We start from the raw sequence: 144,179 nt of genomic DNA on the forward strand, positions 1-144,179 counted from the left end.
GAGATTGAACCTGCATCAGCACATTGCAAAACAGAGTTGAAGGTCTGTATAGAAGCAACCACCATGTCATAAAACAGATGCATAATTCATGCCTTCTTAGCATTTGGGTGCAGAAAGTTAAATTGTAAAATATAAATGTAATTTAAGGTGCACCTTTTCTTTTTTAAACAATACAAAAAAAATAAAAAATAAAAATGATACATTTTAAGATCTGCATGACTTTTATTAAAATATGCATGCATTTACAAACACACCACAACATCAGTAGGGACACATTATTTGCTCTAAGGTTTATTGATTTAATCTCAACAGGTTTTTATTTGTGTATTGATTCAGGCCACAGTGCAAGTGAGTTCACAGTATTATAGTGGCTATTTCATAATAATGCAATCCTAACAACCCTGCAATGCAAGTAAAGTTCTGTTTAGTTTCTCTATCAGTTGTAATTGCTATGAAATGAGATTTCTCCCTTTTAGTTTCCAAAACAGATTGTAGAGCAAATTTCATTTGTGCTTCACATTAGACCATTACATTATGGGCCCAGATCCATCAACACCAGGTTATAATCACCTCAAGCTCACCTGATTGATTTACAACAGCTAACACAAAGCAAGATGCTATAGGGGATATGGTCTGTGATTTATAATGAATTCCCTGTCCATTTAAACAGCCATACTGTATGTGTGCTGTGTTTTAAAAGTTTTAAACATTGACTTCTACTGACATTATTTTCACTTTTAAAATGGAACAGAAATTGAGGACATCAGAGTACTATTTGTTTTATTTGAAATTTTCCTTGCATCTGTTTACTGTTAAACTACAAAGATGATGCGCATTGTACTGATTTTTATACACAGACAACAGGAAAGAAGATGCTTTGCAGCATTTGATTCGTGTAGAACTGGGTTATAGATTATGGCTTCGACCTTGTGTGTGGCAACACCTTGTCAAACATAAATGATACAGCATCACATGCATTAACCTTCAAGTTCTCTAGCTCTTTATAGATAAACAGTATATGCTTCTAAAGCGCATACATATTATGCAAATATAGTGACCTGTGCAGTACAAAAGGTGGACAATATCTGACTGCAATATTTACTGTTCTAACAAAGGTTTGCAACAGCATTGGAAATAGAGGGTTGTCCACATCCCTCTGTCCACATCCTCATGATTAATGCCACTCAGATGTCAGATCATTACTTTAGCCAGGAACCACAGCCAGTCCCTGGAAAAGCACAAAGCACAGAGGCCTGTAATTAACTTAATGAGACCAAGCCCAGTCCAACATTCATACGCACAACCGCTTCAAACCGCTTGCATTATAGTGCAAGTACTCTCAGATGCAGACATGATTTTATTAAAATACTTTGTGATAGCCTCTGTACTAGAACATAAAAGGTATTGTGAAAAATTGTGATCCTCTTGTTATTATGCTAATAAATAACATAGACTTTACACTTTATCTAATGGTGACCTTGCACAGCCTGGGTATCTTGGGTAGGTTGGGTATCTTTTTTTAGTATTAAAAAAACACATCACATTTTACTCAGAAAACCTGTCTAACAAAAAAATTATGGAAGGTCCAAAGTAGCTAGAAAACAAATTAATTGTCTATATATGACCCGTTACAGAATGGTATTCAACCATTACATGAAATGCAACATTCCTTGTTCTTGAGAAATAACATTTTATACCCTTTCCACAAAATGGAGGGAAGATGAGCAAATAATATCGATCCATTTTCTTTTTTTAAACTGCAGTGACAGCATTCATCAGGCTCAATCGTTGCACTTTGTTATATTTTGTTATATATTAGAGTATATTAATACTCTAGCCCATATTTAGTATAATTATATTGGCCATTTCTTGAAAAATTGGTCTATTTTGTATCCTGTTTCTGTAAAATGTACATGATTCTGATGATGATCCAGTCTGAAACATTTCGAGACTCACAGGAATCCCCAATTCATCACAGGAAAGAAATTCAAAAGAGAAACTGCAAGCTTTACTGTGCTGTAGCACAACAAAGACATTTCAACAAAACAAATCAATTCAGATTCCCATCCCTATCAGACTTCACAAAATGAGCTTTTCTTCCTTTAAAGACTTACGGCTGACCTCAAAGCATTATTGGGCTTATGAAATTGGTTTGTAAGGATTCTGTGATCAAAGTAACAAAAAATACATCAAAGAACAATAGTCCGCCAAAATGACAGGGAATATAACCAAACAGATGAAGCAAAGGGTATCAGGCAGGGCACAGCATGGCCTGTCATTATGATATTTTAAGTTGAATTTAAAAAGCAAAGAATGTTGCATGTTTTATTTACTCAGCTGCTTTTCCAGTCAATAAAACTGAATGTGTGATCACAATGTCGTATTACAATGTTATTTCTAAGAGTAAGAGTAATTTTTTTGTGCCATTACATGACGTTATCATTGTGCAAAAGAATAACTCTTATACCTGCTGTGCATTTAAAGAATGTGTATTTTACTTTTGTCATATGTGATGTTTTTATCCTTTTTACACACAATGTTACCAACACACTAATATGTGTAACCTTTGCCAGTTGAGGACATTTGACAATTGAGGACAACATTTGCCTTGCAAGAATAACTGAAAGTCTGAAGGATTAACTTCTTCACAGGAACAAATAAAAAGAAAATGTATTATGCATGTCTTTGTCCAAGGAACACTACAAGTTTGCACAGCAACAAAACAGGGGTACTACCTTAACCTGAGAGCAACAATATAAGACATCATTTTGCTAACCAGTAAACTAATACAAAAGAGATGAAACCGCTTTATAAATGTATAAAATGATGAAGAGGTTATAAAAGGTTAATGTAATTTAATAGTGCAGCAGTCTTATTTTTATATACTTTTTTTTTTTAATCTAATTGCAATCTTAAAGGCTGATGTCAGGTTGCAGTTTATAATTCATGGTTAGGGTTCCCTCTGGCAGTATTAAGTGATTCTTTGACAACTGCAGATTACTCAAGCAAACTAATGCTTTAAGTGCCACTTGGAAAAACCACAACAATTTTGATAATCGTTTAATGGTAAGAGCAACAGGGTACTGGCAGTTCTCTGTCCCTTTAACTTCTAAAAGAGTCTATTTACATGAACATCTAATCCAAAATGATGCACTTCTTACATAAATCAAACTAGTGGAATTAAAAAAAAGGATAAATGTCTACAACAGTGACTAATACTGCACAAAATACTACCGTAGTTATGAAAGTGGAAAAAGATTAAACATGTCCAAAATGTTGGTACAAAAAAATGTAAAAATGAAGGAAAGTCCACAAAACAGAACTTTAAATGTATTTACAAAAAAGTCCCCTTTGCATTTTTAGTCTACTGTTCATTTTAAACAGTAAATGCATGGCCAATGAGCAAAAGATTTTCCAGTTCAGCCGTTCACTCAGCTCCTCTTTTAAACAGTAGCAAAATCCTTATCTTGAAACATTCTTGATGAATTATTAATGGGTATTTCAATGCAGCGATGAGAAGAAAATGGAGCGCTGGTTTATTCCCACAGTGTAATTCATGTCTTTGGGTTATTCAGAAGACAGTGTCAATACCACCTCAATTGTCCTTGGATCTCTGAAAGTGGATGCACAGTCTTGCAGCTATGGTCCTTTAATATTTTAAGTTATGAAAAAGTTACGACCACAAAATTGTGGGACAGAAAGTCTGTTGCCAAACCTGCTTGTTTCCCAAGTAACAGCTTTTATCTTTAAGAAACACTGGAGTCTCTTCGGGGTGACAATAATTCATAGCTTTTTTCATAGCTGGTTCTGTCATTCATTATCGCATTCTCTATATTTTATTTACTTACTCATCCTCACCAAAATGCACTCAGCTCACTTCAGGCCATCTTGTTATCCTGGAATCCAAGATCTAATTTTAAGCACATCTTTTACGCATTCTCATTTCCTGAACCTGCATAACTCTGTACACGTTCTCGTGAACACACACAAAGAACCCCTACAGTACATACGCACATTATACGCAAACCACCAGACACAGAAGTAGACTGTGTCCAATTATCCTCCAAACATTCCATGCTATATGTGGCCAATGGAAACTTCTTCATGGGTTAATTCTTTATGGATTTGGAGGTCAAAGAGAATGGAACCATAGGCTTAGACGAGTCAAGATAATAAGATATCCAAACCTGGGTTTCATTAGTTTGCAACATCAGGGTAAAAAAAGTCTTCAGCTCAGTCATCACAGAGCAAGAAATATTTCCCAGGGTGAAGCGAAGTCTGTGGGGGGCAGTGTTTTTTCTTGGGACTGGATTAGTCGGAGTCATTTTTACACACACAGCTACACTCCTCATGGTGTTCTAGGGGGACATCTGTCAGAGATTTCTGCAGCCCACGACCCCCTGCTCGGTGTTTCAGCATCAAGACCTGCATGAGAAGAGGAGATTATTAAAGCTCTCAAACAAATCATACCTTCAGCACATACAGCTAATACCTGAAATGTAAAATGGAATGGAAGGCTTGGAACTGGTTTAAGTTTTACCTCATGGTATTTCTTGGCCACCTTGGTGGGCGAGCACTGGCAATCATAACAGCGATGAGAGCAGCAGGCACAGTTTCCCCCACAGCGCTTTACCAGCAGGCAGCTCGGCCAGAAGATTGCGTCTGTCCTTTTCAGTTCCTCACGCAGTGAGAAGGAAAAATTCCGTGGAGTGCAACTGTACATCTGTACTTCCTCTCGAAGCAGGTTTAGATCTACCACTCCTACACAAGCACAAATATACCGTGACTTTTTGAAAAGCATTCCAAAAACAGTGATAATCTCATCATTTAAAAACAGATAAGGAGGATTTTTGCCCAAAAAATCAGCTAGGAGAAATAAAATACTTGGATTTTTTTAATAAAATGTATGGCTGAAAGTGAAGTATGATTGATTTACTTTAACATAATTCTTAAAATTGTAATAGTTTTATTAGGGGTAATTATTTATTAGGGGTGCAACAATATATATATATATACACACACATTGCATGTCAGAATGTAATAATAATAATAATAATAATAAAAGATAATAACAGCAACAGCAACAACAACAACAACAATGTTTTGTTTATGTAATATTTATGCTTTTACAGTTTTAAGAAGTTCTCTCTTAGGATTTCTTAATTCCTTTTGTCATTTTAATTTTGTGTTAAAATTTCATTGGCAGATCTATTCAATTTTTATTAATTTACACACATAAAGATCAATTAAACCTTGAATGTTGTCAATTCTAAATCAATTTTAATTTAATTTACTCTTTTGTTAATGTTTTTGGAATTCATTTTGTAATTTTACATTTTGTTTCAAATATTGTCATACAATCGTAATTGAGAACCCAGTATATTGTATCGAATTGTGAGCTGAGTGTATCATTACACTTCTTGTATTAACGTAGATAAATATTTTCTTATTTTTTAATGAATGAAATTGAATATGAATACATATACAATTGTATTCAAATACGAATGATGTAAATCTTAAATATCAGTTTTAATTATGACAATATATTATAATTATTCCCATTAAATTAATTAATTAATCTGAAATTAATATTTAATAAATGTAAACCTTTTAAAAGAACTAAAACTTTAAGAAAAAGAATCAGCTGTGGGAACCTGATTCAGCATACATGATCTTTACCTCTGGATTTCTTCTGGTGGAAGAAAGACTTGCCCACCACCTGCCAGGTCGGCTTGTAAAGGTCCTCCGTGTCCACCTGCCAGCGGTCTGGCTCCAGGTATTTCATCACTTGCTCCATTGTGCTGAAAGCAGCTACAGCCTCATTTAGAGCATCCACACTCTGCATCCATGACGGCACCACCGCAGGGGTCTCAGGCTCCTGCTGCCTCTGAACACACACACAAACAAAACAAAACAAGAAATCAGGGCTAAGACACCACCACAGGAGAGATTTATTTTTAAGATAACAAGTGTCTGCCTCTGGGATGACTGCAGACCGCACAGTCCCTTTACTGACCATCTGACTCACTTTCTGGAAACTACAAGATCTACTCTGATTGGCTGGCTTTAGTTCTGGCACTCAGTGTGCACAGGTTTTTAGCATGTTGCCAGGTTAGTGGCATCGAATCTTTTTGACCAAAGCCTTGTTTTGCTTTATGTAACAACAAGTTAAAAACTTGCAAAAATTTGCATATTAAACTAGCAAAAAGTTTTTCTGCAATTTGAATAGTATAAAAATGACTTCTGATTTCTGTTCTATTTAATGGTTTATTTAAAGTCCCAGTAAAATAAAAAATTACAATGCCTGTTTTTCATGAAATATTGCGTTTACTGTAAATAGTTTCTCAATGTGGGTCATTCTCTTTTTAAAATTCGTGTGCCCTCATAATCTTCAGTTAAAATCTGAAAATGGACTTCCTTCCTGTAATGACTATCCATTTTAAATGCATGTTAGACGGCTTGGGCGGAGCATCTGTTAACTCCTCCCCTTCAACTGTCAGTCTGCTGCCAGTTCCATTTCAAAATGCAACGGCTGTTTTTATACATGCAATCAAATCGCAGAGAAAGACAAAAGCCACGCCCACTATTTTTCTCATTCGTAAATGCGTCAAACTACGGAAGTAGAAAACGATCACAACTTCCAGTTCACGAGGAGTTTAAGATCTGTAGCTTTTTATTTAGGTGTTTGGATTATTAAAAATGATAAGACTGCACGTAAACATAGTGACTCTAAATGTAAGGGAGAAATGCCAAATGAAAAATGATATTAAATTAACAGGTAGTAATGCAATACACAGTTTTGGAAACATAATCTCCGATACATCCTTTCTCCCCAGAATCAATTAACCAGCCAAAATAAACATCACCCCATGTGAACTCTGACATGTGCCAGGACAGCAACAGTGATACCCGTGGTGTTGGGCAACCTGCAGGAAAGCAAAATCTACACTAGGTTCAACTCCGCTCCAATGCCTTGGGTCCTGTGGGATCTGTCAACATGTCCTTTTTCCAGCAGCTTAACGCAGGAACACTAACATAATCCCCCTATGAGTGACATGTCCAATGCTGCACTACAAAACCAGGTTACAGGTGGAGAGTGAGTTGGCATGGCAACCTCTGTGTAAAGGACATGGTGTCAAAGGAAGGTCTGAGATTTTTACAATGATAAAAATGTATTTGCTCCGTGAGGAAAGCTGAAAATGAGGTCACTATGAATGAGGCCATTTGAGCGAAGCATCGGACAAAACGCAGGGGCAACCTGTCTGGATGTAAAACAATACACAGTGGGGTCCAAGGGTCTGAGATCACTGGAGAAAATGTCTCTATTTGTTTTTTTTTTCAGTTTACATTTTTTCTTTATTTTAAAACAACATTTTAGTAACAATTTGAGAATGCATGCAATTAAATAAATACAAATTAAATCCAACAAACACCATTACAACCGCTTCTGAAAAACCTGTACATTCAGCTGTCTTACACTGCAAAAAACTGCCTTCCAGTTTTGGCTTTGGCCAGCAGTGTGGAATGGAAACCATTAGCAGCTTGTGAATGTGAGGCCCTCTTTCAATCTGTCAATTAAAAATCCTCAGAGTCCTGGTCTATGAAACCACAGCCAAGTACACCAACTGTGGTGGAGAAAATAGCACTTGTACATTTTGCTCACAATGCCTAAGAGGCCATCTACACGGAGAAGCGTTAAGCTGTATACGTAAAGATTTGGTATCTTATAGGCATTTCTTCCACACGGATCCAGCGTTTTGGGAGCCTGAAACTGCTATTTTTTGAAAGCGGGTTACAGAGTGGTAAATCTGAAACCGCCGCCCTTGCGTTTTCGTGTGTACAGCCGATCTGTATATTTTCTAAAACGATGATGTCATCAACCCAGCGTGCAAAGTTTATGTGCATGCTCCAAATCTTCTCCGTTTTTAGTGCATCTCTGTTTCTGATATTTTTTATTAGTTTAATATTTGCAAAACACAGCGGCAGACATAAAAGGTGACTAATAATAACGATTTAACAAAAATAAAAAACACGAAATATGGAGATACGAGGTTTCCGAAGGACAGCAGTGATTTGCATTCAAGAAATGAAACTTCTTCAGTTTTTCAGCATCTTCCAGATGTTGCAATATGAAATAATATCTGAAAACCAATGGTCTCCTTTGTGTTCTTATCCCTGATAACATAGTGTTTTAAATAGTTAGCAGGCTCTATGTTTCCGTTAAACAAGAAAAATAGCTTATCAGATGGACATGAGCTCTCAGACTCTACGTCTGCCAGTAGCCTGTCAGTTCTGTAGAACCAAATGAAAGTGCCGAGATCTCGCTCAAAAATGTGTGATTCACTGTGAACTTGGTTTAGGCCAAGCCTGGTGGCATGCCATTCATACACGGCGGTTGTAAAAGGAGCAGGAGAGAAATGAAGTCATTTCCAAACATTTTGCTCCGGATCTTGAATAGACAATGTGTTTGAAACGACATCTTGTGTAATTCAGTAATCCTTGTGGTACTCTGTGTGAATGGAAAGAACCGCATTCGTTCAGAGTAACACATTTCTGTCTAACAAAACTGCCATCTACAATTACTCTAAAAACAAGTGCAACTACACTACAAAAGCTTCTCACACTGAGAAGAATGTAGAGGCATGTGCACACTGTTCACACTGCATGTAAACCACTTTCTTTTGAAAAGGGAAAGTGGTTTCAGATGGTTTAAGAAAAACATGAACTTGTTTTGGCCTCACTCTTGGTTCCTATGAAACGTGTCAATTCTGGCAAGAAGCATCATTTGCGCTTGCTCAGTGTCATTCTAAATGGCCAGTCAAAATCAGTAAGCCGATGCAAAGAGGCACCTTTGAGTCCTTTCAGGTTGGAAAATGTCTATAGGAAATCCTCCCGGGAGCTAAAAGAAGCAGTTGTGTTCCTTTGAATCTCTCACAAATCAGGGTTTCTTATTTCCAGAGCTGGGTGCTGTTTTAATGACCTCTTGCCTCAAACTCTTACCGGTTTCCAAAATCTATTCCTGAAATTCGCAGCTGGGGCTTATTTTCCCCTTCTCTTGGTGGAAGTGGTGAAGGGGAGTGATTGCTTGTTTAAACAGAAAGAGCAGGGCTGCCCCTGTGCTCCTGGGTTTCCAGTAGCTGAGGTTGACCACAGAGGAACTGAATTCTGCTCTTTCAACATGGCGGTCCATCGCCATGGAATGCGAAGCCAAGAGTCTGCCAAAGCTTAAAGGGCCAGGCCACTGATTTCTCAATGTTTCATCATCAGATGGAATGGACGGTAAACCTTCAACCAGAGGATCTGAAGCACGCATAATTTTGCTTGGCATCAACAGAGCACAAAGACGATGATTAAAAAGCTTGACTATTAACTTGGGTGTAATAACAGTAACCTTAAAACCTCAAGGGTTTGATGAGAAGTCTACTGGATTTGTTAAAAGTGAAGAGAATGAAGACTCTTCGTGTAATGTTACACAATCCTATCTACTTTATATGTTCGTGTCGTTCTTGATATTTCATGCAGGTTTAAGCTATATGAAAAATGTTCTATTGGTTACATCACAATGAACAAGACTGAATTCTTATCTATACACAAGCAAACAAAGCGAAGCTGTTTAGTCATTTGTACAAACATGACGGATGATATATCGAAAGGTAATAGTTTGCACCGCTGCCTAACCAGTCAGGAGGGAACTTGTTTTCCTCATTGCAAAACGTGATACCTGGTGCCTACAATCCAGTCTACACAACAAAACTGCATCGCTTTAATTTAAAATCAACGCTGACAGCATTGCGAGCGTGCAGCACTGTTGATAACAAAGGTGGTCATTATAATGTTGTTCATTCCCACTGCAGCCATAATAAGCCTTCTTAATTCGGATGCCTGGCGTGCAAGAAAATAAACCCGAAGCTCTCTCTGTGAGTCAGGACTGGAGGAGGCTAGGGCAGCAGTGCTGCAATTGTAGGTTCCAGCTCGACATCCTCCTCCACAAACACTATAAATAGAGCTCCATTCAGCCACACCTTCTCTGATGTGAGCTGTGCCCAGAGCCAGCCAAAACACACCTACTCCTGCAATAATACAACTCCGAATGGCCTCATTTACACATCATCCTACATAATAACATTATCAATTTTATATTAAAAATCAAAGGTAAAATGGATGAAATGTTGGAGGAATAGGGTGTGCATTGACGTCACTTTCCCACGTGAGCACACCGGGACACGCCGCAGCACACGTTCCCTTGAGTGGTAAAACACAAAATGGCTGCTTATTTGCTGAAATTACAAGCAGATGGACTCGACGGTGATCCTTACGACTTACAAAAGGTTCAGGCGTTCTTGGACACTCAAATGTTGCACGCAATTGCGTTTGAGTTCACGTGGGAAAGTGACGACAAGTGCATACACTCTATACCAGTCCTATGTTTAATGCCAGTGTTTAGGTACTTAAGACACTGAAGATGCTGTTGATGATTCTGGAACCCTGCGGTTTTCACAAAGGTGATTCTGTGATGAAAAAACTGGACTAATACAAAACAAAAACAGATATAAAACTAGACCACTACTATTATAATAAAGCTGCCTATACAGGCAATGTGGTATCGTTCAGTTTATGGACATCATTTTCACAGAGAATTCTCTTTGACATTTACGTTATATAAAGCGGAAAAATCATTTATTTTTAGAGGTGCACCGATATACCAACCAATAATAGGTATCGGTGGATAAAAGCATTTTTTCATACTATCGGCTTTATCCTGTCAATCAAAAGAGGACAGGAAAATGCAATGAATTTGTGCTCTGTATAAAGAAAATTTTAAGAAACATCACCACTTTGATGTTCAACATTCATATGAATTACTAACATTCAGAAAGTTAAGAAATATTAATGTAATCTTCAGAATCAGTATCGGCATAAGCAGATATCACTCTGAATACTTGGCTATCAGTGTCTGTGAAGAAATGTAGCATATGTGCATCTCTACTTATTTTCATATTATTATTTCTTTAATGATCATGTGATAATTTGTGATGTAGTACCATAGTTTGTTACGTCAGTGAAAACACAAATCAATTCTAAGAGAGGTTCACAGAGTACCAGCCGAGCACTGGCTCCAGAATTTTGATGCTAGACGTATGAGATGTACTAATAACCATCAAATGGAAATTGCACATGGAAGTGTCTAATGCGTTTTTTTTTGTAGTAATCTATGGTCATACTTGTCCTGTGTAATCTTGCTAGCATATCTAACCACAGTCATTTCTGAAATAAAATGGGAGCGGTGTACATGCAGGCTTGATTTTACAGAGACCGATAAAGCAAACCTTTGTTCAATGGAAAACAATGAGACCAATTTTCAACAACGTAGCAAAGTGTTCAGACACGCTCCGAGGGCTCAATAAACAAATGCAGGGGAAAGTGGAGTCATAAAAGTTTGACAGGCATCACACATCAAAGCCAAGCATGACTATTAAATCATTTCAGGGGAATAATCCTTTTCAAATGTGCCATGTGACGCCTGTCAGGGAATAAATTAAAGGAAGGAAACTGAACCATAGCCAAGGTGGAAAACACTGTCACCCGCCCCTTTGTGGTTTTTACCGCCACATGAAGTGAAACATTCAGAAGAAAGCCTGAATATGATTGTAACCTTACATTTTCAGTGTCATTTGAGGTTGCCAGGTCATCTCAGTAAAGGAACAGTGATTACATCACCAGCTTTCTTTTGATCTCTCTCCTTAAATTTCTATTTAATAATTTTTAAAGCTCATCTGTCTACAACAAAGTTCACTGTTAAATGCATTTATCACATTCTATACATGTTTATAAAGGGCAAATAAGAAAAAAAGAAGTGCACCATTAACCCCGAGTATGTCCTATCAATCTGATCTGGTAAGCACAATGTTCTGTTAGATAATGTCCATCATCTCTACACATTTTTTTCCCTAAAACACCATGAGACATTTTCTCATAAATCTCTTCAGCACATTCTTTAGTAAACTGGTACAGCAATTGTTGAACTCTTCTCTGTATATTTAACTTCAGAGATAATTTGGATATTAAATTTAGAGATCATTTAATTCAGCAGAGGGCTATTATGAATAAAACATTTAAAACAGTCAACCCACTCAGTAAACATTACATAAGCTTCCATTTAATTACACACAGTGGTGAGTAAGTTGCTACTAACCTGTTGATGCAAAGAATAACGGATGCAGAACCCTGGGTCTGATGGAAAGTATTCATCAGAGACGAAGCGGATCAGGATCTGGTTACCTTTGGATATCTGGGGCCCTGGGACCACTTGTGAACCACACCACCGACCCAGCACCATCCCTCCAACAGGCTCATCCACTTCCACATAATCATACCTAAAGTAACATGGTACAAGAGGTTAATGACTCAGTTCAATTAAGTTCAATTAAGTAAAATTCAAATCAGCTCATTTCACTTTCTTTCTACAGCACTTTTCACAGTTTTGCATTGTTGCAAAGCAGCTTTACAAAAATATTGTACATACAGTAGAAATATAGGGAAAATAGTCAGAAAAAAGAAAAAAATAGAATATATGTGGTATTAATGCAATTTGTATATGTAAAATAATGATACTAATTGTGAAACCCTAACTGTTATTGAATTGATTACAAGTACTGTAGATAAAATGGACCAAAATGGACCAATTATTACAAAATTTATAAACCAGGATGATTCAATGTGCCAAAAAATGTCAATTTTGTGGCATCAATCTTTTTTTTAGGGACAAGTCAAACCCACAAGCAGTTTATTTTGTTGTGAGGCCTGTCTCTAAAATTAGAATTTCTGACCCTCAAAAAGTCTAATCAATAGGACTATATGCAACGTTTTTTATTTTTTTGTACAACCGTTTGTTGAAACTGGCACAATAATTATTTTTTTAACAGAAGACCTTCCCATTGTCAGCTCAATCACAGGCTCATGACAGGGCAGGTGGTCGATTGTTGGGACATGATAATGAAGTCCTGCTGGCAGTGTGTGATGATGCACCTGATGCTTACTGTGCATCATCCCCGCTGCCATAAATTTCAGTGCCATGTCCTTCCTGTCAGCCACTATCTCCCGTCATGAGCGTTAAAGGGATAGTTCATCCAAAAATCCCACATGACGTTAAACATGTTTAGAGAACTTCCGGCGTCTTCGGAGCACAAATAAAGATATTTAGGTGACATCCGAGAGCTTTCCAGGCCATAGACATCATGGTGTCAGTGGTTGTCAAGGTCCAGAAAAGTACTAAAGACATCGTTAAATTGGTCCATCCGCGCATAGTGGCTCAGATGAATTTTTTTGAAGCGACGAGAATGCTTTATGTGCGAAAAACAAACCAAATTACCGACTTTAATCGATACATTCTCCTCTGTCTTGTCAGTGTATGGCGTGCGTTCACGAGAGCACTTTCTTCCTCTTCTGCATGTAAACACAGAGTTGCGCTTCTGCATTGTGAGTCAGAGTGCCGGCATCCAATAGGGGCAAACCCCATGCGGCGTTCAGCGCACAAACCGGTCGACTTTTGAAGTGCTCTCGTCCAAGAAGAAGAAGAAGAAGAAGATGAAGTGCTCTCGTGAACGCGCGCCATACACTGACAAGATGGACCAATTTAATGATGTCTTGAGTACTTTTCTGGACCTTGACAACCACTGACACCATGATGTCTATGAGGAGGCCTGAAAATCTCTGGGATGTCACCTAAATATCTCTATTTGTGCTCCGAAGACGCCGGAAGTTCTATAAACATGATTAACGTCATGTGGGCGAGTAAAAAAATCACACAAAGTTGATTTTTGGGTGAACTTCCACTTTAAGATGTTGTGATGATGATTTCAGGGGAGGTTAAAGGTGGGATAACATGCTGTGTTATGCATTCTGACTTCTTTACACTGTTGAACTTGCTGGCTTCTCATGCTTAACATGGTCAAATTGTTAAAAAACGAGTTGGACGTATGACGTAGTATTTCTGTGCTTGTTACAAGTTACAATCCCCCAGCACTCCAACTTGTTTCGGAAAGTTTTTTATAAGTCTGGATCCCTGTTTCGTAACAGGGATCCTATTCCTTTTATTGGGCAATTCTCCTGGAAAAGCACGGCAAGGTGAAAGAAATAGCCCGCCCACGAGCCAACCGACGAGCGAGACATGCTTACCGGCTCAGCTGCTTTTGCGTCAAGATTAGCATGCAGCTGCAGCTCGATACTGTTGCGTTAGTGAAGTTTAGGTGTGTCTGTTTGTTCACAGCATTTCAGTGATGGATGTTATATAAGCGGTGGATATAACGCTGGATTTGGAGATCGTTTGAAACTGATGATGGAGCGGTCCCAGTGCTAAAAGACGCCGGACATGAACTGCACGCGGTAAGTCAAACTAAGTCATATGTTTGTTCTTTGTTGGCAATCGGCGTGTACGTGCATAATGTAAAAAAAAACACGAAGGGATTAATGCAATAATGTGTTGTGTGCTCGTGCTGTAGTTCCGTGCACCTGCACTTCAGCAGCTCGTGTTTTTCCAGAAATAATCGTACAGCTGTATTACTCTTTTATAATTTGATCAAACTAAATACTCTTCAAAGATACGATGTATGCAATACTACTGTATAGGTACTCAAGATTAATATGAGATTGGCAGAAACTGAGTGTGTTACCAGATCTTTAATCTTCTGGTATAACTATACGTATATTCAACTCTGCCCCCCATTATTCAGTGTAAAAAGACTGTGTCTAATAGCTACGAGGCATCTAAAGACAAGTCTAACGCTTTGAGGCAATGGGGTTACTTACAGAAATAGCATTAGACACAAACATTCCTAAACAAAGGCAGCGATGGAAAAAGACAAAAAAGGAAGAAGTAGAGAGGTTATTAAGAAACCCAAGCTAAAACAAGCTTGGTGAGGAACAAATGAGATTAAAAGAGGGCATGTTAGCACATAAATGTTATTTATCTTCATTTGATCTCAAGCTAATATGGTAACCCATTAGGCTTTTCATAAGCTACAATAGCTGTGGCCTAGAAATACATTCTCGCAAGCATTTAATGAACCGAATGAGCTATGAACCGCAGCACAGCTAAATGTATTATCTCAATCATCCTAATGGCACTTCAGACCGCAGAGAGGAAATCATGAAGCTAAATGTATCTGTTGCTGCACATTCTCAGGTATCCCAAATCACACTTCAGCAATGAAGGACTCTTTTATACTATATTTACTTCAGGGAAATCACTACTAATCAAATGATTACACCTTCTAAAGTACACTTTCATCAGCCCCATGATATATCCAGAGAGGATTCTGTTTGGCCGTTTAAATAAATGCACATTTAAATGTATTATTGAATTAATAAACAAGATAATAATTGACAAAAACACTGAATAAATAAAAATATATACATAAATTAATTAATAAATAAAACAAAATACATTTTCCATTACCACCATATTATTAGTGTTTAGTAGTATTTTACCGCATTATCACTACCAAGCAAAACAATGATGTTTGTAAATAATGTGCATTCTAACAAACATAATTTTTGTAAAAAAGGCGACTTCAGATTTCTATAGGCCTACTCCACATTGCATGCAGATTAACTGGCTTGCAGATGGCATGTGAATATAATGCAGGGTTTTGCTTAGAAGTTCTGCACGCGAAACAGTTTAGTGAATTCACCCAACAGTCCTTCTATATCTATCGCATGACCTTCTTTTGGGATCTAAATTACTGCCTTTTGATGTAACTTGGCCTGAACCAAATCCAGTGTCTTTTTTTAATTAAGCAGAGAAAAAGAACAGCCTAGTTGTGGTTGTGTTATTTCTGCCTGCATGTCCTCAGTGGTCCTGCAGTGTTCAATAAAGTCTGGTTTCAGTGGCAGATGCCTGGTACGAATCATGTGATCGGACAAGCCTACATTCCCGTTTCCAACAAAGTCATTTAACTTCCTAAAGACACTGTTTATTTTCTGCCCAGACTGACACTAACACGCTTTAAACCACATTTAATGAAAACAACACGGGCCATCACGCACCACACTAACTTACTGGTGTGTTAAACTGATGCTGAAGCCCTGATTTTTTTGACACGCATACCTTTGATTTTCACTTCTCCAATACACAGCTGAAAAGGTTGTTATGATTCTACTGGAATTCAAGAATATTTATGATAAACCAACAGAACAGAACAAATGGATAAGGATAAAACACAAACTACTCTTTCACAGTCAGGGTTTTGTTTTGATCCTGTTTACACTTCAGGCAGATGGATCGTCAATTATTAAAGTCCCTTCACTTTTACCAGGTTTACATGCATATATTCACTCAAGCTAAGTGAGAACCACTGTCACAGAAGCACGAGTAAGCCACAAACATAAAAAAATTCAGCACATTTACAGAATTTCTCATTTATGAGCACAGACTATTACAATTAAATTCTTAAAAATAATTTTAGTCAGTCGCTCATGCATGTGTTACAAACAACACACTTTATAAGGTTAATAATCAATTATTCTTTATTCTATTGCAACTGAATCTGTAGAAGTAAAAGAAAGAGGTTTATAGTGGTCAATAGGCCTGATTAAATATTATATTTCAGTACACAAAATAATATAGTATTGATAATAGTTCAAGTCCTAGTAATTATCCCTAATCATATTTTTTTCTTATTTGCCCCAAACTGCAGATTTATCAGTTACAACATTGTTAAAATTTCCCAAGACATAACGAAAATCCATCCTGTCTCTCCTATCGGTCTGAACAAACAGAAAGGATGATGAGACACTTGTCTGTAGTGACCCGACTGTTCTCGGGCTCAGCTTTGCTGGAGGCTGTGTGTTACGATTCAGCGTGCGGCTTTAATCTCATAAAATGCAACCACCTTGATAACATCCAAACAAAAAGGTTTTTTTCGTCATTAACAGCCATAAGATCATCAAAGCAATGTGTATTAATACTTTTAATCACGAACAGAATGTGTTTAGTGTATGGCAGTTATGAATATTTAATAAAAGGGATGACAGTTTGGAAGTACTAAAGGGTAAGAAGAACTGTGTGTGTATGGTGGATGTTCCTGACAGTGTGTACAGTCTACACTGCGCTGTATTATACTGTAATAATCACAAACACACAAACCAGAGACAGTATAAGCTAAGAAAAATAAATCACTTATATATTAAAAAATGAATGACAAATTATAACAGCCAATATGTAAAAATGAAAGACCCACATTTCAATAGTGAAAGAGATCATGTAACCAGCCTGAGAAATATCAGTCGTTTAGCCAAAGCCTTGAAATCTATATTATCGTCAGATTTTACAACAAAGTTATTAAATGTAATGCTAACAAACATTTTTGACAGATGTTGACTTTAAGCAGATAGAAGTTGTGATTGTGTGCCTATAGCAGAAATAGAAAACAGTTGCCCAGGAGCAATTCCAAGATGGCCACTGAAGTGACTCGCCTTAAAGGGACTTTTCATTCGCAAACAAACTCTTTCACCCATAAAGGTCAAATATATCCTCATTGCAACATTGTCCACCAATCTGATCTAACTGATCTAAACTAAGCAGATGTGTAGAAGCAATTTACATACATATATGCTTCTGTCATGTTACTGTACTGTACGGTACAGTATAACTTAGATGAGCACTGTATGTATACATTTCAAATCTTCAATATTTCACAAAGTAGTGTTGGTTAACATGTAGCCACTAGGAGGCACCCAATATGTAACTGGCAGGACTTCAAAGACTAATATGCATGTGCCTTAAGCAAGTGTATTATCTAATTAATTATTGACACTTAAGAATTTATAGATGAAGTAAAACCATATTAATTTATTTGTTAAGCTCAAGAACACAGCGTGTCACAATCACGAGAGAAATCTACCCAAACCTTGTTTCACTGAAGCCTCAGAAGGAACATTTCACAGGTAATGTCCGCAAGTCAATAAGAAATGACTGAAGACAGAATATGGCAGAAAAAAACATTATTAACATATTACCTATCAATAATTGGCCTGGAAACCTTTTTTCATATGACACCGACATTTTAAGGCAAGGTCATGATTTAGATTCTTGCGACTAGAAAAGCGCAGATGTGCTGCGATCGATTGTCCCAGACAGCAAAGCATGGCACAGACAGAAGCCTCGAAGGAAAAGCTAGACTGTAATTGAAAGGGTCTTTAATGTGGATTGGCTGGATTGTGTGTGACCCGGATTGTGTATGACACAGAGCGTGTGCGCGAGCGCACGTCTGCGTATGTGTAAGAGATCTCACCGGAATCTCAAACACATGCTATGAAGTTACACGGGAGACTCAAGATAAAGCAGCGAGGCCAGTTCTCCGTGTCACCATTTCAGTCATGTAGAAAATAAATATATAAGCGAACGTAATGACTTTAAGGGTGGGCTTTTCATTATTCATCATCCTTCATGCAGCATAGCCAATATCCCAAATGGCTTCCACTCGACTCTCAATCTTTAAAAATGGATATGGTCACAACAAGCACATACATTTCTACTGTAATCCCCCTCCCTCCTCACATATACTATACCGCTTCATGGGTGCTTCATCATGTGTCTTATGACCCTGTCAAGAGAACCCTATCGGCGCCTGATGCAAGTTGTTTAGCGGTGCTGATTTGTCGCATAACACCGTGCAAATATCCGAGCGCCTGAAAGGAAACATTTCTCAAGCTCTCAAATCCTTGAGATCCCCTATTTTTTTTACAGTTATGCTCCAGCCTGGGTGCTATATTGAAAACCGTCTGTATAAATCAGCTGCCATTTACAGCTTCTACCAGATGGTCACGGTTTGGAACTGCTGAAAATTTTATTATCATCTGCTTAATTTTGTCAGTTACCTTAAAAATGTGATATCTCAAATGTGAATGTGAATACTTTATAATTCAGTATGTGTGAAACAATCGAGGAACAATGTAGTGAAAGTGGGTTGCTTTGATTAAATACCAGACGCTATGTTCATGTATGGATTAAATTATAAAGGAATTATTCATGAAACTATGGTAAAGCTGCAATCCGTAACATTTTTTTGTTAAAAACAAATCAACTCAAAACTCTCTTCAACTTACTTCAATTCACAACGGTAAGCTAATGCCATTATAATGATTTATAGGTTGAACCGTCAGATATGATTTTGCAGGAAATGTCAGTGTGATATTATTTGAGTTTGATATTATGTTTCAAACAGAGATGGTGATATCGAGGCAAAAGTTCTGGATTGCATCTTTAAGAAGTGCATGTGAGGTCTGTCCAGCAACCGAAGGGTCAGCGCATCTTACTTGCAAATGCCATCTTCTGGGTCCTCCAGGCCAAAGCGCTGATCAAAGGTCAGCTGAATCCTGGAACCCTCTGTGACTGCCACCAGCCTCCACACTATAACTGTATTGCGAGGATATGTGTTGGGGAAGTCAGGACTGTGAATAAGTCCATCCCCAGAGACTGTGAGAACCTTCTCATGTTGAGACTCTTGAACACCTACAGAAGAGAAAATAAAAAGTTCATTTTGTTTCTAAAGCACCAGAGGTGAGCAAAAAGCAGGTCCGCATAATCACAATTAAGTGTTATTTCTTTTCGTTTTACTAATAAAAGTAAACATCAAATACGAATTAGCTCGAATGCTGTGTTCACACCAAATCGCTCTTTTACTACTCGCGGGAATAGTTCACATCGCGTGATGGAGAGTGTCTTCATGCATCCAGATGGGTCAAACACTAGGTGTCAAGGAGCTCTTTGTGCAAATTTCTCGCTCGAGTTGAACTTGCGCAAAGACGCGGCAATCGCGCCACCTGATGCAAATCGCTAAATTCGCGCTTGGTGTGAACGCAGCATAACAGGATCACATCAGATGCAAATAAAATGGATTACACAAGCAGAGCACTATGTGATTTGATTGAATGATGCAAAATAATTGACCACACAACGTGAGGATGAACCAAAAGGTCTCTGCTTTTAATGGAGCATGAATCAACTAAAAACCTGATAATCTCATTAAAGTAGAGACAAAAGATATATAAATATCTCAATGATTTTGTAATGTTAATACCATAAAATTGACAGAGTGATGTTCTATGATTTGCCAACACCGCAAACTTTCATACACAAAAGTTAATTAGACTCAATATTTTGCTTCACCATAATCGTTTGTCGTCAGAAGAAAGATTGGCAACAAGTAGCTATAAAGCGTTATTTACAGAGACACCACAAGTGCCAATGACATTTCTAACTACAGCAGTCTGATAAACAATGAAGCTGGTGTTAAAATCATTGTTTGGGTGGTGAAACCCCGTGAAGGCTTCTGGAACAATTGATTTTACTTTTTCGAGGTCTGATAGTTTAACAGTCTGGAGAAGGTCTGAGGACCGTCAATGGCATTTTAAGCCCTGTGCTTGTAATTTAGCAAGGCCGTGTTTAAACATTAGAGATTATTACACACTGATTTACTCTCTACTCTGTTATGACAAGCTTTAAAGAAGTGTTGCTCCCTAAGGGAAGAATTAATAATGACTTTCTGAATAGCGGCACACCTTTACCTGCAGCTCTGCCAGAGAGAGCACAAAATGCGCCCTGTAACCGTTCCCATTTCCAAGTCTCTTTTCATGCTCATATGCACCTCAGACAACATTTCACAATAGTTACCTCACAGCAATACAAAAGAACTAATAAAAACCAGCCTGAAAATACTTGCTTTGAAAAAGGTAGAAACAATTCGCAGAAACGGATGCTTGTTTCCTGTTCAATAAAACCGTTATTGAATTCCAAAAGCGGATTGAGTTCCACCTATCCTCTTGTCCAACGCTCAGAAAGGATATCTGATGTAAACAGACAGCTGTTGAAATTCAGCACCAGTGCTGATTTTTACAGGCCTGTCACATTCAGAACCCACCCGGGGGGGACACGCACACAAATTTTCTTTCACGCTCCGCTCCCTGAACACAAGCACGGATCTGTCAAGCTGTGTGGTAAAGCCAGTGTCAATAGATATTCGCATCTATCACAGTGATCCAAAATCTCCAATGCCCTTACCCGTCTACCTGAATTAAATAACGGCAGACCTTATTCACCTTAAAATGTAATACAATATTTTTTGTGTTGTAGGATTTTTAGGCATCAATGCTCAGAGGATGATAAGCCATCAACAAATGACAGCCATTGCTTCTTATCCAGAGCAAATGATAATTGACTTGTTCGCCGTTTCAGAGTTGAAAGATAGCACTGTAAACATTCACCACAAATGCTGTTTGCTTATCGCCAGGTTTTTTATGTTAGGATTGGCAAACTACTTTTTTATCCTTGTGTTGATAAACATGTACCAGCAACATTTAGTTTTAGTTTAATGGGTTTTTTATTAAATGCCTGAAATAAGGTTTATGGTTGACAAAACATCTAAATATTTTCCAGTTTTATTCTGTGACATAAAACACGGCAGTTATAACTCGCGCGTGATTTTTTTTTAAAGCTTTATTGTGTCTTAAAAATGGTGGTTGCTAACGAGTTGCTGAACCGACAACATCCTTTGGCGGGGGCGTTAAATGTCATCACGCATAGAAGTCTCACAAATGTAACATGGCCACAAATCTCTAAAAAGGTGGATGAATATGAATTACCTACCAGGGAACACGTTTTTAATAAAGTTTGAAAAAGTTGTCGAGAGACCGTAGTGTAATCTGTTTATAGCATTATGTTAGCTTTTACTTCTGGCGATTGTATTTAGGCTTCAAAAACAGAAAATATTGTGTTAATTTGTAAATATTATCTTGATAGGCAAAACGTGTATCATATACCTTTGTTAATCACAGCTTATTTTTGCGATCTTCCAACAGTCTGTGGGGAAAATGCTTTCAGTCAAGGGAACCATGCGGTTCTAATTTCCGGGTTGGCATACAAAAATACGTCATCTCTGCACCATTCTGTCAAGGAGAGCATGACCGTGACTGTTCTTTAAAACTTCGATTGTCTTCCAAGGAAGACAAAAGTCACAGATATGGAACTTGTGGGTGACTAAATGTTGACAAATTCATTTTAGGTGAACTTTTCATTTAATGCTGAATGATGTTTCAGGAGTCAGTGGAAGAGAAATGAGTGTGATGTGAACCCGTTGAGCTTTGGAACATTTTTGGGGAACAGCTTCAACCTTGACATCCACAACCACAACCACAAGAAACAGAAATCGGATCTCTGACAGCCTTAAAAAATGATAAAAAGGGAACTGATTAGATCACCAAAACTCAATATTTACATTTACGCATTTGGCAGACGCTTTTATCCAAAGCGACTTATATTGTATTATCCTATACATTTGTTTCTAAGTATGTGCGATCCCTCCCTGGGATCGAACCCACGACCTTGGTGTTGTTAACGCCATGCTCTTACCACTGAGCTACATATGTTTGACTAAGAGTCCGTGTGACTTGTTTATAACAGACAGAAGGAAACAACGAAGCCTGATAAAATGTCCCAGAGTAAACATGACAGCGGTTACTTTGATGTGTCTTTCTGATGTTGTTATTAATGAGAAGAGATGTGAAAGAGAATACATGAACCACTTTTGAAATACAGACATTTTACACATCCAAAAAAATAATAAAATAATAATTGTGCTTGACATGCAGAAACCTAACATGCCCTGCAAACTATAGCCTGCTTAAAGAATAGACACCTTGTCAGTTCTAGCAAACTAAAGCAAGACGGCTCTTGCTTTCTGGAGCATTTTGTGTGAAATCCAAACAAGAGAGTGTTGAATACATCAGATCTGTTTGCAGCACAAGCCTAAACCCATTATGGACTCCGTTATATAAACAAATCAGGAGTTGGCTGCATCTGTCAGTCTTTGATGTTTCATGAAACAAGAAAGAGCGAGCCTTTTTCAGCATTTCCTCAGCATGTTACAGCATTTACCAAGCTGACTGACAGCTTCTTGTCAAGCTCTGTATTAATATTGGGATGTTTGATGTTAAGACAAGCCTTTTCTTTTTGACGCCAATGACTGTAAGAGTCATTCATAGTTTTTGGAAGGGATAAGGTGCATTCCGGTTCTCGAAACAATGGAGGAGATGGTGTAGTGGGTACGTTATTAAAGAAGCAGGTTGTTCAGTCAGGTTCCCAATTTATAGGGGTTAAAAAAATGGATTAACAACTGTAATATCAGAAATGCAACAATAGAATTTGTTTAAAGGGATACTCCACCCACAAATGAATATTCTGTCATCATTTACTCACCCTCAAGTTGTTCCAAACCTGTATAAATTTCTTTGTTCTGTTGAACACAAAGAAAGATATTTCGAAGAATGTTAGCAACTGACATTTCTGGGACATCATTGACTACCATAGTAGGAAAATGATAGTTTTATTTTTTTTGTTCTGTTGAACACAAAAGATATTCTGAAGAATTTAGAAAAGCAAACAGTTCTGGGACACCTCTGACAACCTTTTTTTCTAGAGATGCACCGATTGCAATTTTCTTTGCCGATTCCGATTTTATTAAAAGTGAAACCTGCCGATTCCGATTTTTGCCGATTCCGATTTTCTATCCACAAACTATAATTGACAGTATACTGTATATAAAACCATAATAACTTTTCTTCAATACAAATTTTTTTTATTTTCATTGAATAAATGATTGAAAATTACAATTTCCCCAAATATCCCTAAATGCAGTTCTCCAAGCTGCATTAAATTACAGAATCTTCTCTTTCCCAAACAACTCTTAAATTGAAGAACTCTGTGACTGAAAAGAAGTACAAATAATAAAATATAACTAAACCTTTTTCATTTTTGTACTCATCTCACAAAAGTCTAAGATAACAATAAAATACTTCAACTTTATTCTCGTCTGTTTCTGTTTATGAAACGAACATGGCTTCATTTCATTTTTTCTGAAATCTAAAATAAATCGTCTTTATCTTGGGTCTGTAGTATTAAAAGAAGTGGGTTGATTTTTGCTGCAACTTCAATAAAAAAGTTAAAAATCTTATGAGTGAATTCTACTCTAAAGATGTATATGTATTTGCAGTTTTTTGTGTTAGTAAAGAACCAATCAGATATACACTCACCTAAAGGATTATTAGGAACACCTGTTCAATTTCTCATTAATGCAATTATCTAATCAACCAATCACATGGCAGTTGCTTCAATGCATTTAGGGGTGTGGTCCTGGTCAAGACAATCTCCTGAACTCCAAACTGAATGTCAGAATGGGAAAGAAAGGTGATTTAAGCAATTTTGAGCGTGGCATGGTTGTTGGTGCCAGACGGGCCGGTCTGAGTATTTCACAATCTGCTCAGTTACTGGGATTTTCACGCACAACCATTTCTAGGGTTTACAAAGAATGGTGTGAAAAGGGAAAAACATCCAGTATGCGGCAGTCCTGTGGGCGAAAATGCCTTGTTGATGCTAGAGGTCAGAGGAGAATGGGCCGACTGATTCAAGCTGATAGAAGAGCAACTTTGACTGAAATAACCACTCGTTACAACCGAGGTATGCAGCAAAGCATTTGTGAAGCCACAACACGCACAACCTTGAGGCAGATGGGCTACAACAGCAGAAGACCCCACCGGGTACCACTCATCTCCACTACAAATAGGAAAAAGAGGCTACAATTTGCACGAGCTCACCAAAATTGGACAGTTGAAGACTGGAAAAATGTTGCCTGGTCTGATGAGTCTCGATTTCTGTTGAGACATTCAAATGGTAGAGTCAGAATTTGGCGTAAACAGAATGAGAACATGGATCCATCATGCCTTGTTACCACTGTGCAGGCTGGTGGTGGTGGTGTAATGGTGTGGGGGATGTTTTCTTGGCACACTTTAGGCCCCTTAGTGCCAATTGGGCATCGTTTAAATGCCACGGCCTACCTGAGCATTGTTTCTGACCATGTCCATCCCTTTATGACCACCATGTACCCATCCTCTAATGGCTACTTCCAGCAGGATAATGCACCATGTCACAAAGCTCGAATCATTTCAAATTGGTTTCTTGAACATGACAATGAGTTCACTGTACTAGAATGGCCCCCACAGTCACCAGATCTCAACCCGATAGAACATCTTTGGGATGTGGTGGAACGGGAGCTTCGTGCCCTGGATGTGCATCCCACAAATCTCCATCAACTGCAAGATGCTATCCTATCAATATGGGCCAACATTTCTAAAGAATGCTTTCAGCACCTTGTTGAATCAATGCCACGTAGAATTAAGGCAGTTCTGAAGGCGAAAGGGGGTCAAACACCGTATTAGTATGGTGTTCCTAATAATCCTTTAGGTGAGTGTATATCACATATATTGGTTGACTTATTCATTTTTTTATATTTTGGATTTTTAAAAACAAGTAGAAGTCGTGTTGAATGTCATTTTACCTAGGTGAACTTACCACAGTTTTAACTGAATCGGGATGAATGGAATTTACGTTTGTTTTACACAGAGTGAACGTTCAACATGAGTTTAGCATGTGTCAGAGTTTAGCATGATGCTAATAGCATCACTGTTAGCATACATACCCCATGTAGACAGAGCAGCGAGAGATGAACTACAGTCTGTGCAGTAACGTTACATGAAAAACCGGCCGATTCCGATCTCTGTCCGGTCAATCGGTGCACCTCTATTTTTTTCCATACTATGACACAACTTTGAGGGTGAGTAATTCATGACAGAATGTTCATTTTTGGGTGGAGTATCCCTTTCAGGACGTATGTTTACAAAATATACTTTTATGAAATAACACCCTTAAGCCCGATTCACATTTCGCATCTTTTGCGTGCAAGATCGTTATTTTAAATGTAGTTACCCGAAAACAATATTTTGGACTTTTGGTGGCATTGTACTACAAAAAAATATTTTGGAAGATTGTTTTGATAGTAGAATTAATGAAATTCCTCTCACTGTAAATCCAGTAAATCCTTCTTATAATTTTAGCTGTACGAGATCCAAGCATCTTCAATTCAACTTCCTGTGAGGCGTGACCAATTCAATTGAAATTCCTCTTATTTAAATCTTAATCCCAAAAATCAGACCCTGTTTCTCTTCAGCACAATTTTAGTAAAGCTGTTGGAACTACTGAACAAAGAATAACAAAAGCCTGTTATTCATTAACATTTCCATAAAAAGCACAGACACTTGTAGCACACATTATTATGAGTGATGTACTTATCCAAGGAACAGTGAGTTTTAGACACAGTTTTAAGCATGAAATGAATCAGCTCTTAAAACAGAACAGGGCAATTATAAATGCCTTTACTGTTAGTAAACATTGTGATGCGTTTTTGTGGGCGGAGCTTAGTTGGAGGCAGAAAGATCCCCTGACCACATTATTAATGCTAGGTAGTATGTTTTGTTTGCTTGCTTTTTGACAATGACTAAAAAAAAATTTGGATTAAATTTTAACATGTAAGGTCACTCACTGTCTAGGACCACGATTGTTTTTGAAAAAGTTCACTTTAACGCAAGGAACCTGGCCGACCTGTACGCGCTCACTCAATGGATCCAGGGACGAACTGACAGAATTAACATTACCTCCAGTTAAATGGCGTGACATTTTACACCTACCAGACAGAGAAACAAAGCATGTATAGTGAAGATAAACTGAGAGTGTATACATCTATAGATGCCTGCGTGTACTACTAACAGTGGCAAACGTGAGAAAAATGCATTTACTTGGACACAAACCTGACACATAACATGAGCCTTGAATTCTCACTGTTTCGTCTCCCTTTATACTAATGCACTTGTGACAACTAAAGAAGAGATGACAAACAGTTTCCTTTGTGTTTAGTTTCTGTCCGATAGTTAACTGCTAGTTGTATAACTAACAAAGTTAGCTAGAATACCCTCTACGTTCAAAAGTTAACACTACGTGAAAAATAACCTTGTTCCCCAGTTTCTGATTTGAGCTACATGAGATATTTTGTTTCCATTACCTTAGGGGACGCCCCGCCCCTCTATACAGTGTTGCAAACCCCAAACATCATTTCTTAGAAAATAAAATTTGCTAAACAGTAAGTGCAAAACAAAAGGAGGAAAATCTGGAGAGAGCTGGGGAAGCATATATAGCTGGGATTAATATTAAACCTATAGCATACATTGAACGTCTCTTTCTCTCCTACAGTATTGCTAAAGTGCACAAACTAAAACTGAAAATTTTGCTAAAAACCAGAAGAACGTTTTTTCTGTAGAAACTCGAAGACGTCCTTGTTTGATTTTTAAAATTTAGGCTTGGTCGGGTTTGAGAGAGGTTCTCTGTGTCTGTAGTGTGAGATGACCTCATCTCACTGGGTTAAATAATGTCATATAATGATCAGAGGCTGGCCTCCTGGGCACATTACCTCAAACATGACTTTTCCTTGACCCACCTCTCTTTTTTCCTCTCTCCTGAGGAGAACGCTACACTGATTAAGGTAGGAAGCTGAGCATGTATAAATAAGGGCTCACAGTGCTACCATTGTGCCTTGTTCGCATGTTAGACCTCCGACTGAGTCTGGAGTTTAAATATTAACCTGGAGGCAGCGGAAACAAAGACGGCACACAAGTAAGTGAACGTGTCGGGATGTGGGCGAAGTTGCAAATATAAACAAAAACACACAGTGGGAAAAACAGGAACACGTCACTCTTTATAAAAAGTTAACACTAAGTGACAGATACTTAACATCAAACATATCGGCTGTAGAAGTAACTTTATAATGTTCTACAACATAAATATGCTTTATAAAAAAATACTACAACATAAATATGCTTTATAAAAAATATTAACCATTAAGGGATTTGGGACTTTATTAATGCACTTATTTTGTTAAACACTGCATGGTTTTTACTGCATTAAGCCCACTGAAATCATACAAAAATCCAGGCTCACTATTCTTCAAAGTCCATTTTGATCAGGTTTTAATAAGACTGGGGTTCGGTGACTGCAATAATTCCTAAGCAAAGGAACAAACATTAACACAAAATCACCTCCATTCTAAACCCTCCTGTTGGAAATTTGGCATAATAGCGCCACATCTCACTCCATTCAAATTCCCCAGTCGTCTGGCAGAAAGCCTTGATGTCCGTATTCATTTCGCTCAAGAAGGTTCATGGAGGAGATGTATGTTACCGCCCGTAACAGCATTTAACAGCATAACGTGCTAATGTTTCTCATTCCAGGGGATTTATTCAGAGGCTGTCTGTGTTTTAATCCCCCATATGTTAGAAGTAGACTGCAGCCGGCTGGTGAAACTGTACCCCATGCTTACCGTTTCCCTCTGTACATCCTTAAACTCCCCGCCCCCGCTTTTAAGTTGCTCCTTTACATCTGCTTATGATTAAGGGTTTGTAGCGGTAACTACAGGTGCTGTAAATTCCACTTCTGGCCTTTTCATATATATTGCTTTAAGGTTTACAGTTGGGCAGCACGGAGTTGGAAGAAAGAGGAAAAACAGAAAAAAAGAGCCAGAGAGTATGGGAATGAGAGTAGGGCTGAGAGGATAAGTGGGGGTAACACAGCATGGGAATTTATCATACCATTAAAAAATAATTTGGCTTCAAAAGCGTTGACTTATTCGGAACGTTACAATCTGCTGCGCAGATGGTCCGTATGGAGACTCACTACAGGAGTTTGATGCTTTGACTCATTGAAATGCTCAGTACTTATTGGCCATTTAACGTCAATTAACTGGCAAACCTTTTCTTCAATAGACTGAGGAAGGTTTCATGTGCATGCATGTGTAGGGTACCCTGTGGATTGACTTCTATCAGGTCTTTAATTTAATTTTGGGCATCCATTCTCAAATTTTTCTCATGTCTTATTCTACAGTGTTGCCGCTTTACAGACCTTCTGCAACCAACAGCAGAATATATAGGTTTTGGTCAAGACCGGAATAAATAGGCAACTCATTTATGGCATGACTTAACCAAATGACACTGAAGGTCACACGCTTACTGCAAGATCATAATGTCTGGAAACCACATATTGGTTCATTTTTGTCTCATTTAATGTGTTTTTTTAATGCAAATTTTGCACATTCTATTCTCATCATAGATCATACTGAAGGGAATGATGACCAAACTAAGAAAATTACCAAGAAAATTAAAGGGACAGTTCCTTCAAAAATGAAAACGGAAATAATTATTTGATCCCCTGTTGATTTTGTAAGTTTGCCTGCTTACAAAGAAATGAACGGTCTATCATTTGTATGGTATAGGTTTATTTAAACTGATAGAGACAGAATATAAAAAAATCAGGGGAAAAATTGTTATATAAAGGTTATAAATTGATTTGCATTTCAGTCAGTGAAATAAGTATTTGATCCCAGAGCAAAACATAACTTTGTACTTGGTGGAGAAACCCTTGTTGGCAAGCACAGAGGTCAGACATTTCTGATAGTTGGTCACCAGGTTTGCACAGGTGTCAGGATACATTTTAGTCCACTCCTCTGTCAATCTTTAAGGTTTCTTGGCTGTCGCTCAGCAAATTGGAGTTTTAGCCTCCTTCACAGAGGTTCTATAGGACTAGGGTCTAGAGACTGGCTAGGACATTTAATCTGCTTCTCCTTAAGCCACTCTTTGGTTGTCCTGGCAATATGTTTTGCGTCTTTGTCATGTTAAAGGCACATCCACAACCCATCTTCAGTGATCTAGTTAAGGGGCGGAGGTTCTCGTCCAAGTTATTACGGTACATGGGCCTGTCCCTCAGCCCCTCAATGCGGTGAAGTCATCATGTATACCAGTAGCAGAGAAAAAGACCTAAAGCATAATGTTTCCAACAATGTGCTTCTCTGTAGGGATGGTGTTCTTGGGATCATAGTCAGCATTTCTCTCCCTTCAAAAACAGGAGTCAATGTTTTGGTCTCACAGCACTTTAGGTCTCACAGCACTTTCTCCAAACCTTTTCTGAATTATCTTGATGTTCATTGTCAAACTTCAGATGAGCCAGGCGGGCCTTCTTGGACCTTGGGGGTGCTTCAGGATTTCAATCTATTGTGGCATAGCCTGTTACCAATGGTTTGCTTGCTAACTGTGGTCTCAACTGTCTTGAAATCATTAACAAGCTTCTTCCGTGTAGTTCTGGGCTGATCTTTAACCTTTCTCATGATCATCTTTACCCCATTGAGGAAATCTTGCAGGGAGCTCCAGACCGAGGGCAATTGATAGTTATTTAGTATTTCTTCTATTTCAAAATAATCACACCAACAGTTGTCTCCTCACCAAGCTTCTGTCTGTAGCCTATTCAAGGTTTGTGCAGGTCTACAATCTTGTCCCTGACATCCTTTAAAACCTATTTGGTCTTGACCATAGTGGTGGAGAGGTTGAAATGGAAGATACAGATTCTGTTGGCAGGCATCTTTTATATACATAACAAGCTGATTTAGGAGTACTTTCTTAAAGTGACAGGACTAATCTGCGGTCCATATAGGCACATAACCAATCTTTGGAGCCAGAATTCTTGCTTGTTGGTAGGGGATCAAATACTTATTCATTATGACTCTTCATTTCTTTGTAAGCAGGCAAACTTACAAAATCAGTAGGGGATCAAATAATTATTCCCCTCACTGTACTTACCCTCTTTTCATTTCAAACTTGCGTGACTTACTTTCTTCAGCAGAACACAAAAGAAGACATTTTGAATATTGTTGATAACCAAACAACGATGGCACCCATTTACTTCTATTGTATAGACCAGGAGTCTTCATTTAAAATTGCTTGAGGTCCAGTAAACGAACCCTCCTTACCAGCCGAGGTCCGGACAATTAAATACCTAAAAATATGAATAGATGGTTTTTCATATCTATACGATGGCATAACAATGTCTGACAACAATATAATGAAGGAAAATGTGCAAAATGCCCCAATCTCCAATCCTGCACTGAACATAGGGCTGCTCGATTATGACAAAAATCATGATCACGATTATGTTGGCCAATATTGAGATCCTGATTATTTAACACGATTACTCGTTAACTTTTAAAACAACATAGAAAAATGAAAACTTGGCTTTTAAACTGTGAATTCAACTGCAAAATAAATGTAAAGAAATAGCACAGCTGAAAAACTGTAAAGGAAAAGGGTGCACTGTGGATTTATACCACAAGAAAAGAGAGGATACTTGCAAAATGGAATGCAGCACAATAATCGTTTTGCCTCGATTATTTTGTTTTTGTAATAGTTGAAGGCCAAAATTGACGATTACGATTAATTTTCGATTAATCGCACAGCCCTAACTGAACATACATTCATTTCAACATTAATAACTTTAAAAGAAAACTAAAGTGTTGTTTTCTGCTGAACTGAGATGAACAAATAGCAGCATCAAGTTGTGACTGAACATCCTCTGATAACATTTCAGCTCTTCTTGTGGCTGTTGCAGCTGAAAGGGGGGTTTGTTTAATATTTTCATATACCAGTAATGGTATATAGGTTTGTAATGACAAAGAAGGTGAGTAAAGAATGACAGAATTTTTATTTTGGGTGAATTATCACTTTAACAAATATATACTGTATATATATATATAAAATACTACTTAAACGCAAACCTCTTATTCATTTTTATTATTCAATATCATCTAAATATCAACTAAATCAGATGTTACTCTAGGCCTTAATACAGTACAACACATACAACCAATCCTACCCATTCATCCAAATCATCTTACAACACAAATAAACCAAGTGCAAGTTCAAGTGAAGCTGTGTGACCATAAGATTGCTGTTGTGTCATCACATGCAGTGTAATGAAATACTGCAGGCACTTCACCAACAGCTGATTAAGATCCTAACAGGCCACCAAAACTTTCCCTCTTCACAGCTCACAGAATGAGCCTCGTCCATTAACACGTCCTCTCAGAGAGCTCCACAACATCCGTACATGCTATCGTATGACCAGAGCGACACTGGACTAACCCACTCGGTGGGTGGGTGTATGTAAGACTGTGTGCACATAAATGCATTTGGGAGACTTTGATTCTGAAGTTACCATAACTGTTCACTCACTGTCTGCATTTTCTAACGTCTCACTTTATGTGGTTCATGCCGCTAAAGTTTTAAGCTTGAGTTCATTACTGTTAAAATGATCATCAGCTCAAGTATCATATGGGCAGTACATTATTTCTCAGAGTCGACTTAAATTAGGCTCTAGGCCGGTTCTAAAGTTAACAGCGACAACTGGAAAAACAAAGGCATGTGGAGCCGGGACGCATTTGAAAGTCTTTCAGATCCCCATAGCCATTATGATGATCTAGTGTTACATTCACTGTTTATTCTTTAAAGATTTGTTTTTGTAGGGAAAGCAGAGACCAATTGTTTCTAATGGGCACAGATATTCTATATTGTCAACAACTGTAAAAAAACACAAATTTGTTATAGATTATGCCCCACTAGTCATACATTTTAACTAGTCTGTTTGTTTGGACAAATTAGTCAATTTTCTACTGAACTGTACTGTTTGAGACAAAAGTTGACAAGTTGGGCTGCTCAGCCAGTCACCACAGAGCCACAATTTCTTTACACTTAAAAAAGTCAGCTACAAATAGCTTACTTAAATAGCTGTCACTTCATATTATTGCACACTGTAACAGGGAATTTTAATACAGAAATTAATTGACACACATTAAGTTCAGTGAGAGGCAGATCGCTACCTTGGATACCACACTAGTCCAAAAACAACATTTCTTAAAATTAATGAATCCGTATGGGAATACAGGAATTTAAATTTCCCTATTAAATCTAGCTAAGAATAATGACAATAAAGCGTCTTTGTAGCTTTTCCCAAACAAAAAGCATGCGTCTCTGTTAGTCTGTGTGAAACTGAATTAAAATAAACTCTTCCGACACGTACGCTGCTTGCATTCTTGTGTTTGCGGTTCTGGCCACACACACGTCTTACTCATGTTGCATGTAAACCACATCCTTTAACAATCTGCAGGTCTTCAATTAAGTAAAACAAATGTGTGTGTGTGTGTGTTATCCTATAATGGATGTCTGATATACTGCCTGCCTGATGCTTACAGGACTTTCACCACAGAGCTCTGTTTACACAGTTACACATAGCTTTGGTTCCCTGTAACTTACCTCTGACCAGAACACATGAATTTGACGTGACATCATCTTTGAAATACCACAAAAGGAGAAGCAATCGGACAAATAACCCTTCTAATGACCGGCAACTATTAAGTCTCACAGGACGTGATTGATATTAATACCAAAATCAGCATAAAAGACTAAGCTAAATAAGCACCTTGTGTAAAGATTTGAGTTTTAACCACAGAAAAAATTAGCTCGTACTTAGAAAGATTTCAGTCTCATCAGGTTGGGTGGCCCTTTCTACACACCCTCTAATCTCATTAACCTGCCAGAAAAAAAAACTTCACTGAGGATAACCTTTCAAATAACAGCAGAATCGCTGGCTGAATCAGTGAGGCAGAAATAACAAATGTCATATTCGCACTTATGCGAATATATTATGCTAAGAGCATATGCTCATATTAAATCTTTGATGCTATCTGTCCAGAAACACACAGATGCACATCTGTATCAAGCCCAACACCAGATTTATACAGAAGACATCTCTTAAAGCTTGTTTTGTAGCACAGCTGTGCTGGTCGTCCTGTGGAATGGCTGCGAGGTTCTTTGTAATCCCATCTGTGATTGTGCGTGATGCATGTATTTGTGTTCACGTGTGTTTAAACTAGGGCTAGGACGATATATCGTGCAATTCTTATGCCCAGTATCTCAATGAATTACAGTTAAATGCCACCACATCCGAAACCAGATGGCGCTCTCGCGAAGGAACTCTGAATATGGGCAACAGAAGAAGAACGATTTACACACCTAGTTCCAGGAAATGCCAATGGTCATATTCTATTGCTGTTCTTCAAACAGTTTCAGGTATTTTCATGATAATAAAGTATATTCATAATGATAATGTTTGACCAGTGTTGCTTTTTCAAATGCACGTTATAAATGACTCAATCTCGTAGTGATTTTAGATCGAGCAGTATTTCCTACTGATCAAAGAGCCGTAGTTCACTGAAGAGCTGTGAATAAAACACAGATGGAAGCCTTTGAATCGCGATATATATCGCCCCAGCACTACTGACATGCTTGCTTGAGCTTTACAGCATCTAATGCAACTTTTCCTAAAAACATTTAGATCAATAAAAAGTTGCGACAGGAACACATTGTCTATTTTGTATGCACAAGATCATTATACATCATACAACTTTTTGTAAACAGTTTAGATTTATTGTTATGGACAGCTAGTGGTTAAGAATTGACTGCATCTATTCAGCAGCTCTAATAATTATAAACAAAATTGAAGAAATCTTGCAAATATTGTAACAGTAATGACTATACAACACATGGTCTAAGCAGCAGAGGATATTTAAGAGGTAAATGCCCAGATACAGACTGACTGAGTATTTTTAAACAGCACTCAATACTGCCACACGTCAAGACATGCAATGACCAGCTGTTAGTGGTAAGCTACTAACATGTTAACATGTCAAATGCCAAGCCAAAAAATGTTATGCATTCTTGCCAGGTAAACAAATAAACTGGTGCTATCCTTACTGGGGCAAATATGTAATAGCCCTACAGTTCTCAAGTCTTTTACTAATGTTCACATCCTGTCTCATAACTTAACTGTTCATGACTTGCTGTGCGTGTGTTCACTACTCTCTGGATGGGTTAAATGCAGAGGTCACATTTCGGGTATGGGTCACCATATCTAACTAATAGTTCACTTTCACTTTTAAAAGAGGATCAGGACAGCCAATATCATTTAACAGTCTGACCCAAAGTCTGACTCAGACCTAAACATACACGTAGTCTATACCATTTGCATTTACCGACTGCTGCTTGCTCAAGCATGCACACATACCATTGGAAGATGGTCCAGACATTTACAATGAACCAGGTGAATTTGCCTTCATGGCTTTAAAGGGATAGCTCACGCAAAAATCAAAATTCTGTCATTTATTCACCCTCATGTTGATTTAAACCTCTGTGACTGTTTCTTCTGTGGAACACAAAAGAAGATATTTTGAGAGATTTGAGTAGATTTCTGTCCATATAATGGAAGTCTGTAGGGCGCCAATGTTACCAACATTCTTCAAATATCTTGTGTTCTGCTGAAGAAAAAAAGCTTTGAAATTGAGACATACTTTGAGGCATAGCCTTGAGTAAATAATAAACATTTTCATTTTTGGGTGAAGTGTCCCTTTAAGGCTAAATGAACGGTTGTGGTTCTAGTTCCAAGAACGGGCAATTGTTTTATTCTTGACAAAAATGCAAACTACAGCTTCTTAAATAAAACTGAACTGTTGCAATACTGTAGACTTGAACGTGAATTTCTAACCTGCACCATAAACAAATGACTGAAATACAGCTCATGATAAATTACAAAAAAGAATTGTACAGAATTTTAGAATTAAGAATTTTAAAGCTTTCTTGCATGTGCTCATTGAGAATAAGAAAGCTGTTTAAATCTAAAAATAAAAAGTCGGAACACGTTGTCTCTGATTGCCTTTTAACAGCCTACACACACCATTAAGCATCAGAGTGACTTGATCTGTCAGACGCTTTTTGTTAGCGTTGACTAATAACAAAACAACTGCACAATCACGCGTGACTAATAGGTTCCAAAAACACCCAATTACACCATAAAACAACAGAATAATAGGAAACATTAAACAAATGGTTTCTGACTATTGATGGAAACTTTTTTATGAGAACATGCACAAAAACGTTTTTTCATCAGTACAGGATGTGTTCTCCCTGGGAAAACAAACCCACAACAATTGCATTGCAATCAGTCCTAAGCATTGCAATAAAACCATCTTTTTATAGACAATTTTGGATTTTTTTGACAAGAACATAGTCCTGCTCACCTCATATAATCTCATACTGTAATGATAGCTGCATGGAATAACCCAGGTGTATTTAATTGCTTGGGTTACTAAAAAGAGTTTCAGATTATCAGCGATTGGTTTTAATCTCTTTCTAATCTTTTCCATCCTGTCTTTGATTTTGTTTATCTTCATCCAGTGTAAAAGGCTAATTTTGACGGTGGATGTTTTGACTTCATCTGTGTTCATGTTTAAGACACCCTCAAAATGTTAAACCCTCCAAAACACCCCTGAGGTATGGAGACCAGATTACCAGAAAGCATTTCTGCACTGTTTCTGTTTTCCCGGAACCTTCATTTGGTGCTTCTAAAAACTGCATGTTCTGATTAAAATATGCAAAACAAAAAGACTGAACTATCCATGATTAAATAAACCTAACTGCACCTGGTTTCTGCAAGTATGGGCATATAAACCAGGTGGTTTAGCTATGAGGCGAGCACAACCTTTTTTGGCAGAAGTAAAAGAGTCATGCCCGTTCAAACCGAGGAGGCATGCACACCATCAGATGTTGAAGCGAAGCAGATTTTTTACTTCCAAGCTATTTGTACGTCTGAAATTCATTTCATAATGAGCTAAAAAATGTGTTTGACCTTTCACATATCATTTGCTTTAAAGGTCCATTGTGTAACTTTTTGGAGGATCTATTGACAGAAATGCAACTATGTTTACAGAGGTGTATGAAGACCTTACATAATGAAAGGTTATGTTTTTACTACCTTAGAATGAGCTACTTCTATCTGCATTCCCCTTATGTGGAATTCACCATGTTGTTTTTACAGTAGCCCTAAATGGACGAACTGCTTTACAGAGCGTGTTTCGTAAAAATACATTATCTCCTTCGGCGAAGAATTGAAAACGTGACGACATCTTAGTCTTGTGTCAGACACCGTAGTGCTTCGAATGGGAGGGGTGGAGTGAGCCGTTGGTTGCATTTCGCAACAATTAAACAAAATGTATAATTTACCCACCCTCATGTCTAAAAACTTTTTTCCCCGGGCCCTGATTTTAAAACTTTTAAAATAAGTCACTTTATATAGTTGATATAGTTAAACTCCATCATTACGGTCACAGGTGTTTGGACTGAGATGGTCCCTTAAATTGTTGAGTAATGCAATGTGAAACCTGCACACACACTCAGTAGTGCCAAAGAAATAAATGAGGCCTGTTCCTGGGCTTCCGGCCTGAATTAGTGCTGTAATTTCATAGAGCTAATAGGAGGCTTCTGAACAGATGTCCGATGCGAGGGGGGTGGACAATTTCACCTTCAGTGCTTTAAACCTGATTTATCTCACCTTCTCTCACCTCAGTTGTTCTAACACGTGATGCACTTTGCTGATCACCCATCACCCTGGAAGTCGTAAAATATGCAATGCCAAGACAGACAGGTTGGGAAAGCACTGATATAAATATATTAACCCTTTGGTTTTATTTACAGGTGGAAAAGTTAAGTTTTGTGCATTGGTTTATTCATTGGCATGCATTTCACTTTTAAGTTGGGTATAGCCATTACATCACAAGCTAATGAGAATTTAACCGTGCATTAGATATTGGACACTTAATTTAATGGCCTTCCAAATGCATAATCTTCATCCCTTATCTAAAATCAAATGAGAGAAGACAGCGAATACAGCAGGAGCTCAATGACTACATGACAGCAAGTCATTCATGAGTAAAAAAGACCTTACGACACTGCACTTCACTGTCAATACATTAGAAGTCGTAATTCGGTGGCAGTCCAAGTGAATCATCTCGAATCTGGCCTGGCCTGTATACGGCTATAAATCACAACTGGTGTCCATCTTAGCTGACAGCAAGGCTGCTGCAGCTGCACCTCCATCTGCAGGCTGAGAAATGAATCTCCGGTCTCCAGGGAGATCCCGAGTGCCACGCCTGACACCAGCATCTGTGTGGTGTGTGCGGAAAACCTATTTGCACTCAGGCAAAAAGCCAGGCGTTCTTTGAATACTGCGTGTGATTGAGTTACACACGCTGGGTGTGTGACTGGCACACCGTCGTAGATCAAATCGCGTCATGTGTGAAAATGCAAGCTGCGTGGCATGGGGACACTGGTGCTCGGCCAGCGAGTCCAACGACAGGTGTGCCACCACTTTTTTCAAATAACGTAACCATATTTCACCAGCGAACATTGTACTGCTGACAGAATAATGATGAAGCTGTTGGGTGCCGCATTCCAAAACATCTTGGCATTCAGTTACAGTTTCTGAGAAATCTAAAGTTCTGCATCAACAATTACTAATCAAATATGCTGTGCTGATTTTTTCCATGGAACACAAAACTACATTTTCTGCACAATTACAGTCAAGTGAAATGAAGAGTGGTGTTTTTTTCTGGACTTTTTGGAGCTTGACCACCTGAGTTACGATAGGAGGAGGACAAGGGTGGGACTGGGAAATGACTCAAGCTAGATTTCAACTTTGGTCACCTGCACACAACTGCACTACCCACCAGGCCACATCTCAAACACTACAGTATTGTTCTGAAAGGTGAAGATCCTGTCAGTTTTCCACAATTTGTGCCATTTATTGTCTCGTTCCTCTAAAACAGATCATATGGTAACATGGGAATGGACATTTGAACAATGATGAGGCTTTAGCAAATGCTCAGTGGCTAGTGGACATATTAAAAGCAAAAACAAACATTTCACATTTTGGTCAATTTCTGCTGCACAAAAGCAGAACTTTTCAGACGGCTGAAGGTGGTGGACAGCAAAATATTTCCTCATTTCAGAAGCATAGCACAAACGCATCCATCCTATTTTGCTAATAGCGAGTGTTTCTGTGTGGGTTAATACACTCATTCTGCAATCCTCCCACTTTCTGAGAAGACATGCTGTATTGAGTGCTAAGCATATTTCAAACGAATGTCTCAAAATACCCAAACATATTGCCAATCTAACAAAGTCTAAATACTGGTAAACTTTCAAAAGGTTTTTGAACTTAAAGTCTACCACTTCAGTAGTGTTCACCATCATAGCCAAGAAAACACCCAGTACAGTATAATTAATCCTCCAGATGCAGGCTACGTATGTCGTCTGCAACAATGCCAGGATATTAATGACATTTAAGGGTCAGTTTTAGCTTTCGGTTATGAGCGGGTTTTCCATTGATGATGTCCAAATAAGCTTCACCCCTTGCTTTTGAGAAAGATTACAGATTTCTTATGTCGTCTGACCACACATAAACGCAAAAAAAGGTTTAAATAAGTGAGTTAGTCCATATGTGTAATCCCTGGGCCCTTAAAAAAAGCACTCCAGATGGTCAGCAAAAGCAATTAATTTACAAAGTACAGAAACTAGGTAAACCCTGTGTACTCAAAACTAAAATACTCGATGCAAAATATGGGACAATATTCACTAAAATTAAAAGATAATGTGTACAGTACTGGGACAGAATAGGTAAAACATCTTACAATAAATATAAAGACCCAAAAATAGTATCACAACAGAGAAAGAGAGACCAAGCAAGATCGAATGAGTCTACAAAAGGGTGGGGGCACCTTAAAATACCTCTCTGACAGCGAGTGCTGACATCTGCCAAGGTATGTAGACATGCCTTGAAGAGATAGGAACCAAGGTCAAGTCATCGCATTTACCTGCTGCCAAAATTCTAAGGCTTTGGAATTCGGTGTGCCCTGAAAACAGGCAATATCTACGGACAGTTTACGCCTAAGAGCACAGCATTATCTGTTCCAACAGAGCGCTAGTCCTCACAAACAGTTACAGGTTATCCGCATGTTTCAGCACAGAGGATTAAATGACCAGGGTGGTGACGGTGCTTTTTTGTGGGGTTCACTAAACCCACTTCAACTGTGCCAGCACCTCTCTGCATTCTTCATAAATCACTCCTTAACCTTCAGAATATTGTGTAATAATATTAGCAAATCAAAGTTTTCAATGCAACATTTCATACATGAATGCGATGTGGCTATTTTCTGAAACAGAACAGGTTGTAAAGGGCTGGCTTAGTTCATGACTGCTTAATAAAAACAATGTCATCTGTCTTCAAACTGTCCCGGGGCTACAGATGGGATAAATAAAGAAAGTCAAGGTGAAGGATGAGTTAAAGCTTGAGGAAGTGCTGTGGTCTGGGAGTGACAGGAATTGATGGCACAAGGTAAGCTGAACCTGAGGCGGAGATGTTATGCCACTCCAGTCTAGACAAGAGCAGATATCTTAAGATCTCGTGGTCAGTATCGTCGCTGAAATGAAGTTAAAACATTGTTTTTAAAGGAGCTTAAACAGTGTGGTGCCAAGATTGTGGGTTTCGGTCCTAGGAAATACTTTCAATGCACTGTACGTTGTTTTCTATAAGCATCTGCCAAATGCCTAGATGTAAATATATGAGTTTTGGATGTTTAATGAGGTGTAAATTTCCTGTCTGGAAACAACCGAGCACATTAGGACTAGAGAGAGAAAGAAAAACCTACTTGTGGTTATGCACGTTTGACTGCAGCCAAAACTCTATGGTATCGTTTTCGTTGTCAGTGGAATATGAGATTTACTGCCTTTCAAAGTCAACTGTAGGATCGTCATTACAAGTGTACCTGCCTGGGGCCAAGAAGGCATTAAGAACACTTAGACGCATTTCTTATCACTGCATTTATCATGACAAATCATTGGTTAGCAGACAGTAGGAAGCAGGTATGTAGCACAATTAAAATGTAAAAGGTCTCTTTCTGCAAATAGAAACATATTCAACTTTCCAAGTTCACTCCAACATCAATCTGAGTTTTCTGAAATAACCTCGTCGAGGTGAACAGGAGGTCTTGAAACTTCAATGATCATTTCTCAAACCATGGAATTCTTGACCTCATATTTAGCTGTGACAAGGACATATCACACACAGGATTATGGGTATTAGGTTAATAGTGGCAAAGGTGGCAGCACAAAAGACAGAAAGACCATGAAATTACAGGAGGGGGAATCCAAGGCTGTATCCCCAGTTCCTTAAAGAAACTCGACAGCCCTACTGCTGATCCCTTTAAATTGGGGTCCTGTTCGGGATAGGAATGTACACTCACTGTCCGTCACGACAAACATCAGACAGGCACTGACTTGCTTCCTCGCCAATTCTGTCGCGTTGCTTTCCAAGCATGCAAGCACGGACAGTACAACCCTGCAATCTTTTATTATGTGTTACTGAAAAGATAGTTCCCTGACTGAGTTATGTTGCATATCTTATGTGTGAAACCTCCTGGAGCTTCTCTTTTTAAGTCAGAAGGGTTTCAATAAAAAAAGCTTGGTCCCACTGAGCTTTTGAAACTCAGGCATTGGCGGGGTACAGTGTGTCGATTGACAGCAAACCTCAATGCCTACAGTATTACAGCCAGAAGGACTTGGTGAAAAAAGGCTGGGGTAAACTTGGACTTTAACAGGGAGTCATTTGTCTCAGGTGTGTGTGTGTGTGTGTGTGTGTGTGCGTGTGCGTGTGCGTGTGCGTGTGTGTTTTTGAGTTACCAGAGAGCTTTCTTCACTTTACTAGACTACTGGGTATTTAAAATCCTTTGGTTTACATTTGCCAGCCACTGCCCACAGTATGCGCACAATTCACAATTGCAGTATAAATCTACAGTGCTATGGAAACTCAAACTATTTAACACAACAGGCTGGTAATGTAAAAGGGATCTGCCAACCAAGAACACTGCCAGCTGACACACAGTCTCCGAGTTCTGGGAACCACTTGCATTAGAAGCCTTCACAACAAAGGTAATACCAACAATATGTCACCATGTAGATCCAAGCAGGATTCAAATCCACAAGTCTATAAATGTACAGCTGTTAAATTGAACCTTCTCAAAGCAGGTTCTTATCTATCCTTTAATAACTACCCAATTAGAGCCAAATAAAGTGCACAAACATGCTATGGTAAAGCTGTTTCCTAGACCTCTCACCTGTAGTGACGTATTGTTTGTAAGTATTCAAGAAGATCTCTCCTTTAATCATTATACACACAAATCTCTGTGATTCCTCCACCAATTATCTGTCTCTTATGTAAGGCACAATGCATTCCCCAGTTAGCTTGCTCACCACATTAACCCCATTCCAAACAGAGTCATCCACCGCCTCACGAGGCCCTCAGTTGTTACCGAGCCTAATTCTCACACGTCTCCGCTTGGGATGTCAGAAGGGTTAAAGAGCAGATTAATGGAGGATAATCTGGCACCAAGAGAACACTGCAGCTGCCTGCTGAACATACGCAGACTGATTTATGGACACAGCCAAAGGTGTGATTTGCTAACTGAGTTTGGTGCAACTCTTTGTAGTTCCTTCATTAACAGAGCAGGTCACCGAGTAAAGAACACTGTTGCACCCAGGGTTAATGAGCAACTTCTCACCAGTCGGTCATGAGAGTTAAGACTTTTTTTGCTTATGTGCCACCTATGGTAATATTTTTTGTAATATTAAGTGCCAGCAACAGTTACTACTATACATTTTAATATCACTAGATATTAATCTTTTCAAACTATGGTCTAATTAGCTCAGATGGTTAAATAACTTCTATAAGCTCAATTTAACATGTATTTAAATTGGGGTTTTAAGGAAAGCAAATAGCTAATTTGTGTTTGCTCTTCTATTCAGAGCTCTAGTGCTTGCACGGTTGTAGGAACTTGGCTGGACACGCCTGTACTGTAAAGTCTAAACTTCAGCATGGTCAGTTGTAATGATTAAATGAAACAGCTTTTGAAAGTCAGGTCAGTATATAAATGGAACACTTTATCCAAACTTAAAAATAGTCTAAATTAAAGTAGCCCACAGGACACACAAGCCCCTTCTTATGATTCCTTATGACAACCATGTCCCCTATTCTTTGTAATTGCATGTAAATGTTCACCAGTACATTCCAAATTCTCCTTAATTTTAGGAAAAAAAAGGTTTGGAACAACATAAATGACAATTCTCAATTCTTATGTGCACTATTCCTCTAATGCTTTCGATAAGAAACAAAATCTATGTCTGTTTCTCTGCCTTTTAAACAAAACAGCAAGGTTTTGTATAAGAACAATCCCTGTAAAGAATTCAGAAGTCTTCAAAAAAGGTTCAGTGAACTGCGAGCTGGCAAACCCTCTTTTGAGGTTAACCTAAAAAAGTTAAGTAGCTTTCAATCTGACCTCAACCTCACATTGCAGCTGTGAAATAAAACCGGCCCCAGATCAGCGCTGAAGAACTGCCTCCATCAACACCAAGCAAAGATGACTGTGACAGAGCATCTACTGTTATGGCAATTAAAGAGAGCTCAAGAACAAAACTCTCCCTTCAGAGACCCTTGGCAGAGCACACTACCAATTCACCTCTATTCTTAAGCCATTGGGGAATAAAGGTGCAGTTAAAGCCAAGGACCCCTATCAAATGGCAATCACGAGGGTCTTCCCTGGCAAACAACTCTGACCCAAGCGGGCTAAATATGCGCTGGATGTGCCAACTCAATTACATCTACTTTTTTTTTGAGGACAAAAATGTAAAGATTGGCCAATTTTAGGGTATTTGTGAGACGGAAGGGAACAACAGCATTATTTGGAAAACATGGGTGGATTCACTGGAATCTAAGACAAGACAGTTGTTCTACAGCCTTTCTGACAAAAAGTAATGCAAAACATTTCATACTGCATCACATGTTCTGCCTTTGCTAGAGTTGAAAGAAATAATCTTACAATGAAATCTCTGATTCTAAGCTTTATGAATGCAGGATGGTTCCACTTTGGTTCACCCTCTGACACAGTTAGGGGCGCTCCCTCGCCTAAGTCAACATAAGGAGTAGTTTACATTTTGTTAATGGTGCGCAATGGGCGACAGTTTGCTCGTCCCCTCTAACTTTCTAGCTTTCAAAGCAGACACAGTTAAATGGAAACTTTGAGTCTATTTTATTACTATTATTTTTTCAGCTCACCTGTGAGTATTAGTGGGATTCAGGGGTAAGCAAATTACATGACCCTGGGGCTCCCCAGGCTTCATGAATGGAGTCTTTCTGCGATCAGAAAGAAATCTCTCCTCAGGGGAACCTGTTACCCCCCACCCTCCCTTAAATACACATACAGATGTGTTTCATGCACATGAAAGCCAAAGGTAACTTCAACTTCCTACTAAGCATAATGCTGCTTGAACCTATAAACGTGGCCATTCATTTCAAGGTAAACGCAATACGTCCCTAGAGATTGAGCTACGAGTGCGTAACAGTTTAAAGACGCTCTCTGAAGTTTGCGCGTATAACACATCTCAGCAATAATATAGAAAAGAAAGTCAAGCGACGGCACTTTAAACTTACCATTTTGCTCTTTCGTAGCGGGGTGGTGAATCTTACTGATGTGACTCGATTCCGCCACCGACTCATGCTGATGAAGAGACGATATAAGAATCAAGAGGAGCAATGGAATCATTTGGATAAATGGTGTCTTTCGGTGCTTATAGGCACTTAGTATGTGTTGTTTCAATCATCATGCAGGTATATTGCTTGTGAGACGGGTATCCAACTTTGGACACATCTGTAAGAAGTACGCGCAATGTAAAGTCCACATAATCCCGATCGACCAGTTGTTGCTTGCTTTCTGACAGCAAAAAGTTATTGGTGGAAAGTTACACGAGATGCATCTCACAGTTGAACGCTGCCGGACGCTTATTGGTGTAACTGAAGGCGCACCTGTTAGTTAAATGCCCCCGATATTCTAGAAAAACAACAGTTGAAGGGACTGCTAAAAGTGTGCACGTCTGCGGTCTTAAAACTAAGATCTGTTAAAACGCGAAACACATGTAAATAGGCAGAAAGTTCGACTGTCCCTTGCAAACACAGTCCATTAGCGTAACGCGTACGCAACACATAGTTGTTGAAACGGTTCCCTTACAATTTCCCAAATGATGTAACTTGCGATTGACAGGGTAAAATGCTGCTTGTACCGGTGTCCGTCCAACAACTTTCTGAAGAATGTCTTGCTTTAGGTGTCCGCGACGGTGGCTCAGAGTGTTTGGCGAGTGCAGACGGCTGACTGGCGACACAACAGGTGCTACACATAAAGTCAAACTTCGCCGTGGAGGAAACTCCCCGGAGAGGCGGGGACCATTCCGCGCTCGCTGCTGTTGCTGCCGCTGCGGTCGCAAAGAGTGAACGATTATATTTCTCCCATTTCCACCACCACACAAGTGTGTGTGTGTGTGTGTGTGTGTGCGTGCGTGCGTGCGTGTGTGTTTGTGTTTGGGGGGGTAGAGGGGGGACTAGAGGGAGCATGTGTGTTGGGTGCGTCTGAGCTCGTTGTTCTTGTTAATGCCACTAAAAAAACATGGTAAATTAATGTAGGATCTCCTTTGAAAAGTGTATAAATTTTTTAGTCATGTTAAAATTATTTTAATGTCAGTAACCACTGTTTTAAGTGTACAATTTATGCTATAAATAAAAAGAGAAAGCTAACATGCTGGAAGCTGGTCTTCTTTTGTCTTTTTTTTTAAATTGGCTTATACAGTATTACGCCTGGCAAATGGCCACAGGGATACTTTAATCATTAGTTCATGACGGCTGAACATGTTATAGAAAGGCTTCCTGAATGGGTGTGACCATTTGGAACATGGCTTGGCCTATTATCACACTTTTGGCCTTACGTCTTAATCTTTTCAATTTCTGTTTGGCATTTCATCATTATGAAGTCAGAACAATGCCTAATGTATCTTAAAGGAAATGTTATAGACTCTGTCAATTTGTCATATCAAAGCAGCAGATAGTGCGTTCACTCCCCCTGTGTAATTTCCTTCTCCCTGCTCAGTGCATCAACTCATAAGTCTTTTCATGTGGTTAATCTCATCTTCCTGTTGTCAATGGGTTCCTTACGTGCCTGTTACCCGTGAAGGTTCCTATGGCAGACTAAATAATCAGAGAAAGGCACACATTGAAGTGATTCTACCAGAAAAGTGATGCAATGCCAAAGCAATTCACTTTCAGCCTCTGACCACAACAGAGAGAGGAGCATGTGGATCTTAATCGAGCTGACACTATCAGATTTCTAGAATTTTTTTGTACAAATAAAATATACTCAAATTTAACATTGTGTGGTGTAAGAAAAACAAAAAGTGAAAAAGCTGTCCCTATGTTTTAAAAAATGTCTGATTTGGGGATTCTGGGCAGAATAATTCTAGCCTTAATAGACAGCAATTGATCAGAGTCAGAATAGCAAAATATGTATTTGCATAAAAATATATTGTTTTAAAATTCCAGGTATTTGGGCAAACATCTACAATATAGAAAAACCTATATGGATTCTTCAAAAAAAAGTGGAAAGGTGTAGTATGCAGTGTAGCCAGACTGGAGGTCATGTGCAGACTATGGGAGAGTATCATATTCCATCCCAAAACCTACAGCAGATGTCAGCACCTCTGCCAGAAAGAATCTCTCTTTCTTTCTCTCCCTCTTTGGGTAATAGGGGGAGGGGTTTCAGTAGTCTGGTATTTTGTCTTGTTCAAGACACTACAGTGTTTTATGCTTCCATGGTGGTCCTGTGAATCACTTTGATGTAGAATCTATATAAACAGTGACAATACAAACAAGGCGGATATCGGAGGATTGGAGGAAGAGAGGTCACTGCGATCACTGTGTGTCTGGCCTGTAAACACTAAATTAGCATCCGACAAGAACATAATCTTTGTTTGTTTGCAATGAGGTCATAGAGGAAACTAAACAAACATTGTGTCACCTACTATACAGTGCAGCATCCATCATGCAAGATATGACATACATCATCAGTGAGGTTATAATGTGTGTAACCTTGTACTTTAGTTTGCAATGTGGATTGAATGATGAATTAAACTATGATACAAAGACATGTTACTATTGGTTGTCATGCAAATATTATTTATGCTTTAATTAACAATTGTACTGTTTTTACAGTTAGTTAGGTAAGTAAATCATTTTTGCTTCTAGTTTGTGATTTGGTATTTTGCCAATGTGGGAAAATGGCAAATGACCTTACTTCGTTTCATTTGGATCTATTCCAAGAGCCATAAAAATAGAAAATTAAAATAGTAAACTGCAATATATTAATTATTTTTACCCCATACTTCTGTAGGGAGATTAGATTGATTTGGTTGATTTTTATGATAAAGGTGTTTTAAAGAGTTGAAGTATACGGGATGAGTCACGCTCTGAGCACAGCTTTCTTGGCAAGAACTGCAGCGTGAATCTTTGAGATAGGCAAGTGAGACAGATAAATCTGTGTATCACAGGCTTATCTGTGATACACAGATTTATTAATAAACTACCAACCATTTCCTGTGCTTTTGTATGCATTAAATCTTTAAAAAGGTCCTTTCATAATTTAGATACACTGTGTAACTTCCTTACTGCCTGACAAAAAAGCCCCACTGTGACAGTCTTGTGACAGTTCCCTTCTTAATTTTTTTCTCTCTGCATTTTTAACATTTAGTGAATATACAGTATGTTATATTTAATCCTTGCATCAATGTCTTTTTGATAATCCACCAGACACGTGAAATGCTTGTCAGTTACCTTTAAACACACACACACCATCATTAAACAAACAGAAGTGTCTTTGAAAAAGCAAAATGGTGTTCACCTTTTACACAAAAAAATGTGTCAGCACAGGGGTTTGTGTAGATCGATAGCAAAGTGAGGTCTGCATGCCAGATATAATATCACATTCGATTTGCCAGAGCGTACTGACATGTTTTTGGACCGGTTCTGTGCTGTCCATCAGCTATGTGGCTCCTGGCCAAACACTGAACGTATTCTGAAAACAAGACTCCCTTTGTTCTCTGTCATTTATCGTCCGTGTTTTAATTCAACCAGTATTAATCAGTGATGTAGTTATATGCACGCATTATTAGTACGTTATGCTCCACTTCTATAAAAAGCAGAAAGGCGGCTATTGTCCTGACAAAATTGATGAAGGAGGTGTACAGGTGCATATAACTCATGAAGTCTTTAGACCCCTGCTAAATACTAGAGTGCCCTATGGAAATCTGTAAATGTCTGTTTTCATGCTCCCTTAATCCACATACCATTCACTAAAAACCCTTAGAGAGTATCTGCACGAGAGAGAAATGTGTCTGAGGATTCCTTATTGTTCACATCTTAATGTTCGTGTTGCACTTTGAGGATTTGATATGTGTTTGACTTCTCAGAGGGAATAAGTGTATTTGGCTTGGGTTGTACCTGACTCACTGCTACATTCCACTAAGAGCAGTCAGTTCCTTTTCCTTCTATGTCCTGATAGGCCCAAAAACTCATACACGTCTACACTCACATAGTGATTTACTTTAAAGCATTGGCAGGCGTCCACACTGTGTGTCTGTTGGCTGGCACACTTTTGTTTTACTTTGCTTGTTACTTAAGTTCTTGGTTAAAGCGTTAATAATATGGCTTAATTTCATTCAGTCAGGGACATCAATAGAGGAACAGATTTTAGAGACAGACAAAAATAAAGCGATATCTTAAAATCTCCTTCACAACTCCTCCCTGGCTGGTGGAACATTCTTCCTAACTCAGTCCGGTCAACCACATATCTCACAACATTCAAAAAACGACTTAAAACCCATCTCTTCTGTGAATACTTGACAGAAAAAATAGAAAAAAACACTAACCCTCTCTCTTTCTCTCAACAGGTAGTGGTCTGGCTTTTGTTGAAACTAACTTTGTATCAGCACCTATTGTATTATTGCTCCTGTATGACATATCGCTTATTGCTCCCTGAACTCTCTGTAAGTCGCTTTGGATAAAAGCGTCTGCTAAATGACTAAATGTAAATGTAAAATCATTAACAACATATGTATAGTAAAGAAATCATTGTATTCTGTCTCTCTTCCTGTCTTAAAAACCAACACAGCACTGCGTGTTGTCATCGTTTTCAAGGACGCATTATTTGTGCCGGAAGGGCAGAGCACGTCTTCTGATGGCCTTGCGTTAAATAGCAATGATGCTGCTGGAGCTGTTTGAGTAATTCCGTCCCCGTGCAGCGTGCAGCTGCTACTGCGCATGTTGCATGACAGGTACACACAAGGCTCCATCTTGGCAACCCAATGCAAAAGGACAGAGCAATACAGATTGCGTTAAAATAATTTCAATCAAATAGTTAATACAAGCAAAGACGACCCTCTGTCGTAAATGCACGCTATTCCAACGGGCGCAATCCGGGCTCACTGAGAAAACGACGAGCAGAATGCGATACACACGGAGACTGGTCATCATGAAGACTCTTTAACGACCGATTGCACTGTCAGCGCGACTGAATCCATTCTGTGGAACAACGACTGATACCGTATTGAAATGGTAAGTGAAACCGCTGGAAATATTTTGAATGTTGAGCGATTAAGCGTTATAAACGTGTGAAATGAATGGGGGAGGCGGGATTCACGCATATGTTGTCATTCTGTGTTGTAATCCCCCATCAGCATCCCAGCCCCCCTTTTCGTCATGGTGGATGCTGTTGGATGTTGATACTGTTCGTTTGCCCTTTGCAACATGCTCTAGTAGGCTATATTTCTTTATCATGTCTGCCTGTAACTTCTTCAACTTGATAGCATCCACAGGTCGTTGTTACAGGTTTCTATTATGTGTTTAAATGAACACATAGCCTACAAAGATGAGCATCGCTTTGAATGCGAGGTTAATGTGATGGGTTAGCCAATATGGCAATGGTCTTATGTAATATGAGCCTTAATATTGTTACTGTTTTATATTGGTATTATTGTTACTATTGATACTAGCACTGGCTATTTGTGTTTGTCTGTATAAGTGTTTTTTCCCTTTAATATGTAAGTCAAGAAAAGAACATATAAATGCCTTATTATTGATCATCATAATACCTTATGAAAGCTACCACTAGTTGAATTGCCTCATGCATAACATTTTAAGGTTTACAGTTTGTTTACAATTTTTTATTGTTCAGGGTGTATTATGTAATGTCTTGAACATGATAAATTAATTTAAAAAATGTATCCCAGATACTTCTAATACTTAATTTTTGGGTGTTTATCTGTTGAGATTTACTCTGCTGTTGCAATACGTTTGTGATATAAATCTTTAATATGTACAGTAGGTGGAACATAAAGAATATTTGGAGCTGTAAATTAAGTAGTCAGCAAAAAATGAAATGCTTCATTAAATAAGGGGCACGTTTACTCAGATTCAGTCTATTCTAGAAATATTTTCCCCCTAAATCGCCATGCAGTATTTCTCTAATAATACGTTGTTGCCCATTACTTGAATTTCTATGCTTTATATTTAGACCTGCAGTCAGCGTTTGTGTGTGCGTTTCCAATAAGGAACATTAAACTCAAATTACCATGTCCACTCAGGGTAACGAGAGGGAATGAGAGAGAGAAAAAGATTGAGGGATATGGCAAGATGTTTTATAAGAAACACTAGCATCTGGTGATAATAATAGTGATGGAATGAGATAGATAGATATTTGAGGAGGGTGCATGAATGCGGGCCTGCTTCAGTTAAGATGATGATCAATGCATTGGCCCAGAATCAAGCCTCCAGAGGCGGAGGGAGGAAGAGTCTAGACAGGGGAGTTGGCAGTCTTCCTCAGAGGGAATTCCTCATGGTGATTTCTCCAATTGCTTCTTCTGCTCTACATCTTGGACGCTCATCGATGGCTGTGTTTTACATTGTACTATACACATAGTGATGGGTCCCGAAACCCGGTATTAAAAGAACACCGGGGCTAAATTATGAAAGACCGGATTATCGATAAACTCCGCCCTTATCGGTTCTGCTTTTGGTACTGTAGAAACACGCGCAGACTTCTCCGCGTCTACCCAAATATGGCGTCTCTCAAACTGAGCTGTTTAAATTTCACGAGCGCGCGCAGCCTGTGTTTGAATGCTTTTGAAATTCGTGTCCGTCTCCGTTTCGCGTTATGTTACCAAAACAGCGCGTCCCCAAAACTAAACGGATGAGCTGTTTTAACGTCACAAACACGCACGGCTTGTCTCTAGTCATACTCGCGCCTGGAGTCGTGGCTCCGAGTCCGCACTGCAAGTCTCTATGCGCGCGTCTTCCAAAACAGATGAGACATGCGCGCAACCTATATCTGTTAGTGTGTGTCTAATTTCAATTGGATTAGATGAAGTGACACAACACATTTTCTGCTTGCTTATATAATAATAAATAATCAGCCCAAATAATAGGCTATATTCTATATATCTATATACGAGTAGTAATACCGTTAAAATCTTAACGATACCCATCCTTAACTACACAGTCGATTAGGTCAATTTTTGGCATTTTTCATGTCTTGGCCTTTTTTGTACTGTATGTATTTCTTTCTTGCATAAAAAAACGTAGGAGTCCCCTATTGGTAATGATATGTTTGAAGAGCTAGCACCTTACAATTATTCAACCATTACTAATAGAACTGTGTAATTTATGTACAGTGTCAACAAATGGAATTGAAAAACTGATGAGTTTTACAAACAGGTTTCCAAAACACTAAACCTCATCCTACTGTTTTTGGACAAACTAGTCACATCCCAAATGTCATTGCTTGAATATACAGAGCACGTTGGCACCCTTCATAAATGTAAAACTACAAATGACTTACTTTACTTTTTTTACTTTAATGTCAACATTCTTAACTTTAAAATGACCAAAATACTGTAAGTTCTTGCAACCAATTGTGTTGGGATCAATGAATAGTTGTGAATTTACAGTCTTGCAACATACTGTATCATGTATAAAACAGATTTTGTGGCGATTGTAGAGAAAAGAATTTTAAATGAAACAATGTGGTACTGTTTTATAAGTAACACGTTTTTAGACCACCCACGGTAACCGACACCCCAAGTCATATTTAAAGCGGTCACGGATTCAACTGAGCCAGATTTCCAGAGTCAACAGGTCATCAGTCTCAAAGACAGCTCAACACAGTCTTGACTAACTGTGTGTCCACTGAGAGAGGACATTGTTATCCACTGAGAGGCTGCATGCGGCTACTACAAAGAACCAGAATAATGGTCTCTAGCTGTATTCATAAGATAAAATATTGACCTAATAATGTGAAGACATGCTGTTCAAAACAGTGCTGCTGTGTGGCTGTTATATTAAGTGGCCAAGGACAGTTTAGTCAATTTTTTTTAATGAATTAGATTAATTAAACTATAAAAAAAACTTTCAGTAGACAATTTAAATTTTACAGGTAAGAGCAAATTTATATGATAATGTAATAATGTAGGATTAATCTGAGTGGTGCACAGGTACAAATGGAAAATAAAAAAACACAAAGCAAAACAGCACACCAGCTGCTACTGAAATACGCCCTTTTCACAATGACGTCACTTAACTTCCGCCTTTTTGCAAAGCAGTGTATCATAACATCTGTCTTGCAACAAGCAAGAAGAAGAAGAAGAAGAACTTCCGTTTTGCCGTCGCGCTGGAATTTAACAACAGTGAGAAAAAAAACTGACAGAACACGTATTCAAGTACTTATCCTAGCACCTTCGCTAACACAAAAAGAAAACAAAACACTTACCTTCATAATCAAACAGGTACTGTTCAACGAAGAATTTGTATCCTTTCTCTAGCTTTGATCTTGTCGTTAGCGAAAATTTGTCTGCAAGACGTTGTACATCATCTAGACGTATTTGTGGCAGATGTGCAGGTCACTTGTTAAACTCCATTCTGAGGCGCTAGCGGAAGTAACTTCTTCTTCTTGAGTTTTACTGGCGGTTGGCAAATCAGCTTATAGGTGCATTACCGCCACCTTATACACTGCTTCGCGGCAGAACGGAAGATGCGTGACGTCATGTGAGGCGTATTAAGAGACTTCTGTATCTCCTGCAGGCTCAGCTGAGATGTAATATGAAGGTGCTAAAGGTGATCTACTTGTTGCTTATCCTTTGTCTATGGATGGAAGGAGGATTCACCAAAGAAAAATCAAAAGGAAAGGGAAAGAAGAAAGGAAAGCAGGTGGACTGTCCTTCGTAAGTCGATTTCTATTCCACATTTTGTGGCATTTCTCTTTTATATTAGCCACCGTGTCATGTTGACAAGAGTTGACAGGCAATTACTGAAATCAACTGGGAATCATAAACAGTTACCTAAATATATTAAGAGATGCCAAAAACACTGAAGGTGTTTTTTGAGCAAAGACGAAATTTGAGCAAAGAAGCAGCACCCTTGACATTAAATTATTTGCAGAAGAGGATTCTCGTGGTATTTATTTGTGCTAATGAGTAGGAATGATTCAGTTTGTCCAGATCTTTGGTTTGTCTTGTAGAAAAAAGTGTGACTGTAAGTGCACAGTTTGTACTGTTTATTGTCCCCAGCGTTCTAATAATGCTTGGGCTAAAAGAAACACAATTATTTGTTTATTATTATGTTTATTGCACTTAGTTTCATGTAAAAATTATCATGTAAATGGAGACTTTGGGTTCACTTTTTGCTGCCCTATACTGTGCAGTTGAAGTACATCTCCAGTGGTGTCACTGTGGAGTGTTCAGGGTGAAACACACTTCAAGCATTCAGACACATTTTAATGTGCTTCAATGTTGTGTGTGTACTTCATATCGAAGTGACATAATATTTGTCATAATATTTGAAAGTAACTATCTATAGTATAAAGAACATTTATCATAAACTGATGACTGAAACATTCAACATCTTAATGGCTAAGATGTATGTAAAGAGGTTAACTGTTACACCGTGTTGTTTGGTCCCATCAGTCAGCTGTCACAAGAAGACCTGGCACGGGTTCCTGAAAACTCTACAAGTAACATCCTTAACAGACTTTTGGTCAGTTATGACCCAAGAATCCGGCCCAACTTCAAAGGTAAGTACTGATCTACTGTCATGTGCCGTGGTATTGTTACCCATACAGAACACAAATACACAGTTTTATATTTTATAAGAATGATTTCATATTTGCATGATGCAATTTATAACATCTTTTCAACCATTCACTAAATTTGATTTATTCACAAGATCTAGCTATCCTTGTTTACTTGTTATTGTGTGTTTGTGTTATCCACACAAACATTCGTAATGGCAAAGCATGTTTTTCATTGTACATTGTGGTAGATAAGTAGTTCCAGTTTTTGCTACCGTCATTTCCAGATATAATGAAGCAGGTTGTAAAATGTGAGAACCTCTGTCGCCTCAGAGGTTTACATTGACTGCTTGCTGGCTGGATTGGTGGGACCTTGATGTGGTCTGAGTGTTAAGAGCCCCCTGTATGATTCAGTGTTATTACTCCTCATGACCAGCCAGCTGCTCTTCATATCTAGACAAGATGAAAGCTCCTGGCAGTCGTTAAAGTCAACATTATAATCTTGGGAATAGTAGTTTTTTCTGTAATGCCATGCTTCTCATGATATTGTACATACAATAAAAAAACATCTGTTTCAGAGTATAAACCAAATAGTTCATGTTACCCATAATAGTCTGTTAGAAAGTGCGCTACTGTAGTCTTGCTTGATGGATGTGATTGGCTGGATGCTGTTATTTTGTATTTTGTTTTAGGTATTCCTGTAGAGGACCGTGTGAACATCTTTATAAACAGCTTTGGGTCAATCCAGGAGACAACTATGGTATTTCTCATCACCGTTATCTTTTCATACTGTACATGCGCATACACAGTGCTTGAGTTCAGTGGTCTGTTTACCAGGGAAGAAAACTTACAAAAATGCCAGCTTGTGTTCCTATACATAATTACTAAATGACATGACATTTGTTCTTAATTTTTGCCTGTTTTCATAAGCACAGTTATTACAGCACTGTAAATGTAAATTATTAAATACAGCAAAGCTAGAGAAAGTCGTCTTCAATCAATCAATTCCTTTTAATGTCACTGCGCAAAAAAAAGTGTCCCCTTACAGAATGTTAATATGTTTATCAAAAGAAACTGTACATACATCAGTCAAAAGGGTTTTGACAGATTTTACTTTGTTTATAGAAGTGTAAAATGATGTGGCATTGCTCAATAATTATTTTGATCAAAACAACACGGCTAATCCTCAAATTTGCGTTTTTTAACAGAAATGCAATGTAATATACTGTATATAACTATGTCTTCAGAGGTGTATAAAGACCTTACATAATGAAGCATTATGTTTTTATTACAGTTGTACCTTAGAATGAGCTATTTCTATTTACATACACCGCAGGTCCTCTTGCATAGAATTCGCCATGTTGTGTCTAGGAACCCTAAACGGACAAACTGCTTTACAGAGCGCGCTTCGTAAATACTTTATCTCATTCGACAAAGAAGCTAAAACGTGACGACATCTTTGTCTGTGTTAGCCTCCGTAGAGCTTTGAAAGGGAGGGGTGGAGTGAGCCGTTGGTTGTAATTCGCAACCTTACCACTAGAATTACCGCTAAATTTTATACACTGGACCTTTAATAGGGGCTCATTTCACACAGAAATGTTAGTTTTAAAATGTCAGATAGCTCACAGTTGGTGAATGATTAAATTCATGACTGTGTGCTTTATTTTGAGCTTAACGTGTTTACTTAACGCTCCACCAAGGAAAAGAATCAAGTCCAGAACCCACAGTCTTACGTCTGGCTCTTTACGAGCAGTGACACCCATAAACAACCCATCATGCCAAGCGTCTCAGATCACCTCTTTACTGAATATATTTCCTCTGGAAGCAGATCAGAGGGCAGTGTTTTCTGCGCCGGTTGAATACAGGCAGTTCTGCGGAAGCATTGCGTGACACCAAGCATTTATACGTTTTGGAAACTAGGTTACATTTTCTTGCTGCATTACCTAAAGAGCCACATCTTTCCTGCTGTGGTTAACCAAAATATGGACCTGCACAGGTTGCAAATAACAATTACGGAAAGGCTATTTACAACCTTACCAGAGATCTGACTAGGGTACTTTTCTCACCACAATAGATGCAGAGCTTATTTTCACCAATCTGCACTTTATTAACATTTGGTAAAGGGATCGTTCACCCCAAAATGCCATTTCTGTCAACGTTTACTCACCCTCTTGTCATTTTAAACCCGTATGACTTTCTTCTGCAGAACACAAATTAAGATATTTTGAAAAATATTGGTAACCAAACAACGGAGCTACCCATTGACTTGCATTGGTTTTGTGTCCATACAATAGAAGTGAATGGGTTCTGCAGTTGTTCGGTTACAAATATTTTTCAAAATATTTTCCTTTGTGTTCTGCAAAAGGAAGTCATACAGGTTTGAAATGACAAGAGGGTGAGTAAATGATGACATTTTGGGTGTACTTTCCCTGTAAGAGAAGTCCAATAATTAACTTCTAAATAACACAATACCAATACAATACCACAATACCACAATGCATGATACTAGACTACTAGTGTGTTAAATGCATCCTTCATTTTCCTAGTCGTAGGCTCAAATGAAAAACAGGACATACCACGATGTGAATCACACACACGGACGACACGCCCGAAAACATTCGCTCCTCAGCGCAGCTGGAGTGTGGGCATTATGTTTGGCATGTCATCTGTCTTCACAATATCAGTGCTAGCAAAACAAGCTTCGCTAGAAAATGCCACTTCAAAGCTTTTCGCTCACGCAAGCCGGCAGGGAAACTGGGGCCAATTTAACTTAACGAACCCTGTGTTTTCCCCAGTGTTTCGCTCAGATACGCCATGAGCCCTCATTTCAGCCCCTCACCAGCACCCGTCACACGCCTCTGATGTTTGCGATAGATGTAAATGTAAATAGGAGCTGCTCCGAGCTCCGCAGCTGCGCGACTTCAATACCAGCCATTATTGGAGCCTCGATACTTCAGAGACGAGCGTTTTTAAAACATCACTCAGGGGTCGTGAGAAATGCAGGTTGCCATGGTGATGCCTAAGACACCTGGGCTCCTGTGTTACCCTAAGGACTAATGTGCTGTTTTTGTGTCCAAGTCAGGGCCTCGCACAGTTCCTGTCACCTAACACAAAGACAGGTGTCAGCTCTCTCACATCCCACCCACCCATAGCAAGCTTTCAGCGATTTTTATCTGTCACTAAAGATTTGACTTAAAGACACAGGTTGTTTTGTGTTGTATTTTTACATTGTACACTATTCGTGAATGCTTAACTGCCATTTTATCCCACAGGACTATCGAGTGAACATCTTCTTGAGACAGCGTTGGAACGACCCCAGACTCAGGCTTCCTCAAGACTTCAAGTCTGATTCGCTCACCGTCGACCCTAAGATGTTCAAATGTTTGTGGAAACCAGATCTCTTCTTTGCCAATGAAAAGAGCGCTAACTTTCATGACGTTACTCAGGAGAACATCCTGCTGTTTATCTTCAGAAACGGAGACGTCCTCATCAGCATGAGGTGAACTTTGATTCTGTCTTGCTGCAAAGCATCAAGTGTCTTTTTGTGGATGGTGACAAGTTGGGTCTGCAGCGTACTGCGATGATCGCAACAAAACAAACAAAAGTTTGTCGGATGTCAAAATTTTCAGCACAATTGTTCTTATGTCTCACTTATCTTATTGGTTTCAGCATACTCAAATACTCTCAAATTGCGCTCAAATTAGCCAACCTACCATAGACTACACTTGAATATGAAGGAATATGTTTTACTAGAAAAACTAGATGGTCTGCCATTTCATTTTATAACTCCATACTACTGTATGTCAGCAGTTGTCTCATTTGTGTACTGTATATTTTTGGTTTTTCTAAGGAGTTTAAAGAAATAAGAAATAGAATGCCTATTACAAAATATAGCAGTTAACTCCATTGCGTCCCCTGAGGTATCAAAGAGCAAACAGAGCAATAACATTTTATTGCAGCAGTATTAATAGACACATTAATACTAGATTAGGTCTCTTATGATGTGTTTCAAAATAATAGAATACGCTCTAAACCGTGGCTAAATGTTTGAATGACAGTGTCCCTCCTCAGAGAGATTCCTAATGCTTTTAATGAACCTCAGGGGACTTAAAGGGATGTGAGAATTGGAGATTCGATATGTCTGTTGACCCAAAGATTTCACCTCACCACTGACACCTAAATTACAGCTCCTGCAATTTGATCCCATGTGAAAGTTCCGTCATTAATAGCGATTGACACCTCTCTCGTTGTCTTACCACTGCTTTATCTGCAAATGAATAAGGCTCTCTGGAGACTTCTAGCAGTCAATGAGTTCACCTGATATAGATCTGTCCGTGTTTTCTTATATAGAAAAGATTTATCAACACGGAAGGATTGAAGCAAACATTTATTTATTAAGTTAAACAATTGCATAGGCCTGTGCACTTCACATAAATGTGAATTGTTACCGTGGTCGGTTTGCCAGTTGTATGTTGGACGTCGTCCAGCGAAGATAAAATCTAAACACTGGCATGGAGCCATTTCAATCTGGATGGGAAGTATGTTTAAGAGCATCACATTACATTATGTTATGTCTGGGGCAAATAGTGTTTTTCTATGCCACCCCAATCACAGCTTGTGCTGGGTGGTCTTCCCTGAACCCATACTCACTTCTGGCTTTTTCCCAGGATGCATCTTTTTATCTTCGGGTATGTGGATGTGTGTAGCAGAGGATTACTGTCCCTCAGAAAGAAAGAAAGTATTTATTTCATATTACTCTGCTGAAAAGACGGCTTAAACATACACTTAAAGGGATAGTTCACCCCAAAATGAAAAAGCTGTCACCATTTATTCACCCTCAAGTTGTTTCAAACCTGTATACATTTCTTTGTTCTGTTGAATACGAAGAAAGATATTTGGAAGAAGCAATTTTCAGTTCTGGGACATCATTGTCTACCATAGTAGGAAAAAATAGGCCTCTCATATATTTTTGAACACAAAATTTGATATTTTGAAGAATTTAGGAAAGTAAACAGTTCTGGGGCACATTTGACTACCATTTTGATCTTTCCTACTATGGTAGTTCCAGAACTTAAAATTGCTGACATTCTTCCAAATATCTTTCTTTGTGTTCAGCAAAACAAAGTAATTTATATAGGTACTGGTACAGGTTTGGGACAACTTGAGGGTGAGTAAATGATGATAGAATTTTCATTTTTGGGTTAAATGTCTCTTTAAAGCTGGTCTATGCTATGTAGTGCTGGTTTGGTGCAGGCTAAACTGATAGACATTAACAACCATTTCCCCCAAGAAACTGACACAGATTTAACTGCATTTGCTCCCACAATATAATGCAACATAATGTTTATTTTCTATTTCTTACCTTCTTCTGTATTTCTGTTTGTCATTCTTTTACCACCCAACCCCATCTTACAGTACATCCTAATCATCCCCCATCTCTCTCTTTCATAAAATTTGTATAATGCCACACAACATTTTAAACAAAAACAGATCTCGGAGGGAAATGACATTCACTTCTAACCTCTCCCAGGCCTGTACAAAAATATCTTGGCACGGCGCTTCAGCTGCTTGTCACACACTCTCAAGTGCTGTGTGGCCTCGCCGGTGTAAAAAGTAGCTTTTTGCATCTGAAACTGTGCTTGTCAGATTACAGGAGAAAACCAAAGAGCTTTCATGTATTAATGTGGTTTTGAATAAATATGGCTTGGTGTTCACAAAAAGTGAACTGCATGAAGAATTTATCCCACTGTTGAGGTGCTTTTATGTCTGTGGCATCTTGGATTGGCTTTCAAGTTATGCAAAGTTTAAAGTATCACGAAACCTCCCATTTCAGCTAAATTCTACCTCACTGTCGTTTTTGAAAAATGCAATTAAAATGGGCGTAAACGCTGTGAGAAGAAGAGCCGTTAAAAACCGGCATGGCAGACAAGCACTCCAATCACAAGGTGCTCTCATGAATAATTAGGAGAAATGTCTTCTCATTGGTCAAGAAAACACAGTCTCAGGCAAAAATAGAGCAAAAAAGCTAGAAATTAACTAGTTCCCTTTCTGTCGGTCTCTCGACGTTGTGTCGAGCCGACAGATGGGGTTCGTCCTTGAGAACCAATCGCTTCTGACTACTTAGAAGAGGCCAATGAAATGCCAGACTCCGCCCCCGGATATCCGGGTATAAAAGGGAGATAGTGCCTCATTCATTCACCTTTTGTTCTTTGGAGCCTTCACTCATGAATTGCAGACCTTCGCTACTACTTAGCAACACAGACTGCCGGTTCTACGACGTGGAGCAGCGGACTGTCACTTCCTGCGGCGACTTCCCCTGGGCGTCTCGGCGGTTCCAGAGGTGTTCGAGAGATTAAAAAAAAGCATATTTCTCCAGCGTGGCATGTCCCGCTGTTCTCGTGGGTGCGGTACCCTCATTGAGGAGGGGGACGGACACGATGTCTGCCTCAAGTGTTTGGGTCTCCAGCACGCTGAGGCAGCCTTCGTTGACTCGTCTTGCCCGCACTGCGGTGCCTCTCCCCCAGCGCTCACGGCTGGACACATGGTTCTTGGGCACTGAGCGTGACTCCAAGCCGCGCCCAACCCCGGTTCCGTTCTTCCCGGAGGTGCATGAGGAACTGACAAAGATGTGGAACGCCCCTTTTTTGGCTCGTACACGTCAAACCAGTTCCGTCGCTCTTTCTTCCCTCGATGGTGGGGCAGCTAGAGGCTACGTCGACGTGCCCCAGGTGGAACGTGCAGTCGCGGTGCACCTGTGCCCGCAGGCGGCATCCACCCTCCGGGGGCCTAGCGCCCACTTCCTCACAAAAAGAGTTTCCAATCTCCCTGGGTGTTTCTCACAGCCGCTCTCACCCTCTGTGAGACGGTGTTCGGCAACTCGACGTTGCGTCTTGGCGAGGCGCAACATCGAATGTACATTGCAGCCCTCAGCACTCTCAAATCGACGGTGCGTGGAGCTGCATCGCCTCCTCCCCGGGGGTCCGCCCCCGGCGAGAGACCCGCACTGCCAGCCATCGAACCACCCCCCCCCCGGGGGGTCGATGAAGCAGATTGTACCTTTAGTCCCCCTGTCGCGGTCCCTGGGAGCTTGGCTCGAGCTTCCCATACCGTCACGGTGGCTGAGGGAAACGATCTGTCTCGGCTATGCGATGCAATTCACCAGAAACCCGCCCAAGTTTCGGGGCATCCTCTCAACCTCAGTCAGAGGTCAGGATGCTCCCGTACTACGGGCCGAGGTCGCCACCCTTCTGGCGAAGGGAGCGATCGAGCCCGTCCCTCTAGCCGAGATGTCCAACGGGTTTTACAGCCCGTACTTCATCATCCCCAAAAAGGGCGGGGGGATGCGCCCCATCCTAGATCTGCATACCCTGAACAGGCACCTGCACAAGCTGCCGTTCAGGATGCTCACGCAGAAGCGCATCCTGACATCTGTCAGATGATCTGTCAGATGTCAGGATTGGTTCATGGCAATCGACCTGAAGGACGCTTACTTTCATGTCTCGATTCTCCCTCGTCATCGCCCGTTCCTACGGTTTGCTTTAGAGGGTCAGGCATATCAGTACAGAGTCCTCCCTTTCGGTCTGTCCCTGTCCCCATGAGTCTTTACGAAGATCGTGGAAGCCGCCCTCTCTCCCCTCAGGGACCCTGAGGTCAATGAGTGGAGCCCTTTTGTATAGGCATTAACTAAGAGTTGAACAGTTGTTTGGGGAACTTGTCCTTCAGATGATGTGCTTTATAACATAATTTTACTGATATGCTCCTGTTTAGGTGCTTAGATTGGGTGAATGGTTGGGTGGGAGAGATGATAACTGTTGATAGATGATGTCATTGAGTTGCCTACAGCAACATCAAGCCAATCTCGGTGACTGGCTTATCTTGGCACACTCGCGAGATCTGTTGTGTACACACAGGGACCTGGTGCTCTGGCACCTAGATCGATTGGGACTACAGCTCAACCGAGAGAAGAGCAAGCTCTCCCCTGTGCAGAGCATCCTCTATCTTGGTATGGAACTCAACTCTGTCACCATGACAGCGTGTCTGACTGCAGAACGCGCCCAGTCAGTGTTGAACTGCCTGAAACATTTCAAGCAGTCAGCGGTCCCCCTGAAACAATTTCAGAGGCTCCTGTGACACATGGCATCCTCGGCTGCAGTGATACCCCTCGGGTTGATGCACATGAGACCGCTCCAACACTGGCTACAGAGTCGAGTTCCCTGGAGAGCGTGGCACACCGGCAGCAGGCGGATGGTAGTTACGCCTCTCTGCCGACGCACCCTAACCCCTTGGTCTTCCATGACATTCCTTCGAACAGGGGTCCCCCTGGGGCAGGTTACGAGGCATGTCGTGGTGACGACAGATGCCTCCCTGCAGGGCTGGGGTGCAGTGTGCAACAGGCATGCAGTGTTGGGGCTTTGGACGGGCCCCCACCTGCGCTGGCATATCAATTGCCTAGAGTTGTGGACCATGCTACTCGCACTGAAGAGGCTGCAGCCTCTCGTGCAGGGCAAGCACGTGCTGGTCCGGTTGGACAGAACTACTGCAGTAGCGTATATCAACTGCCAGGGTGGCGTGCGCTCACGGCAGTTAACACGACTCGCCCGATGCCTCCTCCTGTGGAGTCAGCAGGTGACCCTCTCCCTGTGTGCCACGTATATCCCAATCGACCTGAACCAGACAGCTGACGCACTCTCTCGTCAGTCGATGCCTCGCGGAGAGTGGTGACTCCACCCCCGCGCAGTCCAGCTCATTTGGGTGCAGTTCGGGAAGGCTCAGGTTGACCTGTTCACCTCCCTGGAAACCACCCATTGCCCGCTTTGGTACTCCCTCTCCGAGGCTCCCCTCGGCATGGATGCCCTAGCGCACAGCTGGCCGTGGGACAAGCGGAAGTACGACTTCCCCCCAGTGAGCCTCATTGCACAGACTCTGTGCAAGGTCAGGGAAGAGGAGCATCAAGTGTTACTCGTTGCGCCACACTGGCCCAACCAGACTTGGTTCTCGGAGCTAATGCTCTTGACGACAGCTCCCCCTGGCCGATTCCCCTGACAAAGGACCTGCTTTCACAGGGGAAGGGCATGTTATGGCATCCCAGGCCAGACCTCTGGAACCTCCATGTCTGGCCCCTGGACAGGACGAGGAGATCCTGAGTGGCCTACCCCCGGCGGTTGTAGAGACCATATCTCAGGCAAGGGCACCAGCCACTAGGCGACTGTACGCCTACAAGTGGCGCCTCTTCTTGTCCTGGTGTTCTTCTCGAAGAGAAGACCCACAGAGTTGTGTGATCGGGACCGTGCTATCCTTTCTACAAGAGAGACTCGAGACTAACCTCTCCCCATCCACACTGAAAGTGTATGTAGCCGCCATTGCCGCTCATCACAACTCAGTTGCTGGAAACGACCTGGTCATCAGGTTCCTAAAGGGCGCGATAAGGCGGATTCCGCCTCGTCCGTGCTCCATACCCTCTTGGGACCTTGATGTGGCCCTGGCGGGCCTCATCAGGCCCCCCTTCGAGCCCCTAAGAGATGCCGCTCTTTCTCATCTCACGATGAAGACGGTTCTCCTGATGGCGCTCGCCTCCATCAAGAGGGTAGGGGACCTACAAGAATTCTCTGTGTCCCCTGACTGCCTAGAATTTGGACCCAGGGATTCTCACGTTATCCTGAGACCTCGGCCCGGCTACGTGCCCAAGGTTCCCACCGCTCCTTTTCGGGACCAGATGGTGAACTTACAGGCGCTCCCCACCGGGGAGGAAGACCCAACCCCATCCGTGTTGTGTCCAGTACGCGCACTGCGCCTCTACTTAGACCGCACGCAGAGCTTCAGGAGCTCGGATCAGCTCTTTGTCTGTTTCGGAGGTCAGCAGAAGGGGAGAGCTGTCTCCAAGCAGAGGTTGGCGCACTGGATTGGGGACACTGTCACGACGGCCTACCAATCCCAAAACCGCCCGTGCCCACTCGGAGTGAGAGCTCACTCCACCCGGGGTATAGCCTCCTTGTGGGCACTGGCATGCGGCGCCTCTCTCACAGACATATGCAGAGCTGCGGGTTGGGCTACACCCAACACCTTCAAGAGGTTCTACAACCTCCGCGTAGAACCGGTGTCAGCCCGCGTCCTGCATGGCAACATGTAGGACCGGCAACCGGTAGGGTGTACGCTTATGATGGTACCTTCCCCCCTTTCTCGAGTGGGTCAGCGTACTAATTCAGCCTCCCTTCTTTCCCCACTAGGCGAAGAACAGGCACTCCATCCATCACTAAGCAAGCACCTCCTGCGGGCGGGCTGGGCAGAGCAGCCCTGCTCCTTAGGCCGGGTACCACCTGAGTTATTCGCAACATAGCTCTAACCGGACCTAGTGCTACCAGACGTTGTAACCCCCCAGCAGGGCGGTTCCATCTGATGTATCCTCATGTTGGTTCCCACCTTGGTAACCCATGACCTTCCCTAGGTGGACCTCCACCTCGCTGTTAACTCCTTCAGTCCGCACATTCTTCCCATGAGCTCTCCCCTAACGGTGAGGCCATGTTGGTATCTCCACTAAACTCCTCCCTACGGTAGGAAGTGGTCTCTGTAGCACATCCCCTGCTTGAGGAAGTAGCGCTTACCCAGTGGCCTTACGGTACCAGGCGGCTTCTCGCTGTTAGAGAAACTAGGCCGCCGCCTGTGAGGCTGAAGGCAGGGGCCTTCCCACCTTTCTAAAAAGCTCTGGGACCCCCTACCTACCCACTGGTAGGTTACAATTTCGCGGTAGTGCTCACGGCTGACACGCCCAGACCAGTCACCATCGCTTCGCTAGAGATTGTGACAGGGCACGGTATTGTGGCGTTTTCCATAGGAACCCCATCTGTCAGCTCGACAAAACGTTGAGAGACCGACAGAAAGGGAACGTCTTGGTTACGGATGTAACCTCAGTTCCCTGATGGAGGGAACGAGACGTTGTGTCCTTCTTGCCACAACACGTGCTGCCCACTGCAGCAGTCGTGAGAGTCTCTTTTATATATTCCCTATATATAATATATAAGAGAGTCCCTAAATATATATTAAGATATTTAGATATCCGGGGGCGGAGTCCGGCATGCAAATTTCATTCGCCAATTTCATTGGCCTTTTCTAAGTAGTCGGAAGCGATTGGTTCTCAAGGACGAACCCCATCTGTCGGCTCGACACAACGTCTTGTTCCCTCCATCAGGGAACTGAGGTTACATCCGTAACCAAGACGTGTTCTCTACTGTAATAACTTACAGTTGCTAATATTGTTTTCTATGATGTGCAACACAACCAACTTTGTTTACATCTAAATAAATGTTGTTTAGTGTTTTCGTGGCTCTTTAAGGATTCATGTTGATTCATATATACGTATTAAATTATTATTCATAAAATGTGAATGTCTCAGCTTGCCTCTCCGCCTTCAATGGAGCCAATGACATCTGCTGATTTCTCTTAAATAGTCATTCAGCCATGCATGTCTTATCACTATACAATAAAATGTATGCTGGTCCTTTCAAACAAATTAAAAAAAGGAAACGATGCAAGATCCTCTCATACAAAACCATTGACCTAATGCCAGCTGAGTGGTGTTCATGGTACTCACAGTTTGTTATTTCTCTTCACAGGTTGTCAGTGACCCTCTCTTGTCCGCTGGACTTGACGCTCTTCCCCATGGATACCCAGCGATGCAAAATGCAGCTTGAGAGCTGTATGTGATTATGAATAGAAACATAATGAAATATATAAATGTGAAAATAATAAAGAATAAAACATAAATGGACAATCAGGCAATTTGAATATGTTATTTGGTGATCAAACGTGGTTCATGGAAGTGTGTGTATGTGTGTATGTGCAGTTGGCTACACCACAGATGACTTGCAGTTCATGTGGCAGTCTGGGGACCCTGTGCAGATGGATGAAATTGCTCTACCTCAGTTTGATATTAAACAAGAGGACATTGAATATGGCAACTGCACTAAGTTTTACGCAGGGACAGGTAAAACAGTTTAATTTTCCATTTATACATGTGCTCATAAACTCTTTTTATAACTGTTTAATGTTTCTCTCAAATTATTTTACTAATATTTTGTAATTAAAAAAGTAATACATTAGAAAAATGCAAAGTAGTAATGTTTTTACTACTGGTTTTGGACCACACTGTAAAGTATGTGTCTATTTAAACAACCTGTTCGGAACTTGTATATCAGGCTACTATACCTGCGTGGAGGTGATCTTTACTCTGAGGAGGCAGGTGGGCTTCTACATGATGGGTGTGTACGCGCCCACCCTGCTCATCGTCGTGCTCTCCTGGCTCTCCTTTTGGATCAACCCTGACGCCAGTGCCGCTCGTGTGCCTCTGGGTACTTTATACAATCACCAGTACCGCCATGCACAAGCATCAGCACCTCATCTCTTATCTCCAGTCCTGCAATCGTGTACCCCCCAAACTGACCTTCACATGTTTCATTCCCCCGTTCCACCAATGTAACACCCACCATCCATCTGTGAGTCTGAGACTGACCATTTTTATCCTTTAAATCACATAAGGGAACCTATAGCATCTTTTCATCAGTTACTTGCCCAAAGGCATCGGTGAGGAAATGTAATGCATATCCAGGATTTTCCATCATGATTTTCCATCAGCCTCATCTGTGTCTCACAGGCATGCTTTTGCAATGGGAACTGCACAGGTCAGTGAGAGAAGATGATCTGAGATGGAGATTATGTGAGATGCTGTGAAATGTGATAATTGCGAGTCTGGTGCTTCCGAATTGTTGCCTGCATGCACAATTTTTATGGAACACACCGATTCCTGGTACAAAGAGTGCTGTCTAATGGGTTAGACATTAGAAATTGTCTGGTTCCATTGGTGACACCAAAACCAACCATCATTCTGTCTTCACTGTTGTCACTGTGACAGTTTACCACCTCAGGTCAGTCATTTACTGCCATTTGTGATGGTTCATACTCTCATGTTTCACACTGATTTTGGGGGGAAATTGGCAAAATGAATCATTAATTTAAATGTTACACAAAATATGTTAAAGGGGTGTGAAACATGTAGAACTTTCTGAATAATTCTGTGGAAATCTATTTTGTGTCTACACAAAATATTTTTAATTAAAAATATTAAATATATTCTTTCATATAATAAATAAATGATTAAAATATGGAAAAAAATACAAACACATTTAATTGTATTCTTTTATATTAGAGCTGTCAAACAATTAACCGCAATTAACATCCAGAATAAAACTTTGTGTTAACATAATATATGTCTGTGTACTGTGCATATTAATTTTAAAACATACACATACATGCATATATAATATAAAAATGAATAAACATTTATATATAATTTAAATTATTGGTAAATATAAATAAACACATGTAAATATTTACAGTACACAGGCATAATATGTAAACACAAACTTTTATTCTGGGTGTGATTAATCATTTGACAGCCCTATTATATATTTATATTAATTTGTAATACTTTTTTATATTAAATATAAGCAAACAAATCCTAAAAAATGTAGAACTGTTTTTATGTGCTCTGTTACAGATGTGTTGTTTTTGTGTTGTTTTACCGTCGCCTCCAGTATGATCTTTGTAAAGAGCCAGTCGTGCTTTAAATCAATGTTTAAGCTCACCTCTGTTCAGCTCATTTGATCTAATGAGTAATCTCTCTCTGTAGGGATCCTGTCAGTGCTTTCTCTCTCTTCCGAGTGCACCTCTCTGGCCTCTGAACTGCCCAAGGTCTCCTATGTGAAAGCCATTGACATCTGGCTGATTGCCTGTTTGCTTTTTGGCTTCGCCTCTCTGGTCGAATATGCCGTGGTTCAGGTGATGCTTAACAGCCCTAAACGCTTGGAGGCGGAGAGAGCAAAGATGGCCTGCAAGGAGAAGGCGGAGGGAAAGACCCCTGCCAAAAACACCATCAACGGCATGGGGACCCCAATACACGTCAGCACGCTCCAGGTCAGAGACAACAAACCTACAAAAACATATTAGCTGATTACAAAAGAGAGTTGTTTATATTTTATTGCTTCGAATTGTATTGTCATTTCTGTAGTTATATAATCTGAAATTATGCATTGCTAATGTCAAATCTGCTTTCGAATGCCAGAGTGTAGGTGGATCATAATCATAGTACTTCATGTTCTTTAGAAGACAGACAGCTTTATAGCAACAATTTGGAGAGGTGCTTGGCGGCAGGGATATTCTGACAAACAGAATTGGACTGAATAATGCGCTGAACTGAAGTCTATTATAAGATTAAATTGGACTCGGTGGTTTAAGGATGCTGTGTGTTTTCAAGCAGTCACACTCACACAGTTATGCTCAAACTGGACTGCTTTCAGAAGTACATCTGAACTTAAATTAACCCACATCTCAAAGCTTGTTTGACCCCATTGGATCTCCAGTCATCTCAGGACATGTGTCTGCGTGGGGATGTAACACTTTTAAAGGCTTAAAATGCCATAAATATAGCAGACAGGATTCACCAGAAGGATATATGACAGCATCAAGCTCATATACTTTTTACCCTCACACAAAGCAGAGCTATCAAGCTGTTTGAGGATGTAAGTGTTGTGAGCCCATAGGGAAGTATAGTCTGGTCCAGCGCTGCATGGCTTGTGCCCCTTTCCACACATCCAGAACAAATGCAACAGACAGATTGGCATTACACCACCAGACATCACTTACCCAGACGTCACCCTGCTCTGAGTAAGAGAGAGAAAAACAGACAGTGCGATTTCACATCGACTCTCAAGGCTTGTCTTGTCCAGTTCTATTTTGATGCAGGGTACTGCAGATATGATTCCTTGCGCCATTGATTTTCCTCTTCTGGTGGTCCTCTGTGGAGGGGTCATGCAACACTGCAGCTGGTCCATTTGGGCTTCAGGAGGGGGCGAAAATAATTGTGGATACTGGAAGTCTCTCCCAGCAGCTCAGAGATGAAAAGAAAGACCATTTAGTTGTGGATGATTTGCAAATGCATTGTCTGTCAATCACATTGGTTCATTTGCTTATTGTACATATGAAAGACTAAGTGTATGTGTGAAACTAATCTAATATAATTTTTTATAAAATATGACATGTTTTACCGTGTTTACTCACTCTCTGTCTCTTCATCTCTCTCAGGTGTCAGAAACAAGGTGTAAAAAGGTGTGCACCTCCAAGTCAGATTTGCGCACCAATGACTTCAGCATCGTAGGCTCTCTGCCACGAGACTTTGAACTCTCGAACTTCGACTGCTACGGCAAACCCATTGAAGTCAGCAATGCTTTAGGCAAATCGCAAGCCAAGAACAACAAGAAGCCTCCACCCGCTAAACCTGTCATACCCTCAGCAGCCAAACGCATTGATCTCTATTCCCGCGCACTCTTCCCATTTACCTTCCTGTTCTTTAATGTCATTTACTGGTCTGTGTATTTGTGATCATATAACATCCTTCTTTCATCCATCCGGCTTTTCCCTCCATCTTGCCCCCAACATACAATCTGTACCTCAAGCATCAAACAGAGCTATGCCATAGTCACTAAAATACAGAGAACTTAAGAGAATTATTACATTTTTTACATTGATGTATTTAGCATATGCTTTTATTCAGAGCTATACAGAAACATTTACATAACACATTACATAAAAACATTTTGAGTGAAACAAAGGCTTGGTTGAAACATTGGTCAGAGAGATCTGTTTGTTTTCAGCTATATTTCATTCATGCACAAAAATGTGGAAATTTATCTTGCATGTGTTAATGGAATATATGAATATTAATATATAGTATCTAAAATGTATGTTATTTTTGACCTATACAGTACATCAGCTGGTGAGATGATGGTTGTATATTTGTACCGATGAACACTGCCATAAGAACTCTTGATGATGTTCCTATTATAAGCATTCCAATTACAAGCGAGTGTAAAAATCAAAGAAAACCAAACATATCCTGTCTTGTAAAAACAACCATCAATAAAGGGTCCAATGTCTCAGCTGTCCTCATGACGTGTGTTCTTGATCGTCTCCTCCTCCATCCTACAGGTCCTCAAGACTCATTATTTTCTCTACAACCAGTATCTCTCTCTGATCTGACTTTTAAGATCTTCTAGTAGTTCTAAGCATTTAAACATTAGCCATCCCCGTACATGCCACTTACTACTGAAGTTCTGTTAGATCATACATGCAGATGCATATGTTGATGCCATAACATAATAGGTATTTATATTATCCAGATTGACAGTAAGATGTCAATATATTTTTAAGTAAGGGGTGTTTAGATGTACAGCTGCATGTCTGCTATAGTGAGGGTTTCGACTTATTCCTGTGCCCAGCCCCAAGTCCAGACTTGTAATATGCTGGCAGATTGACCTACGGGGTGTCTTTAACCTAGTCGGAATATGAAATCCATCTGGAATGTAATGAAGCGTACTAAATGAAGAATTCCCCACCCCAACCTGCCACATTCACCAAACAAATAGGCCATGTCAATAAATCTAAGAGAAACCTGGGGCGGTTTAATAAAAAGATTTCTCGAGGCACAAAGACTGATCACTTTTATATTTTCACTCGTTCTTTCATATTATCTTTGTGTAGAGTATTGCAGAGCATGTGTGGAATGGTTAGTTAGTTGCTATGGCAACAGACATTGAGACAGCTAGTGCCTGATTTTGCTGATACATTTTCCTGTCTCACAAGGCTGACTGTGTCTGAGTCAGGTCTGGTTTTGAAACCTCACTGTATTCAGACTAGAGGAAATAATTTAAGTCCATTTTTGTTTATAAAAAATCACGTGTTCTTGACTGTTTTGATGGGCTATAGGCCTACTGTACTTTAAGTAGCGTACTTCACTTTGCCTTACTCCTTCAGATTAATTAAATGTTAATATGCACTTTAGAGCCCTCTAGGGGTCTTGTGTATGAACTTACACACCAAAAAAAGGTCCTACTGTAAATCATGAGGTGTGCCTTGTCACAATATAAATTACAACCATTAGAAACCATTACAACAAATCTAAAATATTTAATGGTTGTAGTGGGAATAGGTGAGATGTCCCGTTATGTCAGGTGCAAACAGCATTAAATCCTACTGGAATAAGTCCAAAAGCAAACCACATAAAGGAAAGTGTAATGGTTTTATGGGTAAAAGAACTAATTGTCCATAATGGTATTTGTAATGGAAAACAAGAAGAGAAAATAGTTTGTATTGTATTTTTTTCAGCAGGGAATCACAGATGCATGTGAAAGATTAAATAACTTTCTGCAAAAAGACTCAAGTACTGTTTCTAGGCCACACTCATGTCCTAAATTATCTGGCCAATTACTTTGTTCATTTGTTCTATCTGAGCTGTACAGAGTGAGATCCGCCTCCACAGCAATTTGACTAATTACTGTGGAAGTGTCTCTGCCTTTGTGTAGCCAGACAGGCCAGCGTTGAGGTGTGCTTATAAAAATCCCCCCTCATACTGTATGTTTTAATCCTCAAAGCATTCCACTCAATGCAACATATCAATACTTGACTTATAATGTTATGCAAGCAATAAGCAACATACAGACCTCAATTGATCCTAGAGGGAGGGACAATTCAGGATGGTGTAGCGATAAATAATTTTTCAATAAGGTAAAACATCTTGAAAACTATGTGTCGACTTACTTACAAAAGCAGTGGTTTCAAACTCATTTTGAGCAGCTGGCAGTATCTTGGAGAAGTCATTCCAGTTTAAGTGTGACATTACTCGGCGTGTTTCCTTGGCCACCCACACGTCTTTGCCTCTTCATGATTCCCTTGATTGCTGTCTCACACACTGTTTCAAACAGCAAGTTTCAACCCCGCTGTTCAACTGTCCTCCCGCCCCGCAGATCACTTCACTCTATAACCTATATCACATAGACGCTGCCTAATGCAACCTGAACACACACTGTGGTGAGATGTGGGGGAGGGGTGGCGAGCTCTTCTCTGCCGTTTGCACAACCTACATATCACACACACATACAGAAAAAAATAACTGGAGCTGTTTTTTTGTATGCTTAATTTTATAGTTTCATTTCCTTTCATCCACGCATGAGTGAAGTGAGATTGTGAGGGGTAAATTTATTTTAGGCTGAGAGTGACGATGAGGTTGCTTTCAAACACACAGATTGTCACACTGGCCTACTCTGTATGTGATAGAGCGTGCATTTGCATTAACTCATGTTTTGATATTTTAAAGGGCTACCATCTTCAAATGGAGGCATGACAGAATTTGTTAAGGCAGGAGTGGGAAGAATGATGTGTGGAGGATGAGAACTCATTTAGTTCCTGATTCTCCCTCTCTACACATCTTATTTTTCGTTTTAGCCTCTAAAACTGTAATGCCATGCGTAATGTTTTCCTTAAATACAAAGTTGTACAGGCAAACGCTATGTGAAACAGCTACAGGCTCTATCATGCTATTTCAAGTGATCGAGTAAACAACAATCCACGCTGTAGAAAATGGCCATTAAAACTGAAGCAGTCTCCTTACTCACCGCATAACCTCTCCACTCATACATGCAGATTCACAATAGAAGAATGAGGAAGTAACATCTTGACAACCCACTTTATAAACTGCTATAAGCAGGAAACAAAGAACCTAGTGAAAATTTTCAAGAGAGAGAAAGTGGTATCTTTAACAAAAAAGAAAACATTTCATGAGTAAACAATTGGTTCACAATTATAAGTTTAACTTTAGAAGTTTGAGATTAAGTCAGTCCAGTACAGCATCCATACACAGCATATAAACTATATATTCCCTGATTTTAAAAGCACATATAGAAGAACACGTTTCCGCTCAAAGATTTTTTCCATGCTGTTTGCTTATCTCCAGTTACTAGTATGATTAGAAGTTATTGCTTTAATGATTTGTAGTGAATAAAAGCCTTCCCCTTCTGGTTTGAGGTTATCCTCACCTTTTACTGGATAAACACAATGTCATCTTTTCATCATAAAATATTTAATTTTCCATTTATCACTTGAGTGAGCTCACTTCGTTACATTTGCAATTTAACTCTGAAAGACCCTTCAGCTTGATATATTGTTATAGCAGCTCATGCAGTATGGAGCATGGGACGAGGGGAATGAAACTGGGACATGGTGGTTAGGGAACTTTAAGACATTAAAAGAATGTTGCATGTTGTCTGTGCCAAAGAAATGTGAGGAACATGTTTGATATAACTGCTAACAGCTTTGTTAGATTCACCTGAGTGTTATAGCGTTTTGACAGAGACTTCATGTTGATGTAGATTCGACTCTTTTTGTTTTAAATGGAGGAAAGAAAATCAAAGGTATGGAAGTTTGGAATGGGTTGAGGGATTACATGAGATAGGGAAGAGAATTTATTTTGGTGAACTATAAATGCATTAAAGTCAACAAAAAAAGATTTTAATAATTTTTTATCTCCATCAGATCCAATGAATTTCTTTCATTTGGTTTGCGGAGGTGAGAGGGATCTGTCCATGGTGCTGAAGGCGGGAAATCAGTAGAGGTACACCAGACACGTAGCATTGAATGTTTGCAACAGCTGTACGTTATATTAACAAATATTACAGTGATGCCAATCTCAGATAAAATATATATTTAGCCTATATGAATGACTTTATTTATGATAACCTGTTCTCACTGAGCCATGTGCGTGAATGGGCAGAGTTGCTGTTCGTTAGCGAGGGTATCAAAACTCGTCTGAGGGAAGCGGAGGGGAGAGAGAGAGAGAGAGAGAGAGAGGGAGAGAGAGAGAGAGAGAGAGAGAGAGAGAGAGAGAGAGAGAGAGAGAGAGAGAGAGAGAGAGAGAGAGAGAGAGAGAGGCGACAAATCTGCATTATTTCATTCCTACAGAACTGGGACTGAGGCACGGAGTCCGCGATAGAGCACCACCTGCACAAGAGAGTCGCACTCATTTTCCAGGAACGCCTTCAATATGTTACGGATGTGAGAGAACACTGTGTAAACGAGAACGTTTTCTTTTATACAGTGGATGAAGATACGGTGTCGTGGAGATGCAACAGTTTAAGATTTCATCGATTTGTCTAATTTCCCTTTTATGTGGGTTGACTATCGGAGCGTCTCCCAGTGTCCAAATTGGTATGTTTTGTTGTAATTTTTCCAAAATAATATTTTTACGAGTCTGTAAATGTGCCTTTCCGATTGGTTAATCATTTTTTAAGCTTTGAACGTTTCAGCTAAGTTATGAATTACGAATTGATACTTCTGTGAGAATGACCAAATCACGCAAGTCTGTAGAAATGTACTGAAAACAAAAATGTCGTTTTAATGTTTTATCTGGTTATTTTGTCTCGTGAAGGGGGATTGTTTCCGAGGGGAGCCGATCAGGAGTACAGCGCTTTTCGGATAGGAATGTTTCAGTTCGGAACGGCTGAATTTAGACTGACGCCTCACATCGACAATCTGGAAGTAGCTAACAGTTTCGCTGTAACTAACTGCTGTGAGTTACTCTTCTTTTTTTAACGTGACTGTATGATTTGTGTGTTGTCTAATACGTTTTAATGACAATTTGATTGAATAGTTATACATGCTAAAGTTTCAGTTGTGGCAGAAAATTGTGTACGTCTCCATGAGGATATAAAGCTGAGAACGAGCTCTCATCATCAGAAGCTGCTTAATGTCACAGAAAGCATGGATAGGCTGCACCAGCGTCCATTCATTTGAATAAACGATCCTCTTAACACATTCAGAGGGCTTAAAGTAGACAAGTCAATATCCCAGTATTCAAAACTATTGCACATTAGTTCTGTAAATAGATTGTTGTCTATGATCATCATGAGACTAGACTACAGTATAATCATCTCAGTTGTTTGTCATCTACATACATTTGCTGTTTTTTTCTGTGGCTAGCCTGTTGAACTAGAGGCAGTTTTTAAGCAAAACAACCTCTCTTCTTGACCGTCATGGCATTAGATCTCATCATACTTTATGCTATGATCATAAACAAATGAAGCCGTTATTAAGTGGATCACTTCTCCTCAAGGATTTCATTTACAATTCAGTGAGCTGTTGCCAAGCAATATTTTGGCGAGGAAACTCCTTTCAAACGGCTCATTTTTTTCTTTTCACTTTTTCAAAAGACTGAATAATTTCTCAATCAAATGCAAACCTTCAACATGAGAACATTCTAAACCGTTTCTATTTTTAATATCGTACTTTGTATGATATATAATTTGAATTGCAATGTACTACTGTAAAGAGTACAGAGAGTTTAGCGTTTCTTTCACAATTGTCTCTTTTAATGCAATGCACCTCATGGGCTTTCCCTCTCAGAATATAGATCAAGCATTGTGTTTTATAACTAGGTTAGGTTTTACCTTGTGTTCTATAATCTTGGATCTTATTTTATTCCTCAGGATGAGTGTTGTGTGTTAACAATAGCTCTTTCAGGCATCGTTTCTTTTATTTTTCATAGATGAAAACCCCTAGATGGCACTATGCATTTACAGGCACTACTTTTTTATACGTTTCTGTCTTTGCTATTCAGTTTAGTTCATCCCTTTAAAAGCAGCTGGGGAGATGTGGCCACCGGTTATATTAAATCAGATCACAGTATGCTTTCTGGACACACATTCTTTGTATTCTGTACAACATTCTTGATGTGTTTTACTTCCCAATACAATATAAGGCATTTGAAAAAAGCAGTGGGCTTTATGTTCAACAATGCAGGATGGGTTGGAATAAGGGATTTGGACTTTGATAATGGAACATTTCATAGAACTTGCTGAAAAATGATTACATGTGACCTTATGTTGTTTGTGTTTAGGTCGCACATGAATCAGACCAATCTTGAAAATTTAAGAACAGGATATTGTAGCTCTGGCTCAGTATTAAATGGGTTTTATAATAACGCACACCTTATGGCACTTTGTTTTGAGAAGTAAATAATGACACTCACTCCTCTTTGAGATAGATGCTATAGACTGTACATTGGGCAGGATTGGTATTGGAATGAGACTTATCACTTATTGTCTGGTGTAATGGATACGATCATATAAGAGTATGTACAGTTAATTTATACAAATTCTTCCCCTAACATGAACTATTGTAATTTATAGATACAAGAAATTATATATTTCACACAAGTAAAAATAAAGGATATCATGTAACATAGTGTATAAACAAACACTAACAAGAACAAGCTATAAAGTGAAAAATGTTACGTCATACAATTCCATAAATTATGAAATGGAACATAAAATATTTCTGTTTCTAATTTAAACTAAAAATGTCTATGACCTTTTTAAAAAAAGAATTGAGAAATGGGCTTCTTGTATTTGTATGCATGTTACATGCACACGTACAAGTAAAAAAAGTGCTCCTCTATCTAGATATAAGGTCTTTTATCTATCTGGAAGACATATCTGGAGCATGTCATTAAAACATTCAAATAACCTTGATATATCAGTAGCCATACTGTACATACGGTGAGGAGCCTAACAACCCATCCCTCTTCCACTCATGTAAATGAATGTGAAGTCTATTAACAATGGGAAATAAATGATGTCATTATAATCCTGATCAATAGCTATGTGTGCTTCTTGTCACCACATACATGGCCGTTCAGCTGTCGGCCACTAACTGGGTGATTCGATCCCTTTTCAATTAAAAAGACTTGTTGTTTTTCCTACCTGACACAGCAGGGTTCTCGAAGTTGGGGGGGGGGGGGTGCTCACTCTGATCCAGCTGTAATACATCAGACTGAGAAAAGGATTTAGAGTCGTACTGCTGAGAAGCAGCACAGAAGAGAAAAAGAGCAACAGAGACTGTGGATGAGACAAAAACGATTATCTGGGATTGAAACAAATTTCAAATATGTAAACTAGGAAAGAAAGAGTAACATTAGGATAAATATTGCAAATTAAAAGATGTTGAGTTGGTGAACGCGTCTTCAGTATAGTTGTTACAGAGAATTGTAGTGCAGTACCAACAGTACACGCTTTTATCCCCCCACCCGCCACAGCGATGACCCCCATCTGTTAAAAGGCCCTTTTTTCCCCTGGCTGCAGCAACATAGCAGAAATGGCCTGCATAAATTATCTGACAGTTCGATTTCCACTTTCCCGAGTCTTCTCATAGAGAGAGCAGTAATTGTGTGCCAACCAATAAGAGCTTTAAAGGCTGACCATTTTTGAGCCGCCTTAGACAGCGCAGCTTTCATATTCCCACGTAAGTCCAGTACATCATCTCATCATGACAAATGGGTGTGCGTCAGCACTAGTTAACATCTCAACATGGCCTCCTTTCTAGTCTGTGCTCGGTTCTGCTGTTGTATGATTTTTGTTGTGTTTTTTATGTTTGTTTTTTATTTAGTAGACTGCATGTATGACAGACTCTTTGAAATAAGTACATGCCACTAAACAACAAGCATCGTCAGTAATTGTCCAACTGGACCTGGTCTCTTTTTTCACATAATAAAATATTTTCAACAAAGGAATGTTTTGTCCACCGCATCCCCAAAATGAACTGTATATTTTTATGGACACTGGTTCTGGAAACATGGATTTCCAGCTATCAGTGTTGCATTAGCATCTCTCACAGCCTAGGTTCTAGACTGTTCCATAGTTTCCATAGTGATGAGATCGCCCCTTATGGCAAGAAAGAGTTTTATAACACCCTGTGGTTAATCTATCTGTTCCTGAGCTTGCACACTCCGCACTGAGAACTCCCTCAGAATGGACACGCGCGTGCGTGTGTGTGTGTGTGTATGTGTGCTCGTGTGGGCGGAATATGATTTGTCCTGCCGGAGTGTGAAATCAGCTTCAACACACACACACACACACACACACACACACACACACACACACACACACACACGAGAGAGACACACTCTATTCGACGGTCACCATGGAGATGCTGGGTTCCTTTAAAGGGTTGCATTTACATAATGAAAATTGCATTTATTATTGTTGCCCTGCTGCAATCCATATAAACTGTTCATTACTGGAATTAAGCGTGACGAATCATAATGATTTCTCACTGTCAGTGGTTACAATGTGCATGTTTGAAGTGTCTGAAAGTCTGCTAGCTGTGCTGGTAATCTGGCAGACTGCGTTATAATAACTCTGTTTTTAGCTTTCACATTGTTAAACTAAACAAACAATAATACGGGAAATTCACAGTAAAGGTGGATGCAATATGATGGGAATAAAAACATCCAACAAACACTCAACGTTACAATAAGGTATTTAATTAAAAAAGGTAGTATAATACTAATAACTATGTATTGAGGCTTGAATTAGCAACTTTTAGTTACACTATAAAAAATGATCTTCATACTCCGACATATAATGTATTTCTTTCATTTCTTTAATTGTTCTTTACAGAGATAGTTTACCCCAAAGGAAATTTCTGTCATCATAGTAGTTGTGAGACTATAATTTTCAACTGTGTAAGTGTCACGAACTGGCAGAAAGAACCCAATAGCAGGCAGGCGTGAAGGGGTTAACAAGGGTATTTATTATATAAAAAACACAAAACAAAACACCCTCGATGGGGGAAAAAAAAAACTAAGAATCTGTATAAAACAAACAAGACTTCCCACGTGGGGGCAAAAGGAAAAACAAGAACAGCAAAACCCTAACTAAAAAACACGACACAACATCTTAAATAAAACAAGGCAGGATAAAACTAAAGCAAAAACACAAAACTCACAGTTCTCAAACAAGGCATGGAACAGGAACACGGGCGACAACACGAACAGGAACACGGGCGACAACACGAGCATGAACACATACACAACGCAAACACAACGTAATACAAGAGCACAAGACAAAGAAACAAGAGGGTATATATAGGGAAGACAAACGAGGGATAACGAGCAAGGGCAGGTGTAGAACATAAGACACAAGAGGGAGACAATACAGGAAAACGAGAGGGGCGGGGCCAATGACAGGACACTGGAGAGAACGCATATTATTGTCAAAAGGACAATAATACGTTTCTCTCCACACATAACCAAAGACTTTGCCATGGCTCTGCTACAGGACCAAGAAAAACATGACTAAGGAAGCAGAGCCATGACAGTAAGTGGCCGATCACACAGAACGCGTTTTTCATGTTTGAAAATGCTGCTTTTTTGGTTGACTTTTGAAAAGAGCAGCACGCATTTTGTTGCTGGGCAACAACTGAAACAGCTGTACTGTCATGCTGCGTCCCAATTCGCCTACTTATACTATGCCCTTAAAGTATGTACTGTTTTTGTTATGTAAAAGTATATACATTTTAGTGCGTAGCAAAACTGTATGCACTCACTGGGACATACTAACGCTAAACATTGATTGGACAATGGAAAAAAAAGGCGCATGACGTAAAGCGCTTTTCTGCTCAGGGTTGATTTTTTTCAACTTCAGGCACTCAGATTGCTTCAACAAAACCACTAGTCGCGGCAGGCGTCAAAAACGTGTTCTGTCTGATCGACCCCTCAATCTCCATCAACTTTTTAAAGAAAAAAGCAAATTTGTCAAAATGGTAGAAAAAAGTCATACAGGTTAAAAACCACATTAGGGTGTATGATGATCCGTTAGACTACGATCACACAGAACGCGCTTTTCATGTTCGAAAACGCGAGCCGCGCTGCGCTGCTCTTTTGATTGACTCTTTGAAAAGAGAAGAACTTTAAAAAGGTACAAGTAGAGGGCGTTTGCTCGGACCTTTCTCGGTTAACCCGTGTCAGCCAGCACAAGTTTCTCCACTCATTCGATTGGACAATGGAAAAAAGCACACATGACGTGAAGCGCTTTTCTGCTCAGAGTTGAGTTTTTTTCAACTTCGGGCGCTCAGAGCGCTCCGCCTAAAACGCGAGGCGCTGCAGGCGGCAGAAACGCGAGGCGCCCGGCGCGCATAAGCAGCGCGCAAAACGCTCCCTGCCAACTGAAAACAATTCAAAAGAGGCGCGTCTCACAGCAAAAGGCGCGTTCTGTCTGATCAGGCCCTAAAGCACCTTAAGTTTTTCCCTTAAGTATGACACTTAAGGGGTGATTTTCCTTTACCAAAGACAATAGGAGAATAACTTAAGTAAAACTTAAGGTATACGTAAGGACTCACTTAAGGGAAAATTACACTTAAGGTGCTTTATGCAACCGGCCGATCTTTAAGTTCCCTCTGACACCACTTGCCTGGCTGTTGCTATGGCAATGACACGTCAATAATGAGCAAACATCAAGTCTCATGCGTTCATTATATTGGACTCCAACTCTGAGCTACAAAACCTTATGAGATGCCCTGACACGAGTGCACTTTTCATCCTTTCAAACCTGCTCTGTTTTGTTTTGTTCATTTTTGTGCCTGAATACACTGACTGTCCCCTAGCATCAGCACAATTAAAATCCTGCCTAATGAAAGGAAGGGAACTTTTAAAAATGTGATTTTAAAATGCATATAACTGCATATGCATATATGAAATTAACTTGTATTGTGCATTTTTGTAAAGACAAAAATGAATACTCCCTCCATCAGCCATCATCAGTCCACACAAAATTTAGAGCACTATTAAACAGTAAAAAATAATAATGTAAAAACATAATGCAAAGATGGTAATTTGTAGAAAATAATCATCCCATTTACATCATTTGGTTTGTTTAGATACCGAAAATGACTCTCCAGTTGTATGATTTTTGGACTTTTCATGGTGTTGTGATTTTTGGCCCATGTGTTTTTTTAAATCAGGTTTTGTAGGTCAGGCCTCGTAGGTCAGGTCTTTGCCTGTTTAACTCCCTTCTGTCTGTTTTGTTTGTGTCTATCCGGTCCTCTGTAAACACGAGCATGGCAGTTGACTGAGGCTCTCTGTCTTTCTATGGGGCAGCTGCAGGAAGAGACTGTGAGAACCACATCTATCCCACAATGCTCCTCTTAACAGAGCGGCAGGAACCTGCTTTTTACACACATAGACACATACAGACCTAAATACAAATAGGATCAGACCAAAACAACTATGGCCTGTCAATCACATCTACAGCTCAATATACTGTCAAAAGCAATTTAGTGCCAACATCACAATTGTATTTGCAAAACAGCATACAGATTTTAGAATTTACTATGTAGAACACAGGAAAGGAGGAGAAGAAACAACAAAAGAAATAATCGTGCTAAAAAAATCTATTTTTAATTACATTTACTGCGCACTCTCTGTCAATATAAACAAACGAGTGATAAGATAAGTAAACAAACACTAATGACTATAACGACATATAGTTTTCTATTCTGTGCAGCTTACATGTCTGAAATAGCAGATGGTCATAGATGAGTGACGCAACATAAAAGCTGGGAAATGCTGTTCATTGATTATAATATATATAGTATATAAAGTTCATGTGTCAAATGTTATTGCTTAGCCAGCTTACGTGTCCATCAAGGAACAGGGTTTGAAAGCAGGGGACTTGATCAAGTCCAGAAATGGAAGTCTTATAGAACAGACTGTGTCAGACACAAGAAAATAAGGCCAACTAATGAGGACAGCTAAATATACCTTGGCGTTTCTCTGTCTCCCTCTCTCTCTCGCTCTCTGAAGGTTATCTGGTTTTCATTACATGAGGACATATTGAATATAAGCACTAGAGTCAGGTCTAGTGGGTGAGTATTTGCCAATACAAAGCTTTAAATGAGGGGATGGGACATCGTGATCTCATGTCATGGACAAGACATACTTCCTTCTATATTTGGGACTTGAAAATTCAAGACCTAACTAGTAAAATAGTCAATATTGCCGTATGTTTTTTTTATAAGTAAGTAGTTTATACATATTGTTTTAAATATAACTTATTTAAATATAATTAAATAAATACAGTATATTGTTCATATACAGTATATACAGCTAAGAGACTCTAGTTTTGTTTTTAATCAACATTTCTAATGTATTGTGGCAAGTTCAGTCCAGTGTCTGTTTAATTTAAACAGAAACAAACCTCAGAAATGACAAAGTCACCCAACAGCAATGTGAAAGACTGCAAAGATGCAATTTAGGCTTATTCTATTCCATCATATTGCTTCTGTCCTGATTTTTAGTCAAAAAATAATGTAATTATTATTATTCACCCTTTATGTTTGTCACTGGGTTTTACAAATATCTAAACAATAAAAAGTATTAAAAAGTGCTTGTCAACTTTGGCAACACAGTTTTGAATCATTTAATTAATTTCCTGAAAAACACTGAATTTGGACATACAAGGTTTCGGAAGAACAGCGATGATATATTCATTTTTCAACTGATCCAAAAATACATGTAAAACATTTGTTTTTTACACATGAACATGAACTTGTTTTCATTGATGTATCCAAGATCTGCCAACATTAACAACGTTATTCTGACCAGTTTGAATTTCTGCAAATAAATACAAATAAAAAAACAATGTTTTCACTTTGAATTTGGGAGAAATGTTGTCACTAGCTCACAGAATGAAACAAAAATGATAATTTTACTTAAAACGTAGAAATAGTAAAAAACAAAAAAAATATTTTAAAGTGGTTTCTTAATTTTTCCTCATCTGTCCATACACAAATTTGGTATATAGTTGAACCAAAAAAGAAAATTCTGTTATTATTTACTATACCTCCTGCTGTTCCAGACCTGTGTTATTTTCTTTCATCCATTTGAATAAGTAATCAACATCAGAATTTCAATATTCGGGTGATCTATCACTTTAAGAGAGGATGCACTTAAACATTTACTTTTATACACTGAAAAAGGAGATTATGTATAGTCTATAGCCTATAAAATAGATCAGTCTTTTGTGAAAGTTCCATGAAATGAAAAAGTCATAATGACTAGAAATTAAATAAATAAGTCGAGCTCCGAGGCATTAGCTATTAACAACATGAAGTAATTTACCCACACACTCCACTTGTTACGGTTGTTACTGTATGCTAATGACTCTGTGCCAATGGAAAGCAGTCATATGTGACCATGTCATTAATGGCTTCTCGAGTCTCTCCGTACATGCTGGCAGTCTTGCTCTTGATTAAAATACTTTAATAAGACGTGCATTTGCTGTTCTTCCATACTTGGCTGATTGGTCCTGCATTCAAAACTTTTAAACGCAATTTCAAGTATGTGTTTATTTGCTGTTATATAACACATATTGAGACAAAGAGACTATCAAACATAATGTTTTGCCTCAACATATAGAAAAAAGAGGTAGAAAGACATTTGAAAAGATTTAATAATAAGGTACTGACTTGGACCTTAAATAGAGGCTGCAGATTTTTTGAGGTTGACTGCAAACAGTAATTGGCTACAGTCCCCTTATTTTTATACGGTAATAGCTTGTGGCAAGGCAATTCTTTATCTAACCTACAACTTTTTTTCTTATCTTTTTTCTTCAAATACAGCTGGTAATATGAAGAGAATAAAAACGGTTGGAATTCAAGATTATGTTGATTACTACATTATAAAATCACCAATTATTTCTGATTAAAATTAATGTATCCAGAGAGTACATGAAAAAACTAAAAGCATGTCTTGTGGGTAAAAATAGCATTGTATTTTGAGATATTTAAAGGAAAAGTTCACCCAAAAATAAAAAAATCTGTCTTTATTTACTCACCCTCAAGTTGTTCCAAATCTGTACAAATGTCTTTGTTCTGATGAACATAGAAAAAGATATTTGGAAGAATGCTTGTAACCAAACAGTTCTTGGCCACTATTGACTTCCATAGTAGGAAAAGTTGCTTCATGAATTTCTTTCTTCTGTTAAAAACAAAAGAACATATTTTGAAGAATGTAGGAAAGCAAACAGTTCTGGGGCACTTTTGACTACCATTTTAATTTTTCCTACTATGTCAATGGTGGCAGGACATGTTTGGTTACAAGCATTCTTCCAAATACTGTATCTTTATCTAACAACTCAAGGGTGAGTAAATGAAGACAGCAGTTTTATTTTTGGGTGAACTGTTCCTTTAAGAAAGAACAGTTTGCAGTCTTGGTTGTATCAGCAGTGGCCAATCAATTGGTAGTTGGCACATTTTGATTCATCATCCATTCACCAGATGACCTGACCTGACCTCAGATGAACTGACCTCTTCTTGCCCTTTATTTACTAAATCAATAGAAAGGTGGAAACTAGTTGGAGATAAGAACATTTTAACAGTCATAAGGGGTTAAGAACTACTTATCTTGGACCAGTCTGTTTACTGATTAGGTAGGTAATAGGTAGGTAATAGGTGATAGGTAACATACTCATTAAGACCAGCTGCGTGCTTATGATCTATGACAGAGAATGGATGGACACAGTGGTGTAGCTCTCACACACCATGGAGAGGCTTTCAGCATACATGGCATACATGGGCCACTGTCTGGGGAAATAGTGACAGTTCAAGTTGGGGGTGGCAATGAAAATAGAGCTGTTGTAGGTAGTGGAGGAGATGGGGGGAGGGAACATGTAGGACAAAATTCCAATGGCTTACAGCCAGATGGTCGTTGTTATAGAGGTGGCCCATTTATGTTGAGTATCATCTCAGAAACATAAGGACAAACTGTTGCAATCCATTGTCGTGGTGTCATGTACACTGTAAAAAACGATTCTGTGTCGTAGTAGATTTCATGAAATTAATTGAGTAAACTTTACTTAATACAATTGTGTTCTTGTTTTTTTAACCAACATTTAAGTTAAAATTATATAAATATCTCGTAATTCTAAATGCACAAATTATTGAGTGAATTCCACTTAATTTTATCATGTTCAACCCACTTAAACTTGTATAAAGGATCTTTACTTAATTATTTTGTGGTGGGACTACATTAATTCTTTAAGTTAATTTCCCTAACTGAGCAGTGCATTTAGAGTTCCCAGCATGCGGCAGCATTAGGAGAGTCATTTTTGTGAAAAAGTGCTATTTTATGTGCTTTACAATAAAATAAAAGACTTGATAGTGTTTATTGTTCAGTTGTCTTTAAGATTTAGAAGAGATTCTGTTCGTGGTTACCATCGTTCAGAAGAGTGCTGTTTGTGCTTAGGTCATGGGAGAGCTCTGATGTGTGTTTTTTCACTCATTGAGCAGTAATGCTGCTAATGCCAGTACTGAGACAACTGTCAGCTTACTTGTACATCATATACAGTATGTTGTAAACAATAAATGTTAAACTGAAGTTAAACAAGATCAAGAAGTTAACTCCAATGCTCAAATTAGTACTTCTTGATTTTTTAAAGTTTATCACGTGACATGTGCTTAAATAATTAAGGTAATTTTACTTGATTTATTCATGGAATATTGCGTTAAAAATATGCTTTAAAGAACTTAAAAATATTTTGTGTAATACTGTTACCTTAATTTTTTTAAGTAAATATCCGTCGCATTTTTTACAGTGTAGCTATGGTAACAGAAGGTTTATAAAAATTGTATTGTATAACAGATCGTCTTTTGTTAAGGGTCAATAGAAGCATCTGCTAGAACCAACTGCATTAATTTATTCTTTTTGAAATAACTTTGCAGATGAAACATAAATACAAACTGTTGTCATGTTTAAATATATAGTGGTTCGGTTATTTATTTAGCCAATTTATGCCTTGAAGATGAATTTTCTTTTCTGTCAATTTTTAGTTGAAATAGGACCAGTAAGATTGTGTTCTGTAACATTTTCATGACACAACACCTGCTACTTTTGATCAGATTCTAACCGATTCTCTTCTCTTTCTCAGTCTGTTCTCAGTTCTCAAGGGGAGTCTATGCTATTTTTGGATTTTATGACAAGAAGTCAGTGAACACAATAACATCGTTCTGCGGGACACTTCACGTTTCCTTCATCACACCCAGTTTTCCTCTGGATGGAAATCAGCAGTTTATCATTCAGATGCGGCCGGACATTAAAGGACCTCTGCTGAGTCTAATTGAATACTACAAATGGGACAAGTTCGCCTATCTTTATGACAGCGACAGAGGTAAGGCACTGTGTTGCATATCTCTTTTGGAGCAAAGTGTTTCTCTAGCATCTGAAAATAAACAGGAAATGTCTTGAGAGTTTATGTGTATTTAGGGTGATGCGAAAGGGACTGGTTGAGCATGATTGAATGTAGGGCCGACACTAGAATTCATGGCACCCAGGAAAAAAATATATTAGTGGGCTCCTAGGGCCAATGAGTAGGGCCTGAAATGCTATCAGTTGTCTCTCTCCGATGATGATCCTGGCTGAATTTTGGAAAGATAACACCTTAAGGATGTTTTCCAAAGAGTATAAACTGTCATGAGTAATATCAACAATATAAAGCAGATTTAGCTGGAGTGGGCAGGGTGCTTTGGACTACAGTGTTATTAAAGCTTCATTTTGTGTGTTTGTTGGACTAACTGGGTTTGTTTCTCAGCCTCCTATTTGCCTCAAGCTTTTCTCTCTATTCGCTCCCCCATTCTATGCGCTCGCTCATTTTATTCTATGTCACCCCCACTCGGTTTCTTTGAATGGTTGCGGGGGTTGAGTGCTATGAGACACAAATGAGAAGGCTTGATGTGGCTCTGTATGGTCTATGGTGTCAAGTCTTACATACAAGTGTAATAGAGACGTTTTATTAACTGTGAAGTTGCTACATTTTTCTCCCTGTGAAAAATATCAAAAGGCACACAATGTGTGTCATTTATAATTTATGTATATTAATTATGTAAACCCAGTGTTCGCTTTAAAAATCCTCTTTGCGTGTGTTTTTATGTATCTGTGCTTTTGCGACTGTTCCAACTTTTATGTTGGGAATTAAACATATGCTATTTATTTCAGAATCTTGTGATTACATGTGTGGGCGTCAAGGTGCACTTTTCATCATCTATAATTTTAATTAGGTCACATAGACACTGCATCCCCATGGCAACCATTGTACTGTGTATGTAGGGATGGGTATCAACGGTATTACTACTCTTATCGATACTGCTTATCGGTCCGGTACTTTAACAGTATTTTTTTGATATAAAAAGAAACAAATTAGGAACAGAATTAACATTGCTTTATTTGAATTAACATAATTAACAATAAATAAATTATTCGAAATAAATCAAATAAACAATTTACAACTACATAAATTGTCACTGTCAGCATCAACTTTGGTGAAGTGTAACCACACTTTTGAACGTTTAGTTCTCTCCGCCATCGTCGCGAATTAAGAGCGTCTTTCTTCTGTGCGGTTGTTCGTGTGTGCGCGCGCGCTGTGTAGACACAAACTGTGACGTGCCGCCTCGCGCGCATGGGAATAACGAATATGCTTGCGCCAAAGACTAAATTCTTGGTGTTATTGAAAATTAGAAACTATTGTTGAGATAAAATGTGCAAGATAACGTTAATGTAGCAATAACATATAAGATTTTTTCCCGAGGACCGAAAGCATACCGATAAGGGCGGAGCTTGTCGATGCTCCGGTCTTTCATAATTTTGCCCCGGGCCCCGTTTAATACCGGGTTTCGGTACCCATCCCTATGTGTATGTTACTAATGTGTAAATGTTACAGTGTGAGAGCAGCACTACTGGCAAGATCAGACATAAATGCAAACCTTGCGCCATCCGACTGTAGCACGTCTATGCAAAATGCACATCATATTGAGGGCACATTTTAAGATGCACACTCTTTAGGATACAGTATTTTCTAGTGGGATTAGTAAAACACAACAGAAAACATATGCGTACTTAGAACATCATAAAGATTTTGTGTAAAATACATTCTACAATGACCTGCATAATCTTTGAAAATAGAGATGCACGAACATTTTGATGTATACAATTTTAAAAATAAAGGTTTGCCATAGAAGAATGATTTTTGGTTCCATAAAGAACCTTTAACATCTAAAGAACCTTGTGGTTCTTATAAAAACTTTAGACTGAAATGCATTGCTTTGTCTGGCATCGCTGTGAAGAACGTTTTATATAACCTTTTTTTGTAAAAGGTATATAAGATCCATTCATTTACTTTTATTTTTAAGAGTGTAGATTGTTTTATATGTTTCAGTGAAGCTGTTGATGGATGAGCATTAATGAAGAAGTTGCAGATAGTTTATTTTTAACAAAAAAGTTTAATAAAAGTTTTTGCAACTCCAAAATTGTTCACCACAGCATGAAACAAATCTATTATTTATAACTTCAGAAAGGCTTTTATTTTTTTTAAATGAGAGAGAGAGTGGAAGTAAAAGTGACCAGTGGCAGTAGTGCTGATATAAGATGTTTGTTTAGTCAGTTTTTTATGAAGCACATTTACAACAACAGACGTTGACCCAAAGTGCCTCGCAAAAATTCACTCTAAAATTTGAGCATGACTCTAGTAAAATTTACAAGAAAATTAGAAATCTACTCTGGAATAATTTAGACTCTACACTAGACTGTGAACTAGCAAAATAAAGCATTTTGAGGCTGAAAACTCTCTTGATTGACTAAACAAAGAATCTGTAGCAAATACAAAGAGGGCAGGTCAGCAGTTAGGCTATATGATCTATTATGGATTTGCATTAAAAATCTAGCAGCTGTGTTTAGGAGTGCAGATTTACAGTTTAGTCCTTCGTTCAGTGATGATCTTTTTACACAGCGAGCAGATGACAGGTTTCTGGGTGGCCCAGTTTAGTTGCTTTTTCAAAACAGTTACTCTCTTCACTACCTGTCCAAGATGCCAACATCTCTTTTGCACCGGATACTGATGAGTGACTGAGGGTCTGAAGGTTGTTTTTTTCATCCTGCCTGCTGCGCACGGGGATCCAAAGTGTCGCTGTCCATGGTCCTGAAATACACGGGACAGGGAACACTGAGTGACACTTACACACATACAGTATATAGACGGTTTCAGCCGTAACAACATAAACAAACGCTATGTGGCCCAAACGTAACTTTCGGTAGACTTTAGCAAAGACGAAATAACTGTTGAGTAGATTTAATGTAATTTAATACAATTAATATACAATAAAATAATAATATATATTAATACAGTATAAATTAAATCTAAAATAAATTGTTATATTATAACCAAATACAGTTAACTTTGGGTCAGCGTATGCGTTTGATGGAAATAAAGAATATTGTATGACAACAGAAATATGATTATGCACCTTGGAGGCTGAACCACATCTCTTATAAAATCATTCTAGGTCTGAAGGAAGTTATTTAAAACACTAGAATTAATACTAAAATTGTAACTAATGTTTGTCTGCATAGTAATTTATTTTAAATTATTTTAAAACTGGCCTTATTTCTCATCTTCCATTAGTTTTCTAGCATCTCTTAGTGTCTTTCTTCTAAACTGTTATAAAGTGTTTTTCTTTATATAATCAATACAGGGTTGGCTGGGAACTCAGATAAAGACTAATTCTGCCCCACTGTGAGACTCATCCTTAACCTGTGCGTAATTGGAATGGCTAATTAAATCAGCCTAACACCTCTGTACTAAGATCCAGCTACACCACACTTATAGACAGACAATGAGATAATGCAATAAAGATGATACAGATCAGTTAAGTGAGGAATGACTGGAGAGTAACAGACAGCCACTGAACCATGGCTGTTATTCTCTAGCACGATTTTGTTCTATAATCATGATTCTAAAATATATTATTATTAACATTTATTTAGATATAACATTTTATTAAAATAAAGTAATATTTATTTTAGAAATCTAAGTGTGCTGACTTGTTTGATTTAAAATGTTTACATGACCATATACAGTAAGTGTAACACATTCATTGATTTTTCTCTTTTAAAGTTACAGAGGTACTTTTGTGTGTTACAGAATTTTCCTAAATTTACTGTAAGTTGCTTTGCATTAAAATATCAGCAATATGAATAAATGTAAAAAAGTACAAAAAAATTACATTAACCCAAGATTAGTTATTAAAACAGAAAACATTTGATTATTCTTCATTAGCTTCTTAATGCAACATTAAGACATTAACATGGCAAGAAAAAATAACATATCTCATCAACATATATCACAACATTAATGTGACATATAAGGTACTCCTAGATTCAGATGTGATTTTGAAGTGTGCTGTAAAATGAATGACTATATCCCTTGATATCATTAACTCTTTAGTAGTCAATCCTCTATGTGATTTGGATTCATTTTCATTTCTTTGCTGGAATACTTCTACATTGTGGATCTCAAACCTTTTTCAGATTTATACTCATTAAAAACATGAATAAATATCTTGAGTTTTCGTTTGTTCAGGTTCCCATTAATATGAGTTTTTCGTTAGTTCAATAGGGCAAAACACACGAGGAAAAAAACACTGGATTCTTTCCTATCACCGGCAGAAAAACATACATACATTGAATTTAATTATTTTTTAAGCATCTTCCCAAAACCCAGTTTGTCTCTTTTTCTCAATCAGGACTCACCACTCTTCAAGTTGTGCTGGATACAGCAGCAGAGAAGAAATGGCAGGTGACTGCCATCAATGTGGGAAATATGAAGGACGAGAGAAAGGATGAGGCATATCGCTCGCTCTTTCAAGACCTAGAAAACAAAAAGGAGCGGAGGGTCATTCTTGACTGCGAACAGGACAAGGTTAAAGACATCATGGAGCAGGTATAGATATCAAACATGTGCAGAGACCTTATGTAACACATTTGGTCACTGTTTTCCTTGTCCTATTTTACATTTACAAGGAAAAAAAGGAATGTATTTGTCTTTATAAGACTCTATATAACTACAACTATTTATATTATTTATATAACTATAAATCATTAGACTACACAAACAGACGGCCATTAGTGTGCATCAGTATCAGATGGGCTTTTCATTCATGCTTGCTGTACCCTCAGAGAAGGGCTATTGATTTTTTTTAAGACCTGCACAAGTGTGTTTAACCAACCACCAGAATCAATGCAGCTCTATAATATTGCTCTATATCTGGGCTCTATAATATAGCTCTATCTATACACATCAGTACTTTGCCATTAGCCACACTCTAACCTCTCAGACTTCTTTTATTTTATTCTTTTATTTCATTGTTTTATTTCACTTCTAGTGTGGTGAAGAACATATCTTATTGTTTAGCTGTAATTTAATTTGATATGATACCCAATGATTTGATGACACCCTATGATTTAAAGGTCCACGTGTAATTTCTTGTAGGAACATACATAACTTTGTCTTCAGATGTGTATAAAGACCTTACACATTGAAGCGTTATGTTTTTATTACCTTAGAACAAGCTATTTCTATCTACATACACCACGGGTCCCCTTACATGGAATTCGCCATGTTGTTTCTACAGTAGCCTTAAACAGACAAACTACTCTACAGAGCGCATTTCCTAAATACGTTATCTCCTTCGGCAAAGAAACGCAAACGTGACAACATGTATGTCCTGTGTCAGTTACCGCAGTGCTTCGAAAGAGAGGGGTGGAGTGAACCGTTGTTGCAATTCACAACCTCACCACTGCCGCTAAAACTTCCACACTGCTCCTTTAATGCACTTTTCTCTTTTTGTTCAGGTGATAACTATTGGCAGGCATGTGAAGGGATATCACTACATCATAGCAAATCTAGTAAGTTACCTAAAATGTATAATAATAAAGAGTAACCAATTGTCTGTGTACAGTTCTTATCTTTCTGCCAACTAAATAATAATTAAATAAATAAAATAATTTACACATCAAAAGACAAAAGTTTAAGACACAACCTTTTGATAAGGACACGATGATGCTGAGAAAACCATCTTATTTCCAGGGATTCGTGGATGGAGATCTTTCAAAAATCCAATACGGTGGAGCCAATGTGTCAGGCTTTCAAATTGTGGATTTTGATGACCCCCTGGTGTCCAAATTTGACCAGCACTGGGAAGCTCTAGAGGAGAAAGAGTATCCTGGAGCAGACAGCAAGATAAGAGTAAGTGTCTATGCTCTTTAAATTAAGACAGTTTTACTGAATATGTTTAAAAGAAATGTCCAGGTAATTACTACATGAACATTAAAGTCCTTCATTTAAAAGTAGGGGTGTGACGAGATCTCGTGGTGGTCCGACTGGTCTCGCGAGAACACAATTTCCTTACGCAATTGGCATGATGGAGTGCTGGGCTCGAAATTGCAACCATTTTAGTCGCATATGCTCCCTAAATTTAACCTGTGCGAGCTCAAAATATATTTGGGAGCATTTGTGTGAGTGCACATTTTGTTTTGGTGCGACCTGTTTTCATTACTGTACAGAGAACGTTAATAACTGCAAAGTTTGTGTGTGCTGTGAGCTGCAGTGACCGGCCCGGCCAATCATAGACAACGTGATTTTCTATCCCGCGGTGCTACTTTCCCACCATTTTTCTATGTAAACATGTGGTAGACGGACGGGTTTCAACGTTCGTGCGTGTCTCCTGCGTCTGCAGCGCCTCGCGCATAAGCACTAGTGTTAACTGCGCTTCGCGCTGCCAGCAGCGCTTTGGGAGCGCGCGGCTGAACAAGTACAGTATAGCAATTGCACATTATGTTATTTTAAATACATTCACAGGCAAACCTCTTCAAAAATGGATAATTTGTCTCTTACATATCTGCAATGTAAGCATAATAAAACATGATGTGTTTATTTAGTTTTAACTGTTTCTCTGAAGGCTATGAGGGTTCAGTCAGTTGAGGAAGGAGGATTGACAGTGTGATTGGATTGCCACCCCTGCTAACACGAGCAGTATGCAAAAACATACAGAGAAAACAACCACAGCTCTTTCCTAAAAGCTGCGCCTGCTAAGAAAACGTAACCTTGTTTCCCTGAGATACGGGAATGAGTACTGCGTAGCAGGACACTATGGGGGAAAACTCCTTTTTCTCCGATGACTGAAGCTTTACAATAATGCAGTGAATACTGCACGGCCATTGGTGCATGCAAAGTAAAACTTTGAGCCAATAGCAGCAAAGCTGCACGGACCTATGGCGATGGCGCCCACCAAAATGGGCGGGGCTTATGGCTATATAAGCAGACACATCGCCTTAGGGTCCTGAAGCGACGACCATGCAGCTTGTAAGCACGGCCAGGAACGCAGTACTCGTTCCCATATCTCAGGGAACCGAGGTTACGTTAGTAACCGAGTACGTTCCCTATCGATACTTCACTCATACTGCATAGCAGGACGCTATGGGGAACCAGTATAATCCCGCCGTGGTACAAGTGGAATGAAAACACCATATAATCCTGAAGCCGTGGCTCGAGGATGGGTATGAGGCAGAGAAATCCTGCGGAAGGCGGAAAAGCCAAGCTAACAGGTGGCCTAATCCGGTTAATCGTCCCGGTAGTGTGCTAGGTGCCGGTGTGGTTGAGGGCAACCACGGCCCAGCACTAGTCTTTAAGCAGAAAGGACCCGGGCCTGTAAGGCTGGAACGTCCAGACTGTAGAATCTGGTAAATGTGGAAGGCGAAGCCCAGCAGGGGGCGGAACGCTCAATGTAGATCTTAAGCGCTCTGACTGGACAGAGCAGATTCAGCTCCGGGTCCTGCTCGGAGGAGGGGAGTGCAGAAAGTGTCACTACCTGTGCTCTAAACGGAGTAGAGAGCACCTTAGGTACATAACCATGTCTAGGTTTGAGGACTACCTTAGAGTCGTCAGGCCCAAACTCAAGACAGGAGGGGCTCACAGAGAGCACCTGCAGATCACCCACACGGTTTACCGATGCCAATGCTAGCAGCAGAGCAGTTTTAAGCGTTAAGGGACGGAGGTCCGCAGACTGCAGAGGCTCGAAGGAAGGACCCTTCAGAGCTCTCAACACCGTGGGCAGATCCCATATGGGAACGGTGAGGGGGCGAGGAGGGCGTAGCCGCCTGGAACCGTTCAAGAAGCGAATGACCAAGTCGTTCTTTTCCACTCCTTGGCCCGCTATGGGGGCATGAGAAGCTGAAATTGCTGCCACATAGACCTTGAGCGTGGAAGGGGAGGAGCCCTTATACAACAGCTCTTGCAGGAAGGACAGAATTAGTGATGTCACAGGATTCTGGGTCTGCGCCGCAGGTTGTACACCAGGCGGAGAAGACAAACCACTTGAAGGTATAGAGTCGTCTTCGTAGACGGAGCTCTAGCCTGTGATATTGTGTTCATGACACTCTTGGGAGGACCGTAGGTGCAAAGGTGCAGAGCCCACAGCACTGGCTGGGGGTGCCAAATCGTGTTGCCTGCCTGAGAGAGGAGGTCCCGTCTCAGGGGAATAGGCAACGGGGTTGCTATGAGCAGTTGGGACAGTTCCGCAACCCAAGGCTGGTTCTTCCAGAGTGGGGCTACAAACAGCACCTTGTGTGCCTGTTCTCTGATCCTCCTGATCGTCTGTGGTATGAGAGCGATCGGGGGAGACATAGAGGAGCCGGTTGGGCCAGTTGTGGGCCAAGGCGTCCTTGTCCTTCGAAAAACACGTTGGGCAATGAGTGTTGTCTTTTGAGGCAAAAAAGTTGATTTCTGTCTTGCCGAAGACTTCCCAAATTTTCTGAACTGACCTGGGGTGGACTGTCCATTCCTCTGAAGGGACGTTGCTCCGAGATAGCATATCTGCTCCCTGGTTCAGTCTGCCCGGCACATGAGTTGCCCTTAGTGAGCGCATATTGCACTGAGCCCATTCCAAGAGGCGAAGTACCAGGGAAAAAAGGCATCTTGAGGAGAGGCCTCCCTGGTGATTTATGTAGTACACCACTGTCATGCTGTCCGATCGGACTAAGACATGGCGGTCCCGTAAGACCGGCAGGAAGTGGAGAAGAGCCAGCCATACTGCCTGCATTTCTAGGCAGTTGATGTGCAGGCCCTTTTCCTGAATCGACCAGTGGCCGAAGGCCGGTGTGCCATCACACAGAGCCCCCCAAGCCATGTTGAAGGCGTCTGTTGTGACCACCTTTCGTCTGCATGTGGTGCCCAGGGGCACACCCTGCTCCAACCAAAGAGGATCCCTCCATGGGGCTAGAGCTGTTACACAGACCTGATCCACCCAGACGCATAGGTGTCAGAGACGCCAAGCATGTGGCGGAACTCTCGCTTTCAGCCAGTACTGCAGCGGACGCATCCGAAGAACGCCCAACTGAGAGACTTGAGACGCGGAGGCCATGAGACCCAGCATCTTCTGAAACGCCTTGAGGGGGCGTGATGCTCCGGGTGTAAAAGAGGCCGCGAGCTACTGAATGGCTAGGGCACGGTCTGGCGCAATTCTGGCCGTCAGATGGGTTGAGTCAAAAACCGCCCCCAGGAACGAAATCCGTTGGCTGGGGGACAGAGCGCTTTTGGCAAGGTTGATCCTGAGCCCCAGGCATTCCGGGTGGCTGAGGAGGAGGGACCTGTGGGACCTTAGCTCTTCCCTGTGCTAGAACAAGCCAGTCATCGAGGTAGTTCAGAATGCGGATTCCCATCTGCCTGAGAGGGGATAGAGCTGCGTCCATGCACTTTGTGAAAGTGCGAGGAGCTAGAGACAGTCCGAATGGAAGGACCATGTATTGATATGCAACCCCTTCGTAGGCGAATCTCAAGAATCGTCTGTGATGGGGGGCTATCTGGATGTGGAAGTATGCGTCTTTCAGATCCAGGGAGAAGAACCAGTCCCCTGGGCATATTTGCAAGAGGATCTGTTTCAGTGTAATCATTCTGAAACGCCGTTTCATAAGGGCGCGGTTCAGATGTCTGAGATCGAGGATGGGGTGGAGTCCGCCATCCTTTTTGGGTATGAGGAAGTAGCGGCTGTAGAAGCCTGACTCGGTTTGATCTGGAGGAACCGGTTCTATGGCTCCTTTGTCCAGTAAGTTCCTCAACTCCGTGTGCAGAACGTGTGAATTCGCTCTCTGCACTCGGGTGGTGATTACATGGCGGAACCGCGGAGCGAACTAGAGTGAATATCGTCTAGATATTATCCCCATTACCCAATCCGATACCCCGGGGATGGCCCGCCAGGCCTCGGCCCGTATGGCAAGGGGTTGAATGCATTGGGGAGGTATGCCGCCTTTCGGGGGCTTGACTCCCGTGGAGAGTGGAAGAGGAAGGTTGCTCTTTTTCTGAAAATGTTTGTGTTTTATATAAGTGCCCGCTGTAACAGCGGTGGGTTGTGCAGGCGTTAGAACAGACCCGGTATTCACATTGTGGAACAAAAACACATTTTCGCCGGCACCCTGAACAGAATGGGGTGTTTGGGCGCACAAGAGTGCCTTCTTTGAAGCAGGTCCAGCCGCAGCGAGACATGGTCCCGTCCTCTTCCTTTCCTCGGTCTCAGGATGGTGCCTGAGGCGCAGGGTCTAGCGTGATCTTTGGCCGGGGTCCCTGACGCTGAGGGTGGGGGAAATGTCTCCCGGAGCGAGAGCGTTGGCGAGTCTCAGCTCCTGTTGCCTTCTGAGCAGCGGCGGGTGTGGCCTTCACCAGCTGCTGAGTCGGCGCTGGCTTGGGGCGAGCCGACGCAGGTCTGGATCCGGGTCTCTTGGGCAGAAAGTGCTTCATGGCCTGCGAAGATTTCTGCGCTGCCGTGAAGCGTTGCGCAAAACCCTCCACCGCTGGTCCGAAGAGGCCGGCAGCGGAAATTGGAGCGTCGAGGAAGGGGACCTTGTCTACTTCCTTGATCTCTGTGAGCGTCAGCCACAGATGGCCCTCGAGTACCACGAGACTGGCCATCGATCTGCCTATCGCCTGGGCCGTGTCCTTGGTGGCGCGTAGGGTGAGATCCATCGCGCTCCGCAGTTCTTTGAAGGGCGCGATATCGGTACCGGACTCGTCCATGCCCTGGAGGAGTTTGGCCTGGTACACTTGAAGCACTGCCATGGAATGCAATGCTGAAGCCGCTTGGCTGGTGGAGGAGAATGCGCATCCAGCGAGGACCGAGGTGGTTTTGCACGGCTTGGAGGGATGAGATGCTTTCGCTGTCCAACCGATGGCCGAGGACGGACACAGATGTGCGGCCACCGACTCATCCAGGGCAGGCAGCTTCTTATATCCTTTTCCTCTGCACCGTCAACCGAGGTGAGAGCGGAGGAAGAAGAGGGTCGTAGACGGGCCGAGTAGGGGGCCATGACCTGGTGAATTCATCGTGAACCTCCGAGAAGAACGGTGAAGTCCGCTGACGAGGGGCTTGGCGGCGCCCCGGCAGGAACCATTCGTCCAGGCGGCTTCGAGTGGGTTCCTCCGGAGAGGACCACTCTAAGCCCAGCTCCTCCACAGCCTTAGTGAGGACCCGAAAAAGCTCGGAATCCAAACCCAGCGCGGGTTCGCTGTGCTCTATAGACGGCAGGGGGGCGGGGTCGAAAACCGAGCCCGACAGCTCCTCCCCGTCTGAAGCCGCTAACGACATGCTGTTGTCTTCCTTGAATTCACTTCCGCCAAACGAGACCATGTCACCGGGGGACGCTGGTCGGCCTGGGAAAAACGAACCGGCGAAATTTCTCTCTGTGGAGAAGGCGAGGCACGCCAAGGGGACGTGAGCTCGCACTTCCCCGAAGGCTTAGTTCCTCTACCCTGCTGCTTCGTCTCCGTAGAGTGAAGTGGGAGGGATCGAGAAGCATATTCACTCTCGGAAAAGAAAGCTATCCGCGAGCGCAGAGAGGAGAGACTCATGCTCTTGCAATGAGGGCATTCCGTCTCTCTGAGTGCGTCTTGAGCGTGGGAAACTCCCAAGAATGAGACGCACTCACCGTGACCGTCAGCGGCGTGCAGGGGTACCCCACACGAATGACAGAGACTGCACGGCATTTGCAACAACGATGCAGGAAATTTCTCAGGAAATTTGCTCAGGAAATTTGTCTTTTAGAGCTTTGCCGGATGGCGGCAGGGAAAAGGAACCAGCTGTGCTGAAGGCCAGCAAAATCGCTGAGCAGAGAGGTCCAGTCCGCTGCAGTGCTTTTCCGACGGCGAAGCTATCAGTCCGAGTAGCGAGGTAGAAGTCGTCACTGAAGGAGAAGAGATCTGATGACCGATGTTTCTGCTTATATAGCCATAAGCCCCGCCCATTTTGGTGGGCGCCATTGCCATAGGTCCGTGCAGTTTCGCTGCCATTGGCTCAAAGTTTTACTTTGCACGCATCAATGGCCGTGCAGTATTCACTGCATTATTGTAAAGCTTCAGTCATCGGAGAAAAATGAGTTTTCCCCCATAGCATCCTGCTACGCAGTACGAGTGAAGTTTCCATAGGGAACAAAGCATACATTTTGTGCAATTACTGCCTGTCATTTGAGTTTGTGACAAAACATTTAGCAGTGTTTACATATTGTTTATTACTGCATAATATAATTCATTAAAATAGAAGCTTAATGTGTTCCATAAAGTACAAGTTGATTTTATAATGCCTACATTGTATGCATTTTGTGTTAAGGGGAATAAAATACTATTGAGGATACATCATTGAGGATTTCAAAAAAGTCTAAAAATCTCTTCTCGTCTCGTTCTCGTGACCCCAGTCTCGTGTCTCGTCACTTGTTTACCATTTTAGAAAAAGTGTGCGACTCATTTTCCACACTACATTTAAATGTTGTGTCACCAGTTCACTAAGACTATGTGGGTGCTTAATTCACAGAGACAAAAAGTTCACACTAAAATTTGGTAGACACATTTATTGCTGTTCTGCAAGCTAAAAATATTTGGATGAGCGTTAATTGTTTCCACATCGTCAAAACATCTAATTGGTTAAGATGAATGAAAATGAATTCTGCACATTAGGAAATAAATAGACAAAATGAATCTTGTAATGTTATGTTTTGTCAAATTCCATTGAACATCCTGATGGTGTAGACAATTTATTTCAAATTAAAATGATCAAGACCTGATACTTCATCCCCCACTATTTTCTTTTCTCTGTCCAGTATACTTCAGCACTGACCTATGATGCAGTTCAAGTGATGACTGAGGCCTTCCGCTACCTGCACAAGCAGCGAATTGACATCTCCCGTAGAGCAAACAATGGAGACTGTCTGGCCAATCCTGCTGTTCCGTGGGCACAGGGGGTGGAGATAGAACGAGCCCTAAAACAGGTGATGAGTCTCCATGCCAACACAGCCTATGATCAAGCACAAGTAGATCCTTTAAATTAATAAACACTGTCCTAAAACAAATGGAAAACATCTGAAAAATGTCATTTGATTCAGGTGAGAGTTGACGGTCTTACTGGTAACATTCAGTTTGACCAATATGGAAAGAGGGTAAATTACACTGTCAACGTCATGGAACTGAAAAGCAATGGTGCAGTTAAGGTAAGACTCATTTAAGGAAAAAACCTTTACCAATTTGCAATGATTACTTTAAATGTTACAAATGACTTACAATTCCATGTCTGTCTCAGATTGGCTATTGGAATGAAGTTGATAAAATGGTTGTGACAAAGTCTGATCTCTTCCCAAATGATACAATGGGACTGGAAAACAAGACTGTGATCGTCACTACCATTCTAGTAAGTCTCACCTGGGGTTTACTATAGGACAGTAAACTGTTGAAATCTGTGGTTTTGACAAGACATTTCCTGTTGTCTCTTTCAGGAAGCACCATATGTTATGATGAAGAAGAACGCTGATCTTTTTATGGATAATGAAAGATATGAGGGTTACTGTGTGGACTTGGCAGCTGAAATTGCAAAGCATTGTGGGTTCAAATATCAGCTAAAAATAGTTGGAGATGGCAAATACGGAGCCAGAGATGCAGAGACAAAGATTTGGAATGGAATGGTTGGAGAGCTTGTTTATGGGGTAAGAGAAACATGTACGAAAAACGAAAAGTAGCTTTAATGGTAGTTTTAAACACTAAGTAGTTCAATTAAATCTCTTTCATTTTAGAAAGCGGACATAGCAGTGGCTCCACTGACTATCACCTTAGTCAGAGAAGAAGTCATTGACTTCTCAAAACCATTCATGAGTCTGGGCATCTCCATCATGATCAAGAAGCCTCAGAAGTCTAAGCCTGGTGTGTTCTCCTTCCTGGACCCTCTGGCTTATGAGATTTGGATGTGTATTGTGTTTGCCTACATCGGCGTGAGCGTGGTGCTCTTCCTGGTCAGCCGCTTCAGCCCATACGAGTGGCACACAGAGGAATATGAAGATGGACAGATTCAGACCAACGAGTCGACCAATGAGTTTGGGATTTTCAACAGCCTTTGGTTCTCGCTTGGAGCTTTTATGAGACAAGGCTGTGATATCTCACCAAGGTTTGTGTTTAATATGTACTGTAACTTCTTCATATGCTTTAAAATGCCTTTTCTTCAATAAATGTCGGTTTTATTAAGGCAAATAAAATTTGTAATGTATAAGTAAAGTCCAACTGAAGAACGCTAGCCTCTATTTTACAGTCGGTGTCTAGCCTATATGAAATCCCGAGTCTTATATACTTTAGCCTAAGATATGCTTTATTCAATATAATTATTAAATACATTTAAGTTTATGAAAAAAAATATTACCTTTAAAGTAATAATGTTGGGTAATTTAAAATATTACATAAGCAATTGAGTTTCGTTATGCATTAAATTGTAGGTCTATCTAGCATCATTTACAAATGAACATTATAAAATAAAAAATTGAAATAAATGATTTCACATTAATATATATATATATATATTTTAGATATTTATTATATTAAGATAATACAAGACAGAAATGAGAACCACCAAAATGCTGATCATATAAAATATAAAAAAACCATACATTTTATACATATGTCTTTGTCCTTTAACATATTTAACACATTTTACATTTAACATATTTTACTTTTAAAATGTATATAGTGTGTTATAAAACTTGGCTATGTTCCTGTCATGTCTAATGCATTTCACTTTTCAACAATTTCTCACTAGGTCTCTTTCTGGCCGGATAGTTGGCGGAGTCTGGTGGTTCTTCACCCTGATCATAATTTCATCCTACACGGCTAACTTGGCTGCCTTCCTGACAGTGGAGCGGATGGTGTCTCCAATTGAAAGTGCAGAAGATTTAGCAAAGCAAACAGAGATTGCTTATGGAACTTTGGATTCTGGCTCAACAAAGGAGTTTTTCAGAGTAAGTCATATATAAATAATGTATATAAAAGTCATATTTCATATGCCTGATATTCATGTGCATGTTATTTTAATAATATGAAAATGATCCACAGTTTAAAGCCCAGAAACTTGTCTTACACTTTTCTCACATTTGCTCTTAATGTCATTTTTAAATGCATTCTTTTTTATACATGACTGTTTTAAACAGAACTAATGGACTGCATTTATAAAAGCCACACTCTTATATTATATATTATATGCCGAAGCTAAGTTAACATAGATTGCAGCCTTCAGTAACAGTAAATTGGAAGCATTTGTTTCCATTGCCACTGTATCACAGAACTTGTTTATGTGTTATAGATTTTTTAAAATTATTAATGCATTTCTTTCCCTTATTTCATCAGCGTTCCAAAATTGCTCTTTTCGACAAAATGTGGACTTACATGAAAAGTGCAGAGCCCTCTGTATTTGTCAAGACCACAGCGGAAGGTGTGATGCGGGTGAGGAAGTCCAAGGGGAAGTACGCTTACCTGCTGGAGTCCACCATGAATGAGTACATTGAACAGCGCAAACCCTGCGACACCATGAAAGTTGGAGGGAACCTGGACTCCAAGGGCTACGGCATCGCCACTCCCAAAGGATCCTCATTAAGGTGGGTGGAATAGTATAACAATGTGTCCAATGTTGTTATAGTATCCCACCTACCCTGATGTAGCTGTGCTCATGTGTCCTGGTTTGTATAAAAGAGATAGAAGTAGCCAGATACATTAGAGCCATTAATGAACGAAAACAAATTAAATAATACAATTTTTAAAAAATAATTAAATTAAGATAAAAAAATTATACAAAATATATAGTTTAGAATGTTTTTAGAGAACATTTTAGAGAAATAATTGATTAATCATTATGATGCATATATGCATTATATCAGCACATTTGCTTTAAATACAAGTTAAAAGTAATCTGAAGAATATGTCTTTGACATGTTTGAGTGGTTTTCAATAGTGCTGTCTCATTTTTGTCTTTTAAATGTCTTCTCAATATCCTCTCCTTTCATGTTTCCTATCTCTCTTAAGTCATTAATGATTGTGTAGCTTATTTCTAATAATGTGATATTTTCTGAACTGTTTTTTTTAAATGTGATGTTTTCTAAAATGTTACCAAACCCCTGCAGTACACAATTTTCTTTAAGGAACATTAACAAAGATGAGTTTTAAGCTTCCGATTTGGCCAATCAAACCAAATTTAGTCATATTCATGTAACAGGTGGCACTGCTTGGGTTTTTCTTTGCTGAAATGTTATGCATTAATTCAAGATATGCTGATATTTGATTTAGCTTTACTTCATAATGCCATTTCTCAGCCTTATTAGCCTTCATTTAGTGGGATTGGCATTTTATTTCTCCTCCTCCTGTGAACAGCAACCATCAGGACAGATATAAGAAATGGATGGGCGGGTCTTAGCACAAATTGAGTTAGGTATGGGGAAGATAAAAGCTTTTATTGCCATTGCTGTTCTGCTGTCCTCATTCTAGTAATCTTACTGGCAGGCCACAGTAACTGTAAATGTAAATTATGGACGTGAGTACTGCGTTAGATCCATGGCACTCTGCCTTCTATCCTCTCAAATGGCTCAAAGCCACTCGAGATACATTCAATCATTAGATTAGTCTTAGTTTCGAGTTCAAACAGCTTTTTTTGAAAGGGAGGAGAAATCACGATTTCTTCGTATTTGCTACATGGCTGATAAAGATCAAAGCCATCATCAGGTTTGAAAGAGGACCATTGACAATTGCTAAGTTGGCTCACCCTGTCTTACAAGTTATGTTTTATCGTTTCAAGAAATGCGGTTAACCTCGCAGTACTAAAACTGAATGAACAAGGCCTGTTGGACAAATTGAAAAACAAATGGTGGTACGACAAGGGAGAATGCGGCAGCGGGGGAGGTGATTCCAAGGTCAGCCCCAAAGCAAAGTGATGGGTAACTCAATGCAACACTCAAGTAAGCAGCAAAACTGCACAGGAACCAAAAACGAAAATCGGTAAAGCAACGTGTACAAGCCAAACATCGCTAAAACACGCACACACATAAACAACAACAAAGTCTCGGATTGGCGATTGCGTGCATCGCACCTGGCTGTTGCCCTTGCTGCTTACTTCAGGCGATACGTTAATGCACATTTGGCTCTGCAAAACTCGCATTTGCTTAGGCCAAATGGCGCATCAACGTCATAATCGCCATGGCAATAAAGAGGAGAGAAAAAGGTGGAATCTAAGAGAAAGTTGATGTAATAATAACATAAAATAACATTGATAATGTTATTTATGTTATTTCCCACGTGAAGAACGCCAGTAAACCTTGCAGTATTGAAACTCAGTGAGCAAGGCACCTTAGACAAGCTGAAAAACAAATGGTGGTACGATAAAGGTGAATGTGGAGCCAAGGACTCTGGAAGTAAGGTTAGTCGCTGCAGGTTCTATGTGATCAAGCACACTTTTGATAAATGGGCAGGACCCATATTTAAATAACAAACTATTTAGACGGACAATGCACAGACAAGCATGAGATGCCTTGGTGAGATTCTATGACTAATGCCTGCAGAGCTACTAATATCTGGTCCCATCCACATATACTGTAATGAAAAAGTAATGCATGCCACAGCAGTCACATGCACTTAATGTAATATCTGTAACACAACCACCACAGTCTCTTTTCGGCTTCCCAATCTGAGAATTTCAGATCCTGCTTTTACTTGCAGAATTGAGCCAAGTTTAGTATGGCAATTCTCAGACATTCATATTCAGCACAAAAGACTTCAAATTGTATGAACACGATTTCTCTCAGGTCATTTGTAGGACCATCTACAAGGGTGTCCAAGATTATTACATGTCTGTATTATTTTCATTGTGTGTTATGCTGTTTAATTGTGTTTCGTCAATTGTCTAAGTGTGTGTGTTTTGTTTCAATGTTTACTACAATTCTTTATATGAATGTATGTGAAACCTGATACATCATGCATTGCCATGTTTGCATATTTATACACAGTAGAAAGATGCTCAGAAGTCAAACTTCTGTAGTCAACCTTATTATGCTTTGCTCTTAGGTAAGAAGAACATTCCCCCCAATATTCAAATCAAAGTGTATTCATCAATTTAATATTTGCCCACCTCCAAAAAAAATTATTGCTGTTATTTCATTATGAATTGTGTAAAAAGTGAGCTTCGTCTATATGTCCGTGTGTTGTGTTTTTTATGCGTGGTCATTTTGTGCACAGTACAGTACACTAATATTTGGAAAGCATATCTTAATGACAGCCCATAATCCCCAAGTAATGGGTGTGTACATCTGTGTTTATCTTCTCCTGCCTATTAACCCCGATGCCTGTCATCTGCTTCCCCTGTGTCTACTGCTATGCCTCATCCAGATGCCTCTCTTGAGCATCCCTTTAAATGGTCCTGTAGGCTTTCTTACACGGGCGTAATTCATATCATAGCTATGCTAAGCATAGCACATTGACCCCGCTATAGTCATGAATTCAACAAAGAAATATTATTTACTACAGCCATTAGCATGTGGAAATGTGATGGCCTGTCATGTATCCAAACCATATTATTGGTTTTGTGTGTAACCTTTTTTAGGCAAATGTTAAAGGCTTTAGTAAATTCATGCCATTAAAGCAGAATGTTGAATGCCCCCATTGCATTGCTTCAAGGGCACAACATTAACCAGCAGCAGCACATTCTACTTAGCACAGTTATTGATTTAACATTACTGTCCTGAGCTGTGCATTTGTATCCACATAGAAACAAAACTGCCACTTATTGTAACTACATTTATGTATGTATACATTTAAATGCATTACTGAGATCTTGTTTCTTTTTCTCTGGTGACTGACTCACGTCTCATGTGCAATTGCAGGAGAAGACCAGCGCTCTCAGCCTGAGCAATGTGGCTGGGGTCTTCTACATCCTAGTGGGCGGCCTGGGCTTGGCCATGCTGGTGGCCCTGGTCGAGTTCTGTTACAAGTCCCGGGCCGAAGCCAAGCGCATGAAGGTGGCAAAGAATGCACAGAATATTAATCCCACTTCCTCGCAGAATTCACAGAATTTTGCCACTTATAAGGAAGGGTACAACGTATATGGGATCGAAAGTGTAAAAATTTAAGGGGGTAGGAAACGCGGCCGTCATTCCAATCTCTCCCCGTGCACGCTTCTTTTGGCTTCCATCTGTTCCATTCCCTACATGTTCTATTGAATGAAGAGGTTTGGAAGAGGCTGGATCGTATGTACTGGTGTTCTAGAGCAAAACTCCCCTTCTCCCCGTCCACGACACACATATTGGAGAGAAAAGTGTTTTCTAAATCCATATGCTTGTGTTTTCGTCAACATCGTCATGTATGACTGTTGTAGTACTCATCTCCCTCATTTCCTGCTTGCGATATGATTTCCAGAATATGCCTCCGTGTTTGCTTGTAACTCGGTCAGTGTATTTGTTCAAGCCTTCATTTTTGATGTTCCTCCATCATATTGTATTAAATCACATCTGCATTTCACATACAACTAAACATTTTAAAAATAATATGATGCCAGTTTGCAGGAAGTGATCTGACGTCTTGCTCTCTCTCTCTGTTTTGTGTGCGTGCGTTTCTTTGCTCGTTTCTTGTTTCAGGTGACCTTTTCGGACGCCATGAGGAGCAAAGCGAGGGTGTCTATAACTGGGAGTACTGGCGAGAATGGACGTGTGATGAGTCCTGAGTTCCCCAAAGCAGTACATGCGATGCCCTTTGTTAGACCTGGTGTGGGAATGAACGTCAGTCTTACTGATCTCTCCTGATTGATAAGAACCTGCCGAGTGCCTTACACAATGGTTTCTCTCCGGTGTCTCCCTCTACCCGATCTCCTGCCTTTCTTCGTGGAGGATGGAGGCCTCATTTGATGTCATAGAGACATAATCCGTCCTTGGCCCTTTACAACAAAAGATGCACTCTCCTATTGGAATTACACCAACTAACACAAAGACACTCACTTATCGAGCTGATGACATCTATTCCCCGTAACGGATATTTTTGATGACAAACTTGACGTGAACGTGAAGCTCACAGAAGCTTTGTGATGTGCGGGGACAGGAGAAGTCAATCAAGTACGTCTGTGTTCGTAGCTGACGCCACCCGATGTCTGTTTCAGCTCAAGCACACTTTAAATAGTCTGTTTTATTAAGGAAATGAACAAAAAAGTCTATTAAAAAAGTATTTTTATGTATTTTCACAAAAATGGCTTTTAAATAAATCTGCTTACATACCAGTTACTTAAACCTGTAAACCATAATCTCTACATACTTTTAAGAGCTTAGCTACTAGTTTCACATTTTGATGCCAAATATGTTGCTTATATTGTAATTTATTAGTCATCTAAAGTCTGATATATTCATTAACATTTTGGTGTTGATATGAAATATCTAGCAATGCTTGACGTTTAAAATCTGTTTGAAAAGTGGGTGCCGCAGTTGTTATCTTTCTTTCATCGACTTGTTTGGTTTTAAGAATCTGTTCGTACTTTTGTTTTTTATAACCAGGGTAGCGATTATTATATTAAAAGATAAAATGTTTACAATATGAACATAAAAAATGATTTTTAAAAATGAAAAAGAGAAGTACCTATTGTATTATTGCATATGTTTTGCCGTGAAATGAATAGAAGCATACACATCAACAAAATGCTCTGTTAAAAATGCCAAATAATTAAGTGTGCCAAAATTATTGACAAATATAGTCATATACTAATCTGTTATCTATGTGAATGTAATCAATACATTCTGTAAGTTTTGTTAGTAAAATGTACAGTTGGATGGTATACACAGTGATTTATCAAGGATTTTACTTAATTTATTATTAGCTTATTAGTAATACTCTTTTCCCCCATTTTTAAAAAAACATTTTAGCATAAGCACCACAATATGACATCATATGGCTCATTATTTTACTCTGCATCTTGAATTTTTTTTTTCATTTTTTAATTAATGCAAAGAATATCCAGTTAAAATATTCTTTTCTTGTCAGCAAATTCCGTATTAAAGGGTAAAGCATTTGCACTTTTCCTTTAGTGTTTACAGACAATGTTTAAGATTTAAGATGGACACAATAACATTTTGTTTGATAATAACCAGTTTATGACAGTATTTGTTATAAAAACGATGACAACCATAACAGTTAACATTTTGATATTGCAATAAAAAACAAGTTCCAAAACAATGTAACAATGACATAGAATTTTGTACGTTTTTATTTTTTCCCTTTATTTCCCAGTTTTTCTTTAATTGTAGGCTGGGGGACATTCACTGGATATCACTTTGAGTTTTATCATAATATATATTGAATTGTAATTTTAAGGGCCGCTCTCTCTCTCTACCATTTTGTAAATGAATGTGTGCCAACTTGTTTATTTTTTGGGATCCTTTCTAAATAAAATCCGACTAATACTTTTGTGTTGTGTGCAAAAATTGTGCTTTATACTTATTGGTATAGGTGACCTATATTGTATACAGTACTATACCCCTGGGTCACATGACAGGCTTGATCATACAGTGATTTATGATAAGGCTAGAATTCCCGTACAGTCCTAAAGCTCAGCATGTACTGTATATGGAAGCTTTACAGAAATAATACAGGATATTTCATGAAGTGATCTCCACACAGTTCTTGTTGCTTTGGATTTTAATAAGTCTGCTGGCTGAAATTAAAAGACAGAGGTGTTTTTGATGATCATAAATAATCAAGCTGTGACGTACTGGTGATAATGAATGTCACACATTCCGAGATGACAGCTATACCCTCCTCCTGATCTTCCTACATAATCCCCCATCCAGACTTGCTGCCCATATGGTGCTCAGTAACCCAGGAGACATCCATTTCACATTTCATCTTCTTCAATGCTTTCACGGTTTCATAATATAAAAGGCTCTTTGGGTCTTTAAACAAGGGTATGTTTTGACTTTGGAGGCCTCTTGTTTGAGCAACCTTGTTTAATTGCACCATTGTGTCAGAGCTTGTGTTTTTGGACACTTCAAGTATGTTCCTGTATTTAAAAGTCTTCTTGAAGAAGAAGATATACAAATTTAGACAAAACCAAAAGATAAACCATTCTACTTCTGTTTTTGGTTTATTGGCTCCCTAAACACTGTGATAGCTGATTCAGTAATAACATTATGTTTTATATTTTTTTCTCCAATAGTAAACAAAGGTATCAGGAATAGCTTGTTTATATTTGGTTTCTGGAAACTATATGGAAACAGAACTTGTGATAAAACTTACAGGGTTTAAGACCTTTAAAGATACATTACAAGGATACATACAGCAGTGCCATCTGATACGCAGGCAAAAGGATGAATAAACCCTGGATAAATCTACATCAGTCAGATAACAGTGACCTGTAGGTTATCTCAGCACTAAGAGTCATTGGGTCAATGATAAGCCAGGGGGCTGGTAGGATAAACCCGCTGTCGTGTCTTAGATTTCTATCTTTGCTGCTGTCTCAATCAAAGCAACCATTGATAAACCCAAGCCCACAGCACAGTTAGATGATAGCAGGACAACACAACTGCCCTGATTTTACCAGAGCTGTGGAGACATCAATACCTAATAGCCTTACCTTTCATGTCGCTGCTCTTTAATGACGCCCTAAAGCTACCCAGGGGTCTGTAGAGGAGCCAGAGTGTGTTCTACAAAAAATTAGATCAATTTAATTTAGTTTATGGGACAGAATTAAGGAAAATAAATTATTTTCCTAAATAAAAAAAGGAATGAAGTTTTACCCATTAACCATTACAGTTGGAAGGGTAATATAACCTCAGTGTTTCTCTCTGTCAAAAGAGGTAACTGTCCATTCATACAATGGACTGATTGGATTCACAAATTTGCTGCAGAAGTCACTTTTTCTCATCCAGTCAAGATAAAACTTAAATATCGCTGCTGTCCTTCTGAAACCTCGTAACTCCATATTTTTTTGTCATAAATTATTATTAGTCACCCTTTATCTTTGTCACTGGGTTGCAAATATATAACCAATAAAAAGTATTAAAAAGTGCTCGCCAACTTTTACAACACCGTATTTAATCATTTAAAAAGTACAGTGTTTTTTCCATTTCATAAAAAAGCAAATTTGGACATCCAGAAGGACAGCGACATTACAAAAATAATTTGTATTCATCCGTCACAATATTACCATTTTTTCAGTGTACAGATAATGTGAGTAATCAAGACAAACTCCAATTTTATTCTCGCTTTCAGATCAAAGCATTCAGACGTGCCCATGAGAGTTGTTTACAGATAGAAACTGCACAGATGTTTGTCAATCACTTTTCCATTATGAATTACATTAAATTACCTTTACCAAATTTAAGATTTAAGATCATATGTCATTATGCTACAAAGTCCCTCTCTAAAACATGACAACTTGTTAAAATGGGAGCTGGTATCATAAGAAACAGACTTGTAGTCCTGTCTCGAAGTTACAGATGAAATCTGCCTTTGTGACATTTTGTGATATGAAATCTTGTCCCTGTAGAGCTGACATGGAGACCTGCACATACTGTAGCTCATCTTTTCTGTCTTCTTAAGGCTATCTTCAGACAACAGTTTTGAAAAAAGAAATCATATTTTTTCTTGCCCTAATAGGTTGGAATTCAGCACAGAAGGGAGAAAAAATAGAACCTGTTATCCCCTGGCTGAGTTGTCATGGAAACAGGATTGGCTGTGCTCTTTCCTGTCTGAGGAACAGGATGCTGTTTAGCATGTGTGATCTGTAGATATTAATGTAATTGAATCACATCCATGTCACCCATACAAGTCATAAACACATCTAAACAACTCATTGGTTTGATCTCGCAACCCTGAAAACGTGGAAGCGCTAGCTGTGTTAGTTACAGAACATTCTAATTTGTGCCGAAGTTCAACTAGTGTTTGCCACCTCAACACTGCATGAGTTACTATGGCAACCACTTCCGTGTGATGATTACTCAGCTCATGCATAAGAGATTCTCCATTGTGCAAGGGTTTTAATGTGCTTTATGTAACCAAGTCTGTTGTGATGGAAACCAGAAATATTCTTTTGAAAAGTAGAGAAATTAATAAAGCAAATTGATCTTTTTTTTCCATGCATCTATTTTATACTGTTTATACAGTATGAATGTTCCATTCATCTATTAATATCTATTTCTAACTGATAAAAACAAAACAGCTCTAAAATGATCCATGCTTAGCAGAGTTATTAAAAAACAACCAGTAAACCCTAAAAGCAACAATGCTGTCTATTTGTCAGTGGCATACAGTATTCAAAACATGTTTCTTTTGTTTGAGCAGACCAACATGGCTAACTTTTGACTCAACCCGGGGGAGGGGTGTGGTGTGAGGGTTTAGGGTTAATTTTTAAAATTTTCTCTACTAGCCACCACAAATTACGCACTGTGATAAAGTCAAAGGTGGTACAGTGGACTAAGGCAGTGTCACAATCAGCTCCCCTGTTCATTAGCCAGGGCACTGACCATTCGCAAAATCCTTCCAGTGCACTGAAACGATAAGGTTACTCACGTAACCCCGGTTCCCTGAGATAACGGGAACGAGCATTGTGTTTAGCAAAATGCTATGGGAAAACTACTGTTTTATCCGATACTGAAGCCTATTGGTTAACGTCTGTGAAAATCACAGACAAATGGTGTTTGGGCCCGCCATTTTGGCAGCACCGCTCGATTATATAATCCGTGCCGAACGCCATTCAGTACCATATTCGAATGAAGTGCAATGTAAAGACTCGCTCCGTAGCACTGTAGCACGACATGCTAAGCAATGCTCATTCCCGTTATCTCAGGGAACCGGGGTTACGTGAGCAACATTATTGCTCCCTTTCGATACAGTTCACTTCGCATTACGTTTAGCAAAAGCTTTGGTAATCATATCCCATCACGCCGTGCTACAACAGACTTGAAGAATGTGTGTGACCCAGAGATTGGGCACTCGTAAGGGCCCTACAAACTGAGCAGCTCAGGCTCACCAGAGCTCACCATATGTGCACTTACACAGCAGTATAACCAAATAATATGAGCGCATACAGGGGCTTTTTCAAGATTTTTCAGGGCCTGTTTCGAGATTGGCAAACTAAACGTGCAGTCCGCGAAGCCTACAAACAGCTGTTCTGACTCAAGTCAGCAGACTCGAGAGGCTCGAACGGTGGTCCGCGCAGAGCTCTTAGGACAATGGAAAGATCCCAGAGCGGGACCGAGCGCGCCTGGGGAGGATTTAATCTCCTCGCGCCCCTGAGAAACTTAACCATCAGATCGTGCTTCCCAATTGAACGACCATCTATGGGGGCATGATTCGTCACTTTAGCGCCATATAGACTTTGATGGTACAGGGGGCATGGTCACCGTCCAGCAACTCTTGGAGGAAAGACAGAATGTGAACTATATCACAGCTTAATGGGTCCAAGTTCCTCGTTTCATACCAGCCAATGAAGATAGCCCATTATTGCGAGTATAGGCACCTTGTGGAAGGGGCTCCAGCCTCGGTTATAGTTGTTAAAACTCCTCTCGGGAGGGAGGTAGGTGCCCGTCAAGAGGCCATACATGGAAGTCCCACAGCTCGGTTTGGCGATGCCAGATTCCCCCCCCCCCCCCTCTTGGGAGAGCAGATCTCTCCTCAGCGGAATCTGCCACAGTGCTGCCGACAGCACCCGGGTTAACTCTGGGAAACACGGCTGGTTCGGCTAGCGAGGGGTGATCAATAGTACTACGCATTTGTCTTCCCAAATCCTGCCGATGACCTGCGGCAGCAGGGCTACAGGGGAAAAGCATAAAGCCAGCACTCAAGAAGTGCAATGGGCAGTGAGCATTCTCTTCTGATGCGAACAGGTCGATGTCCGCCTGAAATGCTCCAAATTTACTCGACCGCCCGGGGATGGAGTCTCCATTCCCCCGGCGGCAGGCTTAGCATATCCCCCCCTGTGTGCCAGGGACGTGCGTAGCTCTGACCGAGTGGACATTCCGCTGAGCCCAAAAAAGAAATCGACTTGCCAATCTGTTCAACGGGCGAGATCATAACCCTCCTTGGTGATTTATAAGTGAAACCACCGTCATGCTGTCCGATCATATTTGATGGAGTTCTGATCGGAAGTGTCGAAATGCTTATATCACCGCCAGCATTTTGAGGTGATTGATATGTAGCTGTGACAGGGGGAGCGTCCATGTGCCTGACGCGGGTTCGCCGTTGGACAGGGCTCACCAGCCTGTCTTCAAGGCATCCGTCGTCACCACTTTCCTTCTGCATACCGAGCCGAGCTCCGTGCCTGTGGGGACAAGGGAAGGGGATTTCCAGGGCAGCATAGTTCTCGTGCAGTCGTGTGTCACTTTGAGCATCAGCTGTACAGATTTCCATGCTCGAGGTGGGACTCTCGCTTTCAGCCAAAATTGCAGTGGCCGCATGCGGAGCAGGCCCAGCAGAATGAGCGGGGATGCCGCAGCCATGAGACCTAGCATTCTCTGAAACTTCTTGAACAGGACAAAAGAACCTACTCTGAACGAAGCCGCAGAGCGCTTGACTACCGAGGCGAGTTCCGGCATTAGCAAGGCTCGAACCCGCATAGAGTAGAGCGTCATACCCAAAAATGAAATTCATTGAGTGGGGATTAGCAAACTCTTGCCAAGGTTGATTTTGAACCCCAATTTATCCAAATGCATATCTCTTGTTCCGACTGGGCTAGATTACGCCAGTCATCGAGATAATTCAGAATACGGATGCCCGCCTGTCTCAGGGGGGCAAACGCCGCATCTGAACATTTGGTAAATGTATTGCAGGGTGAGAGAAAGCCCAAAGGGAAGGACCATGTATTGGTAAGCCGTCCCCTCGAACGCAAATCTCAAGAGCGGTTTGTGGCAGGGCGCTATTGTGATGTTAAAATAAGCGTCTTTCAGATCCACCGATATAAACCAATCCTCGAAGCGAATTTGGGCCATAATCCGTTTGGCAGTGAACATTTAGAACGGCCGTCTCATAAGCGAGCGTTACAAAATACGTAATACGTAGTGGCTGTAAAACCCTAACCCGCCATGGGAACTTTTTCCACAGTGCCTTTCTCTAGCAGGGCTTGTACTTCGGCTCTGAGGATGTGTGTGCGATCGTTGGAGACCGAAAAGTGTAATATGCCCCTGAACCGGGGAGGCCAGCGAGCCAACTGAAGCGAGTAGCCATTTCTTATCACGTTCATGATCCATCCCAAAATGCCAAGGATAGAGCACCAAACGTGAAGTTTGTCGCCAAACGTTTGTGGAGTCACGGGACGCGGGCTGACATGCGCCAGCATGATTTCCGCAGGTAAAGGCATTATTCTCTGAGGTGGCATGCAGCAAAGGCAGCGGGGTGCCATCTCTTATTGTAACATGTCGAGGAGGAAAATTGCTCAATTCGTGAGAAGTATAAAATGATTAAAAGGATCAGTTTTCGCTATCAGAGCAATAGTGGGTTTGGGAGCAAGTAGCATATGGGCGGGCCTAAAACCTTCAGCATTTGCACCATGTCCAGCGCCCTGATGAAAACAGAGGACTGGAGAGCACGGGATCTTCCGGGGTGGTCCGGCCAAGGCGAAACTAAACCCCTTTCTCCTCCTTGGGTTCCACGCCTCAGAGTCGGCACAGGGTCGAGCTGCTGCTGCTGGGGCTGTGGCGGTGTGGGCGCCGGCTTGAAACATTGCTGCTGTGGCGGCGGTTTTGAACGGCTGGTATCAGCAGAAGCACCCGCCCTCTTCGGAAGGAAGTAGTGCATCGCCTGCGACGACTTCTGTGCTTCGGTGAAGCACTGGGTGAAGCCATCGACAGCAGAGCCAAACACATACGGGAGAATTGAGGAGGGCCACCCAGTCGGCGTCCTTGATGTCCGTCAGATTTAACCACAAGTTGCATTCCAACACCACCAGGCTGGCCATGGCTTGTCTGACTGCTTGGGTGGTGACTTTCATGGTGCGCAGAACCAGATCTGTTGCGCTGCGCAGCTCACAGAATAACACCGGGCCCCATCTCGTCCATATCGCAGAGAAGCTTCGCCTGGTAAACATGGAGCACCGCCATCGCGTGGAGGGCAGAAGCAGCTCAGCAGATGTCAGGCGGCACGGCTTGGACGGGTGGCTGGGTCTCGCTTTCCAACCGCTGGCTGATGACGGGCAGAGGTGGGCAGCTATGGATGCTCCAGAGGTGGGAGCTTCATATAGCCTTCAACCGAGGAGATCGTGTGAGTGACAGAGCTGTGGGTGCACCACGATCTAGTAAGCACTTGGTGAACCTCTGGGAAGAAGGGAGTGCATCTCTGGCTGGGAGGCTGCTGAAGTCACCCCGGCTGCAGGAACCACTCGTCCAGCGGCTGTGTTCCGGCTTGATCGGAGATGACCATTCGATGCCGAGCTCCGCATCCACTTTAGACAGGATTGAGAGCGAGGACGGGCGTCGCTGGATTCCTCCACCGGCACCCAATTTGTGCACTGATATGTAACAGAATAATGAAAGTGTTTCTCATATGTACTTCAACCAGCATTTGAAAAATAAAGTCAGAGAGATGTCAGTTTTTCCGGTTGTTGATTAATACCAGCTGTGAAGTATCACAACGTGCTTAAGCAGTCACATCACAGGAAAATAAGTGAATGTTGTCCCAAAGAGAAGGGAGCCAGGGCCCTTACCAGTGCCCGGACCCGTGTACACGATATACTGATTCACAATCTCGGGAGCAAGGGAGCTGAGCGAGACACAGGGTAAATCATCAGACCATGTCTTCTGAATAATCAGCAGAAGGAAGTGGATGATCTGCAGTTCTCTAATGTTCTACATTATTCACGCTCACTTACACCCCCCACACAAAGAGCTGTAAAGTTAAATGGTGTGTCTCTCTCTTCGACAGAGGAGATATGTGACTCTTGTATGACTGAAGCTATGGCAGAGCGTATGACTCACCGCTCCTTAGCAACAAATAAAGAAATAAATCTGCAAATTAAAGCTGCACTGTAATTATTTTTTTTCCTTGTGGGTCTTGAGTTCGTATCTATTACAGGCTATGTGCGCAACATAAAGCAAGAATGTAAAGCATGTGGGATGATTAGTTTTTGCTTGTGTAATCTCATGTTTTTCATAATCAACTCAGTGAACTCACTAATCCTTTTTAATTCTGTTTTTGAGAATACTTGGGGCCAAGGGTAAAGCGAGGTGTTAGGTTGATAGACATGGCAGGACCTAAGGCCCATTTCATACATCTGTTCATAACCCATTTCCACACCTGGTCTCTCTCTCTCACTCAATCCATCTGTCTATATGAAACATAATATTGCCTTGAGTCATGATTCACAAATATGACTTTCAAAGCCCCATTAACTAAAGAAAATATCTTAATGTCCAAGCAAAATTAATAAAATAATAACTTTATCATGGTTTAGGCTGAAGGTTTCCGCTCACTTAAGTCATTTTTCAATTGTTGTGATGTTGTCTGCTTGCTAAGAGAAAGCTTACATAGCAAATTAACACACAATATTACAGGAAATGCTGCACTATTTGAAAAACAGATACTGTTAGACCACTGTAATGTAAAAAAGCTTCAGTTTGTCAACCAATATTGCTGTGTTGACAATACCTGAAACTGTGACACAAGTTAACACTATGATAGCACTAAATTTCGATGAAGATACTTTCCAGCAGAGAGACGTTGGAGAGAAAGATCGTCTACAAATCACCCCCGAGGAGGTTGATTTGATTCGCAATAGTACTTGAGTAACATTGTTTTTTCTGTTTGTTAGAACCCAGATATGCTGTTGTTGTAATATTGGCTGTGTAACGTAGCAATTTTGAACATCATTGTTTATCTGGAACCAGTGCTGCTTGTATATACTGGTGTCATCTTCGCTTATTTTATTCATTTGCATTATTATTTGCATGGTCTAAGCTATGAGAAAGCTAAGCATTTCATGCTTGCATTGCAGAGCACGTTTGACGGCAGAGCTAGCTAACGGTAAATAGCAACGCTGTTAAAGGCGTTTGATATGACAGCAAGATAGCAGCTAGGAGTAAGTTAGTTGATGTTTTTCCCCCCTTTGTAAAGTCAGGGACAACCGGAATATGTACCGCAGGGTAGAGGGAGAGGAAACGCGCTTTGTAGAGCTGTTTGTCCATTTAGAGATACTGTACAAAACATGGCGGCGCAACATGGCGAATTCAATGTATGTAGGCCCGCTCTGTATGTAGATATAAATAGCTTATTCTAAGGCTAAACAAACATTAAGGTTCATTATGTAAGGTAGATCCTCCTAAAGATCCCACATTGCACCTTTAAAGGACCAGTGTGTAATTTTTTGGAGGATCTATTGACAGAAATGCAATATAATATACATAACTACATTTTCAGAGGTGTATAAAGACCTTACGTGATGAAGCGTTATGTTTTTATTACTTTAGAATGAGCTATTTCTATCTACATAAACCGCGGCTACCCTTACATGCAATTCGCCATATTGTTTCTACAGTAGCCCTAAATGGACAAACTGCTCTCCACAGCGCATTTGGTAAATACATTATTTCCTTTGGCAAAGAAGCGAAAACATGACGACATCTTAGTCCTCTATCAGCCACCATAGTGCTTCGAAAGGGAGGGGTGGAGTAAGCCGTTGGTTGCAATTCGCAAACTCACCTATAGATACCGGCAAGGGTGTAACTTTGGTTTGAGAAGTGGGGGGGACACAAAATGGCGGAAAATATTTTTGATTTGAATCCTATCACAAATTAAAAATACCTATGTTTTGCGTTGTTTTTGATTGTTTAAATTGTTTAAATTGATTAAACCATGAAACCAAAAGGTGTTTTTATTGTGTAGCAAAAGTTTATGTTCATGAAGGGGGAAAACGCGAGTATTGACTGAGAAACGGAGGAAAACTTGGCTTGTAAACCTGAATCTGCGGTCGGAAGGGGACGAGCCGGGTGACTTTCTAAAATGCTTAACAAGGTTGAACGTACATAAACAACGACCAAGAAAGCCCACGTTTCGGTCAAGCCTTGTCATAAACACTAACTGCTGTTAAAATAACTAGTCCTTATCAAACGAATAAAGTTATAAATCACACGTTACATTTCTTCCCCATAGAAGTCCATTATAAGGAAACCGCTTAACTACTGAAAACAACAGCCATGTAAAAACAAATTTCTATTAAATTCAAATCAAAACCACGTGATTGAAAACAATCTTTCAGTGATCTTTTATAGCGAAATTACGCCCCTGGATGCCGCTAAAATCTCCACATAGCTCCTTTAAAATGTAAAAATTATGACTAAGCAATAAACTAAATTAAGTTTAAGGCACTACAAATGATTAACTGAAATAAAATTAAACGAAAAATGAAAAATAAAAACTGAAATATTAAACATACATTGCGACATAAATATACAAGTAAATAATAAATTATGACAAAAGCAAATATCAAACTCGCTATAAGCTAAACTAAAATGAATATGAAACGTAAAACATATAAAAACAAAAGCTTATTCAAAATATGAATAAAACTACAATAAAACTGAAAACAATAATAACTCTTAAGAAAATGTACTTTTTAAAATGTTTTGATATACTGTATATACACAATACAAAAGAAAAATACTGATTTACTATAAAGTTTATAATTGTGTGCTTCGGCAAATAACTTATTTTGATCTTTACAACACATACCTGAACAATGCATTTTCTTACATTGACACTCAGCATAAAGGACCAAACAAAAGAAGGTAAGAGGTCTCTAATAATCTCTATCTTTCTGACAGCCTTTCTCATATGCCACTGAAAAGCATCCCAGGGTAGCACTTGACATATGGTGGACATGGTGAGAGAGACTGGTGCCAAAGAAGAACAGAAGGGCAGTCCCCTGGCAGGGAATTATGCACTCTACCCAGACGCAGAGAGTTAGATTGCCGGGGCTGAGAGTATCTTACAACTTGGCATTGTAAGTGTGATTTACTCTAGCCGGAAGATTTCATTAGCATTACAAAATAACAATGATCAATGGCTGTGGTAAGTTATGCTTCAGCTCTTCCACTTGTTGACAAGAAGAAAAAAAAAACGGGATGCCACATGTTATTCTTAAATTGGCACCTTACAAAATAATTTGTGGATGACTGTGAATGCAAGCCAGCATTAAAACGTGATGCAATTGAACTGCAAGGCTTCCAACGCTCTGTTTCATTCCTCATCACATGCAAAGATGGCAGATTTTTCCTCAGAGGAAACTTTAGATGAGGGCATTTGGAGGTTGCCAATGCTCATCATGTGGGCAGCTGCAGGGATGGACACATGTGAGTGTATGGGGCTGTTTAGAAGGAAAGGGCAAGCAGTTCACTCCCCCCTCCCCCCACCACTATGCCACCACATGTGGCGCCCTTCTCAGTGGGCTTCTCGTTTGTTGACGGGCACATTATTAATCCTGATGTCAAATTGATAGCTACCGCTGAGCCTGTTAGCAACATCCATGTCTGTGCTGGTGTCATGAAATGTGAGGAGAACCCAATTGCAGGCAGCGGGGATTAAGGGGTTAACACAAAAGACTTTATTTTAACAATAAACACAAAACAAAGACCCACGATGGGGAAAAAACAGGAACAAGAAAATAATAAACAAGCACAGAACGAAGACTAACTAAACACTAGACTGATAAACACTTGACAAGGACTAAACTAAACACTTACTACGGCAGACGAAACAGCAACAAGAGGCACAGGCATACGGGGAACATCAGAACATGGAACGCAATCAAAGACACCATATACAATGACCGAGCAATAAGACAATGAAACATGAGGGCATTTTAAAGGGAAGACAAACGAAGGGTAATCAACCAGGGCAGGTGGGAAACATTAGACACGGCAGGGAAGCAATACATGAAACAAGAGGGGCGGGGCCAATGACAAGACACGAGAAAGCACATGAGATGTAAAAACGTAAACAACACATGGCTTTCTCACATAAAACAAGGGATCCTGCCATGATTCTGCTACAAGATCAAGAAAGACATGACAAAATGGGGCAGAATCAGGACAGCTGGTTGCAGAGCTTTCCGGAGAGAGGAAATAAAAAGGCACAATGACCCCTAGGGGCTCTACATAGAGCAAAATGCATTATTAATGAAGTAAAAAATGTGGGTGCTTTCTTTTGTTTAGAAAAAACAAAACAGGCCATCAGATGTCCTGGCTTTCATTGTGCTGGAATCACAATGCATCTTCAGCGTTTTGTTGGGGCTCAGAAAGATCCGTCTTTGTGTCAACTGCATCAGTTACAACTACAATTGTAGAGGGTGTGGAGATTTAAGGGAAAACCTGTTTGGAAACATTCATTTTATAATTATTAAAGGTGCCAATTCTGCCAAAACCGATTTGTGAAAACCGCTGTATTTGAAATCAATGACCAAACAGAGAGTGTTATGGCATTACAGTGGATCCCTGCTTTTCCTCGTGGACTATGTGCATATACACGTTTTAAAGGGTGTTACTACACCGTTATTTTCCAATTCTGCTAGGTGCTGCTAAGTAGATGCAACTGAAAAATTTCTGATTTGTTTAACATGTGTAACATTTGTTGTACATTATCTAGTTCTATAAGTCTATATTATATATTGTTACATTGAACAAAGCAAAAGAGACTGGGAGAAAAGAACATGCTGAAAAAAGGTGTTTGCACTTGTCATCATTTAGACCTTTGTACCCAGTTTGCTCTTTTCATAGCACCTTGCAGGTCCTAACTGAATGTCATTTCATTTTCACTCATTCTAGCTATTGAGTGTCCTCTTGCCCTCTTACAGTCTCCTACTGCTGCTTGAGTTCAAAAGCATCTGGCACTGTTCCTGTACTGTTGAATCTCTGGAGCTTTATCCTTATTTCTCTCTTTTTTGCCCCACATGCTCCTCCGTCTGTCTGTGTTCTTGATCAGAGATGGTCTGTACAATCATTGCTGCCATTACACGCTCAGCTGGGTTAGGATTGCCTGTAGCGAGCAAAGTAGGGAGCCAAACATGGACACCAAGGCGCTCTCTGCTCAGACCTTATGCAGTGTGCTTATTTGTATGTGTTTGTATCAGTTTATTGATAATTCATTTCATCAGCCTTCAATTTCTATCTTTTTAAATCACATGTAAAATCACACGTGTGCAAATGAATGAACATTGCAAAGCATTTCCAGAGGGAAATCACAGCAAAAGTTTTTGAAATCAAAAATGGAACCATCCCCACTCACACTATTTTCATATATTTTGTTCTCATCTGAACAGGTTTAAATCTTTAATGTCATAGTAAAAATAATGAATTTGGGGCAAGAGGGCATTTTATTACTTATCATTTTATTTTTCACTAAAAGAAGAGGCCATTTAAGTTAATAGCCCCATAGACACATTTGCTATATAATGGGCACAAAGCTTCAGATTTCCTGTCATCCTAAATTTCCTGAAGGAAAATATCTTTCTCAAAAACACAAACATCCTTGGATGCACCGATATGTAAATTTTCCTCGATAACGATAAGCGATAATTCTTTAACATTGGAAGCCGATTATTGATATATTGGCCGATATACAGTCTAAATATAAATATAAAATTCCCTAAGACTGAAACAAAAGGCAAAACGTGGACAACTGCTTTTATTTGAAAACATTGACTGCAGAAAACAAGGTAACCATTAGTTCTCTTTTTCCCCTAAAAAAAGCATTTACACTATTTAAAGATTCTTTAACCTTCAAACTTTTCTGGTATATTTTTTATTAATAGACAAATGATAGATGTTCTTCCAGAGCAACCCATAAAAATGTTTTTAATAGCCACATGTCTACAAGGTCTCAAGTTTAAGAAGTTCAACCAGAGGAAATGGTTCATAATTTATCGGCCTAAATTTTATTATCGGCAGATAAATGGTCATTTTTAGTGTTATCGTATCGGCCGATAATAAAATTTAGGCCAATAAATTATAGCCGATAAATTATGAATCATTTCCTCTGGTTGAACTTCTTCAGCTGCACTCTGCTCACAGTTAAAATACAGTACAGTACTGTCTTTCTGTTGTGATCATTCACTTATACTGATATGGCTGATAATCTATCGTGCATCCCTAATCCTTACCATCACTTATCAAAAAATCATGTCATTAGGCACTATGAGTTTTTCTCTGTGTTCAAACCGTGTGTGTGTGTTTAACAGGAGTAGAATAAAAAGGCATCTTATCTTGACCCTGATAAACAGTGAAGTGCAGCAAGTGTATGGCTTCTCTCTCTTTAGAAAAATTTAGACGTAACATGAAAATAATTAGAATAGTCAATTTATGGGTTTACTGCAATTCTTAATAATTACTTTTAGTCACTCAACCAATCCTAAATATATCTGATTACAGTCTTTGCTCCTGATCTTCTTCATCTGTTACAATGTTGTCAAAACATACACGCGCTTCATGCATATAATCACACATCAACATACAGAGATCCACATGTGATACAATGGGAAAGTTCTTCACGTGTCTAATGCTCTTGGGGCAAGGCTGAAATTCTCTCTCAGCAGCATGCAATTACTTTGTGCTTTTATTTATTTATAAATTATAAATTTACCTCGTAACACTTTCCATTTTCTCAGCACATCCAAAAATGTTCTCTTTGAATATCATTAAAGGAGACATTTTAAACGTCTCCATTCATATTTTTTATCTTTTCATGATTTTATTTAGCATCCCACATTCACCAAATGAAAGTTGCTAATAATACTTTATCAGAGAGTATGTTTCTCTTTTTTTATTTAGACATTTAATCAGGACATTAATAAGAATATACAGGTAGAGATGGAATTGTTTGTGGTGGGTGCTGCTTATAGCCTAATGTAAAGGTTATGTAAAAACTTTTATTTATTCAGGAACAAAACATTTGAGAATGTTTTATGAATGCTCACTTTCAGGGCTTGTAAGTCACATTTTACGGCAGTGCTGAAGTCAGTGCTGAAGTCTTTTAATGCTAAAAGAACATGGTGCACATGTTGTTAAGAGCGTCTGCTGAAGCACATGAGATTTAAGGTGGAGACATAGATCAATCACATGAAGTCTTCTCAAATGATGGCTATTACACAGTTCAGAACATTTGACAATGCAACATTTTTCTTAATTTTTTCTTATGTGCACATCACCATTAGAGTTGTTAGTGTGATGCGACATGACAAAACATTTTTATCAAAATTTGTATAAATATTCCTTGCTGTTTGGGAACCAATAAGTCTAACACTATATTGATTTAACCATTCAAACACTTATGTGGGACCCTGTCTCTTTCCCATCCTTACTCATTTTGATCTAGAGATCAGACCAGACTGAAATGGTTGGTGAGGCAAAATGCGACTGTGGAGGTCACTTTACATTCTGCTGCTCAGATCAATCTTGGTTACCGGGCTCTCTCAGCTGAAACACAAGCGTTATTGGAAAGGGTCTCTGGGTCTAATTAAGGCTAAAACGAACGGGAGGATCAGACAAGTTGAGGGACTAAATTAAGCCCGTGAAAAAGAGTCTGTTGCTAATGTATCATTGTACTGGAATTCATTTAAATGTCCTGTTTTGTAGGCCGTCTTCCAGCAATATTTTTATACTTTTCACCCAAATAAGCTATTATATTCTTAAATTGAGGACTTTATAGGCAGCATTAAAAAAAGCTGATTCAAGTGTCAGGTTCACAGTGGTGGAGTGATGTCTGTGTTGAGGTGCTATCTACCATCCTCCATAGCCTAGTAATAAAAACCGACCTGCGGCATATAAATTGTGTCTTGCACAGATTTTATGGGCACATTTGTGCAGTTACCTGATTTGCATAACTCTGATAGTGACTGACTGCTCATACAAAATAAAATAAACAGTGCCATCAGTGGACACAACTCATTCTTTGTGAATTCCTCCAGAATCGTTTAAATTGTAAGATAAGATAAGTAAGATAAATTGTCTAAGTAAGTTTACACTCGAAAGGAAGCATTCTGTATTTCTCACACCTCTTCTCTAACCAACTGTACGCCTTTAATTAACCGGACTCTCATTACTTAATTGAGCATGGTGGGCAATATGGAGGTAATCTGGAGGTAATGGGGACGCATGGCATTCTCTGACATTTAATCCAAATTATCATGTAAAACCACTTACTAATGTTGCTCCACTGCTGAAATAGCATTTTTGCATTTCTGTCACAGGAAACATCTATCTTTCGACCAAGGAAGGACTTAATGACCCCTCTCACAGACCACTTCATAGTTGGCTAAGCAGAGTTATCATTGTGTAAACATTAACCTCCAAAGAAACTCTCTCACACCATTCCAATTAGTATGACTTAATGTACACTCTGCTCATCTTTTACCTTTGAACACCTTTCAGTTCTCTGACAAATGAAACACTCGGAGGTCCCGTGGACCACGTAAACAGAAGAGACCGTGCAAGGCCTCAAGTGCGGAGAATGGGTCAGTCACTCTAAATTTAGCATTAGCTACATATTCACAGTTTGCATTAAAATGGTGCGCAATACTACACCTGCAGTGCAGCTAAAGGGAGAAACTTTTTCTAGGACAATCTAACCATAAAACAGGGTCAAACAAAATAAAAACAAAATAGCTATTAATATCCACTTTCACACAGGAAAACATACAGTAAGGTAGGGTTGACATTTAAAGAAAATACTTTGCCGTGTAAGGGATCATAATGGAATATCCAAAACATAATAGGGCATATGATATATATTGGGCAACATGCATGAGAGGGATGAGTCAAATCGTTCACACATATTTTACTTTAGCAAGTATAGATTTGGATCTAAACCATAAGCCTTTTGGAAAGAGATGTAGCTATCAGTTTATCATCTAATGCTAAAGGTGAAATGTATAAATTAGATTTTTTTGTTAAAATACCTTTCTTCTTGCCTAGCTTAATAAATGGTTAGCCATAAGTAAGGCAGGAGTGTTTGTGAGTTTTGCCATTTTATTTGCTCATAAATGACATACTTCACAGTTTTATGTACCTCATCAGCAGGGCCCAGCCTCTGTTGGTGCCCTAGGCAAGATTTTAGATTGCACCCCTACTATACAAAATAAATAAATACAAATATCTGAAAAGTAACTTTTTTTAAAGCAAAATTCATATTTATTTTAATATAACATGAGTTGTGATTAACATAAATCTACAAAAGATTTGTAATAAAACATGCATCACTCACTCCATCTGCATTTTTCAGCTGAGATAATCAAGCATCTTGTGTATTTTCAGTATATTGTTGTTTGTGTGGTGTTAACATGGTTGCCTACCAGACTGAGGTGAAGAGGCAGGATAGGCATCTGCAGTTTAGTCTATTTAATAAATCTAAAAGGCAAAAAAGATTCAATAAATCTAAAATGCTGAATTCAGTCCATAAACAAAGAGCACAAAGACCAATATAAACAGAACAGCACAATAAAGACATACCTAAACAAAGTTAGTGTGGGGAAACAGAGAAAGAACTACAACATAATAAGACAATAACAGGAAGTCACCCATAATGCAAAATATAAGACTACAAAATAAAAGACAGAACAAAAGAACAAGAACACAGATAGGCTACCTCAAATTACCATTGTGCCTTATATATTGTAAGAGAGGTTAGTTTTTAAGAAAATGGCATTGATGAATGAAACTGCACTTTTAAAAAATTGGGCTCAGCTGGTCTATTTAATGAAACACAGACTAATTTCTGAATGAAAATGACCAACATCCTTATTAACCTTTACCTTGACACACCAAATTTGATTAATGCCTCACTTTAAATTGATAATGTAATTTTGTGATTTACACAAGTAGCTGTTAGAATTTGCTTTGTATTTAAATACAAAATGAACATATTGTATACTGTATGTTGTAATGGTGCCTTTATGTTAGCCTAAAATATCAAATAGGAACTTAAAATATTTTTTAATGTGCTTTGGGGATACAAACCAAATTGTATTAATTGTATTACTATAAGCTGCATTTGACCACCAGTTTCTACGTATGCAATACATAACATATGCGGGTTTACATAACCATTGAATTATGAGGTGTATGTACAAAATAGACAAAACCTTAAACTCTTGAGGACTTTATTGGACATTTTGGCAAAAAAGCACACTGAAGCATAGCAGGTGGTTTGAATTCTAAAAATGCTAAGAAAACCAAAAAGCGTTCAGTAAATAAAGTAAACATTGACTACTATTTAATTTCTTATTAAAATATGAATGTTATATGTCATATTATTTCTACATATATAGTCATTCTCTTGAACTGTCTTTACAAACACACATTTATTGTGTGTAATTGTTTGTGTGTAAGCTTCAGTTTAAACCCCAAGAACAATTATGCAACATGACGTTTTAAACACACTTTTAGTAATATTTTTGAAAAGTGACGGATGTCAATTGACCAAATTGGACATCACTACATATATATATATATATATATATATGTATATATATGTACTGTATATACATATACTTGTGTTAGAACCATGCTTAATCTGACTGCCCAAAAAATACGTAACAAGACAAAGATATTGATGGTTCTCAGTCCTCATAGAAATCATATTCAAACATTTACAGTATCTTATTATAGAGAAGCAATAGCCTTACATTCAGTGTAATACTTACAATGGTCATTATGGGAAATAATGCCACAGGCAATGGTATGCAATTGTATTTGGTCCTGTGTTCTTTGAATCAGCAACATGTACTGTAAACTGAATGAATGCCCCGACTGTCATGCAAGATTTTCGATTTCTTGGTTTGCTTGAAGCTATAAATAAAGCTGTTGTTATGGCGACAAACACTGAGATGAACATTAGTGCAGCTGCGATTTACACAGGACGCTATGCATTAGTTATTGGTCTGATCTGTTTCTTTGCAAGTTCATTGCACATTAAAAAGTTCTGAAGTTTGATGAGAAGGATCATTCTGTAGTCCTACATCAGATTTACAGAATTTTACCAACTTTCAAGAATTATAAAAGAAAACAACGAGAGCATTTTCTTACCTCTGTATACAACAAAGCCATCAAATAGGATTTACAATCCTTGTTAGACGGGGACTCTAAAATGTATAAATCTGTATAAATGCATTGCACCTGTGACATATATGGTAATATAACTATAGAAAGAATTGGCATTGGATTATAGGAAAAACTATGCCTGAATCATGGCTTTAAGGACGTGGTGTTTTGTAGGTTTAAGACCATTTGAACTCATGGGGATGAAGACACTAACAAGCAACTAGTTTTTTTTTTGTATATATCTTTTCCTTCATGGAAATACAAATCCATCTTTTTAAACTCCTGTTGAAAACAACAGAACCTATCTATAAGCATGAATAAATAGACTTCATACACTATAGTTCACTGATACTCTTACCAGTTCAGTGTGTGGCATCCAGGGTGGCTTGGGATGTCATTTATTTCACAAGGCCAGTTCTAAATCACATTCAGAATATTGTAGGCATCTGGCTGGATCTCCTCAGAGGGTTATTAAAAAGGCTTTAATTGAATTTCTGTTGCCAGTTTTGACTAGACCAGAGAGCAATGGGAATTGATTATTTATTTCACTCATCCTTTAGCTACTGGTACTCTGTAGTTTAACAAGAAAACAATCTTTTCATATATTTTTCATATACGTTTTCATACTAATCCCTAAATTACTACATTAGGGGCTAATACTAATTTTGGGGTTTTGTAAAGGTTAAATACCAATACCAAATACCAAAAAATATCCATGCTCTTAACCTGCTATATAATAGTGTGTATATTACCATAAGATGCAAATGTCTTGGCACATTTGCAGAAATTTATGGAACAAAAAATAAATAAAAATGAAAAGCGAGATTAGTTCTGACAAAAGATAATTTAAATAATAATAATAATACTTTAAATATTTTCTGATATATATTTTCTTCTCCATTTTTAAAGCTATACTGTCTGAAACAACCTCTTAATGCTATGTATGACTAACACCATATAAACTGTTATCCGACACATGTACTCCGATACAATGATTCAGGGATGATGTTGAAGTCTTCTTTGCTTCACATTGTGTAGATTAAAAAGATAAAAAAGGCTCCTGTGTCAGTCACACTGTTTGTATACCTGTTTGTCTTTTAGTTGTTGAATTGGTCACGTAGCAACATATGATGAATATTGTAATTTTCACCTGGCGGATTTTCATCAGTTCATGGTCATTAACCAATGCCTGTCATAAAACAAAAAAATATGCAGAACACTACTTGTGTTCCCGACCATGTCTGTGTAGATTTGTGTGGTAAGTGAATGGAGAATGTCACAGTAGGGCTGCATTAAACCACTTTAGAGAGTGAAATAAGTTGGAACAGAGCATAAAACTAAACACTAACCTAAAATCACTTTAATATTTTTCATATATTTTACACCATAGCCTACTCTTAAGGCAATTATGGCATCTGTGTAAACCATTTTTTAAAATCAGTACTTTGAAAACACCTCTACTAGCAACACAATGTACTATAAAACCTTGGTTTATAATAGTGAACAGCCACGTTATGGCAAATTAAAAATGTATTTATCCACAAGCTCCCAGCGCTTTAATGGCCAGGAAGGATGCATTCGTACCATCAAAATGTCTCACTCGCATACCAGCAGTGGTCACATTAAACATGTTAATTCTCTCCTTTGCTTACTCCAGCTTTAATCCTCTAGTAGCATGGCCTTGTAAACTAACGGTGCTGTTTAGCGTGTTGACAAAATGTTTATATGTTCTCCTACTTGTAAGAAGCTTTGGATAAAAGCGTCTGCCAAATGAATAAATTTAAATGTAAACACACTTTAGTGCGCTTGAGAAAATGTCCAAATTTGCATTTGGAGCTTGTAACAACTACAGAGGAGCACTGCCCTCCAATGGCCATTATAATTATTAAAATTAGACTAAGAGAGGCCTTGACAACAAAGACCAGAACTTTGAACAAAATGGAAAATCGCAGCTTCCATTTGACTATTTTCCTGTAATTTTTTCCAAGATTGTTTGTTACAGTGTAAAGATTTAGGATGCAATGAAGAACAGGGTTAACTATAAATTCAGACCATGTTGTTTTAACTGCTGTTTTCCTTTTATCAGTCTCTCCTGTTTGTGAAAGTGTGTTTCTGCATTTTTTTACCACGTAGGCCTATTATTTAACAAAGATTATCTTTAAGCAATCACATACACCCTCAATTTTATTATACTGTAGTTCATATTCTTCCAAAGCAGCCATATAAAGAATAGTGCCTTATAAAAAGAAAAGGCAAATGACAACATAAAAAAATCTGCTTTGAAATAATATGGACAGTAAAAGCTGAAAGCTTCAGTTGGCTTTTTCAGCTTGATTGTCAGTGTAGCTCTTTTACGTGATGAGTGAGTCAAACTGAGCACTGAAAGTTGACTTTTCTAGAACATGTCCTTCAATCCGATGACTCATTTAGTTTAAAATAACTATTTTTCAGAAGAAGGTACTGTACAAAGTACCACAATGAGGAAAAGTTCATGACATTTATTCATGACTCATCTTAAATGAAAAAGCTGTGAAAAAAACACTTTTTGCCACCTGTTCAAAATGTTCCTTTCCTTTTCTCTTTAAAAACTCATGCGATGGCCCAATTTCCTGCTGTTAAAACAGAGTACGTGTTTATTTATTTTGTAATCCAAATAATACCTTGTGTTGATGAGGTACTGGACAGAAAAACAACCTTGAACGTGGAATAACTTCTACCAACATATTCACTGAAGTTTTAAATGTTTTTATTACAGACACATTTTCTTCATCTATCTGTTGTCAGATCATCTGAACTCATCTGAAAGGTGCAATCAATCCTTATAAAACGTTTTCATCCTCTGCATAGGCGGTATGGACAATGATAAAAACACGTTTTCTACAGCCAGTGCTATAACAGAGTTTTTAGGGTCATGATCTGTGAAGACATTCAATCACAGCTCCTAAGATGACATAAAAGTGTGATAGTTCTTGATTTCCCAGGGTAACTCTCTAATGACAAACAGAGATCAGCTACAGGGTCCACAAGCCTTTTTAGCAATTGTCAGTTTGTCACTATCAGCAAAGAGCTTCCAGCGCTCAGGTCTATGAAATCTGGAAGAAACCTCTGGGGTTCAAATTCACAACAACGTAGAGGCTCTAAATTCACAAAACAAATCAAGAATAGGAGACAACATTTTTAATGTAATAAAGATTACACAATATATTGATGATTTCTGGATTATAGATTACTCCCATTTACATTTTTTGTTTGGAACAACAGTGCTTCTTGTGTATGACATATTTGCTTTGATGTCCATCTGATGCTGATTCATTCACTGCTGGAAAGAACTGCTGGCAGCACAAGTGTAGTGTCAGAGAGAACAGTGGGCTGTAAAGAGAATCTGCACAGGAACCCTTCAGCAACCCGCAGAGAGACGGTTGCCATGGGAACCATCATAAATTCTTCCTCACAAAGATGCGCAGATACTGGTGGTATCCACATTCTGTTGCAAAACTCTACATTGTTGCTCAGATAAAGAGAAAAAGAAGAAAAGTGAAACTTACTGAAACTTCTTCCAGTGAAATGTAACGTTGCTTTATATTACAGAAAACATACAAAGTGTAAGTTGGAGCCTATAACATTAGACAGTAGATGGCAGTAGAGTTTTATACTAGGCAAGTCACATCTAAACTTGACATATTAATGGGATAAATTCCTGTATGCAGTTGGAGTTTGGAGAAAATACCAGACAAATATCATAATATTTCATAATATTTCTGCTGTGTCTTTTGCCCTAATCTTGTTTTGACTTTGCATTCTGCTGAACAAGTAACCCTTTCCTTTTTGAGCGGATAAAGTTGCACCACAAGCTATGTTAAAGACAAAAAGAAGCTATTGAATCTGTTGAACGGCTGAAGACATTCTAAAATGGTTCATAAAGGACATCTGAAATGTGTTTTGACTGTTGAGTCTAATCTAAACTCTGATGTGATTTCTTATTTCATCACCCTTGGGCGTTCCCACTATTAGGTCAAACATTCAAATTCTTAAACAGTTCAGACAAACACTATTTAAAAAAGACATTTTATGGTTTGAAGGTACCAATCCTGAGTATAAAAGAGTGAAAGTGACCTATTTGTCAGATATGGTGAACCATACCCGAAATGTGACCTCTGCATTTAACCCATCCAGAGTGAACACACGCACAGCAAGTGGTGAACACACGTACACCCGGAGCAGAGGGCAGCTATCACTGCAGCGCCCTTATTTCTTATTTTAGAGAGGACTTTCTCAAACATTTGGATTGTTGTTTACATGAATCAGAAATTCTTTATTTCATCCCACGGTTGTTTACTGGAAGAGTCAGCATTTCCTGGCATGCAGAGTATGTTAACACAGAGGAAGAGAGGAAAAGGTTAAAGAATGACTAAACTGAGGTCTGGTGCCGCAGTCCTTCTTGCCTTCAGATGACGTTGAACAGCAGGAATGAAGTTTTTGCCTCCCTGTCTCTGGTCCATCCTGCCACATTAGCTGGCTGTGTGCTCTGAGCAGCCCATTCCTGTTTGTCTTCCTGCTCGGGTCATTTCCCAGAAGGTCTTTCCAGAATGTTAGAAAGGAAAATGGGAGTGATGATTTGTTCTTAAGCCATTTACAGCATGAAATGATTTTTTATTCAATCTTCATTTTACTTTGCTTCAGCACAAAGTTTAAGTATTGAAAGGTGCAAATTTATTAAGAGTAAGTCAAAAAATATATATGTTCTTTTTTAATTTAACAGAGAACATGTATACAAGTAGGCAAACGGTTTATGTATTTACTGTTCATGACCTCTGATTCTCATCCATTCCAACGTATGCCTTTATCCACACTGAACTCTAAACATAGTTTTACAGCTTCTGTTGGTAAATTTGACATTCTGGATTTGTTCCAATGTTGTTTAACATCCAGCAGCTGTCTTAGGTCTTGATTTACACGCTGTATCCGTCCTAGTTGGAGCCAGCATATATTTCAGCTCCCGAATAGACACCCTGCAAGCATGACCTGCCTTCTTCTTTATGAGCTGGTATTTCAGCTGAAACTACTCATAAATCAACTGATACAATAACAAATAAAGGATCTGCGTGCCTCTACATTAGTTATTTCATGACATGTCTATCAAAAGTTAACTCTATGAACAAGTCAATTAACCAGCAGTGAAGACATGCGTGGTTCTATGAATACTGACTGTGGTTAAACTCAACATGGGTATAATTACACAATGGCCGCAGCAGTCAGGTCTTCGGTCTAAAAAAAGGCACGAGTAGGCCTGTGCTCCAAAAATTTCTAAATACATTTTCCACATGTTGAAATGTTAGTCAGCCTGAAGTTCTAGTCAGCTGGTCTCATAGACTTATTTATCATAGAGTTATCATACACAATGATATGAAGAGTTTGGTTCCAAAATGAGATAAAGTTTCAAAAATCATGTTGTTTATTATGTTACCATGTTTTTATTGTGTTTTATTGTGTTAGTTAGCTGTATTTTTTAGTTATTATGGCTTAAATCAAAACAAACCAACTGCAGTTTGATTGATATTAATTGGAATGCACAATAAAAGAAACATGATTTTTGAAAACATTTCAAAAATGGTAATCGCATTTTGGAATCAAACTCTTCATATACTCATCATACATTACTTTATTATGTTTTCTATCCCCTTAACATAACAATCACATAAACCTGCTGACATAATGATCTAGTTTTGAAAACAAATAAAACTTTGTGCAGCTCTTACTTAGGTTTTTCCAGATGTTTTACGCTCGGGTACGGAATGGAAACTTGTTGACTTTTGTGGCACTTGCTATGTGAACACAACAATTTATAATTGATGATGTGAAAGGGCCTACAAATCACATTATATGGTCGTATTTTACTCCTGTCTACCATGGGAATATAATATATATCATATACAGTATAAGAATATCATATTGAATAGAAAAGAATATCCAAATTATTGCATAAATGTAAATAAAACAAATAAAACTGCCTAAATATCTAAGTAATTAAGAAAAAATATTATTGAGCAGATATATATTACATTGACTTCACAAAAAAAAGTTATAAGTTAGTATTGGTGTGACCCCTAAATGAGGAACACCAAAGGGTTCATTTTAGTGCTGATCTAAAAGACTATTTCTAGTTCCAGTGGATTCTAAAGTGATATTTTGTGTCACATCTACTGTATATTTAGTAAAATGACACTACTGCAGGTTCCTCATAACTAAGCAATGCATGTGTATATCTAACAGTAGCACAGATGCCAGTGTGAGGCAGATTCCATGGCCTGCTTTTATATCTGGACATGTGAATAAGCAAAGTGTGCTGGTCGTCTAATCTCGTTCTCATGTAGGGTTAACCCCCAACACAGAGGAAGCTTAGAGTGAGCTTTTGTCAACATGCCAGTGACTATTCTCACACACATACACACAAACACAGACTCCACATCATAATCTCACAGGCATATCTTATTTTACTCTTTGTTCCACGTGCATTCTTGTCAGGCAGACAAAGGGAGCCATAATATAGTGTCAAGAGCTGAGGGGTGCAAAGAGAATTTAAGAGTGAGAGAGGGACAGACAGGCAGAGAGTGAAAGAAGTTTTAGTTTTTTTACTCACCCTCATGTCCTCCCAACATTCACATGAATTTGTTTTATAAAATGACAGTTCATAGCGATCACATCCATACAACTCCTGCGCTTTAATACATCTATTCCAATATTCTTCCACCCCACCAGCTCTCAAATAAGATATGTCACTGTCAACAAGCTTTTTCATTGTATTTTTTATCCTGTTTGGAAACTGACTGATATGGGCACTATCTGCTAACACTGTATCACAGAAAGTAGTGTGAAGATTCTTCAATCGATGTTTGGGTTCCACAGAATAAAGGATAACAGCACAGATATTTGAAACAACATGTAGGCGAGTAAACAAATACATTTTAGTGTTCAGTATTCCTTTAACTAATCTTTTATTCATTTCACACTCATGCTTGATTTTATATGATTCGGGAACAGTTAAATAGCTTGTTCCATGTTGTTCACCCTGACAGCTGCAAACGGTCCCCAAAGAGAGATTATACTGGACAAAGTGAACGGAACAACTGAAGAAATCCTGGCTGCCTGCCGTAGGCGTGTTGTGCTGTTTTTACACACAGATAGCATCTTTCCTTTCCTAGCTAAAAACCCATGAACAACATGCAGCTCAGTAGATCTCAACTCTGGCACAATTGAAAACTTGCTTCATCTCAACACAAAGTGCAGGTCACAACATGTCCTAATGTGTGGAAACCCTTCCATTTGAGAGATATTCAAACTCTTTTCAGCCATCTGTTTCATACTTTTCATTTTTGGCTTCATATTTGACGTTTACATTCATGCATTGGGCAGACACTTTTATCCAAAGTTACTTACATTGCATTATATTATATTATACATTTTTTAAGTATGTGCAATCCCTGGGATCGAACCCATGACTTTGGCATTGCTAGTGCCTTGCTCTTACCACTGAGCCACAGGAAAGCAATTGGCAATATTAATGTTGAGCAAGTCTCATCTCTCAGAGAGGCCGGGGGGGGGTTGGCTTGTGCTCTTGTTATGTCTACAGTCTCACTCTTTTGACCAAAGGTATGAGCTCTCATCTGTACTTGTTTTCTCGTCTGTATGATTTCAAACCCACACAAAACCAAATACATCTGTCTGCCACCCAGGTGGGATGTTGCCGGGGTGGTGTTGTCATAGCAACAAAAGAAAAAAGAGAGCGTTCAGGCAGTTAGCAACACTGAGAATGGAAGCAAATGAGTGTGTGCAAATGAGAGGATAATTTTATGCTAGGATATGTTTGGAGGTAAACATCTGTGGACTGAAAGACATATACAGTAGGTTGATAATAACATGGAATGATTAAATTCTGTTCAAAAATGAAATGAAACTGCTAATGAGATATTCAGCTGTCTTTTGCAAGTCTGGTTAAGGTCACACGCTTGAGAGAGAGAGAGAGAGAGAGAGAGAGAGAGAGAGAGAGAGAGAGAGAGAGAGAGAGAGAGAGAGAGAGAGAGAGACAGAGAGACAGAGAGACAGAGAGAGAGAGGAGAGAGAGAGAGAGAGAGAGAGAGAGAGAGAGAGAGAGAGAGAGAGAGTTACTATTTTGAAAGAGTGAGATGGTGGTAACATTTTAGCATGAGACATCATCAGCACCATTGGGATAAAAGCTTCCTTGTTGGGATGTGAATTGTTCCTAAAATGAAACCAGCTACTGTGTGAAAGGACAATGAAGGAAATGAAAGAGTAAAAATGAACATTGAATGGGATATGTTACACTGAAATAAAATGAGATCATATGCTAAATCAGATCTCAAAAGACCCTTTATTCCTTTTGTATACCTCAGGGACACACTAACAGTACTTGTTTGTGCTTTTCCAGTAAACAAAAAATCTGTGATGGCAGTTTTAACACTTAAATTTAACAGACACGTTTATCTATCAAACTAATTATGCAAATTAGTCTTATGCAGTATGGAAAAAATTGCATTAATATGGATGCCAAAGATTCGCACTTGATGCAGATGAGGCGATTTGACATTCCGATTTATGTTTGGCAAAGGAGTGTGGCAAGACACAGCAAGTCTAAAGAGCTGTGAGAACAGAACTGAATTCTGGCTATGTCTGCCAAACATGAAGTATTTTCACAGTTATAGAAAAGTTCTTGTGTGTGCATATTTGAGTGGGTGTCTGGTGTTCTTTCATAAAGGAGTTACTTTATCAGGGAGAGCTAGCTGGCTGGCTGGCTGGCAAACCAAAACGCAAATAAGAGGAACAGCAAAGAAAAAGATGGCGAAACTCATCTGACCTGCTGAAATATTGCTGCGGTCAATAGATAAATAAAAATGAGAGCAGTGCAGGCTCACAGTGAATAGAGGACATGGCCAAAAACTATTCATCTGAATTAGTACTGTAAATGAAACACAAACACTTCTTCATTACAACCATTATTATGCTCTCCACATATTTGCTGTACTAAAATGCAAATACCACTTTGCAATGGGCTAATTTGGAACACGTTTATTTAATTACATTTTTTACAAAACAAAGTAAACTAACATACAGTACAAACGTGAACACTTTTCGTTGCATAATGAATACTGTGTTTTATAAAAAAAAGTTATACAAGTGCAATATTAACCATGTGCATCATGTTGTTTTACGAAAAGCATGCAGGAAATGTCTCTACTAAAGACACCAGAACAAATGACAGCTCAACGCTCTGTAAACGGTACAATAGGCTACTATCTGACCACAAGACACTAGTAATTAGCCAATCAGAAGACTGTCAGCTATTTTGAGTAGATTTCAAACTTCAGGTTTGCTGACATGCATGTGTGTGGAGGGGGGGCATATGGGGGCGAAAATTAGTGTAACTGCTAATATCGCTTACAGCGCCTTGTGGAATGTCTGTAGGGCAAAAGATAGCTTTAGACTTTATGTAGAGTTAAAGAGAACTATGTAGAGCCATAGCTGTGCTTAATGTAGAAAGCAACATCTAGGACACTCCCTAAACTGTTGATATTGAAGCATATTAATGAAATAGACAGAAGAGCTAAAGGACATCAGCATTAACAATAGCAGAAAGAACTTTTGGTTTTTGAAGTGCATGGCGTTTTTATTCTTTTTTGGCATATGAAGTTAGTGAAAACATTACATTTAATGGAAGGCAAGATGATGACATTTGAGGTTCCCTCAAGAGTTCATAGGTACTACTTTAATACCATGGGCATTAATGTAAGTGAGCAAAACTTTGGTTCTTCTCTCAATTACTTCAATGAGTTTTTCAATGCCTTGACGGCCACCCTGACTCTCCCAGTACTGCTGATCTAGGAACAGTGACTGCAGGAGCCTTTCCCTGAGACGCTGAGACCTCAAGACAGATATAGACTGCTCTGGTAGCCTGGTGGGGGAAGAGTAAAAATATTGAAATATATTTCATATTTATAATAATTTTATAATAAAAAATCAATTTTAACTACGATACTGATGTCTTCATCTGACTTAATCTTACACGAGTCTATGCGAATAGCACTTTTAATATAATTTAGCTACTCATTTTGATGAAGGTAACAATTACTGAGTGCATCTTTAAATCAACACGGATTATTTAGCAGCATGAGAAAAAAATCACACCATAAAATACTGCACAGGTAAATATGATTTTTTAAATCATTCTAAGTGATATAGTGTTCAAAGCACATGACATTGCTTGTAAGCTAATACAATGAGAAAAGCCGGCTGAGCTACTCAAACACAGCAATGGCCAACCATTTTTTCTGATTTATGTTATTGCACAAGTGGGCTTGCTTTCCCAGAAGTATCACATTAGCAGCATTGCCATCAGAATCCCTTAGCTCAGACAGCACGTGTCAGATTGTTGCCGTATGTGTTTGCTTACGTCTTCAGTGGTGTTGTGGAGGTGTTGGCTTACAGAAAGTTCAAACTTGTGGTCTCATAGTAATAAATCTTTAGTTGCTTTTTGTTTGATTGAATTACAAAATATCACCAGTTGTCCGGTAAGCACATATGGTGAAGGTGCCCAAGTGGCGTGTGTGTGTATTAAAACAAAGGACACTCATAAACTGAAATAGTACTAAAATACTACTTTTAGAATACAATTCTGTTCAAAGTATAACACAATTGTCTTTAATCAGGCGTGTGAATAAATCATTTTGAATCAACATCATTGGACCACAATCTGTGATATTTATGTCTGGTCAATCTAAAACAAATTGAAAGATATTGATGTTCCTTGACACGAAATCATTATCATGAGATCCAAATGAAAGTAAATAAAAACGAGTTAGCTGTGCATGTTTGTTTTACTCACTCTTTAATCCCTTCCAGTAGTTTGAAGTTTAGATTTTCTTCGTCTCTGTCAAAGTAGCCCTTGTTGTTCAAGAAAACCAGGTGGCGTGGATCATGTTTGCGGTGGAAAATGTGTGTCAGCTCTACGCTCTCCTTGTCTTTACATTCTCCATGGTGACCAAGCTCAACACAGGTATCCTCCAGGCGGGGCTTGAACCCACAACAATTTCTATCTAGGCGTTCATAAATCTGAGAAAAAAAACACTCCTACTTTATTTTGTAATTTTATTAAAAATTAAAACAATTCAGTTACTTTTTAAATAAATGTTTGTTTCATATCAGCAAAGTTGCAGTATAGTACTTAAAGATCTGAGTACCTGCAGGAGGAAATCAAAGACTACCAGCCCGCTCCATTCATGATGATGTATGCCGGTGCAACTCCACTCTGCTTTAGGGGTTACTCCTTTATGCCAACACTTGTGCTTGAGAGAGGCTTGGTATGAGCCCCAGGTCAGTCTCTCAGAGGGTTGATCTGCATCAGCTACTGGGCTTACAGAAGGATCCCACAACACCACTGGACAAGACTGACCATCTGAAACACCAACAGTTATGTTTTTCTTAGCTCCTCATATACACTTATGCCACATACACACAAACAATAAACGAAAACAACACTTTACCTCCAAGAGAATGAAATCTTCTGCTGACAGTGGGTAAAGTCCTATTAAGCCCTAAGACCCTATCCAGATGAAATGCGAAAACCTCACTCGCATCCAGGGGGCTCTTGACCACACCGCAACATTTGCCAGGCTCATGGACATCGTCAGTGCGGTTTATCTCACTTCTAAATAAAATGAAAGAAGAAAACCCCCTAAGGGTGACTTCTTCAATGTGCGTAATTGTACTATCCGCTAGAAAGCGCATAGCCGCGATATCCTCATTGCTGAACCATGGAGGAGCTCTTTGGCTGTATATCCTAATGGATGAAGGATCACTGCCATCAAGTCTGTCTATTTTATTAAATTTATCAGAGTATCCCAAAAGTTTCCATGATCTGTCAATTGTGTTGGAATTGTGCTCGCCCTTATTCGCTTTCTCCCGTGTGCCATCCTGCGCGTCCTGGTGTCTCACTCTTACTTTCTTTTTACGGAGTTTCGGTCGCACTGTGCCTCTGATATTAGCTGGTTTGTGCCGCTTGGATTTCAGTGTTATGTACACCACATTAGACCTAGTCGGACTAAGAGACTCGTTTGCTTCCCCATCCCTGACTCCATCAGTGGAGTCCGGGTCACTTTTTCCCTGACCAGTCCAGAGATCTGGACGTTTGTCTCGGTTAGTCGTGTGATTAACATGCACAGTAAAAAACAAGTAGATAAAGCACGCAACAGTAACAAACAAATATTTCCTTATGGAGGAATAACTCTTACAGCAGTTGAATAATCGCCAAAACGATATAGACCAATAAATCACAGAGTTCGCGATATTTCCAGGACGGATTGAACGCGTATCCATTGGACCGAGTATTTGCGCATGATTAAGTAGATTTCCTTTCTTTTACGAGAGTATGGCGTTTGTTTCTTTTATATAAAAATTCATAAACAGGCATCTTCAGGCTCCCCGTTAAGCTCAAGCTGTAGAATGAATAGACAACTGTCCCGACGTCGGATCAGCTGAGATAACAGTCCCTAAATTGACAAGAATGTCGCGTATCCTAAAACCACATCACTGCGAGCGAGAGACGCGTCAAAACTAGAAAGCAACCTCTATAAACCATGTCGTTTACACTACATGGGCATGTTCAATTTACCACATTAACTTTGTAAATATTCCCATATTGTATACATTCCCAGTATTAAAGCGAGATGGTGGTGACAGTGTGGGTGTTCACGCTCAAAGAATTTCACATGGCTTCAAAACAGATATTCCAACTCCTTGCGTGGGTTTAATAATTTATCTTTTTTTTTTTTACCTAGAGGGACTTATAAATGAAGAACAGCACAGGCAGTTTGTCAAACCACATGCAAAGAATGGAAAGTCTTAAAGTACATTTCCAAAACAGGAAAGTGAATCATGAACCATATAGGTCTGTCAGGAAGACCCCACAAAACTAATGACTGTAGCACATACAGGAAGAAGCTGTCTGTACTCAAGTTATTCTGACAACTTCAAATGTAAAACAATCTTTCGGTATGAATATTGCGAAACATGTAATGTGATTTCAAATAAAGCAGCAGATTAGAAAACTGCTTTTTTATTTAGAGCACAGGATAATACCGTTGCATACAAAATGCACAAAAACATGTAGTCAGAAGGGGGACCTGTTTTTAAATCAAAAAAGTGTGTGAAGGTACAGAACACAGAACTCATTTTCACAGCAATGTGGATAAGAACATTTGAGACCAAGGGCCACTGAATACTGAAGGTGATAAGACTTGGACTGACAGAAGACTTATCCGCCATTGCCACCGTGTGGTAATATCATGCACAGACTTAAAGCTTCGAATAAGCTGTTAGGATGGAGCCAGCTACGACGACACAAGTTGCCAAAACAAACATCAGCAGATTCCCGAGTCCCTGGGTAATAAAATAACTTTGATTTTCTATTATTTATGCATCCTTCATAAGATGTGAACATTTAATTTGATATAAACTTGGTATTACAAAGCTTCATATGAACAAATACATTTATGCATTTGGCAGACACTTATCCAAAGCAGTTTACAGTGCATTTAGTGTATACATGTATTTTATCAGTAAAAAAGACTGCATAATTCCCGTTACCTACTTTGACCTCTTTAAATACAACACTTCCCCACAGGGCAGCCACTAAACCATAACCCTGAAAACAAAGCAGGAATTTTTATTATTATAAGATAAACAATGCAACATAAAACAAGACATTTATTTTGCCGGTACAATACACAATACTTACAGCATTAATTATAGGGAATGTGATCACTGCACTAAGGTAGTAATTTGCCATAAGCCAGGCATATGTGGCTATTCCCCACATCAAGCCACTTAAGAAACCTGCATGGAAGATCGCACATCAGTTAAGAAATGTAAAAAAACCCTGTATACTAGACAGAAAAAGGGGAAAATCTGTGGACTGAATTATAAACAGAGGTACACTGTTCAATGGCTGACAGCTGCATTTCACAAATTAAACTCAATTACATTAAATCATCCGGAATTTAAAAGCAACATGTAGCAAAATACCCATTAAAAATACATCAGATAATGCTTTTAAAATAAAGGTGATGCAGGAAAACACATAATAATGTTCCTACATTAAATTTTATGTATGAGCAACATTACTAGGTAAGATAGCTCTGGGGTATATCCGAGGTCTGTTCTTCATGGCTGCACAGTAAGCAAGAAAATACACCGTGCTCATGAGGAAAATTCCACTGTAATGGGCAAAGCAGTAGTCAGTTTCTGTAATGGATTGCAAAGCATATTAGAATAGGCAGTAACATGTTTGTTAACATATGGCATTAAACGATTAAACAAGAATAAAAATTCTCAAAAAATTCTTAACTCTTTGACTCGCAAACATACCATTCTGACTGGATCCTATGAACATACTGGAATTGGTTGTGGCATGGACTTTAATATAAAATACGGGCACAAAAGAACAGCCATAAAGGACGCCAGCAAATATGGCCAAGATGCACCCACTGTAAACAAAAGGATATTGTGCAAAATGAATATTCTAGATTTCTGTAATTTTATCTTTCATAAAACCAAGCATCTACAGCTTAAAATAAGATCATAAATAAGTAACTTGAATTTTTACAAGACAACAAAACTACTAGAAAATCAAAAACAATGTCTTTTTTTTCCAGCGCAGTAGAAATCGGTAGGCCTACAGATACATACAACACTCTCTTGCTCCTTGGTGAAATCGTGTCCACCCATGAATCCCTGGAACTTGTGTTGTCAGGGTTTAACCTCTGAAGACAGACACACGCACACAGTCAGCAAAAGCAAAATGTATATATGCATCCAAGACAAAATACACCAAAACACATTCTACACAGCATCCAAAAGCTTAGAATGTGAAAACCCCTAACAAACTCACCCTGTCATCAATCAACAAAGGCATGGCTTCAGCAGAGGAACGTTTCTGAACATCGCTTTTCACAAAGAAGAATATGATGGCACTAAAACAAAGACATAAAGGTGTTACAGAAAAATCTAGACAGATCCAAAGAGTTTTCCTCAAAATAAATAAAAAAATAGAACGAAATGTTTTAGTCTGTCCTGCAAAATTCAGATAGAACGGAAAACCAATAAAATTTCACTTCAGGTATTAGGAGGGGATTTATCCTTGCCTTACACGGAATATTGCATTTTCAATTTCAGAGAAACTGCTTATAAGGTGAGTGAAACAGGAGCTCGTTGATCTCAAAGAGACCTTTGCGAGGTCTACTATATCTCTAAAAATCAAATCTGAACAGAAAAATTGGGTCCGTGTTAAAAGGTGTGCTTGGAGCATCTCCTTTCCATATACAGTATAGGTCTCAGCCAGTCCATGCAAATTTCTTGGCTACCTAAACCCTCATAAGCTAAATATCTTCTTAATGGTCTTCCGTCAAATGTTTTGCATGTAACTGCTTCAGTACATTCCGTACCATGTTAGAAAAATAAAACAAGAAACCCCTTATTTTCCTACCTGAGCAAACAAAGGCCAGCTCCACAATAATTGAGTATGGGTTTAGATACATCCTCTGGATGCAACCCAAACCAACCAAACCTTGAGAAAGACAAATTTACAATCTTAGTTTGCCTCTGCCTATAATGCAACTTATTACTTTCACAAATAATAAAACACATTTACAAGCGTTTGTTTATTTCAAATAAACTTCTAAGAAAGGATTTTCACTGCAGAGAGCCCATCATAGCTGGTTACTAGCATTCACTAGTACCACTGCCCAGACTATCTTGGTTCTTCCATACACATATTTTCCAACAGTATGAGCTTTACGTCAAAGATCAAGAAAGTTTACCTTGAGCTTGCCCATCCAATCAGTAGTCCACTGGATCCCCAAAGCAAAATTCCAAGTCCAAGGCCAATAAACTTCACAACTGGCACAGCGGCTAGATTTCCTGAGAGAAAATATGGGTTACCTCAAAACTTCAGCATATATTAAACACATTCACTCTCACATACACTTTACCAGTGGCCCAAATTGCTCCCCCGAGCATAGCTGCAGGATGGGATCTAGATGGGTGAAACAAAATGTCAACGACCAGTCCAACAAACCATATCGCCGAGCAGGATACCCACTGGAAAAACATTCCTGAAAACAGAACAGATTATCAGATAGGAACGATGGTTTGAAGGATAAGAGTATAAGATACACTCCTCACCATCTCCAGTATCTATCGTTTTAACAGGAACAAAATTACTTCCATATAGCAGTATTGCAAACACACATGCCACAAAGCCATAGGTTGTGTCAGTACTATTGGCTTCATTAGAGGAAAAGACCTTGGCAGTGCTACTGCTTGTGCAAGGGGACTCTAGACATAAAACAGGATTCGTAAAAAACGTACATCAGAACCATATTTAATATCAGCTGTAAGGTTAGGCACTCTCAATCAATGTATTAAACTTCTTCCATTTAACATGAAATATACCTTCAGCTGACAATGTACTAAAGCATGTTACAACAAAAAGCACAATTTCAGCCACAAAAGCCATGAGTCCTCTTATATAAAACTCAGTGACAGACAAAAACATTTGTTATTGTGGGAAAGGGGTCAAACGGTTTGTTGTAAACCAGCTGTCATTAATTGACCCCACTATTACTCCCTACTTAGCTAATGCCAATTTACTCTGATCACTAACCAATTAACTTATTTCCACTGTGGCCATGACTGTTCGCATTGAACAACGTATCAACAAAATATATTGTTTATTCAAACCTGTTAACGGAAAGCTATATACTACTACATTTTTAGCATGTTGCCTACCTGCCAGTTTTGTGTAACAATCGTTGAAACATACATTGTAGCACTTCGCATTACTGTCTCTTTAGTCTTTATCGTTTCGTTGTTGTTCTCACTTTTATAAATCCCTTTGGATAAAAGCGTCTGCTAAATGCCTACAGTACATGTAGAGTGTTTTCGAAAAAAGCGTCTGCTGTCTGGTTACTCTTTCATTGTTTCAGGACTTTTTGATCGCACCCAGTTTCCAAAGTGTTCCAATAGATGGCGATCGCGTTTAAAGTTCCGCCAAGGTTGAACAGGGGAAGAAAGCTCAAGTGTCAACAAAAACTCGATTAATCACTGCTCTATGTGCAAGTCAAGATAACAGTAATCCATATCATATACATTTATCACGTAGGTGCAAGCATATTGGCACGCAGTCATTTATAATATCTTGCCTTGGCAGAATTTAAAAGTACAATGTTTTTATGCGGAACATTCATTAAATGCTACACTTGCTATTAGAGTAAGTTAGAGTATAGGCAGTTGTCAAACACGTTTTGTTGTTTGTGTAAACTTTTAGGAGGCTATAATGAAAGCGTAAAGTTGCCATGGGAACTGAGGGAAAGGTACGTGGTAACGTTACATGTGGGGAATTACTGAATCACATTTTGTCGTAGCATTTGTGAATCTCTTCAGCTAAATGCATATGTTATACATACTGTATATGTTTTCTAAGGTGATCAAGTGCAAGGCAGCAGTTGCCTGGGAAGCCGGTAAGCCACTGTCCATTGAGGAAGTGGAGGTTGCTCCACCCAAAGCCCATGAAGTGCGCATTAAGGTGGGTCCACTTACATTTTTCATTTTAGGCTCCATAAAGTTAATAGACACTATAAATAAGTCTCACTCAAATGAAGTTTTATGTATTAACAATATGTTTAAAGGGATACTTCACCCAAAAATTCTAAAAAAAACTAAAATTCTGTCATTATTTACTCACCTTCGAGTTGTTTCAAATCTGTATAAATGTCTTTGCTCTGATGAACACAGAGAAAGATATTTGAAAGAATGGTTATAACCAGACAGATTTGGCCCCCCATTGATACTTCACCATTTTTGGGTGAAGTATCCCTTTAACTGGCTTAAAACAAGTTTTTGGGGTGAAAATACTAACATGCCAAAGTCTTTTGCACAATCCTGTATGTCCATACACCACTTCTGTACAGAATTCACTGTATGGTTATTACCATACTAATAAATCTGTTGACCCATGTTACTGTAGTTAGCAGCATCTGGAGTATGCCACTCAGATTGGTCTTACCTGTATGAAGCTGATAAAATGAGTCCCCGGCCTTTTCCTTTGGTCCTGGGACATGAGGGGGCTGGAGTGGTGGAGAGTGTTGGACCAGGTGTGACAAAGGTGTCCAAAGGTAAACAACAACAAAAAACACTCAAAATAGTGCAGCCGTGCTAGTTGTCATAACTCAGACAGTTGCATGACCATGTGTCTGCAGGAGATAAAGTTATTCCTCTGTTCCTGCCACAGTGTGGACTATGTGAGTGGTGCCTGAGCCCAAAGACAAACCTCTGCACTAAAAACTGGTGAGGAAAAATGAGATTTTTGATCTCCCAAACCCTTATGCAACATTATTATATTTTTAAACATCACCTTTAGACAGAGAAGAGCTGCAGTTATTACGGGAAAAAGAATAGTTATTTAATTATTATATTATTTAAAGGACCAGTGTGTGAACTTTTCTAGTGGTGAGGTTGCGAATTGCAAC

The 144,179-nt window shown here is 39.4% G+C and overlaps 6 protein-coding genes across 12 annotated transcripts in view; 3 read left to right on the top strand and 3 right to left on the bottom strand.

Annotated features, from left to right (window-relative positions):
* Positions 1–1,803: 1,803 nt before the first annotated feature.
* Positions 1,804–45,031, bottom strand: pdgfc (platelet derived growth factor c). Its single transcript, XM_057350117.1, has 6 exons — positions 44,180–45,031; positions 19,315–19,510; positions 12,194–12,374; positions 5,680–5,887; positions 4,541–4,761; positions 1,804–4,425 (listed from the first exon to the last, which is right to left on the bottom strand). Exons 1-6 carry the CDS (start codon positions 44,289–44,291, stop codon positions 4,312–4,314), a joined length of 1,032 nt encoding a protein of 343 aa, XP_057206100.1. The 5' UTR covers positions 44,292–45,031; the 3' UTR covers positions 1,804–4,311.
* A 3,797-nt stretch (positions 45,032–48,828) lies between these two features.
* Positions 48,829–69,665, top strand: glrbb (glycine receptor, beta b). Its single transcript, XM_057349897.1, has 10 exons — positions 48,829–49,177; positions 52,697–52,836; positions 53,578–53,684; positions 54,374–54,441; positions 56,954–57,180; positions 65,288–65,370; positions 65,518–65,658; positions 65,870–66,022; positions 67,360–67,643; positions 68,811–69,665. Exons 1-10 carry the CDS (start codon positions 49,175–49,177, stop codon positions 69,105–69,107), a joined length of 1,503 nt encoding a protein of 500 aa, XP_057205880.1. The 5' UTR covers positions 48,829–49,174; the 3' UTR covers positions 69,108–69,665.
* Positions 69,666–73,498: 3,833 nt separating this feature from the next.
* On the top strand, positions 73,499–106,981 carry gria2b (glutamate receptor, ionotropic, AMPA 2b). Of its 4 annotated transcripts, none has more exons than XM_057349236.1 (16): positions 73,500–73,763; positions 73,984–74,124; positions 85,316–85,555; positions 89,958–90,154; positions 91,066–91,119; positions 91,301–91,459; positions 98,350–98,517; positions 98,632–98,736; positions 98,826–98,933; positions 99,019–99,225; positions 99,313–99,680; positions 100,323–100,521; positions 100,907–101,154; positions 102,345–102,459; positions 104,422–104,671; positions 105,172–105,286. In XM_057349236.1, the coding sequence occupies exons 1-15, from the start codon at positions 73,679–73,681 to the stop codon at positions 104,665–104,667; spliced, it is 2,640 nt and encodes an 879-aa protein (XP_057205219.1). In that variant the 5' UTR covers positions 73,500–73,678; the 3' UTR covers positions 104,668–104,671; positions 105,172–105,286. The 4 variants fall into 4 exon arrangements, with proteins under 4 accessions (XP_057205218.1, XP_057205219.1, XP_057205216.1 ...); XM_057349233.1 differs by having other exon boundaries at positions 73,501–73,763; positions 104,422–104,556; positions 105,172–106,981; XM_057349234.1 differs by lacking the exon at positions 102,345–102,459 and adding an exon at positions 102,848–102,962 and having other exon boundaries at positions 73,501–73,763; positions 104,422–104,556; positions 105,172–106,981.
* A 27,673-nt stretch (positions 106,982–134,654) lies between these two features.
* On the bottom strand, positions 134,655–138,328 carry gask1b (golgi associated kinase 1B). Its single transcript, XM_057350169.1, has 4 exons — positions 137,139–138,328; positions 136,836–137,050; positions 136,481–136,707; positions 134,655–135,550 (listed from the first exon to the last, which is right to left on the bottom strand). Exons 1-4 carry the CDS (start codon positions 137,968–137,970, stop codon positions 135,343–135,345), a joined length of 1,482 nt encoding a protein of 493 aa, XP_057206152.1. The 5' UTR covers positions 137,971–138,328; the 3' UTR covers positions 134,655–135,342.
* Positions 138,329–138,606: 278 nt separating this feature from the next.
* tmem144b (transmembrane protein 144b) lies at positions 138,607–142,639 on the bottom strand. Of its 3 annotated transcripts, none has more exons than XM_057350171.1 (12): positions 142,105–142,198; positions 141,835–141,987; positions 141,642–141,764; positions 141,471–141,570; positions 141,137–141,217; positions 140,543–140,624; positions 140,341–140,414; positions 140,020–140,138; positions 139,777–139,896; positions 139,391–139,488; positions 139,244–139,297; positions 138,607–139,032 (listed from the first exon to the last, which is right to left on the bottom strand). In XM_057350171.1, exons 1-12 carry the CDS (start codon positions 142,166–142,168, stop codon positions 138,949–138,951), a joined length of 1,152 nt encoding a protein of 383 aa, XP_057206154.1. In that variant the 5' UTR covers positions 142,169–142,198; the 3' UTR covers positions 138,607–138,948. The 3 variants fall into 3 exon arrangements, with proteins under 3 accessions (XP_057206154.1, XP_057206153.1, XP_057206155.1); XM_057350170.1 differs by having other exon boundaries at positions 139,240–139,297; XM_057350172.1 differs by lacking the exons at positions 141,835–141,987; positions 142,105–142,198 and adding an exon at positions 142,441–142,639 and having other exon boundaries at positions 139,240–139,297.
* Positions 142,640–142,701: 62 nt separating this feature from the next.
* Positions 142,702–144,179, top strand: part of LOC130563972 (alcohol dehydrogenase class-3-like) — a 3,299-nt gene continuing 1,821 nt past the window's right edge. The window contains exons 1-5 of one of the 2 annotated variants that reach the window (XM_057349813.1): positions 142,702–142,809; positions 142,979–143,024; positions 143,135–143,236; positions 143,678–143,825; positions 143,910–143,997. In XM_057349813.1, coding sequence (XP_057205796.1) covers positions 143,007–143,024; positions 143,135–143,236; positions 143,678–143,825; positions 143,910–143,997 — 356 coding nt within the window. In that variant the 5' untranslated portion in view covers positions 142,702–142,809; positions 142,979–143,006. Of the gene's footprint in view, positions 143,025–143,134; positions 143,237–143,677; positions 143,826–143,909; positions 143,998–144,179 lie in introns of both variants that reach the window. The other variant, XM_057349814.1, reaches the window with a different exon arrangement.

The sequence above is a fragment of the Triplophysa rosa genome, linkage group LG13, assembly GCF_024868665.1.
Source record: "Triplophysa rosa linkage group LG13, Trosa_1v2, whole genome shotgun sequence".
Lineage (NCBI taxonomy): Eukaryota > Metazoa > Chordata > Actinopteri > Cypriniformes > Nemacheilidae > Triplophysa > Triplophysa rosa.

What these genes read in the sequence shown, in the direction of transcription:
- pdgfc (XM_057350117.1), bottom strand. Translation starts at nt 44,291, where the DNA reads ATGATTCCATTGCTCCTCTTGATTCTTATATCGTCTCTTCATCAGCAT. An exon ending in CGCTACGAAAGAGCAAAATG is followed by an intron (nt 19,511 to 44,179) that starts GTAAGTTTAAAG and finishes TCTCTTCTGTAG; the next exon opens with GTGTTCAAGAGTCTCAACAT. An exon ending in GTTATTCTTTGCATCAACAG is followed by an intron (nt 5,888 to 12,193) that starts GTTAGTAGCAAC and finishes GTGTGTGTTCAG; the next exon opens with AGGCAGCAGGAGCCTGAGAC.
- glrbb (XM_057349897.1), top strand. An exon ending in AATCCGGCCCAACTTCAAAG is followed by an intron (nt 53,685 to 54,373) that starts GTAAGTACTGAT and finishes ATTTTGTTTTAG; the next exon opens with GTATTCCTGTAGAGGACCGT. An exon ending in TACACGTCAGCACGCTCCAG is followed by an intron (nt 67,644 to 68,810) that starts GTCAGAGACAAC and finishes CATCTCTCTCAG; the next exon opens with GTGTCAGAAACAAGGTGTAA.
- gria2b (XM_057349233.1), top strand. Translation starts at nt 73,679, where the DNA reads ATGCAACAGTTTAAGATTTCATCGATTTGTCTAATTTCCCTTTTATGT. An exon ending in CCCAAAGGATCCTCATTAAG is followed by an intron (nt 101,155 to 102,344) that starts GTGGGTGGAATA and finishes TATCGTTTCAAG; the next exon opens with AAATGCGGTTAACCTCGCAG. An exon ending in CCGAAGCCAAGCGCATGAAG is followed by an intron (nt 104,557 to 105,171) that starts GTGGCAAAGAAT and finishes TTCTTGTTTCAG; the next exon opens with GTGACCTTTTCGGACGCCAT.
- gask1b (XM_057350169.1), bottom strand. Translation starts at nt 137,970, where the DNA reads ATGGATACGCGTTCAATCCGTCCTGGAAATATCGCGAACTCTGTGATT. An exon ending in AAGATTTCATTCTCTTGGAG is followed by an intron (nt 137,051 to 137,138) that starts GTAAAGTGTTGT and finishes TTGGTGTTTCAG; the next exon opens with ATGGTCAGTCTTGTCCAGTG. An exon ending in CTACTGGAAGGGATTAAAGA is followed by an intron (nt 135,551 to 136,480) that starts GTGAGTAAAACA and finishes TTCCCCCACCAG; the next exon opens with GCTACCAGAGCAGTCTATAT.
- tmem144b (XM_057350170.1), bottom strand. Translation starts at nt 142,168, where the DNA reads ATGGCTTTTGTGGCTGAAATTGTGCTTTTTGTTGTAACATGCTTTAGT. An exon ending in ATTGGATGGGCAAGCTCAAG is followed by an intron (nt 141,218 to 141,470) that starts GTAAACTTTCTT and finishes GTCTTTCTCAAG; the next exon opens with GTTTGGTTGGTTTGGGTTGC. An exon ending in GCTGGCCTTTGTTTGCTCAG is followed by an intron (nt 140,625 to 141,136) that starts GTAGGAAAATAA and finishes TCTTTGTTTTAG; the next exon opens with TGCCATCATATTCTTCTTTG.